General features: G+C 42.8%; 1 protein-coding gene across 1 annotated transcript; it reads left to right on the top strand.

Moving 5' to 3' along the window:
- The first annotated feature begins 50,951 nt into the window (after window positions 1-50,951).
- cfap77 (cilia and flagella associated protein 77) lies at window positions 50,952-142,621 on the top strand. The gene is made up of 7 exons (XM_029722321.1): window positions 50,952-51,560; window positions 75,176-75,261; window positions 116,285-116,384; window positions 119,410-119,653; window positions 139,687-139,792; window positions 140,195-140,296; window positions 141,967-142,621. Exons 2-7 carry the CDS (start codon window positions 75,199-75,201, stop codon window positions 142,087-142,089), a joined length of 738 nt encoding a protein of 245 aa, XP_029578181.1. The 5' UTR covers window positions 50,952-51,560; window positions 75,176-75,198; the 3' UTR covers window positions 142,090-142,621.
- Window positions 142,622-144,179: the final 1,558 nt, after the last annotated feature.

Below are 144,179 nucleotides of genomic sequence, written 5' to 3'. Positions count from 1 at the left end.
CCTCCGGGTCGTTTTAAGGATTTTGTTGTGTAACCCTAGGGGCTAGGGTTTAGAAAGGGGGGGGCTATGTAACGACCCGGTATTGTGTTCTGTGTTCGTGGGTGTGTTATGGTTCTCATGGCTACTAGCAGGGGTTGAATGTGTCAGGACAGAGGGAAGGGGTGGGGGGTATGATGGGTAATCCCGCGGGATTTGGAAATGCATAAATAGGGATTACTGTCTCATCTCTTGCTCTCTTTCTGTTCGGGCCTTGATCTCTTCTTATGGGGGTGACCCTTAACCCGACATGGTGTAATTGTGTACGTTCGGTATTTAGCGGCGTGGGTTGTGGCCACAACAATAGCCCAGTTTAGGAATAAACCTGTGTTCTAACCTGCACACCTGAAGTCCGTCTCTTTTCCTTTTACGACCCAGCCGGGTCATTACAATATTTAGTCAACAACCTGAAAGGGTGGGACACCACCACTTAACACACCTTGTAACTCTTCTGATGTCATGTCTCTCACACGAAAATACCTCTGCAGCTGCCACCACAACCTACATTTTCTGCGGCTTACGTTCCATCCCTGCAGTACAGTTGATAACCATTGCTATAAATGCAAAAAAAATCCAATCTTACTGAAACATATATCACTTGTTGGCCTATCCCTCTGTACTGGTACAGATCTACTACTCACACCACTCCTCTCAGGATCCCTCCCCCTTGACCCATCATCCTCTACTTTCTTCACTGCCTCAGCATATGACAACTTCTGCTCTACTCTAACCCTGGAAACCTCAACCTGGAGGAGGCTCCAAAATGGCAGCTTGAGCGCACGCTTCCAACTGAGCTTTATAAACCAACTTTTGAAAGATAGTGAAAAATGTATTATTTTGAACTACCAAAATAACACCTCCAGGTCCATGTGGCTCTTGTGTCCATTTTTTAAAATGCAATTTACCTTTTATTTAACTAGGCAAGTCAGTTAAGAACAAATTCTTATTTTCAATGAGGAACAGTGGGTTACCTGCCTTGTTCAGGGCCAGAAGACAGATTTTTACCTTGTCAGCTCAGTGATTTGATCTTGCAACCTTTCGGTTGTTAGTCCAATGCTCTAACCACTAGGCTACCTGCCGCCCCTTTAATACCTAGCTTACTAAAAACACCAGGTTATTGATGATTTAAGATTATATTTTCCAAAATGTCACAGCTCGCTGACAGAAAGATAAATCTTATGTTGCAGTAGTTTGTGTCGGGGGGTTAGGGTAAGTCTGTTATATCTGGAGTATTTCTCCTGTCTTATCAGGTGTCCTGTGTGAATTTAAGTATGCTCTCTCTAATTCTTTCTTTCTCTCTCTCGGAGGACCTGAGCCTCAGGACTACCTGGCCTGATGACTCCTTGCTGTCCCCAGTCCACCAGGCCGTGCTGCTGCTCCAGTTTCAACTGTTCTGCCTGCGGCTATGGAACCCTGACCTGTTCACTGGACGTGCTACCTGTCCCAGACCTGCTGTTTTCAACTCTCTAGAGACAGCAGGAGTGATAGAGATACTCTGAATGATCGGCTATGAAAAGCCAACTGACATTTACTCCTGAGGTGCTGACCTGTTGCACCCTCGACAACCACTGTGATTATTATTATTTGACCCTGCTGGTCAACATTTGAACATCTTGGCCATGTTCTGTTATAATCTTCACCCGGCACAGCCAGAAGAGGACTGGCCACCCCTCATAGCCTGGTTCCTCTCTAGGTTTCTTCCTAGGTTCTGGCCTTTCTAGGGAGTTTTTCCAAGCCACCGTGCTTCTACACCTGCATTGCTTGCTGTTTGGGGTTTTAGGCTGGGTTTCTGTACAGCACTTTGAGATATCAGCTGATGTAAAAAGGGCTTTATAAATAAATTTGATTTGATTTATGGCTGCCTCCTCAGCTAGCAATGCTCAGGCATTAGCCAATGTCATTACACAGGAGGCAAATGCTTTGACTGACAACTGCCCCAACTATACTGGTCTGACAGACTCTATGACACTTACCGTGTCAGATGAGGATTTTCCTTCTTTGCTTATAACCCCAAGCAAACCTCCAGCTTCCAAGAAAGGCATGTTTGAACTGGGCCCAGATGCCGCTGACAATAATGATGTTATCGCCACTCTTTCCAGGCTCATCAATGCAAGGTCCGATGCCATAGAGAAAATGTTTGGCGACAACGCAATAAAAATCGAGGGCTTAAAAAAACAGTTAACTTTGCATGCATGTAAATCAAGGATGTTAAGAAGGTCGCCCACATCGAAAAGCATGTCAAAAAGGAGGAGGGAAAGATGGACTTGTGCCAAAGAAGAATCATAGAACTTGAAAGATACTCCAGACGGTGGAATCTGAGACTGTATGGAGTTCCCGAGGCAGATGGGGAGAACGTGCGGCAAGAGACCATCAAAGTCTGCCAAGCTATCCTACCTGTGGAGAAGGCTAAGCTAGCAGATGTTGTCGACACTGTACATCGCCTCCGCACGAGAAGGCAGGGTGACTCCAAGCCCAGAGGTGTCATTCTTCAGTTCACATCACGGATCTATAGGGATGCCATTTGGAAAGCAGCCAAGAAATCTACTTTCCTACGTGATAACAATCTGCGGTTTGCTGAAGACCTCTCGAAAGCAGACAGAGAAAGGAGAGAGAAACTGTGGCCAGCTGTGGAAAAAGCACGAAAAGAAGGGAAAGCGGCTTACTTCATCGGAGGGCGCGCTTTCATCAACGGATCCTGAATCAACCTTCCTCCTTGAGAACTGTCATAGGCTGTGCCTGGTGGTCAACATAGGCTACCTAGATAGCTACCTCTGATGTGAGCAGATCCCACTCCCGGCTCTAAGGTGATTTAACCTTCGTTCTAACTGCACAGGAATACTGGAGTAATGGATATTTACAATTTTATTTGTTCTCTCACTTCTGATATTTTTACCTGCAGTATAGGCAGTGAGCAAGATTTTTGTTGTTTCTTGTTCTGGCAGTTAGCTTTGTTGTGCTATACTATTCTCACTCCATCATTTATATCTATATGGTGTGCAATGCTGGTTTCCATTCATTCTTATTCGATTTGCGATTGTTGTTTAGCTCGTAGTACTTTGTTCTATATTCCACTTTGTCGTTGTCTATAGTTTCACTCAATGCTAGGGTGTTAAAAAATAATGTAAAGCACAAAGCCTTATTTTTATTTTCCAAACAGCTTAAAACAGATTTATGTTTTTTTAAAGAGTCTCATTCATTTGCTACCGACGTCAACTTCTGGAGGTCTCAGTGGGGTAATGATGTATGGCTCTCTGATGGTTCTGAACGCTCTACTTGAGTTATTACTCTAAAGAATAATTTCAATGGAAGTACACTGCTCAAAAAAATAAAGGGAACACTAAAATAACACATCCTAGATCTGAATGAATGAAATAATCTTATTAAATACTTTTTTCTTTACATAGTTGAATGTGCTGACAACAAAATCACACAAAAATAATCAATGGAAATCCAATTTATCAACCCATGGAGGTCTGGATTTGGAGTCACACTCAAAATTAAAGTGAAAAACCATACTACAGGCAGATCCAACTTTGATGTAATGTCCTTAAAACAAGTCAAAATGAGGCTCAGTAGTGTGTGTGGCCTCCACATGCCTGAATGACCTCCCTACAACGCCTAGGCATGCTCCTGATGAGGTGGCGGATGGTCTCCTGAGGGATCTCCTCCCAGACCTGGACTAAAGCATCCGCCAACTCCTGGACAGTCTGTGGTGCAACGTGGCGTTGGTGGATGGAGCGAGACATGATGTCCCAGATGTGCTCAATTGGATTCAGGTCTGGGGAACGGGCGGGCCAGTCCATAGCATCAATGCCTTCCTCTTGCAGGAACTGCTGACACACTCCAGCCACATGAGGTCTAGCATTGTCTTGCATTAGGAGGAACCCAGGGCCAACCGCACCAGCATATGGTCTCACAAAGGGTCTGAGGATCTCATCTCGGTACCTAATGGCAGTCAGGCTACCTCTGGCGAGCACATGGAGGGCTGTGCGGCCTCCCAAAGAAATGCCACCCCACACCATGACTGACCCACCGCCAAACCGGTCATGCTGGAGGATGTTGCAGGCAGCAGAACGTTCTCCACGGCGTCTCCAGACTCTGTCACGTCTGTCACATGTGCTCAGTATGAACCTGCTTTCATCTGTGAAGAGCACAGGGTGCCCAGTGGCGAATTTGCCAATCTTGGTGTTCTCTGGCAAATGCCAAACGTCCTGCACGGTGTTGGGCTGTAAGCACAACCCCCACCTGTGGACGTCGGGCCCTCATACCACCCTCATGGAGTCTGTTTCTGACCGTTTGAGCAGACACATGCACATTTGTGGCCTGCTGGAGGTCATTTTGCAGGGCTCTGGCAGTGCTCCTCCTGCTCCTCCTTGCACAAAGTTATTGCCCTCCAACGGCCTCCTCCACGTCTCCTGATGTACTGGCCTGTCTCCTGGTAGCGCCTCCATGCTCTGGACACTACGCTGACAGACACAGCAAACCTTCTTGACACAGCTCGCATTGATGTGCCATCCTGGATGAGCTGCACTACCTGAGCCACTTGTGTGGGTTGTAGACTCCGTCTCATGCTACCACTAGAGTGAAAGCACCGCCAGCATTCAAAAGTGACCAAAACATCAGCCAGGAAGCATAGGAACTGAGAAGTGGTCTGTGGTCACCACCTGCAGAACCACTCCTTTATTGGGGGTGTCTTGCTAATTGCCTATAATTTCCACCTGTTGTCTATTCCATTTGCCCAACAGCATGTGAAATGTATTGTCAATCAGTGTTGCTTCCTAAGTGGACAGTTTGATTTCACAGAAGTGTGATTGACTTGGAGTTACATTGTGTTGTTTAAGTGTTCCCTTTATTTTTTTGAGCAGTGTATTTTGCACTCCGACTGTGACCCTTATGGTCACTTTCTTTGTCTTGTTATCAACTGCAACAACATCATCATTATTATTACCAACATTTATGGGTACAATTCCAAACTTGAAAATGATCACTTACTTGAATCTTTAGAAAAGCGTATTCTCCATTGGCTAACCAAGTTCCCTAATGCTTTACTTAAAGTAGGTGGGGATTTTAATATTTCTCTGAATAATTTAATTGATAGATGGCCTCCGGGACAGTTTGAGGCAGTTTATGGAAAGGTTTGATATCATAGATATTTGGAGAGTAAAGTTTCCTAATGACAAGTCTTTCACATGGAGTAATAAGGCACGCTCCAGACAATCACTCATAGATTTTTGGCTGGTGTGTAAATGTTTTGATAAACAGGGTATTTCTGTTAACGTCCTTGCCACTCCCCTTACTGATCATAGAGCTATTTATATTGACATTAAACTTTTTATCTCTGATAATGGCCTTGGCAGAGCATCCTACTGGAAGCTTAATAGCTCTATATTGAAACATGAGTTGGTCAAGATGGAGATGAACAATTTAATTACACAATTTTGGAACAAAGCTATAAATGACAATTCATACAGTAATAACTGGGAGCTTTTTAAATATGAGGTTTGCCAAGATGAGGAGAGCTGAAGAAGAAAGTGTAATTGTTCAAAATCATCTCAGAGGAGGACAAATCTGTTCTGTTTGAGCTACAAAACAAGTTGTATGATATGTATAAACTCAAAGCAGAGGGAGACTTTGTCAGATCTAGGAAGAAGTGGCTAGAGGAGGGTGAACAAAATTCAACTTATTTTTTCAGGTTAGAAAAATACCACTAAAAATAATACAATTCAACAATTAAATATTAATGGTCTCATCACAGATGATCCCAAATTAATGCCTAACATTAGTTGCAAGTTCTACAGGAATTTATATAGTTATAAGTATTGTGAGGTTTCCGCAACTCTTTTTTTTGACTCTCTGGGGGGTGTGAAATCAATTGGGAGGCTGAGAGGGAACAGTGTGATGACCCTATTATAGTTGAAGAGATCATTTATTCTATTGAACACCTTAAAAATAATAAGTCTCCTGGGGCTGATGGTATATCTGCTGAGTTTTACAAAGCTTTTTCTCAACAGTTAGCCCCATTTCTGTTGGAGGTCTTTTCTGAAAGCATTGCAAATAATGCTCTCCCTCCCAGTTTGACTCAAGGTCTGATTACATACATTTTTATTTTATTTATTTATTTCACCTTTATTTAACCAGGTAGGCAAGTTGAGAACAAGTTCTCATTTACAATTGCGACCTGGCCAAGATAAAGCAAAGCAGTTCGACAACATACAACAACACAGAGTTACACATGGAGTAAAACAAATATACAGTCAATAATACAGTAGAAAAATAAGTCTATGTACAATGTGAGCAAATGAGATGAGATAAGGGAGGTAAAGGCAAAAAAAAGTCCATGGTGGCAAAGTAAATACAATATAGCAAGTAAAACACTGAAATGGTAGATTTGTAGTAGAAGAAAGTGCAAAGTAGAAATAGAGTTAATGGGGTGCAAAGGAGCAAAATAAAATAAATAAATACAGTAGGGGAAGAGGTAGTTGTTTGGGCTAAATTATAGATGGGCTATGTACAGGTGCAGTGATCTGTGAGCTGATCTGACAGCTGGTGCTTAAAGCTAGTGAGGGAGATAAGAGTTTCCAGTTTCAGAGATTTTTGTAGTTCGTTCCAGTCATTGGCAGCAGAGAACTGAAAGAGAGACGGCCAAAGGAGGAATTGGCTTTGGGGGTGACCAGAGAGATATACCTGCTGGAGCGTGTGCTACAGGTGGGTGCTGCTATGGTGACCAGTGAGTGGAGATAAGGGGGGACTTTACCTAGCAGGGTCTTGTAGATGACCTGGAGCCAGTGGGTTTGGCGACGATTATGAAGCGAAGGCCAGCCAACGAGAGCATACAGGTCGCAGTGGTGGGTAGTATATGGGGCTTTGGTGACAAAACGGATGGCACTGTGATAGACTGCATCCAGTTTGTTGAGTAGGGTATTGGAGGCTATTTTGTAAATGACATCGCCAAAGTCGAGGATTGGTAGGATGGTCAGTTTTACGAGGGTATGTTTGGCAGCATGAGTGAAGGATGCTTTGTTGCGAAATAGGAAGCCAATTCTTGATTTAACTTTGGATTGGAGATGTTTGATGTGAGTCTGGAAGGAGAGTTTACAGTCTAACCAGACACCTAGGTATTTGTAATTGTCCACATATTCTAAGTCAGAACCGTCCAGAGTAGTGATGCAGGAAAGGCGGGCAGGTGCAGGCAGCGATCGGTTGAAGAGCATGCATTTAGTTTTACTTGTATTTAGGAGCAGTTGGAGGCCACGGAAGGAGAGTTGTATGGCATTGAAGCTCATCTGGAGGGTTGTTAACACAGTGTCCAAAGAAGGGCCAGAAGTATACAGAATGGTGTCGTCTGCGTAGAGGTGGATCAGAGACTCACCAGCAGCAAGAGCGACATCATTGATGTATACAGAGAAAAGAGTTGGCCCAAGAATTGAACCCTGTGGCACCCCCATAGAGACTGCCAGAGGTCTGGACAACAGGCCCTCCGATTTGACACACTGAACTCTATCAGAGAAGTAGTTGGTGAACCAGGCGATGCAATCATTAGAGAAACCAAGGCTATTGAGTCTGCCGATGAGGATGTGGTGATTGACAGAGTCGAAAGCAAAGCCAGGTCAATGAAAACGGCAGCACAGTATTGTTTCTTATCGATGGCGGTTATGATATCGTTTAGGACCTTGAGCGTGGCTGAGGTGCACCCATGACCAGCTCTGAAACCAGATTGCATAGCGGAGAAGGTGCGGTGCGATTCGAAATGGTCGGTAATCTGTTTGTTGACTTGGCTTTCGAAGACCTTAGAAAGGCAGGGTATGATGGATATAGGTCTATAGCAATTTGGGTCAAGAGTGTCCCCTCCTTTTGAAGAGGGGGATAACAGCAGCTGCTTTCCAATCTATGGGAATCTCAGACGACACGAAAGAGAGGTTGAACAGGCTAGTAATAGGGGTTGCAATAATTTCGGCAGATAATTTTAGAAAGAAAGGGTCCAGATTGTCTAGCCCGGCTGATTTGTAGGGGTCCAGATTTTGCAGCTCTTTCAGAACATCAGCTGAATGGATTTGGGAGAAGGAGAAATGTGGAAGGCTTGGGCGAGTAGCTGTGGGGGGTGCAGTGCTGTTGACTGCAGTAGGGGTAGCCAGGTGGAAAGCATGGCCAGCCGTAGAAAAATGCTTATTGAAATTCTCAATTATAGTGGGTTTATCGGTGGTGACAGAGTTTCCTATCCTCAGTGCAGTGGGCAGTTGGGAGGAGGTGTTCTTATTCTCCATGGACTTTACAATGTCCCAGAACATTTTTGAATTTGTGTTGCAGGAAGCACATTTCTGCTTGAAAAAGCTAGCCTTAGCTTTTCTAACTGCCTGTGTATATTGGTTTCTAACTTCCCTGAAAAGTTGCATATCACGGGAGCTGTTTGATGCTAATGCAGAACGCCATAGGATGTTTTTGTGTTGGTTAAGGGCAGTCAGGTCTGGGGAGAACCAAGGGCTATATCTGTTGCTGGTTCTAAATTTCTTGAATGGGGCATGTTTATTTAAGATGGTGAGGAAGGCATTTAAAAAAAATAACCAGGCATCCTCTACTGACGGGATGAGGTCAATATCCTTCCAGGATACCAGGGCCAGGTCGATTAGAAAGGCTTGCTCACTGAAATGTTTCAGAGAGCGTTTGACAGTGATGAGTGGAGGTTGTTTGACTGCGGACCCATTACGGATGCAGGCAATGAGGCAGTGATCGCTGAGATCTTGGTTGAAAAACAGCAGAGGTGTATTTAGAGGGTAAATTGGTTAGGATGATGTCTATGAGGGTGCCAGTGTTTACGGCTTTGGGGTGGTACCTGGTGGGTTCATTAATAATTTGTGTGAGATTGAGGGCGTCAAGCTTGGATTGTAGGATGGCTGTAGGATGGCTGTTCCTGGCTGTTACCCCAGGAAATCTTAAGTTTTATTACATACAGCCGGGAGGAACTATTGGATATAAGAGCAACGTCAACTTACCAACATTACGACCAGGAATACGACTTTCCCGAGGCGGATCCTCTTTTTGGTTCACCACCCAGGGCAATGGATCGGATCCCAGCCGGCGACCCAAAACAACGGCGTCGCAGAAGGGGCAGACGGAGCGGTCTTCTGGTCAGGCTCTGTCGACGGGCTCCCAAGAATAATACTCGCCGATGTCCAGTCTCTTGACAACAAGGTAGTCTCTTGACAACAGAGAGACATCAGAGATTGTAACGTTCTTTGTTTCACGGAAACATGGCTCACTTGGGATGCGTTATCAGAGTCAGTACAGCCACCTGGTTTCTTCACGCATCGCACCGACAGAAACAAACATCTCTCTGGTAAGAAGAAGGGCGGGGGTGTATGCCTTATGATTAACGAGACGTGGTGTGATCATAACAACATACAGGAACTAAAGTCCTTTTGTTCACCTGACCTAGAATTCCTTACAATCAAATGCCGTCCGCATTATCTACCAAGAGAATTCTCTTCAATTATAATCACAGTCGTATATATTCCCCCCCAAGCAGACACATCGACGGCCCTGAAAGAACTCTATGTAAACTGGAAACGACATATCCTGAGGCTGCATTTATTGTAGCTGGGGATTTTAACAAGGCTAATCTGAAAACAAGGCTCCCTAAATTTGATCAGCATATCGAATGCGCAACCCGGACTGGTAAAACCCTGGATCATTCTTACTCTAACTTCCGCGACGCATACAAAGCCCTCCCCCGTCCTCCTTTCGTAAAATCTGATCGCAATCACACTGCACACTGCCCTAACCCATCTAGACAAGAGGAAGACCTATGTAAGAATGCTGTTCATTGACTGTTCATTGACTACAGCAAAGCATTTAACACCTCCAAATTCGTCATTAAGCTCGAGATCCTGGGTCTCGACCCCTCCCTGTGCAACTGGGTCCTGGACTTCCTGACGGGCCGCCCCCAGGTGGTGAGGGTAGGAAACAACATCTCCACCCCGCTGATCTTCAACACTGGGCCCCACAAGGGTGCATTCTCAGCCTTCTCCTGTACTTCCTGTTCACCCATGACTGCGTGGCCATGCATGCCTCCAACTCAATCATCAAGACTGCAGACGACACTACAGTGGTAGGCTTGATTACCAACAACGACGAGACGGCCTACAGGGAGGAGGTTAGGGCTCTCGGAGTGTGGTGTCAGGAAAATAACTTCACACTCAATGTCATCAAAACAAAGGAGATTATCGTGGACTTCAGGAAACAGCAGAGGGAGCAGCCCCCTATCCACATCGACGGGACAGTAGTGGAGAAGGTGGAAAGTTTTAAGTTCCTCGGCGTACACATCACAGACAAACTGAAATGGTCCACCCCCACAGACAGCGTGGTGAAGAAGGCGCAGCAGCGCCTCGTCAACCTCAGGAAGCTGAAGAAATTTGGCTTGTCACCAAAAACACTCACAAACTTTTACAGATGCACAATCGAGAGCATCCTGTCGGGCTGTATCACAGCCTGGTATGGCAACTGCTCCGCCCACAAATGTAAGGCTCTCCAGAGGGTAGTGAGGTCTGCACAACGCATCACCGAGGGCAAACTACCTGCCCTCCAGGACACCTACACCACCCGATGTCACAGGAAGGCCAAAAAGAACATCAATGACAACAACCACCCGAGCCACTGCCTGTTCACCCCGCTATCATCCAGAAGGTGAGGTCAGTACAGTTGCATCAAAGCTGGGACCGAGAGACTGAAAAACAGCTCCTATCTCAAGGCCATCAGACTGTTAAACAGCCATCACTAACATTGAGTGGCTGCTGCCAACATACTGACTCAAATCTCTAGCCACTTTAATAATTAAGAATAGGATGTAATAAATGTATCACTAGCCACTTTAAACAATGCCACTTTATATAATGTTTACATACCCTACATTGCTCATCTCATATGTATATACTGTACTCTATACCATCTACTGCATCTTGCCTATGCCGTTTGGCCATTGCTCATCCATATATTTGTATGTACATATTCTTATTCATTCCTTTACACTTGTGTGTATAAGGTAGTTATTGTGAAATTGTTTGATTACTTGTTAGATATTACTGCATGGTCGGAACTAGAAGCACAAGCATTTCGCTACACTCGCATTAACATCTGCTAACCATGTGTATGTGACAAATAAAATTTGATTTGAAGATCGTACTTTTTGGAGAAATGTCCTCTGGTCTGATGAAACAAAAATAGTACTGTTTGGCCATAATGACCATTGTTATGCTTGGAGGAAAAGGGGGAGGCTTGCAAGCCGAAGAACACCATCCCAACCGTGAAGCACGGGGGTGGCAGCATCATGTTGTGGGGGGGTGCTTTGCTGCAGGAGGGACTGGTGTACTTCACAAAATAGATGGCATCATGAGGGATGAAAAGGATGTGGACATATTGAAGCAACGTCTCAAGACATCATTCAGGAAGTTAAAGCTTGGGCGCAATTGGGTCTTCCAAATGGACAATGACCCCAAGCATACTTCCAAAGTTGTGGCAAAATGGCTTAAGGACAACAAAGTCAAGGTATTGGAGTGGCCATTACAAAGCCCTGACCTCAATCCTATAGATATGTGTGGGCAGAACTGAAAAAGAGTGTGCGAGCAAGGAGGCCTACACACCTGACTCAGTTACGCCAGCTCTGTCAGGAGAAATGGGCCAAAATTCACCCAACTCATTGTGGAAAGCTTGGAAGGCTACCCGAAACATTTGACCCAAGTTAAACAATTTAAAGGCAATGCTACCAAATACTCATTTAGTGTATGTAAACTTCTGACCCACTGGGAATGTGATGAATGAAAAAAAGCTGAAATAAATCATTCTCTCTACTATTATTATTATTATTTCACGTTCTTAAAATAAAGTGGTGGGGCCTTCCAGGTGGCGCAGTGGTCTAAGGCACTGCATTGCAGTGCTAGCTGTGCCCCCCAGAGATTCTGGGTTCAAGCCCAGGCTCTGTCGCAGTCGGCCGTGACCGGGAGGCCCATGGGGCGGCGCACAATTTGCCCAGCGTCGTCCTGGTTGGGGAGGGTTTGACCACAATGACATCCTTGTCTCATCACACACTAGCGACTCCTGTGTTGGGCCGGGCGCAGTGCACGCTGACCAGGTGTACGGTGTTTCCTCTGACACATTGGAGCGGCTGACTTCCGGCTTCCGGGTTGGATCTGTCAAGAAGCAGTGCTGCTTGTTTGGGTTTTGTTTCGAGGACGCATGTCTCTTGACCTTCGGCTCTCCCGAGTCCGTACGGGAGTTACAGCGATGAGACAAGACTGTAACTACTACCAATTGGATACCACAACGTTGGGGAGTTTAAATATATTTGGCCAAGGTGTATGTAAACTTATTGATTATTCTGATCTAATCTTCGAAGATAGTTTTTATTGTCTTCTTAGACTTTTAGGAAGCCTTCGATACAGTGGAACATGAGTTTCTATTTCTCTGACTTGAGAAATTTGGTTTTGAGGAATTCTTTTGTAGTACTATTAAAACTCTTTATATGAATGGGAACAGTTCCATTAAATTTTAGGCATGGCACTTCTCCTAGATTTGATTTGAAAAGAGAAATTAGGCAAGGTTTCCCAATTTCGCCTTACCTCTTCCTGCTTGCAACCCAACTTCTTTCAAGTTCTGTTAAATCCAGCAATATAAAAGGGATCTCTATTGCTGACTGAGATATTGTAAGGCTCGGGCGTCGTGAGTGAGGAATCAAACGCAGGAAGCAGCGAGCACAGGGTAGTGGCTTTTTAATTGGTCAAACAGGCGAGCACACACAAGCCACCCCGAACAGCGCAATAACGCGCACACAAAATAAAGAGTCCCAAACACAGGGGAAATAACATGCGGCGCAAAACAAACGCACAAGCGTAAACACAAGCACAACAGGAAATAATCCCGCACAATGAGAAAGCGGACCAGCTAATACTAATAGCCCCGCTAATCACCCCCACTAAGAACAGGTGCACACAATCACAAACAGGGGGAAAACAAAAAAGGGAATCAGTGGCAGATAATAGGCCGGTGACGACGACCGCCGAGCGCCACCCGAGCAGGAGGGGGCGCCACCGTAGGTGGGAATCGTGACAGATATTATCATAAGTCAGCTTGCAGATGACACCACCCTCTTTTTGAAAGGTGCTGACCAGATTTTTAGAGCAGTCGATGTGAATAATATATTTTCCAAAGCATCTGGTCTTTGCCTAAACCTTAATAAGTGTGAATTGTTTGCTGTTAAAGACTGTGTGATACTCTCTATATGCAATATTCCAGTCAAGGAAAAAGTAACATGCCTTGGGATTACCATATCTAAGGATCCACAGGAAAGATGCTCATTTAATTTCATACCTATTATTGAAAAAACCAAAAAGAAGTTGAACCATTGGTTGCAGAGGGATTTATCCTTGAAAGGTTGAGTATTGCTGTCTAAAGCTGAAGGTCTCTCCAGACTTTCTTATGCAGTCCAGTCCCTACATCTTGACAACAAAATAGGTAAAGCGGTTGACCTGGGGCTTTTCAACTTCATCTGGAACAATCGTACACATTCTATTAGGAAATCTGTCGTTATGAACTCATATGAATATGGTGGTCTCAATTTTTTAGATTGTCCTACTTTGAATAATACTTTTAAGATGAATCGGGCAAAACAATTCTTAAAGAATCCAACTTCAATTTGGAATTTCATCCCTCATTATATCTTCTCCCGTTTTGGTGGCCTGAATTTTATGTTACTTTGTAACGATAACATTGATAAGATTCCTACAAAATTATCTGTTTTTCATAGACAAGTATTCTTAGCGTGGTCGTTAATATATAAACATCATTTTTCTCCGCACAGGTATTTCATTTGGAACAATAAGGATATTTTGTATAGAAACAAGTCTTTATTTTTTAAGAACTGGTTCAATAATCATATCCTGCTGGTGAGGCAACTTTTGAATGCAGAAGGATTGTTACTCAATTATGAGGAATTTTTTTATCTTGTTACAATATCCCTGTAACACCTAGAGAGTTCGCCATAGTCTTTGATGCTATTCCATCTAGAACTCTCATGTTATTTAGAGGTGTAGCCAGACCTCACCTTCTTGACCTACCCTTGCTAAATCCAGTTGACTCTCCAATAGGGAAAATTAGTTTCTCCTTGCTCCCTCAGAACAACATCTCTATGTGCTTCAATTCAAAGGGATATTGGATCCATTCCTTATGTCACAACTTACTGGAATACATTGGTCACTAATATCTGTCGGAAAAAAGTCTGGTTATTACCACACAAATACCTGCTTGTTAATTAACAAGGTCAAAGAGGTCTCTTTCAGAATGATCCATAAGTATTACCCTACGAATCACTACCTGAAGAAACTAAAAAAAAAACATTAACATTGACTGTACTTTTTGTGTTGAGCATCCAGAAACAGTTTTGCATTTATTTTGGCATTGTCTACATGTAAAAAATTATGGAAAGATATTCACAGTTTTATAATTGTTAATATTCTTGATGACTTGTTTTTTTATAGGAGAATGTGCTGCTTGGTTTCTTTAACCATAATAAGGATAAAGAAAAACTATTTTACCTCATAAATCTAATTGTGCTAATGGGAAAATGTCATATTCATAAATGTAAATTCACTAATATAAAAAACACTCTTCCATGTTTTCTATAAGGAATTCGAGCAGTACATTAAGACCATTCAACATTCTTCTAATAAGAAAGCTGTTAAAACAATCAATATGTGTGTTTCTTTTAATGTCTTCTTATAATCTGTAATTTGTTGTACCCCCTAGCATATGTTATCATTGTTTATTTGCATACTTGTTGTGTGTATACTGTTTTTTCTACATAAAAAAAACTAACAAAAACATGTTATAAAAACCTCAACCTGCCTCTATCGCACGGGACATTTCTGATCCCCAGCCCCATGGGCACCCCTACAATTAACACATACCACTACTTTCCCCAATGCTACATCAAAATTCTAAAGAACAGACAATGACTCTTCTGTTCACCACTCACGCCACCCTGTCACAAACACCGTGAATCTTCCCCTTCAGTTGGTCAACTTTTACATTTACTGCTACCCCAGTAATCACTCCTTTCAATGGCATCCTTTTCTTCACATTTCTTGCCCCCATTCGTTTAACATGGAGCGCCTTCTCCCTCTGACCAGCAGAAACACAAACAATTATCATAAGACCACTTCTGGTAACCCTCACTGATCCCACAGCATCCAACTCTGTTTTCACCCACCCTGAAACCACAAATGGATCAGCCAAAAGGCAAGGGTCCAATTTTTCCAAATTGTCCTATGGGACTCCCAATCACAGCCGGTTGTGATACAGCCTGGAATCAAACCAGGTTCTGTAGTGACACCTCTAGCACTCAGATGCAGTGCTTTAGACCGCTGTGCCACTCGGGAGCCCCACTCGGGAGCTCCATATATCATGCTGAAACACTCCACCCTTAGGATTGTTCAGCATGTCAACCATTTCAACAGTAACATTTGTTACCCCCAATATGTCTTTTGCCATCTCCATAATAACCTTCAACCTGGCATTTCTGCTTTCCACAATCCGAGACGTATTGATAACCTTACCAATAAAAGCTATGAAGTCAACTTTCTTAATGATCAACGTGTCCTTTGACACTGCACATTCATGAGCGCAAGATTTCTGAACATGCCTTGAAACCATGCCAGGACCATCAGAAGCACCAGCCCTGACAGTAGGTTCACTTACGACAGGAACATCCATGTAAGTGTCACGCCCTAACCATAGAGAGCCCTTGGTTCTCTATGGTGTTGTAGGTCAGGGCTTGACTAGGGGGTGTTCTAGTCTTTTCATTTCTATGTTGGTGCTCTTGGTATGGTTCCCAATTAGAGACAGCTGATGTTCGTTGTCTCTAATTGGGGATCATACTTAAGGTGTCATTGTTCCCACCTGGGATATTGTTTTGTGTTAGTGTGTTGAGCACTACGACTTCACGTTTGTTGTATGTTTGTTGTTTTCTTAGTTTCACTTTAATAAAATATGTGGAACTCAAATCACGCTGCGCCTTGGTCCGACCTTTTCTACGAGCGTGACAGAATATCCCACCAAACAAGGACCAAGCAGCGTGCAAAAGTGAGTTGGACCTGGGAAGAGATCATGGGAGGATGCGAGACCCTTCCTTGGCGGGAGTCGCCAGGAAATCTGGAAGGACAGCGACAACGCCGGGGGCCGTGGCCACAGAAACCCCAAGATTTATTTTGGGGGGGGGGGCACGAGGGGTGGTCGGCCGAGCCAAGGAGAGAGTCAAAGCCCGCCTGTGAGTCGATGGAGCAGTGTGAGGAGGGATATCGGAGAATGACTTTGGCGAGGAGTATGCTGCAGCGTAGGTGTGCTGAAGAGCGTGACACCAGTCCGGTGCCATTTGTGCCAGCTCCCCGCACTCGCCCTGAAGTGCGTGTCACCAGGCCGGTGCCACCTGTGTCGGCTCCACGCACCAGGCTTCCAGTGCGCCTCCCCAGTCCGGTACATCCTGTGCCAGCTCCCCGCACTCGCCCTGAAGTGCGTGTCACCAGTCCGGTGCCACCTGTGCCGGCTCCACGCACCAGGCCTCCAGTGCGCCTCCCCAGTCCGCCTCCCCAGTCCGGTACGTCCTGTGCCAGCTCCCTGCACTCGCCCTGAAGTGCGTGTCACCAGTCCGGTGCCACCTGTGCCGGCTCCATGCACCAGGCCTCCAGTGCACCTCCCGAGTCCGGTACATCCTATGCCAGCTCCCCGCACTCGCCCTGAAGTGCGTGTCACCAGTCCTGTGCCGGCTCCACGCACCAGGCCTCCAGTGCGCCTCCCCAGTCCGCCTCCCCAGTCCGGTACGTCCTGTGCCAGCTCCCTGCACTCGCCCTGAAGTGCGTGTCACCAGTCCGGTGCCACCTGTGCCGGCTCCATGCACCAGGCCTCCAGTGCACCTCCCGAGTCCGGTACATCCTATGCCAGCTCCCCGCACTCGCCCTGAAGTGCGTGTCACCAGTCCGGTGCCACCTGTGCCGGCTCCACGCACCAGGCCTCCAGTGCGCCTCCCCAGTCCGCCTCCCCAGTCCGGTACGTCCTGTGCCAGCTCCCTGCACTCGCCCTGAAGTGCGTGTCACCAGTCCGGTGCCACCTGTGCCGGCTCCATGCACCAGGCCTCCAGTGCACCTCCCGAGTCCGGTACATCCTATGCCAGCTCCCCGCACTCGCCCTGAAGTGCGTGTCACCAGTCCGGTGCCACCTGTGCCGGCTCCACGCACCAGGCCTCCAGTGCGCCTCCCCAGTCCGGTACGTCCTGTGCCAGCTCCCCGCACTCGCCCTGAAGTGAGTGTCACCAGTCCGGTGCCACCTGTGCCGGTTCCATGCACCAGGCCTCCAGTGCGCCTCCCCAGTCCGGTACGTCCTGTGCCAGCTCCCCGCACTCGCCCTGAAGTGCGTGTCACCAGTCCGGTGCCACCTGTGCCGGCTCCACGCATCAGGCCTCCAGTGCGCCGCCCCAGTCCGGTACGTCCTGTGCCAGCTCCCCGCACTCGCCCTGAAGTGCATGTCAACAGTCCGGTGCCACTTGTACCGGCTCCACGCACTAGGCCTGAGGAGCATGTCATCAGTCCGGTGCAACCTGCGCCGATGCCCAGTCCAGGCACGGTGTCCAGTCCCGCTCCATGGCAGGAGCCTTCCTCTGCGCCGGTGCCCAGTCCAGGCACGGCGGCCAACCCAGCTCCATGGCCAGAGCCTTCCTCTGCACCGGTGCCCAGTCCAGGCACGGCGTTCAACCCAGCTCCATGGCCGGAGACCTCCTCTGCGCCGGTGCTCATTCCAGGCATGGCATCCAGTACCGCTCCAAGGCCGGAGCCTTCCTCTGCACCGTTGCCCAGTCCAGGCACGGCGTTCAACCCAGCTCCATGGCCGGAGACCTCCTCTGCGCCGGTGCTCATTCCAGGCATGGCATCCAGTACCGCTCCAAGGCCGGAGCCTTCCTCTGCACCGATGCCCAGTCCAGGCACGGCGTTCAGCCCAGCGCCATGGCCGGATCCGGGGTCTGGGCGGGGGCGGCGACCCGCACCGGAGCCGCCACCGACACTAGTCATCCCCCTTACCCTCCCCATTTGGTTTCAGGTTTTGCGGCCGGAGTCCGCACCTTTGGGGGGGTACTGTCACGCCCTGACCATAGAGAGCCCTTGGTTCTCTATGGTGTTGTAGGTCAGGGTGTGACTAGGGGGTGTTCTAGTCTTTTCATTTCTATGTTGGTACTCTTGGTATGGTTCCCAATTAGAGGCAGCTGATGTTCGTTGTCTCTAATTGGGGATCTTACTTAAGGTGTCATTGTTCCCACCTGCTTTGTGGGATATTGTTTTGTGTTAGTGTGTTGAGCACTACAACTTCACGTTCATTGTATGTTTGTTGTTTTCTTAGTTTCACTTTAATAAAATATGTGGAACTCAAATCACGCTGCGCCTTGGTCCGACCTTTTCTACGAGCGTGACAGTAAGTTCCATCAGTCCGCAGTGTAGTTCTACCAATCTGTCTTACAGCCTCTGCATATGTTACATCTTGACTGATCCTATATCTCTAAGCCTCTTTAGCTTCTCTCTGAACCTGATATCCACCAAATGCTGCACTGTGTTCTCCCCCACAATTACAGCACCTTAACCTTCACATTGCTCCCAGATTCACTTTAATCAGGTACCCTTCCACACTAGGAACATATTTTCTTTCCTTTACACTGAGCAGCTACATGTCCCATTATTTGGCATTTAAAACCCCGCAGTGCATATGGGACAAATTGTCTACCATTGAAACCAAGGAATCCTATCTGTAATTTTCCAGGGCGAACTTTCTTAAACCTCAGCATCACTGATAAGCTTTCACTTATTTGACCCTCTTTCCTACTGATCAACCTTTTGGCCTCAATCACTCTACCTCCCTTCACATTTTCTTTCATATCATCTGTGGACATAGATATTGGAACCCCAGTGATGACTCCCCTCAACCTAGCATAAGAAACAGGGACATGGCTTTTAATCTTCTTCCCATTAAGCTGTTCCATTTGCAGAATCTTCCCTTGCTGAGCCTGGCTACCACAAAATATGAGCAATCTACCACTTTGAATTAACCGGGCAAGTTTAACTTCACCTATCTCTTTCTCTATGGCGTTAGTTAGTCGGAAGGAGGGCCTGAGTGGGAAAAGTTTGGGAACCCCTGCTTTAGGGAATACAAGTCAGAACCTATTGATGGGGTAATGAGAATCAGTGGAAAGGTCATCGGAGAAATCCAGAAAGCCCTCAGGGACATTTTCAAAAAAACGAGTGAGGAAGAAGGGGTAACAAATATCATTTGACATAAGACACACACTGAATGACCAGTATAGCCCCCTAATCCTCCGGGTACAGGTACAGAGCTCTCCCATTCAAATCTAAGAGAGCAGCTTCTAGTTTTTTTCCAACATTTATCAAACTCCTTAACTCTTAAACTGTGTATTTGTTTATATGTCTATGTACCCTGAGATTGCAAAGAATGCATCTAATCCTTTATACTGTAGCCTACATGTTTTTGTGTTCTATGTTATGTGTCTTGTATGTACCATGTGTCACCACACATGAAGTTCCCTCCCAGGAAATAAAAGTTATTTAAATTGAATTGAATAACATAGGGCTTTGATCAAATGTAGTGCATTACAGTATATAGGGAATAGGGTGCCCTTTGGAGCACATTCCACCTTTTGAGCTCCATCCTGTCTACTGGTAACCATTTCTCCTTTCCTTTCCACCAGTTAAGCAAATTAAGAGGCGAGGCTGTGACTATAATAGATATAGATGGGTTGGTTGACAACGTCACGAAAATTATGCACGCACCTCGATGTGTCCGGAAGGTGTGCGTTGTTATGATCTTGAACGGTCAGATCGCTAGCAACAATGACAAGAAGCTGCCTTGTGGGGAATCACAGGTGGCTTGTTTCAGCTCATTGTATCTTGTTTTTGATACCATGTCTTGTTTTGAGGTGTTTTGACTAATGTCATGTCTATGCTAATATGGCATAAATGATCTAGCTAGCTAACCAACAACTGTAACGTTGTATTTGACAGAAAACAAGCGCTCATTGTGCAAAATGTATTTATGTTTTCAATAAACATTTGAAGATTTAATTCAGTTTACATGATGTCAACCGTTTAAGCCAACCCCGTCTGTTTTGCCCCATACTTGCGCACGTGTCGGTTTTGTTGCTAAACAACCAACCCGTCTATAGTAAATTACTTTTCCTGTCAATGACTGTGTTTGATAAACTTCCCTTTATTGTGTAGGTGTTTGTCCCTTTTGAAAATTTAATAAAACCTTAATTCTGCCAAGAAATCCATATTTTCATTGATTAAATAGTCTGCAGTCTGAACAATCATGTAGCAATGTGATTGATTAGTTGCATTACAGTTGTGTGGTTTTGTTCACATCTAGCCTCATCTAGCCTTGTAATGGAATAACTTATGACAAAAATACCTCAAACTTTAAGAAATCATTAGACTCTTGCAGTTCGCATGAACCTTTATTTGACTTGCTGTACAACAGAGAACACAATGGTCACCTCAGAAAAAGCATACATTCATTCTCAAACAATGTCTTAATTGACATTGAACTCATAGTCGTCCCTTTATTCACCATTTCAATAAGGAAAGAGCAACAGTCGGTTTCCCATCCAGTATTAAATCAAGGTCAATAATGACCAGAAGGCTCATGCAATATCCATGGCTATAGAGGGTACAAATACCTCAAGACCCTATGGTCAGATGGCTTTCCAGAAAGACATCATGGCAAATAAAGTAATCCAAGTTTATGTGTGTGTGGGAGGGTCAGTGACTTGAGGGGGAGATAGAACCAGTGGAGGTAGCAGTGGCGACCGTCATTCATTCCTTTTTAGTTGTTGCCTGTTTTGCATGATATGTCATATATCAGTTTGCAAACAATGTACAAATAAAACATCTAAGAAGGCTCAAGGTCATTGGCCACAGATAAAATTATGTCAAATCACTATTATATCTACTGATCATGTCAACATCATACTTTCAAAATCTTAGCTAGCAAGCTAGACAAGCAGTCATCATCATGAATCAAGTCGGCAATCTACTGGCAAATCCTTTTCAATCCTTGTGATATGAAGAGACATTTTAGATAAAACGTATCGGTGCTCATTGGGCATTGGACATTGACATTACACATCAAGTTGGAAATCGCAAATTCAACAATGAGTGGTTTGGAAGGAATCAGTGGCAAACTGCAAGCATTGCAATGCGCCACCTTCCTGTTCAAGTGAGCACAGCACAACAAGGTGAGTCCAAAAATGTCTTGTATGCTGCAGCATAAATTAGGTAATATGCCAGGGAGACATGTATACTGTAGATAAGAAAGTAATACTAAGTGTATGTTGTGTAGGAAGCTGTTAGTATCCCATGTGCCTCTCCCTAATAATTTGGTCCCATTCCCCCTCATAACTTAGCCTACTGTTCTGACTTGGTGGAACACATATAGCCTATAGCCTGTTTAAGAGAAATGTCATCATCGAATATTGTAAGAGCGTTCATTGTCGACTTATATGCCCCCTTTATTTATCTTACGGGTCTGACTTGGTGTAAAGGGAGAATACTGTAAGAACAGCCCATGTTCCGAATTCTGTTGGTGTACATTTCAAAAGTGCTGAACAAATAGTTATATTGACTTTCCCCGCTCATTAATGTCTTAATCAAAATTAAGGATTGCCTCTAATCCACTCATCATTCTCTTATGCCATAGTTTGTACATCTCAATTGTCATTAGAAACCACATTTGTTTAACTTCATCGGGGTAGCGGGCAGTATTTTGACGTCCGGATGAAAAGCGTGCCTGCTTCTCAGGCCCAGAAGGTAGGATATGCATATTATTAGTAGATTTGGATAGAAAACACTCTGAAGTTTCTAAAACTGTTTGAATGATGTCTGTGAGTATAACAGAACACAAACCTGAGAAAAAATCCAACCAGGAAGTGTGGAAATCTGAAGTTTGTGGTTTTTCAAGTGATTCCCTATCCAGTATACATTTTTTACATTTTAGTCATTTAGCAGACACTCTTATCCTGAGCAACTTACAGTAGTGAATGCATACATTTCAGACATTTCATAAATGTTTTCCCTGTACTGGTCCCCCGTGGGAATCGAACCCACAACCCTGGTGTTGCAAACACCATGCTCTACCAACTGAGCCACACGGGACCCCCGTGTCAATGGGGTCATTTTGCACTTCCTAAGGCTTCCACTAGATGTCAACAGTCTTTAGAATGTTGTTTCATGCTTCTACTGTGACTGGGGAGAGAATAACAGCCATTGGAATCAGATGACTGAGAAAATGACATGAGCTCATTCGCGCGCGCTCACATGAGAGTTAGCTGTGTTCCTTTTCTTTTTCGAAGACAAAGGAATCGTCCGGTTGGAATATTATGGAAGATTTATGATAAAAACATCCTAAAGATTGATTCTATACATCGTTTGACATGTTTCTACAAACTGTAGTATAACTTTTTTGACTTTTTGTCTGGACTTAGTAAGCGCGCGCCTTGCATTTGGAATAGTGAACCTAACGCGCAAACAAAATGGAGGTATTTTGACATAAAGATGAACTTTATCAAACAAAACAAACATTTATTCTGGAACTGGGATTCCTGGGAGTGCATTCTGATGAAGATCATCAAAGGTAAGTGAATATTTATCATTTTTGTCATTTCTGTTGACTCCAAAATGGTGGGTATCTGTATGGCTTGTTTTGATATCTGAGCACTGTACTCAGATTATTGCAAAATTTGCTTTCGCCGTAAAGCTTTTTTGAAATCTGACACAGCGGTTGCATTAAGGAGAAGTGTATCTATAATTCTTTGAATAACAGTTGAATATTTTATCAACGTTTATGAGTATTTCTGTAAATTGATGTGCTCATTTACCGGAAGTTTTGGGAGGCAAAACATTTCTGAACATTACACGGCAATGTAAAATGGGGTTTTTGGATATAAATATGAACTTTATCGAGCAAAACATACATGTATTGTGTAACATGAAGTCCTATGAGTGCCATCTGATGAAGATCATCAAAGGTTAGTGATTAATTTTAGATGTATTTCTGGTTTTTGTGACGTCTCTCCTTGCTTGGAAAATGGCTGTGTGGTTTTTCTTGTCTAGGTGCTGTCCTAACATAATCTAATGTTATTCTTTTGCCGTAAAGCCTTTTTGAAATCGGACACTGCGGTTGGATTAACGAGAAGTGTATCTTTAAAATAGGACATAATAATTGTATGTTTGAGAAATTTGAATTATGAGATTTCTGTTGTTTTGAATTTGCCGTCCTGCTATTTCACTGGCTGTTGCTAGCGTCCCACATACCCCAGAGAGGTTTTAAGCAAGTGAGCAATGTTTTTGTATCAGCAATGTTTTTTAAAAGGCAGTAAATGAGGCTGAATGAATTGTTTTAATGCCAGATAAGGCTCAACTGATAGCCAGGTGTAGCAGTGATAAGGATTAATTCCATGGTGCTGAAAAGAAAGCTCTGCTGTTGGGACAGCTTTATGTAGGCCCTAACAGTTTGTGGGCACCGTTGGTCACCGTTATAGTGCAATTAATGTATTGTTTAGTGTTGTGTAGTGGCTTTGCTGTCATGCATCAAAAACGTTTCCTTTTTGTTCTACTTTACTTATTTAATAGTAGGTCTACTACTGATATTCATTACTGTATTGTTGGGAAAGAGCAAGCAAGAACGGCATTTCACTGTACACGTGTGCACGTGAGAATAAAAACCTAAAACTTGATACATAGGCCTACTTCAATGTAAAAGATCAGATATTAAATTTGACTGTATACCGGTATTATGAACCACACTGCCTATGATGTTGCAAAAATTGAAATATAGTGCATTTGAAAAGTATTCAGACCCCTTCACTTTTTTCGCATTTTGTTACGTTACAGCCTTATTATTTTTTCCCCTCACAAATCTATACACAATACCCCATGCAAATATCACAGTGGCCACCATCATTCTTAAATGGAACAAGTGTGGAACCACCAAGACTCTCCTAGAGCTGGCCGGCCCGGCCAAACTGAGCAATCGGGGTAGAAGGGCCTTGGTCAGGGAGGTGACCAAGAACCCGATGGTCACTCTGAAAGAGCTCCAGAGATCCTCTGTGGAGATGGGAGAACCTTCCATCTGCAGGACTCCACAAATCAGGCCTTTATGGTACTGGCCAGACAGAAGCCACTCCTCAGTAAAAGGCACATGACAGCCCGCTTGGAGTTTGCCAAAAGGCACCTAAATGTCTATCAGACTAGGAAAAACAAGATTATATGGTCTGATGGAACCAAGATTGAACTCTTTGGCCTGAATGCCAAGCATTAATCTCTGGAGGAAACCAGGCACTATCCCTATGGTGAAGCATAGGGGTGGCAGCATCATGCTGTGGGGGTGTTTTTCAGTGGCAGGGACTGGGAGACTAGTCAGGATCGAGGGAAAGATGAACAGAGTAAAGTACAGAGAGATCCTTGATGAAAACCTGCTCCAGAGTGCTAAGGACCTTGGACTGGGGCGAAGGTTCACCTTCAAAAAGGCGGTTAATTGGTCATCAAAAACAAGGGGGACCAAGGCATTCACATTTTTAATTAAAAGGTCTTTGTGGTTGCATGCTCAACAGAACAAAAATCATAAAAAGCGTAAACTGTTCACTAGATGGCAGCAGACAATGACCTTGTTTGCTTCCATCTACTGGGCTTTTTACATATTGCCCTCGTTACTTTTATCATTGCATTATTCCCTGACAAAGACCAATGGAGGGGATTATAAACTCAGCAAAAAAAGAAACGTCCCTTTTTCAGGACCCTGTCTTTCAAAGATAATTCGTAAAAATTATGTGACGTGAGAGAAGTTGGGAAGGTTGAACACCAGACGGGCTGCGGTGTTCTGGGTGAGTTGTAGGGGTTTAATGGCACAGGCAGGGAGCCTCGCCAACAGCGAGTTGCAGTAATCCAGACGGGAGATGACAAGTGCCTGGATTAGGACCTGCGCCGCTTCCTGTGTAAGGCAGGGTCGTACTCTGCGAATGTTGTAGAGCATGAACCTACAGGATCGGGTCACCGCCTTGATGTTAGCGGAGAACGACAGGGTGTTGTCCATGGTCACACCAAGGCTCTTAGCTCTCTGGGAGGAGGACACAATGGAGTTGTCAACCGTGATGGCGAGATCATGGAACGGGCAGTCCTTCCCCGGGAGGAAGAGCAGCTCTGTCTTGCCGAGGTTCAGCTTGAGGTGGTGATCCGTCATCCACACTGATATGTCTGCCAGACATGCAGAGATGCGATTCGCCACCTGGTTATCAGAAGGGGGAAAGGAGAAGATTAGTTGTATGTCGTCTGCGTAGCAATGATAGGAGAGACCATGTGAGGATATGACAGAGTCAAGTGACTTGGTGTATAGCGAGAATAGGAGAGGGCCTAGAACTGAGCCCTGGGGGACACCAGTGGTGAGAGCACGTGGTGCGGAGACGAATTCTCGCCACGCCACCTGGTAGGAGCGACCTGTCAGGTAGGACGCAATCCAAGAGTGAGCCGCGCCGGAGATGCCCAACTCGAAGAGGGTGGCGAGGAGGATCTGATGGTTCACAGTATCAAAGGCAGCAGATAGGTCTAGAAGGATGAGAGCAGAGGAGAGAGAGTTAGCTTTAGCAGTGCGGATTGCCTCCGTGACACAGAGAAGAGCAGTCTCAGTTGAATGACCAGTCTTGAAACCTGACTGATTTGGATCAAGAAGGTCATTCTGAGGGAGATAGCAAGAGAGCTGGCCAAGGACGGCACGTTCAAGAGTTTTGGAGAGAAAAGAAGGAAGGATACTGGTCTGTAGTTGTTGACATCGGAGGGATCGAGTGTAGGTTTTTTGAGAAGGGGTGCAACTCTCGCTCTCTTGAAGACGGAAGGGACGTAGCCAGCGGTCAAGGATGAGTTGATGAGCGAGGTGAGGTAAGGGAGAAGGTCTCCGGAAATGGTCTGGAGAAGAGAGGAGGGGATAGAATCAAGCAAGCAGGATGTTGGGCGGCCGGCCGTTACAAGTCGCAAGATTTCATCTGGAGAGAGAGGGGAGAAAGAGGTCAAAGCATAGGGTAGGGCAATGTGAGCAGGACCAGCGGTGTCGTTTGACTTAACAAACGAGGATCGGATGTCGTCAACCTTCTTTTCAAAATGGTTGACGAAGTCATCCGCAGAGAGGGAGGAGGAGGGGGAGGAGGATTCAGGATGGAGGAGAAGGTGGCAAAGAGCTTCCAAGGGTTAGAGGCAGATGCTTGGAATTTAGAGTGGTAGAAAGTGGCTTTAGCAGCAGAAACAGAAGAGGAAAATGTAGAGAGGAGGGAGCGAAAAGATGCCAGGTCCGCAGGGAGGCTAGTTTTCCTTCCATTTCCGCTCGGCTGCCCGGAGCCCTGTTCTGTGAGCTCGCAATGAGTCGTCAATCCACGGAGCACGAGGGGAGGACCGAGCCGGCCGGGAGGATAGGGGACATAGAGAGTCAAAGGATGCAGAAAGGGAGGAGGAGGCAGAATCAGGAGATTGGTTGGAGAAGGATTGAGCAGAGGGAAGAGGTAATAGAATGGAAGAGGAGAGAGTAGCGGGAGAGAGAGAGCGAAGGTTGCGATGGCACAATACCATCTGAGTAGGGGCAGAGTGAGTAGTGTTGGAGGAGAGCGAGAGGGAAAAGGATACAAGGTAGTGGTCGGAGACTTGGAGGGGAGTTGCAGTGAGATTAGTAGAAGAACAGCATCTAGTAAAGATGAGGTCAAGCGTATTGCCTGCCTTGTGAGTAGGGGGGGACAGTGAGAGGGTGAGGTCAAAAGAGGAGAGGAGTGGAAAGAAGGAGGCAGCGAGAAATGAGTCAAAGGTAGACGTAGGGAGGTTAAAGTCACCCAGAATTGTGAGTGGTGAGCCATCCTCAGGAAAGGAACATATCAAGGCGTCAAGCTCATTGATGAACTCCCCAAGGGAACCTGGATGGCGATAAATGATAAGGATGTTAAGCTCGAATGGGCTAGTGACTGTGACAGCATGGAATTCAAAGGAGGAGATAGACAGATGGGTCAGGGGAGAAAGAGAGAATGTCCACTTGGGAGAGATGAGGATTCCAGTGCCACCACCCCGCTGACAGGATGCTCTCGGGGTATGTGAGAACACGTGGTCAGACGAGGAGAGAGCAGTGTTTTCTGTGGTAATCCATGTTTCCGTCAGCGCCAAGAAGTCGAGGGACTGGAGGGTAGCATAGGCTGAGATGAACTCTGCCTTGTTGGCCACAGACCGGCAGTTCCAGAGGCTGCCGGAGACCTGGAACTCCACGTTGGTTGTGCGCGCTGGGACCACCAGGTTAGAGTGGCAGCGGCCATGCGGTGTGAAGCGTTTGTGTGGCCTGTGCAGAGAGGAGAGAACAGGGATAGACAGACACATAGTTGACAGGTTGCAGGAGAGGCTACGCTAATGCGAAGGAGATTGGAATGAAAATTAACTAAACAACTGGGGAAGCGAGAGAGCAGGGCCTCCCTCACTAACCATTCACTGAAACACTCAAATATAACTTTTCCAACTTCCACTTTAGAAATTATAATTGATGTAAACTACAGTGGTTCAACGTTTCCAGGAATAGGCTCAAACTTAGTTTATTCAGCTATATAACTTGGTACAGTATTCTTCCGTGAAACTCACCCAGTGCACCGTATCCTATGACACCATAGCTAACTAGCATGCTAGCATCCAATAACACACGGTTAACACCAATACTTGGTTACAACAAACTACCAATGGATCATTTGTGTCCGTGTCTAATTCCTTTCATAACGCAGAAGTAATTAAACGTTGGCTAGCTAACACAAAGTCAGTCCTGCTAGCTACACAAGTGGACTACACAACTCGAAAGTTCAGAAAGTTAAGCTTACGTTGCAAAAATCTTATTCACTAAAAAATGATACAGTACTGCTAGCTGGTAGAGTTGGCTAGCTAGCGATGGCTGCGTTTACCTTTATCTTTGATACAAAGACAACTATGTAGCTAGCTAACATTACACTAATCAAATCGTTCCGTTGTAATGTATTTAGTTTCTACAGTACTGCTAGTTGGTAAAGTTGGCTAGCTAGCAGTGGCTGTGGTGTTGTGGTGTTGACGCCGTTTGGAAAACAGTGTTGCTGCGTCGCTGCGAACGAATACAGCTGGCTAGCTAACCTTGTTAGTTTCTGCACGACTACTCACTCCAGCATCCGGTACAGGATGGCAACAACAACTGCTCGAGTTACACCAGGAACGCACAATCCCTCTATCAGTGCTCACACTGTCCGCAATAGGCTGAGAGAGGCTGGACTGAGGGCTTGTAGGCCTGTTGTAAGGTAGGTCTTCACCAGACATCACTGGCAACAATGTCGCCTATGGGCACAAACCCACCGTCGCTGGACCAGACAGGACTGGCAAAAAGTTATCTTCTCTGAAGAGTCACGGTTTTGTCGTACCAGGGGTGATGGTTGGATTCGCGTTTATCCTCGAAGGAATGAGCGTTACACAGAGGCCTGTACTCTGGAGTGGGATCAATTTGGAGGTGAAGGGTCTATCGTGGTCTGGGGTGGTGTGTCACAGCATCATCGGACTGAGCTTGTTGTCATTGCAGGCCATCTCAACGCTGTGCGTTACAGGGAAGACATCCTCCTCCCTCATGTGGTACCCAGTTGGTAGAGCATGGTGTTTGCAACGCCAGGGTTGTGGGTTCGTTTCCCACGGGGGACCTGTACGGGGGGGGGGGAATGTATGAAATGTATTCACTACTGTAAGTCGCTCTGGATAAGAGCGTCTGCTAAATGACTAAAATGTAAATGTAATGTACCCTTCCTGCAGGCTCATCCTGACATGACCCTCCAGCATAACAATGCCACCAGCCTTACTGCTCGTTCTGTGCTTGATTTCCTGCAAGACAGGAATGTCAGTGTTCTGCCATGGCCAGCGAAGAGCCCGGATCTCAATCCCATTGAGCGTGTCTGGGACCTGTTGGATCGGAGGGTGAGGGCTAGGGCCATTCCCCCCAGAAATGTCCGGGAACTTGCAGGTGCCTTGGTGGAAGAGTGGGGTAACATCTCACAGCAAGAACTGACAAATCTGGTGAAGTCCATGAGGAGGAGATGCACTGCAGTACTTAATGCAGCTGGTACTGACTGACACCAGGTACTGACTGTTACTTTTGATTTTGACCCCCCCTTTGTTCAGGGACACATTATTCCAGTTCTGTTAGTCACATGTCTGTAGAACTTGTTCAGTTTATGTCTCAGTTGTTGAATCTTGTTATGTTCATACAAATATTTACACATGTTAGGTTTGCTGAAAATAAAAGCTGTTGATAGTGAGAGGGCGTTTCTTTTTTTGCTGAGTTTATGAGGATGCCAAAGCAATTGCCGGATTTTACCTTGAAGTCGACGCTTAAGCTGAGAAACCCACTCCAATTTCGGTGCCTTGTAAATACATATCAGTGCCGACTCCTGCTCTTCAACTGTATAGAGGTCCATGGATAACTTTAAGGCTTTTTTAATTTCATGGGCAAGTAGTTTTGATGCCCAAAATGAAGAAGCTGCCTCGTCCTTAATAATCCTCCATTCTGAAATTGAAATCAGATTGAAGAAGCAACAAACGATACACTATTAAACCTATGGTTTCAATGGTTTCAAAAGTTTTGAATATGTTTTAATATTGATAAAATGGAAAGAAGGCGGGAGCTCAGCCAACATAAGTGCATGTTCAACACAAAAATGTAATCGTCATTGCAAAGGAAAAGGCACGACACTCATTAAAAATACTTCGTTTTTTTTCAAGCTTACAATGGCCATCAGAATAACTACACAAAGGGAATGGACAAGTTCATATCGGGCAGGGGTGCCAAACTCATTCCATGGAGGTGTCACGACTCCTACCGTAGGTAGCTCCCCCTCCTGTTCGGGTGGCGCTCAGCGGTCGTCGTCGCCGGCCTACTAGCTGCAACTGATTCCCTTTTCCCCCTTTTCGTTTATTGTGTGCACCTGTTTTTGGTTTGGGCTGATTAGCCGGGCTATTTTAGCCAGGAGGCCCGCCTGCTCTGTGTGCGGGATTATTTGATTGTTGTATAGCTTGTGAATGCACGCTCATTGTATTTTGAGGTGCGAGTGCGTATTTTGCGCCGACCTGTTCTGTCCCATGTGTTTGGGCACTTTGGTTTTTGTGCGCGCTCTAGTTCGCTGTTGGGGCGACTTGTGTTTTGCCGTTGTGTGTTTAATAAATAACACTACCCTGCATTCTCTGCTTCCTGCTCCTGACTCTGAACCCACTACGCCCAAGCGTTACAGGAGGGCCTAGTGTCTGCAGGTTTTTGTTTTTTCCTTTCAATTAAGACCTAGACAACCAGGTGAGGTGAGTTCCTTACTAATTAATTACATTAATTAATCAATCAAGTATAAGAGAGGAGCGAAAACCCGCAGACACTCGGTACTCCGTGGAGTGAGTTTGACACGTGCCCTATATGAACTTGTCCATTCCCTTTGTGTGATTATTCTGATGTCGGTCATTTTAGGCCGAAACATTTATCTTTTAACCTTGCTTGAATTAAACAAAACAACCCTGGTGACTGATTTTGCAAAGGAGGATTTGTAATCCATTCGAATATACCATGGAGCTAAAATATTAGGTTTATAATTAAGCAATAAGGCCTGAGGGAGTGTTATATATGGCCAATATACCATGGTAAGTACTGTTCTTAAGCATGACGGAATGCGGAGTGCCTGGATACAGCCCTGAGCCGTGGTATATTGGCCATATACCACATACCCCGTGGTGCCTTATTGCTATTATAAACTGGTTACCAATGTAATTAGAGCAGTAAAAATGCATGTTTTGTCATACCCGTGGTATACGGTCTGATATACCACGGCTTTTAGTCAATCAGCATTCAGGGCTCGAACCACCCAGTTTATAATGTCTGATATACCAAGGTTTTCATCCAATTAGAATCCAGGCCCCAAACTACCCCGTTTATAATAATAGGTAGAATACATACCCTCGACAGGTTTAACTGAAGCCTCTTGCTGTTCCTCATCCACACTTGCCCCACGTGATGGTGATGGTAAAAGATCAAGAGCTGGCACTGCATCCCCATGATGATAATCATGGCCACAACATATTAATTTGGAGATACGAAAGGTACAGTCATGTGGCATTATCATTAGTCTGCAAATATCTTTTAAATTTATTTTTTAAAGCTGGAATCCTTAGTTGCTACAGCCATTTTTGGACTTACTAAAATAATGGAATCCTTAGTTGCTACAGCCATTTTTGGACTCACTAAAATAATGATACACTGTATACCCATAGATTCTTGAAGAATATAACTGATAAATTAATCACAATTTTTGTTAAACTGTTGTATGCCATCAGAACCATAAATATTCATTACAACTCTCATGCATCTGACAAACAAACTACACATTACTTGATGGACGCAGCTTAACTTTGAAACTGTAGTCATTTTTACCTTTTAGAGTGGCTGCATGACTACAACTGAAGTTCACTGTCCTTTTTAAAAATGTGACAGTCCCAATGCTTTTGTGCAGTCATACAAGACAGAATTAAAAGTTGTGGCCAAAGAGATTGTATCTCTGTTCCATTGCATGTACTCACGAAATGTATGTAATTGTTTGGATACATTTCCCAAACCTAACACCATGCTCGCTCCACTTTACCATTATTGGGTAACATGAAAAGGGTAACACAAGAATTGTCCATACCTGTCTTTACCACACCAACTGGCATGTGCCTCTACATCCTCCGCAATGAAATCCATGTGGCAGAGTGGACACTTGGCACTGCAGTGGTTGTGAATGCGGTGGTGGTGGCTGTGAATGTGTGGCAGATTCAAAATGTAAGATTAGGATAACGTAATCCAATGCCAATTCCCTGCATAATGCTGACATTCTGGAGATGGACAAAATGCTCACCAATTGTAAATGTAATAATTCAGACTGCTGATTTTGAATGAACACTTAAAAAAAAGAGTACCTACCCTCACTTGTTGTCGCTTGCATTTCTTCATCTGAAGACACGCAAACTGACTTCATCCTATGAAGTGATGAATGACAGGTTGGTTAGAGGTATATAAATGTGTAATGCAGCACTTTGAGGGGCATTGTTGTGCCGCTGTTTTTACAAAGTGACTTGGGCATTTTTCTGAATTTGGCGCATCTTGGGGGAGTGGGCTAAGATCGAGGTGGTCTTGGAGTGGGATGATGTAAATGCCATACTTTCCATTGGAACTGGCCGTCTTCAGCCCGTTTGTGCTGTAGCCCTCTGACTCCAGGGGAATTTCCCCTTATATGAACTTTACGGATAATATTAAGATCATCACTTGTTTACAAAACATTATGTTCAGTAAACACTGCCAGCAGCATACCCTTGAGGAGTAAGTGTCAACAGTGACTGCATACATACATTTTTCTGAGGGCATGTTAGTCCCCACAAAATTGTATAAATGCTATGCCCAATAATAAGCCTTGCATTACTGCAGAGCTTATATAGACAATTATGATGAAACATACAGCCTTCTCTGCTGGCAAGCTGGTTGAAGTGTAAATAATCCAAGCTAAATACAAAAAAAGGGAAACCATGTTCCACACAGGATATCTCAAGCAAGCATGGCAGGACAAGCAAAGAATAAAACTACACTGCTCAAAAAAATAAAGGGAACACTTAAACAACACAATGTAACTCCAAGTCAATCACACTTCTGTGAAATCAAACTGTCCACTTAGGAAGCAACACTGATTGACAATAAATTTCACATGCTGTTGTGCAAATGGAATAGACAACAGGTGGAAATTATAGGCAATAAGTAAGACACCCCCAATAAAGAAGTGGTTCTGCAGGTGGTGACCACAGACCACTTCTCAGTTCCTATGCTTCCTGGCTGATGTTTTGGTCACTTTTGAATGCTGGCGGTGCTTTCAGTCTAGTGATATCATGAGACGGAGTCTACAACCCACACAAGTGGCTCAGGTAGTGCAGCTCATCCAGGATGGCACATCAATGCGAGCTGTGGCAAGAAGGTTTGCTGTGTCTGTCAGCGTAGTGTCCAGAGCATGGAGGCGCTACCAGGAGACAGGCCAGTACATCAGGAGACGTGGAGGAGGCCGTAGGAGGGCAACAACCCAGCAGCAGGACCGCTACCTCCGCCTTTGTGCAAGGAGGAGCAGGAGGAGCACTGCCAGAGCCCTGCAAAATGACCTCCAGCAGGCCACAAATGTGCATGTGTCTGCTCAAACGGTCAGAAACAGACTCCATGAGGGTGGTATGAGGGCCCGACGTCCACAGGTGGGGGTTGTGCTTACAGCCCAACACCGTGCAGGACGTTTGGCATTTGCCAGAGAACACCAAGATTGGCAAATTCGCCACTGGTGCCCTGTGCTCTTCACAGATGAAAGCAGGTTCACACTGAGCACATGTGACAGATGCCGTGGAGAACTGTCTGCTGCCTGCAATATCCTCCAGCATGACCGGTTTGGCGGTGGGTCAGTCATGGTGTGGGGTGGCATTTCTTTGGGGGGCCGCACAGCCCTCCATGTGCTCACCAGAGGTAGCCTGACTGCCATTAGGTACCGAGATGAGATCCTTAGACCCCTTGTGAGACCATATGCTGGCGCGGTTGGCCCTGGGTTCCTCCTAATGCAAGACAATGCTAGACCTCATGTTGCTGGAGTGTGTCAGCAGCTCCTGCAAGAGGAAGGCATTGATGCTATGGACTGGCCCGCCCGTTCCCCAGACCTGAATCCAATAGAGCACATCTGGGACATCATGTCTCTCTCCATACACCAACGCCACGTTGCACCACAGACTGTCCAGGAGTTGGCGGATGCTTTAGTCCAGGTCTGGGAGGAGATCCCTCAGGAGACCATCCGCCACCTCATCAGGAGCATGCCCAGGCGTTGTAGGGAGGTCATACAGGCACGTGGAGGCCACACACACTACTGAGCCTCATTTTGACTTGTTTTAAGGACATTACATCAAAGTTGGATCAGCCTTTAGTGTGGTTTTCCACTTTAATTTTGAGTGTGACTCCAAATCCAGACCTCCATGGGTTGATAAATTGGATTTCCATTTATTATTTTTGTGTGATTTTGTTGTCAGCACATTCAACTATGTAAAGAAAAAAGTATTTAATAAGATTATTTCATTCATTCAGATCTAGGATGTGTTATTTTAGTGTTCCCTTTAATTTTTTTGAGCAGGGTATAATTGACTATTAGGCCTAACATAAAGGACCACAAAGTCTGCAGTGTAACAGAAAGCTTGAGAAAACAACAGAAGCTCCAGACCTTTGATTGATGGGTGATTCAAGAGAGTCAAGAGAGTCAAATCTGACAAAACGAACAAACAACATGAAAGGATGGGAAACACTCAGGTGAACTTTAACAGCTCCCTCTCAGAACACACGTTTCCCTCACTCTGGAAACGAAGAACAACCCAGTGGAGCTGAATGACTACCGCCCTGTAGCGTTAACATCAGTGGTGGTAAAGTGTTGAGCACTTAATATTAACACGGCTGAGGTCTCATGTGTATGGAGCCCTTGACGCATGGCAGTTTTTTGTAGCCCAGTGCGATTTACCATTTACACCAATGATAAAAACCATAATCAACCTTTCCGAGGACACATTACATTTAAAAGCAGAAGTCAATAGAGTTCATGACTGGTGGCATAACAACATTGAGCACAACAAAACATAAGAGCTGCCCACTGAAAACAGACCCAGCCAGATGGTCCTTGGTAGTGAACAGGTAGAGAGTGGGGAGTTTCAAGTACCTAGGAACAAACATGGACAGCACATTCTCTTTTAATGACAACAGTAAAAACAGTGATTCTGTCCAACGATTTCAGCTGCCACCATATTATAATTCCTAATTTTATGGCTGCCACAGAGAGTGTGATGATGTTTTCATTCCTGGCCTGGTATATTGAACTGTTTGAGTGTAACAACAACATTGTCAGGAAGACTGTGAACCTGGGATCGAAACTCTGATCTGCAGTGCAGGTGGCTTCAAAGGCCCTATGAAAAACAGGTAAGGCCATCAGAATCATCAAGGACATCACACACAACCTTCCCCAATGCCCTCCGTAAGGTCCCACTGTTTAGCAAGAACAGGAGCAGGGCAAGTTTCATCCCTAAGACCATCAGGCTGTAGAACAGTAGGTCATGATGGGGGCCCAATACGAGGCAGGACAGTATACATTGTTTTACTATTGTATTATTTGTATGTTCATTTTGAATGCTGACCTCACAAAATGAAATGGACAATAAAGTTAAGGTATCATGCCATATGTGTACTGACACTGTAACAGTGTCTGAGGGTGATTTTAATAATGAGAATAAGTAGATAAACAAAACAGGAGAAGCGTACTGAACATGAATAAAACCAATACTGCCTGAAGACAGGCTACTGAGGGCTAAATAAAGAGGAAGTAACGAAGGTAATGATGAAGTCCAGGTGTGCTGGTCCTGGACTCCTTAGGAACCTCCCCAGCTCTGGACTGAGGCCGGTACTGTCACGACTTCCGCCGAAGTCGGCTCCTCTCCTTGTTCGGGTGGCGTTCGGCGGTCGATGTCACCGGTCTTCTAGCCATCGCCGCTCCACTTTTCATTGTTCCATTTGTTTTGTCTTGTTTCCCCGCACACCTGGTTTTCATTCCCTAATCACACTACATATATATATTCCCTCTGTTCCCCCCATGTCTTTGTGTGGAATAGTTTTTTTACGTGTTTTGTGTGACGTACCAGGCTGGTTATTCTCCAGGTACCGTGTTCTCCCGTAGTATGTTTAGTTTGTTAAACATTTTGCATCATTGTGACTGTGTCGCACTTTTCACTTTTGCTCTTGGCTGGAGGTTTGTTTGACGCAGTTGCGTCCGTCTGTTGTTTGCCTCTGCCAAATAAAGTGTGTGCCTGATCACAACTCTCTGCTCTCCTGCACCAGTAGCGCACAATCTGACAGGGACCCAGATGTGAGGCTGTCCTTGGCCTCCAGCTTCTCCATAAAGACTTCCCAGACACGTAACGTGAATTGGGGACTAAGGTCAGAAATGATGTCCTCCGGAAGGCCATAGTGCCAGAAGACCTGCTGGAATAGTGCCTCAACAACCAAGAGAGTGGTAGGTAGACCAGAGAGGGATGAAACAGCAGGATTTAGGATTTAGAGAATCTGTCAATGACCATAGAGTAAAGCCACCAGAAAGGGGGAGATCAGTTAAAAAGTCTATGGACAGATGTCACCAAGTGCGCTGAGGCACGGGAAGGGGAAGTAGTTTCCCCTGATGGAGTGTGCCGGGGAGATTTGGATTGGATACATATGTTGCATGAGTTGAGATAGTGGGCGACGTCCTGCGCCAAGATGGACCAGCAGTCTTTTTCGGAGAGCGATTGGATGGTGCAGGTGATACCTGGGTGTCCAGTGGCAAGGGATGTGTGTGCCCAGGTCAACAACCAATCTCTCACCCCCGTGGGCACATAGATGTGCTCTGGAGAGCAGGCAGCAGGAGCGGGTTCCCTCTCCAGAGCCTGGCGGATGTCCACATCTACGTCCCAACACACAGGGCCAACGATTCGGGAGGTCAGATTGATAGGCTGGAGGGCACTCACTGGACTCTCCACCAACGTGGAACCACAGGGTGAGGGATAGCAGGTCCTCCGGCATCCTGGTCCCCAGGCAGTGATTCTCATCCTTGACCAGGAGATGGTGGGGTTATGAAGTTGGACCCGCGGGAGGCCGAGGATGACTTTGTGCATTGGTGATGAGGAAGGGAACGCTTTCCTGGTGCATGGGTCCCACGGTGAGTGGTGCTCTGATGTGAGACAGATTCCAATGATCGCGTAACCAGGACATGGACAGGAAAAGGAGAGGAGAGCGAGTAGGAAGTTAAGTTCAGGGAGGAAGCGAGGGTCTGGTCGAAGAAGTTCCCAGCATCACCGGAGTCCACTAGAGCTGTAGAGACAATGCTTGAGGTACAGCCAGCCAGCGAAATTTGAACCAGAAAGGGTTCGTCTGATGATCATCGTCTGATGATACTGGAATACTCACGCCTACCCTGGGAGATGGAAGGTCACGGGCCGCACCTCTGCTCTAGTGAACGGCAGGTTGGGAGGCACTGGACACCGCTGAAGCTGGTTCCCCTCCTGGCTGCAATAGGAACAGAGACTCAGCTGTCTCTGGCAACTGCACTCTGCCGCGGAAAGGTTTGTGGCCCCTACCTCCATGGGCTCTGCCTCAGGGCAGCCAAAGGAGGGAGGCGAGTGGCGAGGTAGACACCGGCGCTCCCGAAGAAGGTTATAAAGGCGGATGGCCATTGCAATGAGAGCGTCCAAGGATATGTTGTCATCCTGAAATGCCAATTCCATTTGGATTTCCTTGCGCAGTCCACTGCGGAATAGAGTGTGTAGCGCCGGCTACCACAGTCTGAAAGGTGAGCTAACCTCCCTCTCTGCCCTCTGGAGGATGGTCGAAGACCGCCCTGAACAGAGCCTTGAACCTCTCATAGGGACCCAGCTCCTCCTCTCCTCTCTCCCAGATGGCCGTAGCCAACTCCAACACCCGTCCGGTCAGCAGGAAAATGATTGTGGCAACATTGGACCTCTCAGTGGTGGGGGCTCTCGTCTGATAGGCAAAATAGAGGGAGCACTGGAGTAGGAAGCCACGACATTTCAATGGAGTACCGTCATACTTCTCCTGAATGGGAAAGTTGGGCATTGCTGACCTGGTCGGACGGCTGAGTAGGCTGGGGGACTGGCTCACTGTGACGACCCGTGGTAGGAGGCCCTCCGTCTGAGGTATGGAGAACCTCACTGGTGGTGTCGATGCGGTGGAGAACGTGGAGGACCTCCTTCATGGTCGTACCCAGTAGAACCAGCTGGTCATGGTGTTGGTGGAGTAGGTGACCCTGTTCCTCTACCTTCTGGAAGATGGTGTTAACTTCTGCTGCTTCCATCTTTTTCAGAGGCAGTATTCTAGAATGTAGACCGTAGAAGTCAGGAAGCAGGTACAGAAGGTGAGTTTAAATGACAATAAGCAGATAACCAAAACAGGAGAAGCATACTGAACATTAACAAAACCAATACTGCCTGAAGACTGATGGATAAATAAAGGGGAAGTAATCAAGGTAATGATGAAGTCCAGGTGTGCATAACGATGGGGAGGAGGTGTGCATAATGATGGTTGCCAGGTGGGCGTAATGTGGGTTGCTATGACCGGTGGTTAATAGACCGGCGACGTCGAGCACCGGAGTGAGGGAACGGGAGTAGGCATGACAGACACTTATCTAATCTAACAATTCAACGAATTGCCTATCTTCAGTAATGTTTAACAACTTTCAAACATTTTACAAAAGGTTTATTTTATATGAAAATCCATGTATTCTTTATAAACACCATATATTCTAAGAGGTGGTTTCCTGAGCACAAATTATGACACCTCAAATCAGAAAGGGTCTGTCATGGACAGTCTCAATTTAAAGCAGGATCCAATCATCAAATTACATGTTGCCTTGTAGAGCAGCCAACCACCAGACAAAGCCTTCATTTTGGGGAACACTTCCTGAAATGAAGTGGAAATCTGAAAATACAGATTACCTAAATTTCTACCAGACTGGCTAAATACATTTTATGCTCGCTTCGAGGCAAGCAACACTGAAGCATGAATGAGAGCACCAGCTGTTCTGGACGACTGTGTGATCACGCTCCCCATTCTCATCGATGGGGCTGTGGTGGAGCAGGTTGAGAGCTTCAAGTTCCTTGGTGTCCACATCAACAACAAACTAGAATGGTCCAAACACACCAAGACAGTCGTGAAGAGGGCACAACAAAACCTATTCCCCCTCAGGAAACTAAAAAGATTTGGCATGGGTCCTGAGATCCTCAAAAGGTTCTACAGCTGCAACATCGAGAGCATCCTGACTGGTTGCATCACTGCCTGGTACAGCAATTGCTCGGCCTCCGACCGCAAGGCACTTCAGAGGGTAGTGCGTACGGCCCAGTACATCACTGGGGCTAAGCTGCCTGCCATCCAGGACCTCTACACCAGGCGGTGTCAGAGGTTGGCCCTTAAAATTGTCAAAGACCCCAGCCACCCCAGTCATAGACTGTTCTCTCTACTACCGCATGGCAAGCGGTACAGGAGGGCCAAGTCTAGGACAAAAAGGCTTCTCAACAGTTTTTACCCCCAAGCCATAAGACTCCTGATCAGGTAATCAAATGGCTACCCGGACTATTTGCATTGTGTGCCCCCCCCACAGGTGTTTAGTCCCAGGATCCTTAGCTTAGTGATGAGCTTTGAGGGTACTACGGTGTTGAACACTGAGCTGTAGTCAATGAAAAGCATTCTCACATAAGTGTTTCTTTTGTCCAGGTGAGAAAGGGCAGTGTCGAGTGCAATAGAGATTGCATCATCTGTGGATCTGTTTGGTTGTGATCCCCCAACCCCTATTTTTACCCTGCTGCTACTCTCTGTTTATCATATATGCATAGTCACTTTAACTATACATTCATGTACATACTACCTCAATTGGGCCGATCAACCAGTGCTCCCGCACAGTGGCTAACCGGGCTATCTGCAATGTGTTCCGCCACCCACCGCCCGCCAACCCCTCTTTTACGCTACTGCTACTCTCTGTTCATCATATATGCATAGTCATTTTAACCATATGTACATGTACATACTACCTCAATCAGCCTGACTAACCGGTGTCTGTATGTAGCCTCGCTACTTTTATAGCCTCGCTACTGTATATAGCCTGTCTTTTTACTGTTGTTTTATTTTTTTACTTACCTATTATTCACCTAACACCTTTTTTGCACCATTGGTTAGAGCCTGTAAGTAAGCATTTCACTGTTGTATTCCCTGCATGTGACAAATAAACTTTTATTTGATTTGAATCATATTATTACACATCTATGGTTTTACTCCTTGCTTTGACTAACTCATTCTTAGCTCTTTTGTCTAACTGTGTAGTGTGTTGTATTATTGTTTTTTTGCTTCCCAGTCAAATCCTGTCCTGTCCTCAGTGGAAGCGTTAAGCTCTTCTCCAACACCATCCATCTATCACGAGCCAGTCCTGCACTGAAGCCTATGAACACCTCAACCCCTGTCCTGTACTGAAGTCAAGCCACTGAACACCTCAACTCCTGCCTCGCACCCTCATTCAATCACTGCTGTGATCCCTTCCCAACACTGTGTAAGTAGCCCTCTCATTCCCATTCCCCATCATATTGTACTATACATTTCTTTATTAAATGCTTTAGGTTAAAACAATTAGTCATTCACGATTTTTTAAACATGCTTTGCCGTCTCTGTGCGGTCCGCGCCTATTCCGTTGGTCTCCCATCCTCCTAATTTATTCATGTCACCAGCCTCCACTGATGTCTATAACACAGTCCCCCTCAAAAACGTACCATATTTGCTTAGTAGAGGCCCTACTGAGTATTTTCCACCCCACTTTAGCTGAGACAGGTAGAAACGTAATCTCTACAACCCAATATGTATCCCATGTACAGTGTATTTCATTGGGGGATATAGAAGGGGTGGAGTGAAAAGCCATGTGACACAGTCCCCCTCAAAAATGAAACATATTTGGTTGGTGGAGACCCGACTGATTATTTCCCACCCCAGTTTAACTGTAAAGTTTTTTTCTCTACAACCTAATAAGTATCCCATATACCGTGTATTGCACTGCAGTGAATGGAATGGGTGGAGTAATTTGTATTTTATATTTGTATTTTATTAAAAGTGTATTTCTTTAAATATAGCCTACACAATAGCTTTCAACATACCATTATATATAAAAAAAAAAGATATTCCCAAAGTTATGCATGTCTTTGTACGATTGTGCTGCCAGCATAATATCCTTCTACTAGGAGAACGGTAATTAACTTTATACACAGAAGAGCTCCACTAAACATAGAATCAAGTTATTTGTCTCTCTGTGACCGCCATCCACCAATAAGTTCACAACAAAGTTGACTACAAATTCAAAGTTGCCGATGTCTTTGCAATTATTACAAACAAGCAAAGGATAGATTTCAATTTAAACTGAGATGACTGCATTCAAGGCCCACCTATTTCGAGTAATTCCTGTCCTAGATTGGAAATTCTTGTTTAGGCTCCACCTCAAAGACGGATGCAGGATGCTAATACATATTCAGGAATTGGGGTGGGAACGTTGTGGTGATTTCCATGTGTAGCAGAGAAATAACAACAAAGAAGGCCCTGACTGTGAGCTGTCAGTGTAACTAGCTAGCATGCTGACCTTAGCTAGCTAATGAAGGTTATGTGAGCACCAATTCAGTTAAGACAGGCATACTGTAAGTCAGGTGAAAATAATTATTGTAGAAAAAGACTACCAGCCAGTCAAGAGATGAGTCTCTAAACTGTGCCTATATGAGCTGTTGACATGTTGAGGGTTGACTCCGTTTGATAATCCAGTGAAACTGTGTCGAATTCCAGACGTCATTATATTTGGACATGCACACAGACATTATCAAATATTTATATTCTTTGTTCTCTCTGTTATCATTTCAGCAAGCTAGCTAGCTATATATCAATGCATTATCTAAATTGAGGCCGCGAATCCGCCATTGAAATAGAAGAAATATAAGCTCCGGTAATATGGATAGCCTAACTATTGAAGCAATGGACAAGTTCGTTTTGCATGGCCTGGTGCCCCAGGTGAGTGGAGATTTCTCTTTAGGATCAATGGAATGGTCAGAAATGAGCAAACTCTGCACACCCGGGGCACCAGGCTTTGCAAAACGTATTTGCTTAAAATGTTAGTGGTCAAAACATTCATCTTGGGGCGACGGGGGGAGCGGGGTTCTAAAATGCAATTGTATTATTTATAAAATGGTCATATATATTTTTTTACACAGACTAGCTAAAAAATAAGTGACATTTTACAACAACAAAAAAACATTAGTATTTTAATGGCTCAGGCAGCCATGGCTCAGGCAGCCAAGTGTAGGCTACAACGAAAAGCTGTAGCCAGAGACACCCCACTTGCTGTTTTTTCTGATTCAATGAAAGTCAATGAACAAAGTAGACCAGACCCAGGTGCTATTGCATTGGTGTCTATGGGAGACCCATCCGTTAAGGAGACCGGAACTGACCATTTTCTTCCATGGTAAACAGCCTGAGTGAACTATCGTCATTTATCCACCATATTTGCTGAAGCCAAAGATGATCTATTATATTGCTCAGCTCAGTTGTGACTCTGCAGGTGTTTCTTAATAAGCAATGCCATGCTGGTGGTTGGTACCATTCAAATAAAACCTAGCCCAGAAACGAGAGCAGAGATCTTTGTTCCCCGAAGAAATACTTACTACATGTCAAGACTCGCGTGCACGTACCGATAGGACATGTGGGGAGATAGTAGCTCCATTTCGTACCGCCAAAACTGTAATAATATGTAGAACCTAGACAACATAGTTTAAATTAAGCCTTTTAAATTGATAGATCAATATATACCCAAGAAACCGGGAGAGAGTAGGCTGTCAGGTATACACAACAGCAAACTAATCTGTGAGTAAAGCGATGCTGAGACTCGAACCCAACAACCCATGGCTTCCCTTAGAGGAAAAGACAACTTGGAAATGCAACTGAACAGTTGAAGGATATCCAGGAAAACTTAGCTAAAATCTTCTCAATGCTCACCAAAATAAACGGACTGTTACAATGTTTTAAAAAAAGTTCATTTCCTCAATAGTAGAGTCTATCGTGTCAGATATGCATATACAGGGCGGGCAAGACATGAACTGGATCAGCTAGAAAACAGATCAAGACAAAATAATATGAGAATATTGTGCTTACTGGAAGACGAGGAAAAAGGGGACCTTTCCAGCTACATGATCAAGCTGATATCAAAGGACCTTGGCATGGATGTATCACCGGAGGATCTGGAGTATCGACGTGGAGCAGAAGAATGCTAAATTCCCTTGCATTGTAATCTTTAATCTGTGGAACACAGTGGTTCTTCCTTTAAAAGTTGCGTTATACTGCAGCACAGCTTGCGGGGTGCCGCAGAATTCTATGGCATGTTATTTAAGTGTCAGCCATTGTTGCCATTAATGCTAGCTAATGCTAGTTTGACCACCAGAGGGCATCTTTGAGAAGTTAAGTTATTGAAATGTCAGGGAGCTGTAGACCTAAGAGTCCTATTTACTGTAGCAGTTTTAGCGTAACTTACTTATTGTCATACAGGCCTACTTTAATATACAGTATATCAATCAATCATTCATTCATTTGTGCATATCATCACACAGCATACAAGTCATCCATGTCTTTAACCTGTTAGGGCTAGGGGGCAGTATTTACACGGCCGGATAAAAAACGTACCCGATTTAATCTGGTTACTACTCCTACCCAGTAACGAGAAAATGCATATAATTATTGGCTTTGGATAGAAAACACCCTAAAGTTTCTAAAACTGTTTGAATGGTGTCTGTGAGTATAACAGAACTCATATGGCAGGCAAAAACCTGAGAAGATTCCTTACAGGAAGTGCCCTCTCTGACAAGATCTTGTTCTTCTTGTCTCTGTTTATTGAAGACTGAGGATCTTTGCTGTAACGTGACACTTCCTACGGCTCCCATAGGCTCTCAGAGCCCGGGAAAAAGCTGAATGATATCGAGGCAGCCCCAGGCTGAAACACATTTGCGCTTTTGGCAAGTGGCCGATCAGAGGACAATGGGCTTAGGCGCGTGCACGAGTCGACCCCGTGCTTTATTTTCTTTCGTCTTTTTACCTAAACGCAGATTCCCGGTCGGAATATTATCGCTTTTTTACGAGAAAAATTGCATAAAAATTGATTTTAAACAGCGGTTGACATGCTTCGAAGTATGGTAATGGAATATTTAGATTTTTTTTGTCACGAAATGCGCCGTGCTCGTAACCCTTCTTTACCCTTTCGGATAGTGTCTTGAACGCACGAACAAAACGCCGATGTTTGGATATAACTATGGATTATTTGGGACCAAACCAACATTTGTTGTTGAAGTAGAAGTCCTGGGAGTGCATTCTGACGAAGAACACCAAAGGTAATCAAACTTTTCTAATAGTAAATCGAAGTTTGGTGAAGGCTAAACTTGCTGGGTGTCTAAATAGCTAGCCCTGTGATGCCGGGCTATCTACTTAGAATATTGCAAAATGTGCTTTCACCAAAAAACTATTTTAAAATCGGACATATCGAGTGCATAGAGGAGTTCTGTATCTATAATTCTTAAAATAATTGTTATGCTTTTTGTGAACGTTTATCGTGAGTAATTTAGTAAATTGTTAGTAAATTCACCGGAAGTTTGCGGGGGGTATGCTAGTTCTGAACGTCACATGCTAATGTAAAAAGCTGGTTTTTGATATAAATATGAACTTGATTGAACAAAACATGCATGTATTGTATAACATAATGTCCTAGGTGTGTCATCTGATGAAGATCATCAAAGGTTAGTGCTGCATTTATCTGTCTTCTGGGTTTTTGTGACATTATATGCTAGCTTGAAAAATGGGTGTCTGATTATTTCTGGCTGGGTACTCTGCTGACAATCTAATGTTTTGCTTTCGTTGTAAAGCCTTTTTGAAATCGGACAGTGTGGTTAGATTAACGAGAGTCTTGTCTTTAAAATGCTGTAAAATAGTCATATGTTTGAGAAATTGAAGTAATAGCATTTCTAAGGTATTTGAATAACGCGCCACAGGATTCCACTGGCTGTTACGTAGGTGGGACGATTTCGTCCCGCCGACCCTAGAGAGGTTAAATACATTCAAGCATTTTAGTTATAACATGAAATAACAAAGGGAGCCTTGAATATTTAAACAATGAATAGACCTCAACATAAAGCGATTGAATTCAGGAATACATTTGACTGTTTTTAGTATTAGAAAATATGGTGCTGTACAACGTGACCGGTCGGGAGTAGGCCTAGGCAACTAAGTGACTGCGAGTGAAGAGCAAAATAATCCTAACATTTTCACACCCTAATTGTAGGCTAACCAATACCCAAATGGAGATTCAGTGAAAATAAAAATCTCATTGATTTATCAAGACCAGTCCCCATGCTTGTCTTAGAGCAGCACAAAACGGTGCTGAAATAGTTGACCACACGCGGGTAGGCTATTGCTTCAAATCCTATTATAACAATTGGATGACTTTGGGAGTTTCAGTAAGCAATATTTGTTGCCTTCATTAGCCTACTTTATTCATTTTTTTGGGTTATTTAGTGATATTTATTCCCATAGTAATTCGTTATGGATCCATCCAGATGTTGTCAGAAAACAGTGCATTTGGTGGGCTATGAAGAGATGGGAGAAGTGACATGCCTCGCAAACACCCATGAATACATTTCAAGTCCCTAAACTCGGCAAGAGTCTATTGTCCTGCTGATAGCCCATCAAGGGTGGAAGGCTTATTTTGTATTCGTAAAATAACTCCAGCACAGAGCAGAGAATGGATCCTTAAATAATAAAACAATGAATAAACCACAACATGTCAGCTAAAGCGATTGAATTCACGAATGCATTAATATTGGCCATCAACCAAAAACACAGAAGCTGGCTTGATGAAAACTATGTCCATTTCGTCTGTTGTCTTTGGTCGCAATGTCATTTTGTTTTATATAAACAGCTTGTTTTTGAATGGTAACTGTGTTAAGGGTGGAGTTTGGGGGCGGGGTGAGGATTACTGGAAAGGTGTGACTCCAGGTTACAATAGGCCATAAGTATACAGCAGATCGCCGATTGTCCTCACTTTGATTATGCTGTAACAACATACTGTTGCACCATGACCAGGATCTCTATTCATTTAAGTGAGCAGATTAGGGCTTTCAGGAGGAACGGATATCTACTGGAGACATTTCAAAAGTACTGTTAGACTTGGGAATTATGTAGCTGAGATATACAGTAGTTGAAGTAAACATCTGCATTTTGAAAGATTGTTTTCATTATTTTCTTAACGAAATTATAAAGATGTTGATGAAAAAATATGCTTTATCTGACATTTTGCAGTTGCATGAGGTTTGGAGTTAGAAATGTAAAACTTTAGAGTACTTAAAATACACTACTGTAAATAAAAACACAGCATCTACAGTGGTACAAATATATTATTGAATTCAATTTAAAAAAATTGAAACGCACATAATTTTCAATGTTATACTAACAAATGGTTGACATGTTGAATAATCCAATAATAAGTTGTATGACATGGATATAGAATCTAAACAGTGTGATGAACCCATCAAAGTTGAAGAGATTATAGAGTCTATCAAACATCTAAAGAACAATAAATCACCAGGTGTGGATGGAATTACATCAGAATTTTACAAATTATTTTCTGAACAAGTAGCTCCCTTCCTATTTTAAGTATTTTTAGAGAGTATTAAAAACAATGTTCTCCCTCCTACAATGAGTCAGGGGTTAATAATATAAAGCCTAAAAAGAAGTGCTGCTCATCGATAACTGGCGTCCAATTTGTCTTCTCACTAATGACTATAAGATATTAGCCTTACTACTTGCAAAAATAATTAAAGAAGTCCTGGATGCAATCATTGATGAAACACAGTCTGGCTTTATGAGGAACAGACATATTTCTAACAATATCAGACGAGTATTAGACATACTTGACTACTCAGACCTAATAACCGAGGATAGCTTCATATTATTTTTTAATTTTTATAAAGCATTTGACACATTAGAGCATCAGTTCCTCTTCCACTCCCTTGAGAGACTTGGCTTTGAGGATTTTTCTCTGTAAGGCTATTAAGACTCTGTACAAATGGTAACAGCTCTATCAAATTGAATATGGCACCTCACCCAGATTGGAGTTAAAGAGAGGAATTAAGCAAGGTTGTCCTATCTCTCCGTACCTGTTTTTATTAATCACCCAATGTCACGGCTGTCTGAAGAATGGGACCAAGGCGCAGCGTGTGTTTCGTTCCACATTTTATTTAAACTGTGAAACCATGCAAAACATACAAATAAACTCCTAAACAAAACAACAAACCGTGACGAAGAGGTGCAACATACACTTACTCAAAATACAATCTCCCACAAACCCAGGTGGGAAAAACAACTACTTAAGTATGATCTCCAATTAGAGACAACGATGACCAGCTGCCTCTAATTGGAGATCACCCCCCAAAAAACTTAGAAATACAGAAAGAAGAACATGACAACATAGAAAATCTAAACTAGACACAACCCCGTCACGCCCTGACCTACTCTACCATAGAAAATAAAAGCTTCTGTGGTCAGGACGTGACAGTACCCCCCCCCCCAAAGGTGTGGACTCCAAACGCCAAAACATCTAACAAAAAAAAGTAACAAAAAAGTGAGGGTTAGGGTGGGTGTCTAATGTCAGTGGCGGCTCTGGTGCAGGACGAAGAACCCTCTCATCCTGCTTATCCGTCAGCATAGGAGGCGGCTCGGGTGCAGGACGATGAACCCTCTCCTCCTGCGAATCCAGCATCATAGGAGGCGGCTCAGGTTATTGGCGTAGCCCCCACTTCTCCCGCTGATCCCTCCGCTTTTGTGTCACAGGACCGTGGATCGTCATCAGAGGAACCGGACCATGGTTCATCGCCAGAGGCTCCGGACTGCGGACCGCCGCCGGAGGCTCCGGAGTGGGGGACGTCGCCGGAGGCTCCGGACTGGGGGACGACGCCGGAGGCTCCGGACTGTGGGACGTCGCCGGAGGCTCCGGACTGTGGGACGTCTCGGGAGGTTCCAGACTGTGGGCCGTCTCGGGAGGTTCCGGACTGGGAACTGTCGCCAGAAGCACTGGACTGGGAACTGTCGCCGGAAGCTCTGGACTAGGAACTGTCGCCGGAAGCTCTGGACTGGGAATGCACACTGGAGGCCTGATGCGTGGGGCTGGCACAGGTGGCGCCAGACTGGTTACACGCACTTCAGGGCAAGTACGAGGAGCAGGCACAGGGCATGCTGAGCTGTGGAGGCGCACTGGAGGTCTGGAGCTTAGGGCTGGCACAATCCATCCTGGCTGGATGCTCACTTTAGCCCGGCAAGTGCAGGGCGCTGGCACAGGACGCACTGGGCTGTGAATGCGCATTGGAGACACCATGCGTATCACCGCAAAACATGGGGCCTGACAGGTCACACGCTCCCACAAGCGAGTGCGTGGAGGGGACACAGGACGTACCAGACTGGGGAGGCGCACTGAAGGCCAGATGCGTGAAACAGGTGCATATGACACTGGACTGGTGTCACGCTCCTCAGCACGCCGGCTCTGCAGCGCTCTCAATGCTAACACCTCTCACCGGAATCTTGCGTTGATTTCCTCACTCATCTCCCTGACTGGCTCTGGTTCACCCCTCAGCTCTCCACGGTAAGCACGAGGAGTTGGCTCAGGTCCCAAACCTGACTCCATCCAAACTCCCCGTGTGACCACCCCCAAAAAATGTTGGGGAGCTGCCTCTCGGGCTTCCGTCGTTGCCGTGCTAGTTCCTCGTATTGTCGCCGTTCCTCTCTCGCTGTCTCCGCCTGCTTGCCTTGATGGTATAACGCCTCGTAATATCGCCATTCTGCTCTCGCTGCTTCAATCTCCTCCTTAGGACGGCGATACTCCCCGGGCCTTGTCCAGGGTCCTGCCCCATCCAGGATTTCCTCCCAGGTCCAGTCCTCCTGACCACGCTGCTTGGTCCGTTGGTGATGGGAGATTCTGTCACGGCTGTCTGAAGAATGGGACCAAGGCGCAGCGTGTGTTTCGTTCCACATTTTATTTAAACTGTGAAACTATGCAAAACATACAAATAAACTCCTAAACAAAACAACAAACCGTGACAAAGAGGTGCAACATACACTTACTCAAAATTCAATCTCCCACAAACCCAGGTGGGAAAAACAACTACTTAAGTATGATCTCCAATTAGAGACAATGATGACCAGCTGCCTCTAATTGGAGATCATCCCCCCACCCCAAAAAAACATAGAAATACAGAAAGAAGAACATGACAACATAGAAAATCTAAACTAGACACAACCCCGTCACGCCCTGACCTACTCTACCATAGAAAATAAAAGCTTCTGTGGTCAGGACGTGACACCCAACTTCTTACAAATCCTTTAAATAATAGTCCTGTACAAGGTATTTCCATAGCTGGTAAAGAAATTATTACAAGCCAGCTGGCTAACAATACTACACTGTTTCTGAAAGATGCTAACCAAATTCCCATATTGATCAATGTGATACAATCCTTTTCCAAAGTGTCTGGTCTATATCTTAACATTAATAAATGTGAACTCATGGCTGTCAAAGATTGTGTGACACCTTCATATTATGTTATTCCAGTAAAAGAAGAACTTACATATTTAGGCAAAACCATTACAAAGGATCGGAAGCCTAGAGGCTTACTAAATTTCAACTCTCTTATTAAAAAAACCAAGAAGAAGCTAAATCAATGGCTACAGAGGGACTTATCTTTAAAAGGAAGAGTCCTAATAACCAAGGCTGAAGTTATCTCTAGACTAACATACAGTGGGGGAAAAAAGTATTTAGTCAGCCACCAACTGTGCAAGTTCTCCCACTTAAAAAGATGAGAGAGGCCTGTAATTTTCATCATAGGTACACTTCAACTATGACAGACTAAATGAGAAGAAAAAAATTTCCAGAAAATCACATTGTAAGATTTTTTATGAATTTATTTGCAAATTATGGTGGAAAATAAGTATTTGGTCAATAACAAAAGTTTATCTCAATACTTTGTTATATACCCTTTGTTGGCAATGAAACAGGTCAAACGTTTTCTGTAAGTCTTCACAAGGTTTTCACACACTGCTGCTGGTATTTTGGCCCATTCCTCCATGAAGATCTCCTCTAGAGCAGTGATGTTTTGGGGCTGTCGCTGGGCAACACGGACTTTCAACTCCCTCCAAAGATTTTCTATGGGGTTGAGATCTGGAGACTGGCTAGGCCACTCCAGGACCTTGAAATGCTTCTTACGAAGCCACTCCTTCGTTGCCCGGGCGGTGTGTTTGGGATCATTGTCATGCTGAAAGACCCAGCCATGTTTCATCTTCAATGCCCTTGCTGATGGAAGGAGGTTTTCACTCAAAATCTCACGATACATGGCCCCATTCATTCTTTCCTTTACACGGATCAGTCGTCCTGGTCCCTTTGCAGAAAAACAGCCCCAAAGCATGATGTTTCCACCCCCATGCTTCACAGTAGGTATGGTGTTCTTTGGATGGAACTCAGCATTCTTTGTCCTCCAAACACGACGAGTTGAGTTTTTACCAAAAAGTTATATTTTGGTTTCATCTGACCATATGACATTCTCCCAATCCTCTTCTGGATCATCCAAATGCTCTCTAGCAAACTTCAGACGGGCCTGGACATGTACTGGCTTAAGCAGGGGGACACGTCTGGCATTGCAGGATTTGAGTCCCTGGCGGCGTAGTGTGTTACTGATGGTAGGCTTTGTTAAGGTATAGATACAACATCCTGCTGAAACAAGGTTCGTATCGCTCTGTTGTTGAATGGACCAAAAGAGAAACAAATCTTTCCTACTGATGAGTCAACAGGGTCAACGGAAGGTGGGCTCTGAGGGTCAGGTCTTGACACATTCCTGAATAATAAAGCAACACCTGAGGGAATGGCATCGAAAACAATTGCAACCCAGACAGGAAGATCACGTCAGTGACTCAACCCACTCAAGTGACTTGTGTTCCCACATGTACTTCCTGTATTGATTTGTTGTTAATAAAAAATAAAAATAAAAGGGGGAAAGAAATTTGGGACACAAAAAGACCCAAACGGCGTTCCATAGTTCAAAGTCATTAGCCCCGTTATACTTTTGAGCATGAATATGGCTGAGGCGTCTAGAACGTTGACAACAATGGGAATGTCGCGACAATAGTGACGGAAGTGCAACAGACAGTTTGGTCAGAGATACTCAGAGTCGGGACTTTTGAGGAGTTGGGAAACCCCTTTGGAATCATATTAATGTAAGTTGCTCATGATGGGACAAGGAGAGCTGTCCTTCCAATAGTGAATGGGAGTCAACTGGGCGCCAGATCAAAAACCTAATATTAGCATTAATATCGTCAACAAGAACTACAACATTACAAATATTTTCCGAGTTGTGGGATAATTAACTCGTTCTCTGTATACTGTATAGCTTTGGAATTGTGACCTTATGTACTTTCGAGGAAAACAGGCAGGTTTCTTGACTCATACCCTGACTTTGAGAAGGGATTGCATGACGATTAGCTTAGCAACTACGTGACACAGCATGACAACGTGAACGCGATTGGTCTACAGTCTGCTAGCTTGACTGTTATATGTTCCTCCATTCATTGCCCAATGGGATTCCTACTTGTATTCTCTCCGGTTTGGTGTACACTTTTCGTCAATGTTTGGCGTCTCGTTTCCATAACAACATAAGATACCAACAGGAAGTAAAGAGGTATGTATGTCGTCGATTTCTTCATTTGTAAACTAGCTACAAAAAACTAAATTGCAGTTCTTGCCTCTGATATGAATAACGTTATATTATTTTGAACCTATGTAATTTGTAATGGTTTTCATCAGTTGTATAGTAACGTTGTTGACCCTGGCCTTAGCTGCTGCGATTTCTTGCTAGCTCTTGATCATAACCAAACCCAAACGGAATCTGCGGGGATTTCTTATATTTTCTGCGTCGATTTCTGCTGAAATTCAGCGGAAAGCTTTTTTTTGCCTCTAGGGTAGTAACATTATTTTATAACATGGCTTATGTGAATAAATGCTTAGATGACAATGAACCTACGGTTATCCTTCTACTAAAGCTCAGTCAAAAATAACCTCTACACAAACTCAACCTCTACAGTATATGATCCTTTTATCGTAAATATGATAGATAAATAAAGTGCAAATACAAATGATACATTGACAAATCCATCTATGAATAAATAAACGCCAAATAGTTTAGGTGAACCATTCTGTCTCTGTGTTTCATTCACCATATAACTATTGATTAATTATCAAATTGCCTCAAACCAAAACACAGAAAGAGTGGTAGAGTTGGTGGGTGTGACTGACATGCTTTTTAGTGCTCAATGCTATTATACTTTGCAATCAACAAAATTGTCATTTTTCTCTATAAGGCTCCTTCTATGCTGACTAAGTAGCATCTTATAATGTGAGAAACGTCTGCTGTGATATGGCCGTGTGGGAACACTAACCCTAACCCCATCAAGTGTGCATCAATTTAACCTTTTGTTTTTTGAAATTATTTTTGGGTTGATAAGGTCCTTATGGTTCCAAAACCGCACTGCAAGAAATGCATGTTAATATTCAGATTGAATGCCAGGGCTCTTAACAAAACTCCCCCGTACATAAGACGCCTTCGTATAATTTTGGCCCTGGTGGCACCAAATAATCAAAGGTCTGACTGCACAGAGATGCTTGGGAAAATGGTCACAACAGGGGACTAGCGTGTGTGTGGAACAACTTTTGAGCATCTTATGGTTGTTTGTGGGGGAAAGGGGTTGAGTGTGTGTGTGTGTGTCCCACATCTGTTGCTAGAGGGTAATATAGGATGAATCACAATAATTGTTTGCTAAAATAATAATTGCTTGTCATTTTTGTAATGGTAATCTTGGTTATAGGTAACAATCCTTTGCATGAACTGCCTGCATTATTACGCATATTATTTATTAATTATTGGAAATTAAGTTGTGTTGAAAAAGGAATGGGGAGGCGAAATATATTTCTCCCATGGGCAAAGTAATTCAAAAGGGGTGATGATATTAAGTAACCGTAATTTTGATCCGAATGTGCAAATAGTCCAAACAGATCCTCAAGGTAGATGGATGATTTTTAATATGTTATTAGGCCATAAACAGATCTGGCTCATTAATCTATACAGTCCAAATAATGATGATCCACGCTTCTTTGAAAATATGTATATTAATATATTAACCCTACAAGCAATACAAGTCTATATTATGGTGGGAGATTATAATACAGTTTTAAATACCTCTATGGACAGTGAATGAAATCACACTACAAACTATCACCCTCATGCACTTAACAAAATTACAAATATAGATATATTGGAACTAGTGGATATATGGAGGCTTAAATATCCTGACCTAGTGAAATATGCATGTGGCGGAGGCTCAATCAAGCTTGTTATCTTCACTACTTTCTTATGTCATTCTCTCCGGCACCAAAAGTTTAAAAAGTGTTGATAGGGGGCAGAATGCAGTCAGACCATCAAATATATTACTCTTGCAGAATTTCCACGTGGGCGAGGATATTGGAAATTTAATCAAAGCCTATTTGTTTTTAACTAGGATTGAATAATTTGTTACAGACTTTTTCTGACATTACATAGGCACAGCAGATCCCCTTATTGTATGGGACACTTAAATGTGCCTTTAGAGGCCATGGAATTCAATACTCCTCTCTAAAACAAAAGCAATTTAGATCAAAGGAGTCCATATTAACAAATTAACAAAGGAAATGGAAAGACTAACAGTACAGATAGATAGCAATAAAAACTGCCATAGAGGCTCAGAATAAGTAAGAGGAAAAACAAAAATAAATGGAGGAACTTATTCAAGACAGATCAAGTGTAATATATTATAAAAATAAAGCAAACTAGATGGAATATAGGGAAAAATGCACCAAATATTTTTTTTTATCTTCAACATAGAAATGCTACCAAAAATAATTCACTGAAACTTATTACAAATGACCCATGATTCACCAAACTATATTTTTAAAGACAAAGTAAAGTACTTTAAGCATATGTTTTCATTTGTCTCCTCTATCTCCACAAACCGACGCTAATTGTATGGATTTTTTGAAATTATTAATGATGTGAATTAACAGCTATTACAGAAAGATTAAAGTGAAGGCCAAATTACAGAAGAGGTACTTCTTGATGCAGTTAAAGCCTTTAAGTCTGTTAAGTCTGGGAAAACTCCAGGGCTGGATGGCATACCAGTGGAGGTATACCAAACTTTTTGTTGATATACTCAGAGGACCGTTATTAGCATGTTTTAACCACTCTTATATAAATGGTAGATTATTAGACACTCAACAAGGTGGTCTGATTTCATTATTACTGAAACGGGATCCAAGTGGTAAATATAAAGATCCAGTCCATTTTAAAAATTGGAGGCCCTGTCACGCGTGTCGAAAAGATTAGACCAAGGCGCAGCGGGTTGTGTGCTCATCATTATTTATTTATAAGTGAACAAGAAAAACAATATACAAGGAACGACAGTACGACAGTTTTGCAGGCTAAACTAACAGCAGTGCAAAGACAACTACCCACAAAGGGAGAGGTAAAAAAACAAGCTCCTTAAGTATGACTCTCAATCAGAAACAACGATGTACAGCTGTTCCTGATTGAGAGCCACACCAGGCAAACAAAGAAATACACAACATAGACAACCTAGAATACAAAACAAGAACATAAACCAAAAACCCCGGAACACATAAATACAACACCCCTCTAAGTACACACACACCCCGAACCATATAAAACAAATACCCCCTGCCACGTCCTGACCAAACTACAATAACCAATGACCCCTTATACTGGTCAGGACGTGACAGGCCCCTACTAGCAAAATTATAGCAAAATGCATAGAATTAAAAAGGTATTGTCGGATATTATTCATCCTAATCAGACAGGTTTTTTACATGGACGATACATTGTAGATAATGTAAGACAAGTACTGGAAAAAATAGAACACTAATAAATCTGGGAAACCAGGCCTTGTATGTATAGCTGACTTTGAAAAGGCTTTTGATAAAGTACGACTGGAATTTATATATAAATGCCTGGAATATTTCAATTTTGGAGAATCTCTTATAAAATGGGTTAAAGTTATGTATTGTAACCCTAGGTGTAAAATAGTAAATAATGGCTACTTCTCAGAAAGTTTTAAACTGTCAAGAGGAGTAAAACAAGGTTGTCCACTATCGGCATATCTATTTATTATTGCCATCAAAATGTTAGCTGTTTAAACCAGATCCAACAATAATATCAAGGGGTTTGAAATCCAGGGCTTAAAAACAAAGGTGTCATTGTACACTGATGATTCATGTTGTTTTCTTTTAAATCCACAATTTGGATCCCTCCACAGCCTCATAGAGGATCTAGATACTTGTTCTTCCTCTCTGGATTACAACCAAATGGTGATAAATGTACTATATTATGTATTGAATCACAAAAAATAATACTTTTACATTACCATGTAGTTTACCAATAAAATGGTCTGACAGCGATGTGGACATACTCAGTATACATATCCCGAAAGAAAGAAATGATCTCACTCCAATACATTTTCATGGAAAGTTAGCAAAAATAAAAAATTGATAAGATCTTGCTACCATGGAAAGGAAAATACCTATCTATTTGTGGAAAAATCACCCTGATTAACTCTTTAGTCATATCCCAGTTTACCTATTTGCTTATGGTCTTGCCTACACCTAGCGACCTGTTTTTTAAAAATTATATGAGCAAAATATATTCCATTTTATTTGGAATGGCAAGCCAGACAAAATTAAAAGGGCCTATTTATATAATGAATATGAATTTGGTGGGCAGAAATAATTAAATATTAAAGCATTAGACCTCTCACTAAAGGCGTCAGTTGAACTTAGTGAAAATAGTGAAAAATAAAAAAGTATACCAGTTTCATTTCAGGACCAAAGAGTTGACAACTGTGCCACTCAGCAAAAAAAGATGAACATTTGTATGAACATAACAAGATTCAACAACTGAGACATAAACTGAACACGTTTCACAGACATATGACTAACAGAAGTAATGTGTCCCTGAACAAAGGGGGGGGGTCAACAGAAACAGTCAGTATCTGGTGTGGCCACCAGCTGCATTAAGTACTGCAGTGCATCTCCTCCTCATCTCCTCCCCAGATTTGCCAGTTCTTGCTGTGAGATGTTACCACACTCTTCCACCAAGGCACCTGCAAGGTCCCGGACATTTCTGGAGGGAATGGCCCTAGCCCTGGAATTGAGATCCAGGTTCTTCACTGGCCATGGCAGAACACTGACATTCCTGCCTTGCAGGAAATCACGCACAGAACGAGCAGTATGGCTGGTGGCATTGTCGTGCTGGAGGGTCATGTCAGGATGAGCCTGCAGGAAGGGTACCACATGTTGGAGGAGGATTGTCTTCTCTGTAACGCACAGCGTTGAGATTGCCTGCAATGACAACAAGCTCAGTCCGATGATGCTGTGACACACCGCCCCAGACCAGGACGGATCTTTCACCTCCAAATCGATCCCGGTCCAGAGTACAGGTCTCGGTGTAACGCTCATTCCTTCGATGATAAATGCGAATCCGACCATCTCCCCTGGTGAGACAAAACCGCAACTCGTCATTGAAGAGCACTTTTTGCCAGGCATGTCTTGTCCAGCGACTGTGGGTTTGTGCCCATAGGCAACATTGTTGCCGGTGATGTCTGGTGAGGACCTGCCTTACAACAGGCCTACAAGCCCTCAGTCCAGCCTCTCTCAGCCTATTGCGGAATGTCTGAGCACTGATGGAGGGATTGTGCATTCCTGGTGTAACTCGAACCGTTGTTGTTGCCGTCCTCTACTTGTACCGCAGGTGTGTTTTTCGGATATACCGATCCTGTGCAGGTGTTGTTACACGTGGTCTGCCACTGCGAGGACGATCAGCTGTCCGTCCTGTCTCCCTGTAGCGCTGTCTTAGGCGTCTCACAGTACGGACATTGCAATTTATTGCCCTGGCCACATCTGCAGTCCTCATGCCTCCTTGCAGCATGCCTAATGCACGTTCCCACAGATGAGCAGGGACCCTGGGCATCTTTCTTTTGGTGTTTTTCAGAGTCAGTAGAAAGGCTTCTTTAGTGTCCCACGTTTTCATAACTGTGACCTTAATTGCCTACCGTCTGTAAGCTGTTAGTGTCTTAACGACTGTTCCACAGGTGTATGTTCATTAATTGTTTATGGTTCATTGAACAAGCATGGCAAACAGTGTTTAAACCCTTTACAATGAAGATCTGTGAAGTTATTTGGATTTTTACGAATTATCTTTTAAAGACAGGGTCCTGAAAAAGGGATGTTTCTTTTTTTGGTGAGTTTAGATTGCAAAATAGTTGGGAAGAGATGTCCGATGTTCCGATTCCATGGCACATGGTTTATGAACTGACACGCAAAGCAATGCCGGATTCACAACTTAGACATTTTCCATTTTCAGTTAGTATTTACAATTCTTGCAACCAATATAATGTTATATATATATATATATATATATATATATATATATATATATATATATATGGGGGATACAACCTTCACAGCTTTGCAGATTTTGCTGTGAAGAGACAGAGTCATTGGATCATTTATTTTGGCACTGTCCATATGTAGCTTGTTTTTGATGACAGGTCCAGGAATGGCTGAATAATTGTAACATTTACCTGGAGTTAACTCTGCAGACAGCACTACTGGGTGATTTGAAGAGTCATAGTCAGTCGATTAATAATATAATACTTTTATTAAAAATGTTTCTTTAATTTACAATCTGTAGAAACTATGAGAATAGAAGGGTTCAGAACTTTTGTGAAACATCACAGCACAGTAAGAAATAAAAAGGCAAATAGTAATCCAATATGGATGGTGTTGAGAGATAGATGGGAGGGGTTGAATGGAGCTGAAGGGTGGGACTAATAACAAAAAGATAACTAATGTAAAATATACTGTGTCCGTGAAATGAATATAGATTCAGAACTTTTGTGAAACAGCACAGTTAAAAAATATATGGCAAATAGAAATCAAACTGGATGGACATCGGCAATAGATGGGAGAGGTTGAGGGTAGAGGAAGGACAGGACTAAAAACAAACAAAATATAACTATTGTAATAGATTGTGTCCGTAAAATGTAGATAGTATGTATAAGCTGGAAGTAGAAGCCTAAGTGTTGTGTTGTTCATTAGTTTACTCCAATTAGGGGAGGGGTGGTAGTGTTGGTGGAAAATAATAAAGGAACATATATTTTTAAAAGATATGTGTGTATCTACCGTATCAGTCAAAAGTTTGGACATGCCTACTCATTCAAGGGTTTTTCTTAATTTGGACTATTTTCTACATTGTTTTGATGTCTTCACTATTATTCTACAAGGAAATAACACATGTAGTAACCAAAAAAGTGTTAAACAAATCCAAATATATTTTATTTTTGAGATTCTTCAAAGTAGCCACCCTTTGCCTTGATGACAGCTTTGCACACTCTTGACATTCTCTCAACCAGCTTCATGAGGTAGTCACCTGGAATACATTTCAATTAACTGGTGTGCCTTGTTCATTTGTGGAATTTCTTTCCTTAATGCATTTGAGCCAATCAATTGTGTTGTGACAAGGTAGGAGTGGTATACAGAAGATAGCCCTATTTGGTAAAAGACCAAGTCCATATTATGGCAAGAACAGCTCAAATAAGCGAAGAGAAACGACAGTCCATCATTACTTTAAGACATGAAGGTCAGTCAATCCGGGAAATTTGAAAGTGCAGTCGCACATGAGGACCGACACAGGAAAGGAAGACCCAGAGTTACCTCTGCTGCAGAGGATAAGTTCATTACAGTTACCAGCCTCAGATATTGCAGCCACAAATAAATGCTTCACAGTGTTCAAGTATCAGACACATCTCAAGATTAACTGTTCAGAGGAGACTGCGTGAATCAGGCCTTCATGGTCAAATTGCTGGAAAGAAACCACTACTAAAGGACACCAATGAGAAGAAAAGACTTGCTTGGGCCAAGAAACATCAGCAATGGATATCAGACCAGTGGAAATCTGTCCTTTGGTCTGATGAGTCCAAATTTGAGATTTTTGGTTCCAACCGCCGTGTCTTTGTGAGACGCAGAGTAGGTGAACGGATGATATCCCATGTGTGGTTCCCGCCGTAAAGTATGGAGGAGGAGGTGTGATGGTGCTTTTCTGGTGACACTGTTTGTGATTTATTTAGAATTCAAGGCACACTTAACCAGCCTTGCAAGGTTGGTTAAGTGTGGCTTGAATTCTAAATAAATGACAGTGTCACCAGAAAAGTACCATGACACCTCCTCCTCCATGCTTCACAGTGGCAACGACACATGCAGAGATAGTCCCACTAACCTCAAACCAGATGGGATAATAATTAGTTTTTCAACAGGACGGTGACCCAACACACCTCCAGGCTGTGTAAGGGCTATTTGACCAAGAAGGAAAGTAATGGAGTGCTGCATCAGATGACCTTGGCTCCTCAATCACCTGACCTCAACCCGATTGAGATGGTTTGGGATGAGTTGGACCGCAGAGTGAAGGAAAGGCAGCCAACAAGTGCTCTGCATATGTGGGAACTCCTTCAAGACTGTTCAAAAAGCTTTCGGGATGCACGATTTATTGGTGAACATGCCAACTGTATACAGTTGAAGTCGGAAGTTTACATACACTTAGGTTGGAGTCATTAAAACTCGTTTTTCAACCACTCCACAAATTTCTTGTTAACAAACTATAGTTTTGGCAAGTTGGTTAGGACATCTACTTTGTGCATGACACAAGTAATTTTTCCAACATTTGTTTACAGACAGATTATTTCACTTATAATTTACTGTATCACAATTCCAGTTGGTCAGAAGTTTACATACACAAAGTTGACTATGCCTTTAAACTGTCACAGTATCCAACGAAGGTGGCGCCCCTCCTCGGTTGGGCGGCGCTCGGTGGTCGTCGTCGCCGGCCTATTAGCTGCCACCGATCTATGTTTCTGTGTCTTTTGGTTTTGTCTGTCTATCCCGCACCTGTTTCGTGTCTGTCATTAGTGGGGGGTTATTTAGTGTGTATTTTCAGTTTGGGTTCTCGTGCGGGATTGTTTATTGTCCACGCAGGACAGTTGTGTGTGTGGCCTGTTTCGCTGGCCTGTATACGATTTATTGCCGGGCTGCGGCCCGTGCGCTTTTCTTCGTGTTTTCTTTTGGGAATGTGTTTTCCTGGCGGACTTATTTAAGCGCCCTGTGCCTTTCGGCTATTGTGTTTTGTTTACCGTGGCATTAAAACACTGTTGCTCCGGGCCTCTGTCTCCTGCGCCTGATTCCGCATTTCCACTGATCCTAGAATTCCGTGACATAAACAGCTTGGAAAATTCCAGAACAGGATGTCATGGCTTTAGAAGCTTCTGATAGGCTAATTGACATCATTTGAGTCAATTGGAGGTTTACCTGTGGATGTATTTCAAGGCCTACCTTCAAACTCAGTGCCTCTTTGCTTGACATCATGGTAAAATCAAAAGAAATCAGCCAAGGCCTCAGAAATTGTAGACCTCCACAAGTCTGGTTCATCCTTGGGAGTAATTTCCTAACGCCTGAAGGTACCACGTTCATCTGTACAAACAATAGTACGCAAGTATAAACACCATGGGACCACACAGCCATCATACCGCTCAGGAAGGAGAGGCGTTCTGTCTCCTAGAGGTGAACGTACTTTGGTGCGAAAAGTGAAACTCAATCCCAGAACAACAGCAAAGGACCTTGTGAAGATGCTGGAGGGAACAGGTACAAAATTATCTATTTCCACAGTAAAACGAGTCCTATATCAACATAACCTGAAAGGCCGCTCAGCAAGGAAGAAGCCACTGCTCCAAAACCGCCATAAAAAAGCCAGACTACGGTTTGCAACTGCACATGGGGACAAAGATGGTACTTTTTGGAGAAATGTCCTCTGGTCTGATGAAACAAAAATAGAACTGTTTGGCCATAATGACAATCGTTCTGTTTGGAGGAAAAAGGGGGAGCCTTGCAAGCCGAAGAACACCATCCCAACCGTGAAGCACGGGGGTGGCAGCATCATGTTGTGGGGGTGCTTTGCTGCAGGAGGGACTGGTGCACTTCACAAAATAGATGGCATCATGAGGAATGAAAATGATGTGGATATATTGAAGCAACATCTCAAGACATCATTCAGGAAGTTAAAGCTTGGTCGCAAATGGGTCTTCCAAATGGACAATGACCCCAAGCATACTTCCAAAGTAGCTTAAGGACAACAAAGTCAAGGTATTGGAGTGGCCATCACAAAGCTCTGACCTCAATCCTATAGAAAATTTGTGGGCAGAACTGAAAAAGCGTGTGCGAGCAAGGAGGCCTACAAACCTGACTCAGTTACACCAGCTCTGTCAGGAGGAATGGGCCAAAATTCACCCAACTTCTTGTGGGAAGCTTGTGGAAGGCTACCCAAAACGTTTGACCCAAGTTAAACAATTTAAAGGCAATGCTACCAAATACTAATTGTGTGTTTGTAAACTTCTGACCCACTGGGAATGTGATGAAAGAAATAAAAGCTGAAATAAATCATTCTCTCTACCATTATTCTGACATTTCACATTCTTCTAATAAAGTGGTGATCCTAACTGACCTAAAACAGTGAATTTTTACTAGGATTAAATGTCAGGAATTGTGAAGAACTGAGTTTGTATATATATATAAATGTTTATATATATATATATACATATATATATATATATATATATATATATATATATATATATATATATATATATATAGTTGAAGTCGGAAGTTTACATACACCTTAGCCAAATACATTTAAACTCAGTTTTTCACAATTCCTGACATTTAATCCTAGTAACAATTCCCTGTCTTAGGTCAGTTAGGATCACCACTTTATTTTAAGAATGTGAAATGTCAGAATAATAGTAGAGAGTAGAGAGGAATGTATATATATATATATATATATATACATATATATATATATATATATATATATATATATATATATATATATATATATATATATATATATATATACAGTCGTGGCCAAAGGTTTTGAGAATGACACAAATATTATTTTCCTTAAAGTCTCCTGCCTCAGTTTGTATGATGGCAATTTGCATATACTCCAGAATGTTATGAAGAGTGATCAGATGAATTGCAACTAATTGTAAAGTCCCTCTTTGCCATGCAAATGACCTGAATCCCCAAAAACATTTCCACTGCATTTCAGCCCTGCCACAAAGGGACCAGCTGACATCATGTCAGTGATTCTCTCTTTAACACAGGTGTGAGTGTTGACGAGGACAAGGCTGGAGATCACTCTGTCATGCTGATTGAGTTCGAATAACAGACTGGAGGCTTCAAAAGGAGGGTGGTGCTTGGAATCATTGTTCTTCCTCTGTCAATCATGGTTACCTGCAAGGAAACACGTGCCGTCATCGTTGCTTTGCCCAAAAAGGGCTTCGCAGGCAAGGATATTGCTGCCAGTAAGATTGCACCTAAATCAACCAGTTATCGGATCATCAGGAACTTCAAGGAGAGCGGTTCAATTGTTATGAAGAAGGCTTCAGGGTGCCCAAGAAAGTCCAGTAAGCGCCAGGACCGTCTCCTAAAGTTGATTCAGCTGCGGGATCGGGGCACCACCAGTACAGAGCTTGCTCAGGAATGGCAGCAGGCAGGTGTGAGTGCATCTGCACGCACAGTGAGGCGAGGACTTTTGGAGGATAGACTAGTGTCAAGAAGGGCAGCAAAGAAGCCACTTCTCTCCAGGAAAAACATCAGGGACAGACTGATATTCTGCAAAAGGTACAGGGATTGGACTGCTGAGGACTGGGGTAAAGTCATTTTCTCTGATGAATCCGCTTTCCGATTGTTTGGGGCATCTGGAAAAATGCTTGTCCGGAGAAGACAAGGTGAGCGCTACCATCAGTCCTGTGTCATGCCAACAGTAAAACATCCTGAGACCATTCATGTGTGGGGTTGCTTCTCAGCCAAGGGAGTGGGCTCGCTCTCAATTTTGCCTAACACAACAATAAATAAAGAATGGTACCAACACATCCTCCGAGAGCAACTTCTCCCAACCATCCAGGAACAGTTTGGTGACAAACAATGCATTTTCCAGCATGATGGAGTACCTTGCCATAAGGCAAAAGTGATAACTAAGTGGCTCGGGGAACAAAACATCGATATTTTGGGTCCATGGCCAGGAAACTCCCCAGACCTTAATCACATTGAGAACTTGTGGTCATTCCTCAAGAGGCACGTGGACAAACAATAACCCACAAATTCTGACAAACTCCAAGCATTGATTATGCAAGAATGGGCTGCCATCAGTCAGGATGTGGCCCAGAAGTTAATTGATAGCATGCCAGAGCGCATTGCAGAGGTCTTGAAAAAGAAGGGTCGACACTGCAAATATTGACTCTTTGCATCAACTTCATGTAATTGTCAATAAAAGCCTTTGACGCTTATGAAATGCTTGTAATTATACTTCAGTATTCCATAGTAACATCTGACAAAAATATCTAAAGACACTGAAGCAGCAAACTCTGTGAAAATGTATATTTGTGTCATTCTCAAAACTTTTGGCCACGACTGTGTGTGTGTGTGTGTGTATATATATATATATATATATATATATATATATATATATATATATATGTATGTATATATATATGTATATGTATAGCTTGTCGCGTCATATCCTAGAAGACTCGAGGCTGTAATCGCTGCCAATGTTGCTTCAACAAAGTACTGAGGAAAGGGTTTGAATACTTATGTAAATGTGATATTTCATTTTTTTTAATACATTTGCAATTCTTTATTTTTTAACTGTTTTTGCTTTGTCATTATTGTCATAGTCCGTGTATGTAGGTGAAAACAGAGTGGTTAAATTTTTTTATTTTTTATTTCCAAAACGAACTCCAAAACCCATGTAGAAAATAATCCGGGTAAACAATAACCCGTCGCACACCGATACATAAACAACACGTATATAACATAACAAACAATCACCGACAGAGAAATGAGGGGAAGCAGAGGGTTAAATACACAACATATAATTACTGGGATATGAAACAGGTGTGTAAAGAGACCAGACAAAACCAATGGAAAATGAAAAACCGATCAATGGTGGCTAGAAGACCGGTGACGTCGACCGCCGAACACCACCCGAACAAGGAGGGGCATCAACTTTGGTAGAAGTTGTGACAATTATGGGGTATTGTGTGTAGATTGATGAGGAAAACAAAACAATTTAATACATTTTAGAATAAGGCTTTAAAATAACAATGTGGAAAAAGTCAAGGGGCCTAAATACTTTCCAAATGCACTGTATGTACCAATTGTGTACACATCTTAAATAAGTTATTATATGTTTTTGTATGTACTGCAAGTGTTACCGGCCTCAGTCTGTAGCTGAGGTGGCCTGTAATAGTAAAAAGAACAGACACAAGTTTACGTCTGCAAAGTTCTGGCGTTTTCTTTATTCTGAAGAATGTCTTTTTTCTCTTGTTCATTTGTCTATTTTCTTGTTCGTACTTTTAAAACAGTCACATCAAACAAGTGCACACTTTAAATTACACAACACAAATGCACTTTACCTAAAGGAGAATTCAAAAATGGCCCACAAATAACCTTGTCTTACTGTATGATTTCACATGAAAACTAAAATGTATTTCACATTCATACAATAGAAACACTTGATGAAGACAAAAATAACTGAATGTTTTTCTACATACTGCTACCAATATGCAAAACTGACAACAATACATTCAGCTTTAAGATAGTGGCACCTCCGTAAAATCGTGTCTCTCTCATACACCCGGATGAGCGTATGCGGCCAGTTTACCAGCTAGTGAGCACAATTTTACTCAAAACCAATAACATGTAAAACGAACTCAGAAATCCCTAACAAATGGATTCTTTATAAAATCTCTGACAAAATCCAGTACAAGTAAGCTACTCAGTAAACATAGTCTCTGTGACTTGTGAATCGTTTTTACCTCAGCTAGCATCAAGCTAACATATACTCTCACTCATTGTAAGTCACGTTCTTCTCTCACTCAGTTCGACACAGAACCTTTCCTAACTTGATAATACCTTGACAAAGTTGTTAAATAGCATGTCATTACATATTATTTCGATATTAGAACGTTTGGTAGTTCTGTTACATACCCGTGATAGTAATAAGAACGGACACAAGTTTGCGTCTGCAAAGTTCTGGCGCTTTCTTTATTCTGAAGAATGGTGCGCTTGGCCAGAACTTGCTGTTTCTCCTACTACCACAGTGCAACAGCACCATCTATTGGCCTGATCGACCACTAATGCGTGTAGAATATACAATTTAGATTAATTAAGACAAATACATAAACAAATTCATTACAAAAAATTATAATAAAGGGGTGTCTGTTTTTAGGGACATTGTTTTCAACCCATTACACAAGCGACGTGTGTTAATGTTCAGATTGAGCCTCAGTGCTCTTAACAAAACTCCCCCGTTCAGGAGACGCCTTCGTCCAATAACTCTTATGTGTAATATAATAGAACTGAGAGTCAAGGTCTGAACCAGGAACATGGCAATCAATCATCACAGTGGTTCTCAACCTGGGATAGCTAGATCTATGTACTACTCCTGGGGGTTTATTCACAGGGGGTACTTTATAAAGATTAATAAGAACAGGTCTCATGATTTGTGCACATGAGCGGTAGGCTACTTCAAGCAGAGCAAAATGTGATTACAGTAACCCCAAAAAACTGAAAACCACTTTTTTCAGACTCAGTCAGGCCTTTGATGGAAGTGTGCCCCTATTCTCATTGGGGTTTGTAAGTGGGCCACTTCATAATTGAGAGTATCTTAATGTAGGCCTAATCTCCCTACATAAGAGTGCACTGTGGTCTGCAGTGGGTCTGTAGTGGGTCCAACTCCAGCTGTACTCCCTCAGTCAATTAGAGTAAGGTGAAGTTCCCCCTACGCTGATCTTGGGTCAGTTTTGCATTTCCCACACTAATGGTTAAAGGTGCAATGCAGATGTTTTTATCTCAATATCCAATCATTTCTGGGTAACAATTAAGCATCTTACTGTGATTGTTTTCAATTAAAATGGTCAAAAAGAGAAGAAAAAAAATCTTTCTTAAGCAAGAATTTTGTTTGGACTTTCTGGGAGTGGGGAGGGAAAAACTGAAAACTAGCTGTTATTGTCAGAGGGGTTTGGAACGCTGTTTCTTATTAGTCTGTTAACAGGGTTGGGTATTTTAATTTCTAAATGTAATCTGTTAAAGTTACTAGTTACCTGTCCAAAATTGTAATCAGTAATGTAACTTTTTTGTATTACCCAAACTCCGTAATCTGATTTACTTTCGGTTACTTTTAGAATACTTTCCCTTTAAGAGGCATTAGAAGAAGACAAAAATTAATATTACCAATTGAACGACATCTATTGCAGGATAAATCAATGCTAGAATTTACATTGCTGGCCAGGAAATGGATGTTGCGTTTTACTTTATGGGTTATATAGGCTTCTTCTAACCCATTGCTTTATACTTCAATACAGATGATAATACGACTAGGCTATATCTTTACATTAAAAACCAAAGTCTGTCATATTTCCAGTCAATCCAATTAATTTAATACCCCTTCATTTTCAAGAATAGGACTTTTGATTAGACAAATTGTTTTACCTGAGCATAACCCTAAAATTAAGGACTTGTTAGACTACTCTGTTGTTTATGATTTTGTTATTTTGGAGGACTGATTGGCCTCATTGCTTCAAGTTGAAAAATAAATGCTGCTCTCATGCATGGAATGGCATGCAGGGCTCAACATTAACGCTTTTTCTCTTGTCCAGGACAAGTAAAAAAATGTTGGACAAGAAGAATATAGATTTAAGTTGTCTGAATGGAAAAGTACATTTTTTTAATTACGAAAATCACAATATGAAACAATTACTCCTATCAGAATTGGATCAGAGAGGCCAACATTGGAATAATATTCAAATCTATTTTTAATGTACATAAATAAAAAAGCCTACACGTCAAAGTGTAGTTGGTATGCGTATTAGATACAGTCTCATGTCCAAACCAATGCTGACATGAGGAAGACGCCAGAAAATGGCAAACTTTAATGAGGCTTAATTACGTAAAAATACGCTAAGTGCCAGTCATGTTTGACAAATATAAAGGCATGATTCTGTCGACATACTTGAAGCACGGTTCGTTCAGATCAAATGGCGACGAGAGCTGAGAGTGAAGGACAGTGCCTGTTACAGCACATCACCCACCTTGAATCTGAGCGGAGGCGCTTTGAAACTATTTAACCATAAATGTCAATGTTTAAAACCTGGATGTTTTATGTCATTTTATGAAGCATATCTTACCTTATTTCAAAGTAGCCTAGCCAAAATATGGTCACAGAAGTATTTTGGGAATTATTTAAACACCTCAAGTTTTCTCTAGTTCTATTGGTTTACAAATCAACATTTGTTTATTGTCCAGCAGCAAAAGGCATAATCCTAGTCATATTAGTAACCCATGCAAGTTGATACATCTTTAGTTCTCCCCTCTTTCTTAATTTTTAACCAATACTTTCCTCTCTGTCACATGAAACCGTTAGTGCAGTGGGCTTTTGAGAACAGTGTTTTCCCACTAATTGCATTTTTGAACATTCACGCATAGTTTACAGCCATGTACGCATTGTTGAGCTTTATAATATGAAGAAATAAAACTTTAGCAACATTTAAAGCTAAATGGTCTGATCTGTTGCACCAGCTTCATTGCTTTTTTACATTTTTTAATGTGTAGTGGTTGTTTAAATTTTGGATCTGTTGTCCGAGAACTGTCCCAGATTCTGTTTTTAACCGTCGGCAAGACATATTTTTTATTATCCCAGAGAAGGAGGGAATTATTTGATAAAATACATAAAAAGTGTTTGGTTTTAATTGTAATGTTGCAATCTTTTATGGGCTACTAAGGGTGGGCAACCATCTTCCAGGATAGCCTTAAAGGGCCAGTGTTGTATTTTGAGACAGACTTAACTATGCAAAGAAGCCAATAGGCACAGTGTGCCCTACATTTTTGTCTGATTCTCTACGGTCAAAAAATATAGTGATACGTTTTATTTTGTAAAGTGGTTACTATATCATACAATGATATAAAAATGGTGTTACAGACCGTTAACATTTTTTGGGACAAGTAAATCTGTCCTACTTATCCATGGCTAACAAAGTTAATGTCAAGCACTGGCAGGCTTTGAGCACTATCAACAAGTGCATTTGCATCTGTCACCATATCTATTTGTTATGGCCATCGAAATGCTAGCTATTAAAATCAGATCCAATAACAACAACATTAGAGGATTAGAAATCCATGGCTTAAAAACAAAGGTGTTCACGTATGCCGATGACTCAAGTTTTATGTTAAGTCTGCAAGCTAAATCCCTGCAATGTCTCATTAAAGATCTAGATAACTTTTCTGTACCCTCTGGACTAAAACCTAATTATGATGAGTGTACAATATTTCGTATTGGATCCTTAAAAAATAAAACTTTTACATTACCTAGCAGCTTACCTATAAAATGGGCTGATGGTGAAGTAGACATAGTCGGTATTCATATCACAAAATATATAAATATGCTCTCTACAATGAATTTCAATAGAAAACTTGTAAAAATAGACAAGATCCTGCAACCATGGAGAGGTAAATACCTGTCTATTTATGGAAAAATTGCCCTGATTAACTCCTTAGTCATATCTCAGTTTACTCACTTACTTATGTCGCTGCCTACTCCTGAAGATTAGTTTTTCAAATCATATGAGCAACAAATATTTCGATTTATCTGGGATGCTAAACCAGACAAAATAAAACGAGCCTATCTATATAATGAATATGAATTGGGTGGGTTGAGATTATTAAATATAAAAGCACTAAACCTCTCTCTAAAAGCTTCACTCATTCAAAAGTTTTATTTGAACCCTAAATGGTTCTCAAGTAGATTAACAAGAAAAGCTCATCCATTGTTTAAAAATGGCCTTTTTGCCTTTGTGCAGATTGCCATGTCTCATTTTCGATTAATTGAAAATAATACTTTTTTCAAAGTATCTGTCTTTTTCAAACAAGCATTGCAGAGCTGGCTACAATTTCTATTTCATCCCCCTGAAAAGATAGAACAAATATTATGGCTGAACTCAAATGTGCTGGTTGATAAAATACCTGTATTTATGGGAAATATGTTCGAAAAGGGTATTTTGATCTAAACTCTACCATTACCATTTACAATATAATTTATGTCCCTCATGGAGTTATCATAATTGTCCGGGAAGGTCTGCTCAATCCAAGAGTACAACCAATTGATTACAGCATTGCCCCAAAAATGGAGGAGGCGGGTGGCAGCGGGAGGAGGTAGGGAACTGGTCTGTATGTACATGTAATAGTGCCAGACATGCACACAAACATATAAACTAGGCATTGCTGTTATGATTTCAGTTGTCCTTGATGTCCTTTTGTTTTAAATGTATTCATTTGTAAAAAAATAATAATTTTTAAATGGCATTGTTGTTTGCTGTTTTCTTCTGTCTTTTACTTTTTTCTCTTTAGTTCAGATCTCTTGGTTGTTGGTGCATTGGGGGGGTTCTTGGGGGTGGGGAATGGAATTAATTGTACTTTTTTTCTTCTGGGGGGGACGACTGTGGCAGGGGTCTCGAATGGTTGAGGGACAGCTATTGGGGAACTGTGGGGGGATCTTGGAGGGTTCGGGTTTCACAAGATTGTGATCATGAAAAAGGAAACTATGACATATATTTTATAACACTATCATGCACACGCACCCTCACACTTAAGGATGGCTCTGTTGCGGAAAGACTGATACATGTTTGTTAGTCTTGATGCTGTATTGTTTGTCCTTCATGTTCTAATACTTTAACCTCTAGAGGATACAATCCCGCTAAAGGGATTGGTTGGACAACAGCCAGTGAGATAGCACAGCACGAAATTCAAAACAAAATAATAATAAGTATTATACGGCATTTTAACGATACTCTACTCGTTAATCCAATCACATTGTCCGATTTCAAAAAGGCTTTACGGTGAAAGCAAAACATTAGATTATTTTAGCATAGCACCTTAGCAAAAAAAAAGCTATTTTCCAAGCACGGATAGCCATCGCAAAACCAGATATACAGCTAAAATTAAGCACTAACCTTTGACAATCTTCATCAGATGACCCTCCTAGGACATCATGTTAGACAATACATGCATTTTTTGTTCGATCAAGTTTATATTTATATCCAAAAACCCAATTTTTACATTGGCGCGTGACGTTCAGAAAATGTTTTCTCCCCATAACCCTCCGGTGAATAGGCACATTTAATTTACAGAAGAACTCATAAACGTTGACAAAATTTATAACAATTATTTAAAGATTTAGAGATAATCTACTCCTTTATGCAACCACTTTGTCAGATTTCAAAATAACTTTACGGAAAAAGCACATTGTTCAATATTCTGAGTACAGAACTTAGCCTTCAATGCTAAGCTATACAGTCAGCCTACAACCACAGCGTCAACAAATCTCAAAAAATATGTTTGAAATATTTACTTACCTTTGCTGATCTTCGGCAGAATGCACTCGGATGGGCACCCACTTCCACAAGAAATGTTCATTTGTTCTGCAAAGTCCATCATTTATGTCCAAATACATCCGTTTTGTTGACCCATCCAGAACACTTTACAATGCCATGTGGCGTGGACGCAAATCCATAGACGAAATGTTCAAAGTTCCATTACTGTTTGTAGAAACACGTCAAACAATGTTTACAATCAATCCTTTAGCGTATTTTTTACGTAAAATTGTGTTAATTTTACAACCGGGCAATAGGTATTCATCCCAGAAGAAAAATAAAAAAACAACTAAGTCACGTGCACGTGCATCATAAGACACCTGTCCTCAGACTGGTCAGTGATTGACTGAGCCACAATTTTCTGCCCGGTAACAGGTGACGGTTGAAACCATCCACCTGACAGGTGTGGCATATCAAGATGCTGATTACACAGCATGATCATTACACATGTGCACCTTATGCTGGGCGCAGTAAAAGGCCACTTTAAAATATGCAGTTTTGTCACGCAGACGTCTCAAGTTTTGAGGGAGCGTGCAATTGGCATGCTGGCTGCAGGAATGTCCACCAGAGCTGTTGCCAAATAATTGAATGTACATTTTTCTACCGTAAGCCGCCTCCAACGTCATTTTAGAGAATTTGGCAGTCTGTCCAACCGGCCTCACAACCACAGACCACATGTAACCACGCCAGCCCAGGACCTCCACATCCGGCATCTTCACCTGCAGGATCGTCTGAGACCAGCCACCCGGACAGCTGTTAAAACTGTGGGTTTGCACAACCAAACAATTTCGACACAAACTGTCAGAAATTGTCTCAGGTTAGCTCACCTGCCTGCTCGTCATCCTCACCAGGGTCTATACCTGACTGCAGTTTGGCTTCGTAAACGACTTAAGTGGGCAAATGCTCACCTTCGATGGCCACTGGCACGCTGGAGAAGTGTGCTCTTCACGGATGAATCCCAGTTTCAACTGTACCGGGCAGATGGCGTCGTGTGGGTGAGCAGTTTGCTGATGTCAGCGTTGTGAAAACAATGCCCCATGGTGGCAGTGGGGTTATGGTATGGACAGGCATAAGCTACGGACAACTAACACAATTGCATTTTATCGATGGCAATTTGAATGCACAGAGATACCGTGACGAGAGCTGAGGCACATTGTCATGTCATTCATCCGCCGCCATCACCTCATGTTTCAACATGATAATGCATGGCCCCATGTCACAAGGATCTGTACACAATTCCTTGAAGCTGAAAAAGTCCCATTTCTTCCATGGCCTGCATACTCACCAGACATGTCACCCGTTGAGCATGTTTGGGATGCTTTGGATCGACGTGTATGACATCGTGTTCTAGTCCCCGCCAATATCCAGCAACTTCACAAAGCCATTGAAAAGTCGGACAACATTCCACAGGCCACAATCAACAGCCTGATCAACTCTATGCAAAGGAGATGTGTTGCGCTGCGTGAGGAAAATGGTGGTCACACCAGATACTAACTGGTTTTCTGATCCACTCCCCTACCTTTTTAAGAAGTTATCTGTGACCAACAGATGCATATCTGTATTGTGAAATCCAGTCATGTGAAACCCATAGATTAGGGCCTAATTTATTTATTTTAATTGACTGATTTCCATATAGGAACTGTAACTCACTAAAATCTTTGAAAGCATTTAGGCAGTCTTTTCAAATAACTCTTACACTAAAACGGCATTATCATTTTCACAATTTCACAATATTATTCCAACCTCATAGTGTGGAAATATACAGTACCAGTCAAAAGTTTGGACACACCTACTCATTCAAGGGTTTTTCTTTATTTTTACTATTTTCTACATTGCAGAATAATAGTGAAGATATCAGAACTATGAAATAACACATATGGAATCATTTAGTAACCAAAAAGTGTTTAACAAATCAAAATATATTTTATATTTTTCAAAGTAGCCACCCTTTGCCTTGATGACAGCTTTGCACACTCTTGGAATTCTCTCAACCAGCTTCATGAGGTAGTCACCTGGAATGCATTTCAATTAACAGGTGTGCCTTGTTTAAAGTTAACATGTTGAATTTCTTTCCTTCTTAATGCATTTGAGCCAATCAGTTGTGTTGTGACAAGATAGGGGTGGTATACAGAAGATAGCCCTCTTTGGTAAAAGACTGAGTCCATATTATGGCATGAACAGCTCAAATAAGCAAAGAGAAACGACAGTCCATCATTACTTTAAGACATGAAGGTCAGTCAATCTGGAAAATTTCAAGAAATGTTAAAGTTTCTTCAAGTGCAGTCGCAAAAACCATCAAGCGCTATGATGAAACTTGCTCTCATGAGGACCGCCACAGGAAAGGAAGACCCAGAGTTACTTCTGCTGCAGAGGATAAGTTCATTAGAAATGAAATGGCAGCCCAAATAAATGCTTCACAGAGTTTAAGTAACAGACACATCTCAACATCAACTGTTCAGTGGAGACTGAGTGAATCAGGCCTTCATCAAAATCAAATCAAATTTTATTGGTCACATACACATGTTTAGCAGATGTTATTGCGGATGTAGCGAAATGCTTATGTTTCTAGCTCTGACAGTGCAGTAATATCTAAAAAGTAATATCTAACAATTTCACAACATATTCCAAAAGGAATGAAATTGAGAATATATAAATATATGGACGAGCAATATCAGAGCAGCATAGACTAAGATACAGTAGAATAGAATATAGTATATACATATAAGATGAGTAATGCAAAATATATAAACATTATTAAAGTGACTAGTGTTCCATTTATTAAAGTGGCCAGTGATTTCAAGTCTATGTATATAGGCAGCAGCCTCTAATGTGCTAGTGATGGCTATTTAACAGTCTGATGGCTTTGAGATAGAAGCTGTTTTTCAGTCTCTTGGTCCCAGCTTTGATGCACCTGTACTGACCTCGCCTTCTGGATGATAGTGGGGTGAACAGGCAATAGCTCGGGGTTGTTGTCCTTAATTATCTTTTTGGCCTTCGGGTGCTGTAGATGTTCTGGAGGGTAGGTACTTTGCCCCCGGCGATGCGTTGGGAAGACCGCACCACCCTCTGGAGAGTCCTACGGATGCGTGTGGTGCAGTTGCCGTACCAGGCGGTGACACAGCCCGACAGGATGCTCTCAGTTGTGCATCTGTAAAAGTTTGTGAGGGTTTTAGGTGCCAAGCCAAATTTCTTCAGCCTCCTGAGGTTGAAGAGGCACTGTTGTGCCTTCTTCACCACACTGCCTGTGTGGGTGGACCATTTTAGTTTGTCAGTGATGTGTACGCCGATGGTGGAATTGCTAAAAAGAAACCACTACTAAAGGACACCAATAATAATAAGAGACTTGCTTGGGCCAAGAAACACTAGCAATGGACATTAGACCTGTGGAAATCTGTGCGTTGGTCTGACGAGTCCAACTTTGAGATTTTTGGTTCCAACCGCCGTATCTTAGTGAGACGCAGATAGGTCAACGGATGATCTCCACATGTGTGGTTCCCACCGTGAAGCATGGAGGAGGAAGTGTGAAGGTCTGGAGGTGCTTTGCTGGTGACACTGTCTGTGATTTATTTAGAATTCAACGCACACTTAACCAGCATGGCTACCACAGCATTCTGCAGCCATACGCCATCCCATCTGGTTTGCGCTTAGTGGGACTATCATTTTTTTTACAGGACAATGACCCAACCCACCTCCAGGCTGTGTAAGGGCTACTTGACCAAGAAGGAGAGTGATGGAGTGCTGCATCAGATGACCTGGCCTCCACAATCACCCGACCTCAACCCAGTTGAGATGGTTTGGGATGAGTTGGACCGCAGAGTGAAAGAAAAGCAGCCAACAACTGCTCAGCATATGTGGGAACTCCATCAAGACTGTTGGAAAAGCATTCCAGAAATTGGTTTAGAAAATACAAAGTTGTCATCAAGGTAAAGGGTGGCTACTTTGAAGAATCTGTTTAACACTTTTTTGGTTACTGCATGATTCCATATGCGTTATTTCATAGTTTTGATGTCTTCACTATTATTCTACAATGTATAAAATAGTAAAAATAAAGAAAAACCTTTGAATGAGTAGGTGTGTCCAAAGTTTTTACTGGTACTGTATAGAAAACACAGTAAATCACGTTTTTGACTGCACTGGGCCTTTAAGGTTAGGATTGGGGGAGGGGAAGCTGATCCTTGATCTGTATGGGAAACTTCACCCCAGAGCCAATTGCCACATTACTAATATTTAGACCCTAGATAAAACCAGAGCATGTGCTGTCAGTTCAATAAGAACATCTAAATCTGAGCAGAAATTTCTGAAGGATGTGTATCTCAAATCAAATGTTTAAATCAAAATGTGTATCTGTGTTAAGATGCCAAGCGTTTAGCTGCTTCGTGAGGGTAGGCCCATAGAATTAGAGAGAACATTATGGGCCGGTTTCCTGGACACAGATTATGCCTAATCCTGGACTAAAACACATTTTCAAAGTAGATTCTCCATTGAGCTTCTTCTTTAGTCCAGAAATAGTTTCAATCTGTGTCCAGGAAACCCACCTATGATGTAGGCTAGCCTTCTCCATGGGTATCAAGGTCGAGCAGCAATTGTACTATTTTAGGTAGGCCTAATTGATTGATTTGCTTGTTGGTTGTACCATCTGGAATAACTCCTCTATTTCCCCAAGGTGTAACCGTCCTGAAACTGGAAATGCAGGCTTCTCGCGTCGGAGTGGTCAGGGACTCCATGCTGGCTAATCCTCTTTTAATTAGGGTAAGGAGCATGGTTTGAAGATAGGCTACATGGACCAGGCAAAGCGCCGAGCAATCATACCCATACTGCATTGGCTGCCCTCACTTGCTTATTAGGCTGTGTTTGCACAGGCAGCCGAATTCTAACATTTTTTCCACAAATTGGCCTTTTGACCAATCAGATCTTTTCACATCAGATCTTTTTCAGATCTGATCTGATTGGTCAAAAGACCATTCGTAAAAAAATATTAGAATTGGGCTGCCTGTCTAAGCGCCTTAGTTTCTTCTTTGAGATATGATCTTTGTAAGTCGCTCTGGATAAGAGCGTCTGCTAAATGACGTAAATGTAAATGTAGATATTTCAATGTCATTCGATTTCAGAAAACAACACTAGAGGGCAGCATTGTCAGTTGAATAATATATTTCTTATCTCTGTCCAAATTATTTCTACTTCCTAAAGTGTACACTTCTTCACCTTCAATGATTTAAAACTGGAACATGAAATATGGTGCAAACTCCTACTAGCTCTGTGTATGGACCCTAAAACGTTAGGTTCTGAACTAATATTCATACCAATACCAACCTCAGCTATCATAGTTGTTGTATCGACGTCAAGTCTGAATGGCATTAATGAAGCCTATGGATAGAGTAGAATATAATAACTTTATTGTGCCAAGGATGCAATATATACATGTACTGTAGTTATTACCATGCAAGTCCTATACATGTACTGTAGTTATTACCACGCATGAGATCCCCACATTGTAATCTGTACATTGAATATATTCACTGATCATGTACTCTTCCTTGGCAAATAAAGGTGTCGTTCAGGTATGATTTTTTTTTAATGTTATTTATTTTACCTTTATTTAACTAGGCAAGTCAGTTAAGAACAAATTCTTATTTTCAATGATGGCCTAGGAACAGTGGGTTAACTGCCTTGTTCAGGGGTATAACAACAGATTTGTACCTTGTCAGCTCAGGGATTTGAACTTGCAACCTTTCAGTTACTAGTCCAACACTCTAACCACTAGGCTACGCTGCCACCAAATCTCTGTGAGACATTCTTTTTCAGTCATATCCAATACCAGGTGTATCAAACTCCATTCTTTGAATGATGCTGTGTCTGCATGTAGGTATTACAATTATACACTTCAACAGTGTTTACCACTCCTGCTCCTGGGACATCAATGATTACACATTGTAACTATGCAATAGACTAGAAACATGATTTAAGTAAAGGCTAATTTGTAATTTAAATATACAGAAAAAAAACTGTACACTACACTTCCTATGCATATGAGATGATTAATTTCAACCAGTGGAGAATGTAAAATGCTTTATTGAAAGAAGTTCATTATCCAGGTGTTATAAATACATAATACATGCATTAACATTTTGATAATTGTAATATTATATTATAAATACAAGTTCAATCTATACTTCAATGCACATATGGTGTGCATTATAAAAAAAATAGGAAGAAAAACGAGGTGGGGAGAGAGGTGTAGAAGATATAAAGGGAAAGAGGTAAGAACAGAGGTAGACAGCATATCATTAATGAATTACAGTGCTACCCTAATATTCTCTCAGTTCATCACAATTACATAGTGTCTAATCAGCCTTGGGCCCCCAGTTGGCCCGAAGGTTATCTTAAAAGCGGGTGAGGTGGCGATGACGGGACTGGCTTCCTCTCTCAAAACATACCTGCAGATGAGAGACAGATGGATAGAGAGAGAGCATGATTAAGCCTTGTTTTTTTTATTCTAACGTGGTCAGTCATCATAATCATTAGGAGGTTTCAAATTGAAAACTGACCTTGGATCATAAACTCTGGGTCTACTACATCTCTATCTGTATTTCAATGTAAAGCATCTTAGAGTAAACTCTATTACAAATAGAGTTTAATAATACTTCCTGTTGACCCGACCAAGTGACCTCTCACCTACAGTATGATCATGCTGTGCCCTCTGTGTCAGCCAGTTCAGATGCGGGATGGGTTCACCAACACAGCTAATATAAACTAGAGGATTTAGGGAGAAGGGGAGAGGGATGAAGTGAAGGAGAGAGACTGTTATTGAGAAAATAAGGTAGTTAAAGAGGAATCTGTGTGTGTGTGTGGTCTCACCTGGTGTCCACACTAAGTGGCTACAGAGTTCTTTATGCTGAAAAACATACACATGAGGACAAACAATAGAAGATAATGTCATTATTAGACTTTTACATTACCAAATCATTGTAAATTACTAAAGTATAATATCCCTTATAACAAATCATGACAACATTGATACATGTGCATGTGTAGCATGTGACAATAGCAGGATCATGTCAAGGATAGCGTCACAAATTAATACATAAATACCACTTGAAGCTTGATGATGACTTGATCATTTGAATCAGCTGTGTAGTGCTTAGGCAAAAACAAAAATGTGCACCCCTTTGAGTCCCCAGGACCAGGACTGAGAACCACTGCTCTTCATTGGGACCTCTTAAACTGCAGACAGGCTTTCACAGCTCTCTGTATCTGAGGACAGAAAACCTCAGAAATAGAGTTCATTATATTCAAATTAGACAGCACTGAATATGATGTTCTCTGTCCTCACTTCTATGGACTGGAATTACACAAAAGTACCTGCTCTATCCAGAATAGCCTACTCACTCACTTTGACAGCTAGGCCTGCTATCCTTTCACCCTCCTCCATGGCTGTTAGCTAGCTACCTACACATGTATTTTACAGTGATAAATATATCAAGATAGCTAGCTAATATGAAGTTAGGTAGCTGGTCAAATGTAATTAACTTAGCTAGCTATCTATACAGTATGTAAACTAGCTAGCTACGTTAGCAGCTCATTTGAGTTAAAATGCACTGTAGCTAGTTAGCTAATAATGCATCGTTTTTTTTTACATTTTGGTAATGTATTTACTTACTTGAATAGGTTCTCCCAGCCATGTGGACGATTGTTAACAGGGGAGCAAAGTGTGTTTGTCACCAGAGCGGTTTAGCGCATATTACTATTTACCTGTGAATAACCAGACCTTCATACAAACTTGCTATGAGGAATTCTTGATGCACAACAGAAGGTGCTGCCATATTCAGCCAGTACGCCCACAAGCGAGCCACTCAGGCAGAGAATGACGCGTGGAAGAGGGCGAGGAACGATACAGGCTATTTGCTCTGTGACCGGCATAATAATGTAATGAAACAAGCAGGGAGCAGATTTCGAACCCTCATCATTCTAGCCCAAAGTCCAGCACGCTATCGACTGTGCCCAAATGTATTAATTGGGGTTGGGGCCGATTGTGGCTAAAAACACTTAATCAATTTTAACAAGTGGAAAGGGGAAAAATTATTATTATTAGTTTATCACAAGGGTAGCAGGCTGTGAATTCTGCAAACAACGTTTCTAGGATGGGCTATTAGCTGAACAATAGACTATTCAACCTTTACTAAAGAATTGTCTAATAGCGAGCTAGGTGTGAACCCCCCCCCCCAACTTGTAACAAATCATTTGTATCTACCTTTCCACATCTACCTACACACGGTTAATGTTCTGGAAAAAATTAATTAATTAATTTCAACAATAATCTACATTTTAATTTAATATATATATATTTTTTTTAGAGCGCTGCCATATATATATATATTACCTTAGACCGCTGCCACTCGGGAGCCATGACCTATGTATATCCCAAGTGGCGCAGCGGTCTAAGGTACTGCATCTCAGTGCAAGAGGCATTACTACAGTCCCTGGTTTGAATACAGGCTGTATCACATCCGACTGTGATTGGGAGTGCCATTGGGCGGCGCACAATTGGCCCAGCGTCATCCGGGTTTGGCTGGAGTAGGCCTTCATTGTAAATAAGAATTTGTTCTTACCTGACTTGCCTAGTTAAATAAAGGTTCAATTTAAAAACAACTGGTGGCAACAATAGAGCAATCAATAGGAGGTGAACAGTGGCTGGTGCTGAAAATATAGCTAACTTGTTTTGCAAGTGTTGCACACCAACAGATGGAGAAAACCATCGAGCAATTCATTTCAACAATAATCTACATTTTAATTTGACTTTACAAACAACAAGAGCGCTTAATTGGAGTCTATTTCTTCGAAGCCTAGACCGGTTATAAAATAACTTAACTGGCTGATGCAGGTTCGATACCCGTGCCGGCCGCCACCAGGAGACCCATGAGATGGCTTTTGGTTTTAATTTAGAATCCTCCAATCCTCTATATGTAATTATTGGCGGAGAGTCACGTCATATTTTTCGACATACTGTAGGCCTACCGTAGGCGACATGAGTCTCACTAGTGTTGACTAATGTTCTGTTAAAAGTGGTGTAGGTCTTATTTATTTAAAGAGTATATTGAAGCCTACAACTATTTTAGCACCGTTTCGCGCTGCTCTGAGACAAGCATGGGGACTGGTCTTGATAAATCAATGAGATTTTTATTTTCACCTAATCTCCATTTGGGTATTGGTTAGACTAGAATTAGAAAATTAGGGTGCCGAAATGTTATGCTCTTAGTGTAACCTTTATTTAACTAGGCAAGTCAGTTATGAACAAATTCTTATTTACAAGGACAGCCTACTCCTTCTTCCCAGTCGGGGAATTGAACCCCAGTCTCCCGCATGCTTGCATTCTTTAGTACAAACATGGCCTGCTCTCCCTTATGTAAGGAATTAGGCACTTTCCCATGTTTACTACAGTATGTATTTGTTGGCTATGTTTACTTGTCAGACTACACAGTAGCCTAATAAACAAATGCAGGTGGTTTATATCTTCAAAATGCTTTAAATACTTTATTATCCAAATGTAAAATCATATACAGTAGTTCCTCCTTTAAAAGTTGCGTCATGCTGCAGCACACCTTGTGGGTCTGCAGCATTCTGTGGCACGCTATTTAATTGTCAACCAAGTTTTAATTGTCAGCCAAGTTAGTGCTAGTTTGACCACCAGAGGGCATCTTTGAGAAGCATTTGATAGTCTTCCATATTGGCATTACCAGATAATTTAAAACCTTTTTTGTAATAACATAGTATATATGGGATTGATTTTAAGAAATTTGGCTTAATTAATTTGATTAATATTATGGTGTTTCTATTCCGAGAAAAACGAAACCCTCAGGTTTTCTGTTAGGATGGAATGGAAAATATGTCGCTGAACAACGTGACGGTTGGGAGTAGGCTACAGCATAAGAGGATTGGAGAATTCTAAATTGTCAGTGATATTTATTCCCATAGTAATTCGTTATGGATCCATAACTAAATCAACATCTGCATTGGGTCAAGTGTGACTAGTAGGCCTACAGTGGTTCCTCCTTTAAAAGTTGCGAGCTTATGCCGCGGGATTTAGAGGTACCCAGCGTTACGCAGGCCACCGCAGGGGGGAGTTAGAGCTCATTATGCATTTGGGTCCACAAGGTGTGCTGCAGTATGATGCAACTTTTAAAGGAGGAACCACCATAGGCCAATACAGAGTGATAGGAATTTGTGCTTCAGTAAGGTTGGGGCTTCTTAGCATTCATTGCCATGGTTGTCAACTGTACTACAGAAATGGACCATAAATCACAGAAAATAGATGTTGTGGTGGCTGCTGCAGAGAAGTACTTAGGTGTACGAGGTTTTACTGCAGAAGAGTTACAAGGTGTGTGGAATGAAAGTCTAATTAAATAAAATTGTATTTGTCACATGTGCCGAATACAACAGGTAATACAACCTTACAGTGAAATGCTTACTTAGAAGCCCTTAAACAACATTTCAGTTTTAAGAAAAATACCCCCCCCAAAAAGAAATAAAGTAACAAATAATTAAAGAGCAGCAGTGCAATAACAATTGCAGGGCTATATACATGGGGTACCGGTACAGAGTCAATGTGCAGGGGCACCGGTTAGTCGAGGTAATTGAGCTAACATACACATGTGGGTAGAGTTATTAAAGTGACTTATGCATAGATAATAACAGAGAGTAGCAGCAGCGTAAAAGAGAGGGGGGCAATGCAAGTAGTCTGGGTAGCCATTTGATTAGATGTTCAGTAGTCTTATGGCTTGGGGGTAGAAGCTGTTTAGAAGCCTCTTGGACCAAGACTTGGCACTCCAGTCTTTTACCATTTTTAGGGCCTTCCTCTGACACCACCTGGTATAGAGGTCCTGGATGGCAGGAAGTTTGGCCCCAGTGGTGTACTGGGCTGTACGCATTACCCTCTGTAGTGCCTTGCGGTCAGAGGCTGAGCAGTTGCCATACCAGGCAGTGATGCAACCAGTCAGGATGCTCTCGATGGTGCAGCTGTAGAACCTTTTGAGGATCCGAGGACCCATGCCAAATCTTTTCATTCTGCTGAGGGGGAATAGGTTTTGTTGTGCCCTCTTCATGACTGTCTTGGTGTGCTTGGACCATGTTAGTTTGTTGGTGATGTGGACACCAAGGAACTTGAAGCTCTCAACCTGCTCCACTACAGCCCCGTCGATGAGAATGGGGCCGTGCTCAGTCCTCCTTTTCCTGTAGTCCACAATCATCTCTTTAGTCGTGATCACATTGAGGGAGAGGTTGTTGTCCTGGCACCACACGGCCAGGTGTCAGACCTCCTCCCTATATGCTGTCTCAACGTTGTTGGTGATCAGGCCTACCACTGTTGTGTCATTGGCAAACCTAATGATGGTGTTGGAGTCGTGCCTGGCCGTGTAGTCATGAGTGAAAAGGGAGTACAGGAGGGGACTGAGCACCCACCCCTGAGGTGCACCCGTGTTAAGGATCAGCGTGGCAGATGTGTTGTTACCTAGAGGGAGGTGTTTAGTCCCAGGGTCCTTAGCTTAGTGATGAGCTTTGAGGGCACTATGGTGTTGAACGCTGAGCTGTAGTCAATGAATAGCATTCTCATATAGGTGTTCCTTTTGTCCAGGTGTGAAATGGCAGTGTGGGTGCAATAAAGATTGCATCATCTGTGGATCTGTTGGTGCGGTATGCAAATTGGAGTGGTTCTAGGGTTTCTGGGATAATGCTGTTGATGTGAGCCATGACCAGCTTTTCAAAGCACTTCATGGCTACAGACGTGAGTGCTACAGGTCGGTGGTCATTTAGGAAGGTTACCTTAGTGTTCTTGGGCACAGGGACTATGGTGGTCTGCTTGAAACATGTTGGTATTACAGACTCAGACAGGGAGAGGTTAAAAATGTCAGTGAAGACACTTGACAGTTGGTCAGCGCATGCTTGGAGTACACGTCCTGGTAATCCATCTGGCCTTGCGGCATTGTGAATGTTGACCTGTTTAAAGGTCTTACTCACATCGTCTGCGGAGAGCGTGATCACACAGTCTTCCGGAACAGCTGGTGCTCTCATGCATGTTTCAGTGTTACTTGCCTCGAAGCGAGCATAGAAGTTATTTAGCTCATCTGGTACGCTCGTGTCACTCTGAAGCTCAAGGCTGTGCTTCCCTTTGTAGTCTGTAATAGTTTGCAAGCCCTGCCACATCCGACGAGCGTCGGAGCCGGTGTAGTTTGATTCGGTCTTAGTCCTGTATTGACGCTTTGCCTGTTTGATGGTTCGAAGGTGGTCTAGAGTTTTTTCCCCTCTGGTTGCACATTTAACATGCTGATAGAAATTAGGTAAAACTGATTTAAGTTTCCCAGCATTAAAGTCCCCGGTCACTAGGAGTGCCGCCTCTGGATGAGCATTTTCTTTTTTGCTTATGGCGGTATACAGCTCATTGAGTGTGGTCTTAGTGCCAGCATTGGTCTGTGGTGGTATGTTGACAGCTACGAAAAATACAGATGAAAACTCTCTAGGTAGACTCTACCTCAGGCAAGCAAAACCTTGAGACTTAGATATCGATATCGCTTAGATATCGTGCACCAGCTGTTGTTTACAAATATACATAGAGCGCTGTTCTATCCTGCCGATGCAGTGTGTAACCTGCCAGCTGTATGTTATTCATGTCGTCGTTCAGCCACGACCCTGTGAAACATAAGATATTACAGTTTTTAATGTCCCATTGGTAGGATATACGTGCTTTTAGCTCGTCCAATTTCTTTTCCAGTAGTACGGATGGCAAAGGCAGATTAGCCACTCGTTGGCGGATCCTCACAAGGCACCCCGATCTCTTTCCGCGATATCTTTTCAGTCTCTTTCTCCTGCGAATGACGGGGATGAGGGCCTGTTCGGTTGTCTGGAGTAAATCCCTCTCGCCTGACTCATTAAAGAGAAATTCTTTGTCCAGTTCAAGGTGAGTAATCTCTGTTCTCATTTCCAGAAGCTCTTTTCGGTCATAAGAGACGGTAGCAGCAACATTATCTACAAAATAAGTGACAAAAATTTTGAAAAAACGAACGAAATAGCACGGTTGGTTAAGAGCCCATGAAATTGCAGACATCCTCTCATCGGCACCATCTTACTGTCCCATCCTCCCAGGCCATCGGCCTGGTGTAGGATCAGTTAGGGTCAAAGTAGAGGAATGGAGTGTTGGTTTATTTTTATGAAATAGTGGTATATAGGTTTAGAGTTAGTTTGGTGGATTTTTTAAATGTTTGTATTAAAAATGTAACGTGATTGAACACACACTACCGCACAGTAGGTGGCGGCATGCACAAACAAAATGTGCAAATGCCTTGATCCCAAAGAAGAAGAAGGAGCATAGTTATGTTATTGTTGTATTGTTTTCGTTACATTTTCATAGTTCAGCTGCCACCGTCAGTCCGAACAGCACAGAATATAAACAAAAGGTGAAACATTATTTCTTGCTGTGTATTGAGCGCTAGCTGAAGAATGAGATGATTAAATGTATTTGTGAGATGATTAAATGTATTTATGAAAATAGATCATTAATCCAGAACGCTGCAGACCGCCTGGTTTTCCACCTTCCCAAATTTTCCCATGTCACCCTGCTCCTCCGCACACTCCACTGGCTTCCAGTCGAAGCTTGCATCCACTACTACACCATGGTGCTTGCCTACGGAGCAGCAAGAGGAACTGCCCATGGCACTCCATTCTGCTACCTCTGGTCTCTCGGCCCTCCCACTGCTACGGGAGCGCAACTCTTGCTCAGCCCAGTGCAAGCTGTTCTCTATCCTGGCACCCCAATGGTGGACCCCCCCCCCCCCACACACACATACACACACACTTCTAGCTCTGAGTTTTCTGATAGCCACTTTATTGAGGGAAACTGTACTTACTATGCCTGTGATATGCTATCTTAAGATGAATGCACTAACTGTAAGTTTCTTTGGATAAGTGTCTGCTAAATGACTAAAATATTCATGTAAGTAGACTGCTGATTGGCCACCTCATCCTCCTCTAGACTGCTAATTAGCCAGCTCATCCTTCTCAGAGATGACATCATGTTCTATGAGGTAATGGCGAGCATTTTGAAATGGTCTGTTTGAGATGGGGGTTTTGAAGTGTTTTTTTGGATATTAACTTTTAAAAGTGAGATTTTCACTGGGAAGTTACCTTAATAAAAAAATACATATTATTGACACATCACCCCCCCCCCCCCCCTGTGTAATTAGCATTTAGATAGGTGATGCCTAACTGATGAGTTCTCTTTAGCTCCTGTATCTTTTGCTCAAACTCATTATGAGTTGAGGTGAAAGTGATTAAATCCTATCTGCCAGAGATAACAGAACAAAAGAGCGAGGGGAATGATTAGGAGGCTCACTACATGCCTGATGAGTTTGTATCATGAACAGGAGACTGTCTTGAGCTGATGTGAGATGTTGTTTGAGATGATCACATTTAAAGCTTCCTCATCCCGTTCCTTCTCCTGTCTGCCCCCAACCACCACCCTCAATGCCTCTCTAGTACATCTTAGTCAGGCCCGCTGGGCCCATGCTCAAATGCCCTGTGTTCTAGGAGGACTAAGCCTCTGCACTGAACCAGAGGTTCACTGATGCCATCAACACTGGGTGTCCTCCGCATCTCCTAATTCTGCTTCCTTTGATTTCAACTTCATCAAGTCTTCCAGTGAAGCAGAAGAGAAGATGAAGTGAGCCAGTTTATCTCTCGGTTTCCCTTTTTGTTGCTGGGATTAATTCTACATTATGTCCTCTTACACTATCCAGCCCACCACCACCGGAATAGAAAGGGGGAGCAGGGAGCCCTTTGCCCTTTCGCATACCCCTCCTCTTTACCCGCCTTTTCCAAAGGGGCATGTTTTGGCTGACGCAGAAAATTTGATTATTTTATTTAAATGTCTATGATAATGAGGAACACATGCGTTTGTACAGCCCTTTGAGATAAAAAGATCTCAGTTTTGCTACGCATGCTCATATTCGTTATAAACGAAGGCTGTCATAGGTGAATTTTGGCCAGGTTTTTTTTTCTGCTAATTTCTGTAAATTAGGATCTGACCCACCCTGAGTGATGGCGTAGTCATCTGCTGTCTGGAGGACACAGGGTTAGAGAGAGGCGTGATGGTGACTGGCTCCAAGGTTTCCCTGAGTATAGATCAAGGATCAGCTTCCCTTCCCCTAATCCTAACTATTAGTGGGGAAAATGCAAAACTGACTCAAGATCAGCGTCCAGGGGCAACTTCACCTTAAACCTGTTGACAAATGTGACGTCATAATCCTTCACCAGTGGGTTTTTGTCTCGCATCCTGTGCTGTGACTGCTGCTGTCCGATAACTTCCAGTCTACAGCCAGGGTGTGTGTCCTAAATGGCACCACTTTTGACCACCCAAAATGTAGTGCACTATATGGGAATAGGGTGCCATTTGGGACTCAAGCAGAGAGAGGGGTTATAAATCATAGTGATGCACAGTTGTGCTAATGGCCACAGAGTGGGGAGGAGTTGGAGGAGATCATTTACAGCTAGTAGACAAGAAGAAGGACCTGAGGAAGACTTTGCGTATGTGATGGGGATTCAATGAGCTTTATAAGCCCTAGTAGCTTCTAGCTGCCATATTATATCTACAATGAAGTGACACTCAGTGATGTGAAGGTCTTCATCTCAAATGGCACCCTATTCCCTATGTAGTGCATTACTTTTGACCAGCCCTCTCCTCCTCCTTTCCTTAACTCTGTTAATTCACATTTGATGAGCCACGCCACATAAATCCTATTTCCAGGCCTTCATTCCCTCCTGGCTCCTAAAGGAGAGAGATCGGGAGGGCAGAATATTTGTGGTCTTCTCTGTGCATTTCTAGACAACGGGGCCTGCTATAGCCCCATCAGCATGTATGTGTCCCCAGTCCTAGTCCCATTACCTCACCATCACAATCTAGGCCGGTACGCTACATGACCAATGTCTGCCAGGCAGGAAGACCGAGACTTAAGACACGCTGACACACACACACACACAGAGAGAGATAAACACACAGGCATATGCAAGTATCTTCTACATTTGAAAGCCAAAGATATGTAGACTCGCATACAAAGTGAGATCAGGTCATTCAGAACTGTTGTTTTCCGTTCATCATTAGAAATGAAAATAGCACCCCCAATTGAAAAAAAGTAGCCTGTTGGTTGCATTCCGGTTTGATGTTTTTCATAGCAAAAATCTTAGCTAAATCTACAGATGTCAGATCTTAACTTAAATTCCCTGAAAATGAGCAGTTCTCTTTCACTCCATCCGGGGTCCATCGAATCATTGGGATCAGGGCTTGCTATCGAAATCATCCTCTCTCACTTGCTCAAACGCTAGGCCTAGGTCCTATTATTGCAACATTCAAATGTGCAAAAATGTATTTGAAATACAGCCATACACATCAACAACAGTTGTTTTATATGACTAAATTGTAAACGTAATAACACAAGATAGATATTTATAATTCAGTTAGTTAGTTTAATCAGCTATGTTTACTAGGAATGGGGAAAATGTATGACACCACCTTGGCCCCTGAGGACTAGAGTTGCCCATCCCTGGTAAACAGTGCATTTGGAATGTATTGAGACCCCTTGACTTTTTTACACATTTTGTTACGTTAGTATTATTCTAAAAGTGATTTAAAATGTTGTTTTTTTCTCATCAATGTACACACAATACTCCATAATGATAAAGCAAAAACAGGCTTTTAGAAAATTGAGCAAATTTATTCAAAAACAACTGAAATATCACATTTACATAAGTATTCAGACCCTTTACTCAGTACTTTGTTGAAGCAGCTTTGGCAGTGATTACAGCCTAGTGTCTTCTTGGGTGGGACGCTACAAGCTTGGCACACCTGTATTTGGGGAGTTTCTCCCATTCTTCTCTGCAGATCCTCTCAAGCTCTGTCAGGTTGGATGAGGAGCGTCACTGCACAGCTATTTTCAAGTCCGGGCTCTGGCTGGGCCACTCAAGGACATTCAGAGACTTGTCCCGAAGCCACTCCTGCATCGTCTTGGCTTTGTGCTTAGGGTTGTTGTCCTGTTGGAAGGTGAACCTTCGCCCCACAGGTCCTGAGCGCTCTGGAGCAGGTTTTCATCAAGGATCTCTCTGTACTTTGCTCCGTTCATCTTTCCCTCGATCCTGACTAGTCTCCTAGTCCCTGCCGCTGAAAAACATCCCCACAGCATGATGCTGCCACCACCATGCTTCACCGTAGGGATGGTGCCAGGTTTCCTCTAGACGTGACGCTTGGCATTCAGGCCAAAGAGTTCAATCTTGGTTTCATCAGACCAGAGAATCTTGTTTCTCATGGTCTGAGAGTCTTTAGGTACCTTTTGGCAAACTCCAAGCGGGCTGTCATGTGCCTTTTACTGAGGAGTGGTTTCCGTCTGACCACTCTACCATAAAGGCCTGATTGGTGGAGTGCTGCGGAGATGGTTTTCCTTTGGAAGGTTCTCCCGTCTCCACAGAGGAACTATAGAGCTGTCATAGTGACCATCGGGTTCTTGGTCACCTCCCTGACCAAGGCCCTTTTCACCACGATTGCTCAGTTTGGCCAGCGGGCCAACTCTATGAAGAGTCTTGGTGATTCCAAACTTCTTCCATTTAAGAATGATGGAGGCTACTGTGTTCTTGGGGACCTTCAATGCTGCAGAAATGTTTTGCTACCCTTCCCCAGATCTGTGCCTCGACACAATCCTGTCTCAGAGCTCTACGAGCAATTCCTTTGACCTTGATGCTTGGTTTTTGCTCTGACATGCACTGTCCACTATGGGACTTTATATAGACAGGTGTGTGCCTTTTAAAATCATGTCAAATCAATTGAATTTACCATAGGTAGACTCCAAGTTGCAGAAACATCTCAAGGATGATCAATGGAAACAGGATGCACCTGAGCTCCATTTCGAGTCTCATCGCAAAGGGTCTGAATACTTATTCTTGTTTTAATATATTTGCAAAAAATTCAAAAAATCTGTTGTCGTGTCTTTAGTATCCTTAATGTGATGACATGCCATTTTATGAAATCGATTACCTAACATTTAATTGATTACGTGATTGAATTAAATCATGCAACAATTAACTCCTTAATAATCTGGGGCACCATGGCGAAGTTTATTTAAGGAGTTCCGTCTTACGAATTAACTCTTAGAGATCTAAAGATCTCTTACATTTCAGTCATCAATCAGTCATTAATTATTCTTGACCTTCTATCAGTCTCATCTGAACGTCGTAAAATTCTTGGTTATCTGCACGAACCCTAGTTTTCATTTTATATTTACATTTACGTCATTTAGCAGACGCTCTTACCCAGAGCGACTTACAAATTGGTGCATTCACCTTATGATATCCAGTGGAACAACCACTTTACAATAGTACATCTATATCTTTTTATTTTATTTTGTATTTTTTGGGGGGGTGGGTTAGAAGGATTACTTTATCCTATCCCAGGTATTCCTTAAAGAGGTGGGGTTTCAGGTGTCTCCGGAAGGTGGTGATTGACTCCGCTGTCCTGGCGTCGTGAGGGAGCTTGTTCCACCATTGGGGTGCCAGAGCAGCGAACAGTTTTGACTGGGCTGAGCGGGAACTGTGCTTCTGCAGAGGTAGGGGGCCAGCAGGCCAGAGGTGGATGAACGCAGTGCCCTTGTTTGAGTGTAGGGACTGATCAGAGCCTGAAGGTACGGAGGTGCCGTTCCCCTCACAGCTCCGTAGGCAAGCACCATGATCTTGTAGCAGATGCGAGCTTCAACTGGAAGCCAGTGGAGTGTGCGGAGGAGCGGGGTGACGTGAGAGAACTTGGGGAGGTTGAACACCAGACGGGCTGTGGCGTTCTGGATGAGTTGTAGGGGTTTAATGGCACAGGCAGGGAGCCCAGCCAACAGCGAGTTGCAGTAATCCAGACGGGAGATGACAAGTGCCTGGATTAGGACCTGCGCCGCTTCCTGTGTAAGGCAGGGTCATACTCTGCGAATGTTGTAGAGCATGAACCTACAGGATCGGGTCACCGCCTTGATGTTAGCGGAGAACGACAGGGTGTTGTCCAGGGTCAAGCCAAGGCTCTTAGCACTCTGGGAGGAGGACACAATGGAGTTGTCAACCGTGATTGCGAGATCATGGAACGGGCAGTCCTTCCCCGGGAGGAAAGCTCCGTCTTGCCGAGGTTCAGCTTGAGGTGGTGATCCGTCATCCACACTGATATGTCTGCCAGACGTGCAGAGATGCGATTCGCCACCTGGTTATCAGAAGGGGGAAAGGAGAAGATTAATTGTGTGTCGTCTGCGTAGCAATGATAGGAGAGACCATGTGAGGATATGACAGAGCCAAGTGACTTGGTGTATAGCGAGAATAGGAGAGGGCCTAGAACGGAGCCCTGGGGGACACCAGTGGTGCGAGCACGTGGTGCGGAGACAGATTCTCGCCACGCCACCTGGTAGAAGCGACCTGTCAGGTAGGACGCAATCCAAGAGTGAGCCACGCTGGAGATGCCCAACTCAGAGAGGTTGGAGAGGAGGATCTGATGGTTCACAGTATCAACGGCAGCAGATAGGTCTAGAAGGATGAGAGCAGAGGAGAGAGAGTTAGCTTTAGCAGTGCGGAGAGCCTCCGTGACACAGAGAAGAGCAGTCTCAGTTGAATGACCAGTCTTGAAACCTGACTGATTTGGATCAAGAAGGTCATTCTGAGAGAGATAGCAAGAGAGCTGGCCAAGGACGGCACGCTCAAGAGTTTTGGAGAGAAAAGAAAGAAGGGATACTGGTCTGTAGTTGTTGACATCGGAGGGATCGAGTGTAGGTTTTTTAAGAAGAGGTGCAACTCTCACTCTCTTGAAGACGGAAGGGACGTAGCCAGCGGTCAAGGATGAGTTGATGAGCGAGATGAGGTAAGGGAGAAGGTCTCCGGAAATGGTCTGGAGAAGATAGGAGGGGATAGGGTCAAGCGGGGAGGTTGTTGGGCGGCCGGCCATCACAAGTCGCAAGATTTCATCTGGAGAGAGAGGGGAGAAAGAGGTCAAAGCATAGGGTGTGAGCAGGACCAGCGGTGTCATTTGACTTAACAAACGAGGATCGGATTCATCAACATTCTTTTCAAAATGGTTGACGAAGTCATCCACAGAGAGGGGGGGAGGGGGAGGAGGATTCAGGAGGGAGGAGAAGGTGGCAAAGAGCTTCCTAGGGTTAGAGGCAGATGCTTGGAATTTAGAGTGGTAGAAAGTGGCTTTAGCAGCAGAAACAGAGGAAGAAAATGTAGAGAGGAGGGAGTGAAAAAATTCCAGGTCCGCAGGGAGGCTAGTTTTCCTCCATTTCCGCTCGGCTGCCCGGAGCCCTGTTCTGTGAGCTCGCAATGAGTCGTCAAGCCACGGAGCAGGAGGGGAGGACCGAGCCGACCGGGAGGATAGGGGACATATAGAGTCAAATGATGCAGAAAGGGAGGAGAGGAGGGTTGAGGAGGCAGAATCAGGAGATTGGTTGGAGAAGGATTGAGCAGAGGGAAGAGATGATAGGATGGAAGAGGAGAGAGTAGCGGTGAGAGAGAGAGCGAAGGTTGCGATGGCGCAATACCATCTGAGTAGGGGCAGAGTGAGTAGTGTTGGAGGAGAGCGAGAGGGAAAAGGATACAAGGTAGTGGTCGGAGACTTGGAGGGGAGTTGCAGTGAGATGAGTAGAAGAACAGCATCTAGTAAAGATGAGGTCAAGCGTATTGCCTGCCTTGTGAGTAGGGGGGGACGGTGAGAGGGTGAGGTCAAAAGAGGAGAGGAGTGGAAAGAAGGAGGCAGAGAGAAATGAGTCAAAGGTAGACGTAGGGAGGTTAAAGTCACCCAGAACTGTGAGGGGTGAGCCATCCTCAGGAAAGGAACTTATCAAGGCGTCAAGCTCATTGATGAACTCTCCAAGGGAACCTGGAGGGCGATAAATGATAAGGATGTTAAGCTTGAATGGGCTAGTGACTGTGACAGCATGGAATTCAAAGGAGGAGATAGACAGATGGGTCAGGGGAGGAGAGATGAGGATTCCAGTGCCACCACCCCGCTGATCAGATGCTCTCGGGGTATGCGAGAACACGTGGTCAGACGAGGAGAGAGCAGTAGGAGTAGCAGTGTTTTCTGTGGTAATCCCTGTTACCGTCAGTGCCAAGAAGTCGAGGGACTGGAGGGTAGCATAGGCTTTGATGAACTCTGCCTTGTTGGCCGCAGACCGGCAGTTCCAGAGGCTGCCGGAGAACTGGAACTCCACGTGGGTCGTGCACACTGGGACCACCAGGTTAGAGTGGCAGCAGCCACGCGGTGTGTAAGCGTTTGTATGGCCTGTGCAGAGAGGAGAGAACAGGGATAGACAGACACATAGTTGACAGGCTACAGAAGAGGCTACGCTAATGCAAAGGAGATTGGAATGAAAATTAACTAAACAACTGGGGAAGCGAGAGAGCAGCGCTTCCCTCACTAACCTTTCACTGAATCAGCAATATACAATTTGGCTTAATTATTAATTTACTAACTAACTAAATAATCACACAGAATTACATACATACAACAGGATAGATTATACATTGATTACTAATCATGCCATGAAAAGTCCCTAGTGAACTAACTCGATATGACAGCTGGTTACACAAAGGGTGGGGTAAGAAAGAGCGGGAGGAGGAGAGACAAAGGAATGGGTCTCTATCGGGCCTTGAGAAGCTATGCTCACGTAAATACAAAATCTTATGCACTCTAATAACCGCCCATTCAGAAAAAGAAAATGCAATATATATGTTTACGATTGAGCTGGGCTTTGATAGATGGGTTGATGATGTAAGACTGTTTTGCCCAGCAGAGATCGCCATTGTCCTTTATAGAGTCTTTCTGGTCGTAGTGTTGATTAGAGGGGATACTTTGGAGTACCCTGTAGTTCTTAGAGGAGTGTCTGTGTCCTAGGCCAATCAATTGAGATTGTGTCCTAGGCCACGTGCCTAGGCCACGTACGTTCTCAGCTGCAGACTGATAACCCCAACGACTAGGATTTAATCACAAATTGTATGTAGTGATCGATAGATAGTTCAGTGTTCATACCATTTTGCCATACTCAGCTTGTGCTGTATTCTGGCTGGTCTATGATACCCCCCAGGGAACGTCCTGACACTGTTTTTGCTTTGTCATTATGGGGTATTGTGTGTAGATTGATGAGGGGAAAAAATAATTTAAGCAATTTTAGAATAAGGCTGTAAAAATAAAAAGTCAAGTGATCTGAATACTTTCCGAATGTACTGGATATTATTGAAAAAGAGGAAATCTTAACATTTCTAGAAAACCTAAGGTTACAAATCAACTGAAAAGTGAGTGGCTTTGTGGTTTGGGCCACTGCCTTCACCAGATCTACTGTGTCAGCAGGGGTTCGATTCCCCCAGATTTACTTGATTTAGTAACACATTTCAAATACGGACAGTCCAGGGGTATTTTACACCCGATTCTTGATATGAAATGACCATACCAGTGTCACGTCCTGACCATAGAAATCTGTTATTTTCTATGGTAGAGTATGTGTGACGGGTTTTTTCTAGTTTAGATTTTCTATGTTGTTATGTTCTAGTTTTGTATTTCTATGTTAGGTTTTTTGGGATGATCTCCAATTAGAGGCGCTGGTCATCGTTGTCTCTAATTGGAGATCATACTTAAGTAGTTGGCTTTCCCACCTGGGTTTGTGGGAGATTGTTTTAGAGTTAGTGTATGTTGCACCTCTTCGTCACGGTTAGTTTTTTTTGTTCTTTAGTTTATTTGTGTATCTTCAATAGTTTCACAGTTCAATAAAATCTGTGGAACGATACACACGCTGCACTTTGGTCTGCTCCTTCCGACGAACGACGTGACAACCAGACACTTTATTTTAGGAATAGTTGTATTTAATGGGTAACATCAATAGAAAATGAATAAAATAATAACAGTAGACTACACCAAAGTTAGTTTCCATTCATACAAAGTGTCTGGTAAATTGCCACAGTAGATTTGCTGTGGTAAAGGAAGAAACTTTATTTAAATTGTACAGAATGCTTGTCAAATAGATAAATTGCCCTTAGTCTGTTTAAAAAGTACTACGTTGTTCCAATCATAATACCAATCAGAGGGCGAACATACTGTATCTTGAAAGACTTTGGTTGCAAGCAGGACTAAGGTAACACCGACATCATCTTTTAGGGAGCGGTAATGAGGTGACCAATAATAGTTGCAATTGAGATCAGCTGTGCAGGTGAATTTAGCACGCATCGATGGTTTAACGAGACATCAGCTGGTGATAATATAGTGCCATCGACGGTTGTTATTTTATTATATTCCAATACATTCTGTAGGCTACTCATTAGCCTATCCATCGTTACATAATGAAAGGTGTGAAAACCTATAATAGGCTACTGTTTGTGTTTCCTTGGCTGTTATTGCTTGCTTGGTCTATGCATGTTCTATGAATCAATTTAGCCTACCTTGTATTATTTATAATAATGTTTTATGTTGGATGTGCTCTCACAATCTAATTGTTATTTGCCCAGTGATTTATTCTTTCTTAAAGGTATTTTCATATGTTTTTAGCTTTTATCATGGAGATAGAACAGTGTTGGAAAGAAGGGGCAGGGGGATTCAAAGGGCAGTGAGCTGGATTTGAACCCTTGCCAACTCTGGCATATGTGTGCCAGGGTCAGCGGCTGTAACCGCTAGACCACACAGGCACTGAGACCACCAGTAATTTATTTAGCCTATTGCTTGCCTTGAACATATAATAAAACTATTTATTAAAAAATAAAATATTTTCCATAACAAACCATAAATCTTCCCCCTACACATATGTCAGTTTATTATAATTTATTATAATCCACATAAGAATTCAGACAAGCAAGCTTTAGCCTGCATGTAGCCTACATAGGCTACTTTAACTGGACCTGCAGTCTAAGGCAGAGTTTCCCAAACTTGGTCTTGGGACAAGTTCTAAATATTTCTTCAAACTGTCAAATCCTCCTGCTGCAGGATTATTTTCCTCCTGTGGCGAAACGGGTGAAATTAAGATCTGACATCTGTAATATGAAATATGTATTTACTACTATGTTGACAGAGCTCACCACACCATGGTTACGTCCATAATGGGACCCTATAGTGCTCTGCTTTTGACCGGGGCCCACCAAGGTTATTATAGTAAACGAAAACTGAAACTAAAATAAAAACAGAAATTGGAAAAACTATTTAGTAAACTGAAATAAAATAATTTTAAAAAACATTTGAAACTATACTTGAGACTATTATATTTGACTGCAAAACTAACTAAAATCAAAAACATAAAATTCTGTTTAGTTTTTTTGGGGCCGAAAATCGAATAGAGTTTTCAAGCTTTTTTTATAACGTGGTTTTGGAACTTCTGAATCTGGCGGGTAAATGCTGCCAGAAGATGGCAATGTTTCAAATGGATGTAGCTAACAGGGAAGATATCAGAGGGCAAGTGTGGAGCATGAGCGTGACCCATAGGCGTGAACAATGGCGGCAGCAAACCCAACACCAGTAGTGGTTGGTCGCAAAAGGCAAAGCCCCATATGGGACTATTTTGAGTACATTGCTGGAAAGGACAAAAGCAAATGTATTGAGGTATCAGAAGATGGCAGCATGTGTGGAACAGAGATAAAAGGGAAAAAGCCAACCAACCTCAAAGTTAATTTAAACAGCACCCACAAAGAATTTCAGGATAAAGACTAGCTATTATTTTATTTTCGGAATTCGGTCAGGATTCGACTCCTGGTATCATATGAAGACACATAAGTATCATATGAAGACACATAAGACATTGAAAATGTGTAGAATTGCAGGAAATTTTTACATTTTCTCTTCGCTCGATGGCAAAAGGTGTAGAGTTGCAGAAATGTTTCTATAAAACTGCACATTTTCCTCTGCCAACAAGAAGGGTGTGAACAGTTTGGGGTCGCATGGGTTGCAAGGTGGGGGTCTGCTACTACGCCCAGGGTTGCCAGGTCAAGATTAATTTGTAGCCCAATGACTAATCAAAACCAGCCAACAAGGCCTGAAAACTAGCCTTAAATGTGTTTTTCGCAGCAAGAGAAGAATTGCCACATTTAACTTCTAACCTAAGAAGCAAAATTCGGTTTCCCATCAAAATAATAATTATTGGGAGCTAATGTGACTAATAAAGGAATTTGAATATGCCTCAAGAGAAAAGATAATTTGCCCTTATTAAACTTTTTTTAAAAAACTAATTTTAGGCTATTTCTGGCAATTGTGTCGTTATGTGCCAGATGTTATGAATACAAACGGTTATAAATGGCCTATTTGGGAGATTGACTTGTCATTTTCAATAGGCATAGGCTAGACCTACTGACTAAAATCTGGGTTTATGATTGTAAATCAACTTTGCCATGGTTTGGTTAGCTAGATGCAGGTAGCCTATAACCCCTGACAGGCCTACATCTAATTTCAGATAGCCTACACAGTAGCCTAGTTAATATATCAAATTAATGATTTTGCAGCTTGCTTAGGTCGAATTGTCAGATTAATGTATTTAACATGAATAGCGAGGCTATTTCATGGTAAGAAGTGCTTATGTTGCCCAATAGCCTGCTGGAATAGGCTACTGAGGATGGGATCGTCAATTTTTCTTTTTTTTTACCTGTAGCCTAATCTGATGCATTCTAACAACAGCTGCAATTGCGATAGAACTGTGACCATGATCACAATTGATAACTTCCAATTTCATTAAATAAACATTCCCATTAATAATTGCATAATAACACAAGGCTACGACAACAATAAACTGAAGTTAAAGGCTATTGTTTAAATCAGTTTGCCAGCTCCAGGTAGGCAACACAAGTGACACAAATTGATTTGCAATGACTCCAGTGATATCATAATTTCAACATATTTATTGTATAAAATGGTAGAAATTAATAGGCCAACTGATGGCCAACAGATGCAACTGTATCATTGTCAACATTTAATGCCAGTTTCATTGTGGACTTTTCCCTATAACAGAAGCACGCAAGGGAGTTACATAACTTCCATTTCAAATTTCGACTCTGCAGCTCATCCAAGAACTGAGCATATGTAAAAACCCTTTGCTTGATATGGTTTTTCATAAGCAAAGTCCACATTAGAATGCAGATTAGAATGCAGATTTATCTAACATGCTGACCACACCACTCGCATTACGTGTGTGAGGGTTGCAAAATAAATGTACACATACGTACATGTTATTCAATCATTGCATCCAAACTGCTCTCGCGCGTCAACGAATGTCTGCACAGACAGGCGCTAAAATAGAACTTGGTTCAATTTGTGATGCTTGGCGCCCTGCAAGTTCCGCCTCTCCCATCTCCTCATTGGTTTCTATGAGCATATACCCACGTGGGGGTGTATGCACCTTAAAGTTGGTTGCCAACCACCATGTAAAGTTGAAAGAAGAAGCCTGATGGAGGAGAGATTACTAGAAACTAACTCGGTTTACCCCTTTATCTGTGGATTAATTGTCTAAGTAGAGGAAATGATACATTTCAGGTAAAATAACAGCCCAATGTTCATATCCCGGGTCAAATTAGCTAGCAAGAGCAAGCTAGCTAGCTAAATTGCCATGAATGTTTAATGCTTTTCGACCTGTCCCCAAATTAATATAGTTGGTTCAAAGTTCGTTTTGATATTTCAACCTGCATGTCCTGAACACGTCTGGTGTGGAAGGACAAAATCAACATGCGTGTGATGGCACACACTGACGCACACGCCCTGTCTAGTCAGCATGTAATGCGCTCTAGAGCGCCTAAAGTCGTTTTCCTGTGCTTTGTCACCGTTACTTCTTGATGCGCATCAGTTCTAGCGCGTTAACATGTTTTATGGAAAAAAGGTTGGAAATAGGTGTCTCCATAATGACATTCTAAAGTGGTAAAAAGTTGTCATGACGTGCACGCATTCTGCTCTGTCTCCTCTCACTCACATGACTCAGCTGCCTGCTGCAACGCTCAGTCTCAACACATATACACACCCCCTCCGGACCTCCCCCTCCCCACCACTCACTCTGTCACACACACTATCTCAGAAACAAGCGGCAGTAGACCACAGTGAAATATATATTTTTAAGAAATTGCCATGGCGGCCGCAATGCAATTTAGAAGTAGCCCAAAATCCTGCAACCCAATTCATTTTCAAGTGGGACATCGTTTTCAAAGATGCCCAATTTGGCAACAAAAAAAAACACAGACATGGCAACCCTGACTATGCTGATAAATGACAATATTCATCCGGATCTTTGTGTGACCGTATCATCTTGAATAGTACTTGAGTACACCTGCTATAGGCCTACACCACAAATATATTCTAGCCTCCCATGCATACTGTAAGTCTACTTTATGTCCCTAACACTGAAATGAAATAAAAACGAATATAAATATAATAAAAATATTTTTATCAAACTAAAACTGAATAAAAACTAGTAAATCAAGTCTGAAAAGTAATTGAAACTAAACTGAATTTAAAATAATAATCTAAAAACGAATAGAGAATTACAAAACTATAAACCTTGGGGCCCACCCTACATAGTGCACTTCTTTTGACCAGAGCCCTATGTGCCATTCGGGACGCAACACATCTTAGGGCCCACTAACAAGCATCTCTGTCGCCCCTGCTTGATGGGTGTAGCAGCGATTACATAGAGAAAATCAAGTCTAGATTTAACCTTAGCCTGCAGCTTGGATATGTGTTTAGAGAAGGACAGTGTACTGTGTAGCCATACTCCCAAGTAATTGTATGAGGTGACTAAACCCTCAGAGGTAGTAATCACACCGGTGGGGAGAGGGGCATTCTACTTACCGAACCACACAACCTTTGTGTTCAGAACAAGGTTAAGGGCAGATAAATGTTGTTGGGATTATGGTTAATTGTTTAACTAGCTAGCTACATGCCTAAACAAAAGACTCCACTATGCAAGTAACCATTTCGCTGTACCTTTTACACCTCCTGTATCCTGTGCATGTAACAAATAAACGTAGATTTTATTTGATATAGTGTGTGTTTACCAGAGACGGTAATGTGAAGAACAACATGACCTGCACCAAAGTCAAATTAGGATATAACAGTAATGTTTGGCCAACAAGACTGTGTCCAAGTTCTAAAATTCGCCGGGAGAATGCCCTGCTTTCATTTCATCACACTCACAGCTGTAAGCTACTTTCTGTAATTAGCTCGCCATTAACTTGTTAATAATGATCTTGTTGTGAGTTTATTTTCCTGTAATAATGAATACAAATTAGATAAAGTTGTCAGCTATGATATGGTCATTATTTGAACTGGCTAGCCAGCTAATTTAACGTTAGCTAGCAAGCTAACAAGTTAGAAACTAACGAAAACATTGTTTAGTAAGTTGCTTTTAGTTGCCTGGTTTGCTAGCTTGTTTGCTATTTTGGACCACCAGGCTGCTGATGTCATGCAGCCTGTCGTTTTTGTGTTTATACCTTTTCATAAAAACAACAAGTTTGACATCAGACGACAATAGAATGTTCATTATGTCACTGTGACAACTGTACACAGACATGTTGATAGACATAGTTTAAACCAGCCTTTAGTCTTGAAGTCTTTGGTTGTTTAGTACACTACCGTACTCACATGTGAATCCTTAAAGCGATGGGTAAGGCTTAAGAGGGTGTGAACGATGCTGAATGGGTGTAGACAAAGAAGAGCTCTCCAGTAGGTGTACCAAAACATTCAAGGGCCATTTTCTCGAAAGTTACAAGTTTATCAACTTGATGATTTGATGATGATTTGATGTTAGTTTGATGTTCAGCTTTTCAACTGACCTAAGAAGGCAGGAAAGCAATTCTTGATGTATCATTTACTGCAGTGGGCTAAATCAGGGTCACACAGAGTGTTTCTTGGTAGTCTTAAACAAATCTACTTTGAAACCAAAGTATACACCTCACACAAATGGTTGTGAGCTTAAAAAAAAGACACCTATACCATGTCAGATATAGTTGAAATGTGTTAAATTTTGAGTTTGCATCCCAATATTACACTTTATATACATCACAGAGCTATAACAAAACACCGTTTGATATAGAAACACCGGATATAAATATATATATATAGTTGATTAATTATGAAAAATATTAATAACATTCCACCCATGGCGCCACTAGAGGGCGATTTGATCAGTTGACTGCAGGAAAGCGGTACATCTGAAATGGGAAGAATTCTATCCATCTGATGTTTCGATTTCTGTAGGGGAGAGGCGAGGAGACTATAGCAGCTCATCTGTAGTACGGATCCTTGAGAGTCTGTGGGGGGCTTACCCAGACACATGCTCCCAATTAGTTGGCCTTCTTTATGTAAATGCTTTATAAATTATCCCCAATGCTTGGGGATTAGGCGCTCATAAGGAGAGTTTGCATATCAATAAACAGACAGGTTGTGCATGGAGAATGGATCACAGACAGATATGGGAAGAGAAGGGGGAGGGTTATGGGGATGGGCCCAGGGTGGGGTGGGGTGGAGGAGAGGCGACATTATGGAATGTGGGGTGGTCTGTTTAGGGAGCTCTAGCTAAGTTTACATGTTTTATTTTTTACAGCCGCCCACAAATATGGCAACATATTTGATTTTGGATTCCTAGGGGGGGCTCTATGAAATTTAGTAATCAGGGTGACAGACATTGACACATTCAATACCGCCTTGCACAATCTTGCCTGCATCTAGCTGATATAGGGTGTAATCATTAGTCCAACAGTTGCAAACGAGAGTTTCTATCTGAGAATTCAGGTATGTTTTTCCCAGTTTCGTTCTGTTTGCTTCCATTTAAGAAAAGTTTTTAAACATCTCATTCTAAAATCATGGGCATTAATATGGAGTTGGTTCCCCCCTTTGCTGCTATAACATCCTCCACTCTTCTGGGAAGGCTTTCCAGTAAATGATTGAACATTGCTGCGGGGACTTACTTCCATTCAGCCAGAAGAGCATTAGTGAGGTCGGGCACTGATGTTGGGCAATTATAGGCCTTGCTTGCAGTCTGCGTTCTAATTCATCCCAAAGGTGTTCGATCGGGTTGAGGTCAGGGCTCTGTGCAGGCCAGTCAAGTTTTTCCAAACCGATCTCGACAAACCATTTCTGTATGGACCTTGCTTTGTGCACGGGGTATTGTCATGCTGAAACAGGAAAGGTCCTTCCGCAAACGATTGCCACAAAGTTGGAAGCGCAGAATTGTCATTGTATGCTGTAACATTAAGATTTCCCTTCACTGGAACTAAGGGGTCCTAGCCGAACCATAAAAACAGCCCCAGACCATTATTCCTCCTCCACCAAACTTTACAGTTCGCAATATGCATTAGGGCAGGTTCGTCCGTCGGACTGCCAGATGGTGCAGCATGATTCATCAATTCAGAAAATGCTTTTCCACTGCTCCAGAGTCCAATGGCGGCAAGCTTTACACCTCTCCGTATGGTGATCTTAGGCTTGTGCGGCTGCTCAACCATGGAAACTTATTTCACGAAGCTCCCGACGAACAGTACTTGTGCTGACATTGCATCCAGAGGCAGTTTTAGACTCTGTAGTGAGTGTTGTCTTGGCTGTGTGCTTAGGGTCGTTGTCCTGTTGGAAGGTGAACCTTCACCCCAGTCTCAGGTCCTGAGCACTCTGGAGCAGGTTTTCATCAAGGATCTCTCTGTATTTTGCTCCATTCATCTTTCCCTCGATCCTGACTAGTCTCCCAGTCCCTGCCGCTGAAAAACATCCCCACAGCATGCCAGGTTTTCTCCAGACGTGATGCTTGGCATTCAGGCTTCATCAGACCAGAGAATCTTGTTTCTCATGGTCTGAGAGTTCCTTTAGGTGCATTTTGGCAAACTCCAAGTGGGCTGTCATGTGCCTTACTGAGGAGTGGCTTCCATCTGGCCACTCTACCATAAAGGTCCGATTGGTGGAGTGTGGCAGAGATGGTTGGCCTCCTGGAAGGTTCTCCCATCTCCATAGAGGAACTTTTGAGCTCTGTCAGTGACCATTGGATCCTTGGTCACCTCCAGCTCTAGGAAGTGTCTTGTTGGTTCCAAACTTCTTCTATTTAAGAATGATGGAGGCCACTGTGTTTTTGGGGACCTTCAATGCTGCAGACATTTATTTGGTACCCTTCCCCAGATCTGTGCCTCAACACAATCCTGTCTCAGAGCTCTACGGACAATTCCTTCAACCTCATGGCTTGGTTTTTGCTCTGACATGCACTGTCAACTGTGGGACCTTATATAAACTGGTGTGTGCCTTTCCAAATCATGTCCAGTCATTTGAATTTACCACAGGTGGACTCCAATCAAGTTGTAGAAACATCTCAAGGATGATCAATGGATACAGGATGCACCTAAGCCCAATTTCGAATGTCATAGCAAAGGGTCTGAATACTTACATAAATAAGGTATTTATGTAAGTATTCAGACCCTTTGCTATGAGATTCGAAAAAGTGAAGGGGTCTGAATACTTTCCGAAAACACTGTACCTCTGATCCAATCTTCGGGCTACCCAAGTGAAAATGCAGGCGAAAAAGAGGCAAGTGATCAGGCGTCCCATTGAGAGTAAGGTGAAGGGATAACCGGCCACCACTTCCCTCCATTCTATTGGCCAATGTCACTTGATAATAAGATGGATGACCTCCAATCGCGGATTTGCTATTAACAGGATTCTTGTAACTGCAATATTATAATTTTTTCAGAAACATGGCTTTCGAAAAAGATACCCCCCATGGCTATCCAACTCAATGGATTCTCCATTCTCCGAGTGGACAGGTCATTGGATTGAGGGAAATTCAGAGGAGGAGGGGAATGTCTCTTTATCAACAACAGATGGTGTGCAGACTCTAGTGCAGTGGAAGTCTCAACCTATTGTTCTCCAGTCTTGGAACACTTGATGGTCAAATGCCTTCTACCTCCCGATAGAGTTTTCATCTGTTATCGTGACTGCTGTATATATTACACCTCAGGACAACCGCAACAACAAGCTAGCACTTCAATTCTACATCACTAAGATTTTTCTAATTTTGTCATGGGGCAGAGATAAGAACATTTCAGTTTTTAAAGCTAATTCCCTGCAATTCTACACATTTTGCCATGGGGTGGAGAGAAGTCTGCAGTTTTAAAGCAAATTTCCTGCAATTCTTCACATTTTGCCATGATTTATGCCATGTTAATATGATATCTGAGTGAGAGTCATTGGGGGCCCCCTGGAGGTCAGGCCCCTGGGCATGTGTCCTGCTTTCCTGGTTGGTATTCATCCATGATAACTACAGCTTTAGATAGCTGGCTAAACCAACTTATCTAAAAATTGTTAGCTGACATGGCTAATTAAGTAACTTTTAGTGACTGACATAACAAGAGAAAAACTGCTTATGAACAACAACATTTTGGGAACGCTTCTTGTGTATTCTGATATTCTACATGAAATATGTGGGCCTTTGTAGCGCAGGTGGTAGAGCATGGCACTTGTAACGCCAGGGTAGTGTGTTTGATTCCAGGGACCATGCATACGTAAAATGTAAGCACGCATGTATAAGTCGCTTTGGATAAAAGCGTCTGCTAAATGGCATATATTATAATTCTCACAGTAAGTTGAGAACCTGACTGAGTTCCTATTATTCTTTTTTTTAAACATGTCTGCGACCCATGCATTAAGAAGAGGGCTTTAGAGATTCAGAATGGTGAAAAAAATGATGCCGTGGGCAAATAGAGAGCCACTCCACAAATGATCACTAACCCAAACAGGTCTTCAGGGGAAATGGAAAGAGAATCTGTGACACGACTTCCGCTTTTGGACGTGAACATCTTAACTCCTCCATCCATCTTATCTCCTCCTCCACATTTACTGGATTGGTTGAAGAGCGCAGAAGAGATCCTCGCCCGACAGGTTTTTTTCTTCTAGTCAAGACCAGTATGTAGGGGATCTAGTTTCAAGCATTTTTTTTACGCCTGCTAGGTTAGGTTAATAATAGATAAAAATAAAAATAGATAAAAACACTTCAAATAATTTCCCCACTCTTCACTAGCAGTGAATTAAGGAAGTTCTGACGAGCGTGACAAAGTTTGAGGATATCTTTTAACGAATTTTGGGCTTTCTCCTGCGTTTCAAAGATGGAACAAACAAAAAAAACGCCTGTTTTTTTCTTTGTATTATCTTTTACCAGATCTAATGTGTTATATTCTCCTACATTCACATTTCCACAAACTTCAAAGTATTTCCTTTCAAATGGTATCAAGAATATGCATATCCTTGCTTCAGGTCCTGAGCTACAGACAGTTAGATTTGGGAATGTAATTTTAGGCGAAAACCTTAAGAGGTTCATCATTATGCAATCATTAATTTACATTAATTCTGTTAATGTGTGCTTCTACACATTAATTCATGGGCTACCCCTCCATATTTGTTTAGTTCTTTAGCTGTATCTACATTTCTTAACAGCAGTCAACTTTTAGATCAATCAGTTAAGTAATTATAGGCCTATTTTAAATTCAATTTGATTCACTTGAATTCAATTCCAAAGATCAGTAAACTCATTTCTCACTCCATTACTCCTCCCTTTTGACACATTGTTTCACTTCCCCAGGCCCTGGACCTGATTGCAGATCAGAAACATCCTGTAGAGAAATTATATTTTTAACAAAGATAGGAAGTGCAACAAAATAGCCTCCAACAAGTTTTCAACCAATTTGGAATGTGAAATTATCTTCCAAGATGAGGTGAGGAATCCACGTTGCTTCCAGATTGTACCAAAGTCATGCACAACCCAAAATGCATACCTGCTGTCAGTAAAAATCTGAACAGTTTTATCCTTAGACAAAATGCATGCTCTAGAGAGGAAAAACAATTCTGCAGCTTGGGCTTACTCTCTAGGGTGGTGACAGCCATAGTTACTGCATAAGCCACTAAAGTTCCCAAGGAGTCCACTGTATCGTGTCATTCATTGCCATTTTGTGGTCAGAGAGACGCTGTACAACCTCAGCATAGTCAGGTAGCCAGGCTCTACAATAGCCTGCCATTCCTGTGAGTGTCAACATATGTTGTTTTGTAACTGGCAGTGGTACAGATAGAATTACAGCCACACGCTCTAGACCCAATTTCCTACCATTTGGTGTAATATCAGGTCATAGATACTTAATGGATTGAGTCACAAGCTGCAGCTTTTTTCTTAGAAGCGTTGTGGCCATTTTCTGCAAGGAACACTAACAGAGCTCTGGTGTCGACTTCGCATGCTTGTAAGGTTTCAGAACAGAGTAACAGGTCGCCGACATACTGTATTAACATACTCCCAGCAGGGGGTACAAAACCCTCAACATTTTGCGCCAAAGTGGTAGAAAACACCGCAGGCGTTCTGATTCTGTGTAACCTTAGGGGCAAACGGTCCAAGTCCAACGCTTGTTTAAAAATGTAAACACGAACCAGAACTGTGATTCTGGAGCGACAGGAATGCTAAAGAAAGCATTAGCCAAATCAACATCTGAACACCTTTTAGCCGACACCAGCACGACAGATTGTGCTGTAACAGGGTTTGGCATAACAGTAGCTCTTGCGTGAACTACATCGTTAACTGGTCTAAGATCTTAAACCAAACGCCAATCACCCGAGACTTTCCGGACATGAAGAATGGGAGTGTTGCAGGGAGAGTCTGGACAAGGCACAATTGCTCCTCTTTCTACCAATGAAGTATTAACTGGGGTAATCCCCCGCACTGCCTCCAGACTCAGGGCTCAGCCGGGTCTGTGTGTTCTCAGGTGCGACGTAAGCGGTTTCACCCCCCCATTCACCCAATGTTTCTCTCTAGACATGCATTTTGCATCGTCTGTTCCAGAATGTCCCTGCGCCACTTATCCACCTTTACCTTCACCAGTCTGGTCAGCAGGTCAGGCGGAAAGGGTTCTCCCTTATTGCTTCTGACTCCCATTGTGAAACTCCAATATTTAGTTAGGAACGTCTTACTTTCTTAAAAGTCATTATGGGTTAGGTGAAAAATAAATTGATCATGGGTTCGCATCAAAATATTTTATTTATTTTGTTATGTAATTTAGAATATGGTATTTCCCCTATACAAAATGTTGTATGTGTTCTATGTACGTAACCAATTATTTCCCAAGTATATCCAATTCTCCTACGGCTCCATTGGTCAAATTACGGCCTTCTAAAATAATGTGCTAACCTACAGGAATATTTTCTTACTTCTATCTCAGGACCCTGTCCTGGAATCACATAGCTCATGCATTTACATCTGACGATTGCAAACCATGGCATATCAATTAATATTAAATGAGTACTTTGTCAAATAATGTGCATTTACCCAGGAATAACTCTGTTATGAAACAGGGTTTTCTCCACACAGAGTTGAGCCCTCCTTGTCACTAAGACAAGTTCTTTTTCACACACAGTGAAAACTCACACACTGTGAAACTCACACACAGTGAAATCCACCCACTGACGCTCCCTGGGGGGTCCGAGGCGGGTCTCTTCTGCGCCAATCAGGCAGAGTGTTGGCTCCCTGAGCCCTGTCTAACGTAGCCCCTGTGCACAGTTAACCTTGGTGTCCCCGGGAACAATCAGCAAGCGGAGGTAGCCATCCCATCCTCGTCGCCAAAAATTGTCGTGGAAATTCTAACCAGAAAAGAAGAGACTATAGATTCTTAAAACAAAAACTTTTTAGTATAAGATTTGCAAATCTGGAGCTGGTTAACAATCACTCAAAAGGTGCAAAGTTAAGAGCCCAAAGAACAAGAGCTGGGTCTCAGCTTTTATAACCTTTGTCTATGTGGCAGTTTAGCAGGTGTGTGAGATCATGATGGGAACCTAATGTAATTGAATTGTCGCTGCTGCTCAGGCACGCCTATGTTCTCTTCATATCTCCACACAGCTGTGCCCTTGAAAGATACGAAAATAACAAGATGGACCAAAAACTGGTCACTCTCAGACAGCCCTTTGTCTTTGGCTGCGTGACTAAGTTACTCAAAAACAAGAGAGGAAAAACACGAGCTTCTTCTTACATGAGAGGCTCATACAGCGCATGTGCATAACAGAGTTCGTAATTTTTTCCACCATAGGACTTACAGTGAGGGGAAAAAAGTATTTGATCCCCTGCTGATTTTGTACGTTTGCCCGCTGACAAAGAAATGATCAGTCTATAATTTTAATGGTAGCTTTATTTGAACAGTGAGAGACAGAATAACAACAAAAGAATCCAGAAAAACGCATGTCAAAAATGTTATAAATTGATTTGCATTTTAATTAGGGAAATAAGTATTTGACCCCTCCGCAAAACATGACTTAGTACTTGGTGGCAAAACCCTTGTTGGCAATCACAGAGGTCAGACGTTTCTTATAGTTGGCCACCAGGTTTGCAAACATCTCAGGAGGGATTTTGTCCCACTCCTCTTTGCAGATCTTCTCCAAATCATTAAGGTTTCGAGGCTGACGTTTGGCAACTCGAACCTTCAGCTCCCTCCAGAGATTTTCTATGGGATTAAGGTCTGGAGACTGGCTAGGCCACTCCAGGACCTTAACTTCTTTGGGATAGGAGGCAGTATTTTCACGGCGGGATAAAAAAACATACCCGATTTAATCTGGTTACTACTCCTGCCCAGAAACTAGAATATGCATATAATTAGTATATTTGGATAGAAAACACTCTAAAGTTTCTAAAACTGTTTGAATGGTGTCTGTGAGTATAACATAACTCATATGGCAGGCCAAAACCTGAGAAGATTCCATACCGGAAGTGCCCTGTCTGACAATTTGTTGTCCTTCTGTTGCATCTCTATCGACATTACAGCATCTGTGCTGTAACATGACACTTTCTAAGGCTTCCATTGGCTCTCTAAAGCCGCCAGAAAGTAGAATGGGGTGTCTGCTGTCTCTGGGCAAAGTATAGGAGCAGAGTTTGTAAGTGGTCAGCCTGGGGACTGTGAGACTGGAGATGCGTGGTCATGAGAACTCGCCATGTTTTTCTTTCAGTCTGTGAATGAATACAACGTTGCCCGGTTGGAATATTATCGCTATTTTACAAGAAATTGCAAAAAAATATATTTTAAACAGCGTTTGACATGCTTCTAAGTACGGTAATGGAATATTTTGAATTTTTTAGTCACAAAATGCGCTCGCGCGTTACCCTTCGGATAGTGACCTGAACGCACAAACAAAACGGAGGTATTTGGATATAACTATGGATTATTTGGAACCAAAACAACATTTGTTGTTGAAGTAGAAGTCCTGTGAGTGCATTCTGATGAAGAACAGCAAAAGTAATCAAATTTTTCTAATAGTAATTCTGAGTTTAGGTGACCCCGAAGTTGGCGGATGTCAAAATAGCTAGCCGTGATGGCCGAGCTATGTACTCAGAATATTGCAAAATGTGCTTTCGCCGAAAATCTATTTTAAAATCGGACATAGCGATTGCATAAAGGAGTTCTGTATCTATAATTCTTAAAATAATTGTTTTGTATTTTGTCAACGTTTATCATGAGTAATTTAGTAAATTCACCGGAAGTTTTTGGTGTGTATGCTAGTTCTGAACAAAACATGCTAATGAAAAAACTGGTTTTTGATATAAATATGAACTTTGTTGATAATATTCCAACCGGGAGACGTTGTATCTGTTCAAACACTGAAAGAAGAAAATGGAGTCGTCACATGCACGCGCGCACCAGTGCCATTGTTCTCAGAAGTACCACTCTCCAAAACCCCTACTGTTTTTCGCCCAGAGACTGCAGAGTTATCATTCCACGTTCTGGCGCCTTCTGAGAGCCAATGAAAGCCTTAGAAAATGTCACGTTACAGCAGAGATCCTGTATTTTCAATAAAGAGGCTACAGAAGGCCAAGAAATGGTCAGACAGGGCACTTCCCATATAGAATCTTCTCAGGTTTTGGCCTGCCATATGAGTTCTGTTATACTCACAGACACCATTCAAACAGTTTTAGAAACGTTAGGGTATTTTCTATCCAAATCTACTAATTATATGCATATTGTAGTTTCTGGGCAGGAGTAATAACCAGATTAAATCGGGTACGTTTTTTATCCGGCTGTGAAAATACTGCCCCATATCCCAAACAGGTTAACATGTGTAAATATTTGTATGAACATAACAAGATTCATCAACTGAGATTAACTGAATAAGTTCCACAGACATGTGACTAACAGAAATGGAATAATGTGTCCCTGAACAAAGGGGGGGTCAAAATCAAAAGTAGCAGTCAGTATCTGGTGTGGCCACCAGCTGCATTAAGTATTGCAGTGCATCTCCTCCTCATGGACTGCACCAGATTTGCCCGTTCTTGCTGTGTGATGTTACCCCACTCTTCCACTAAGTCACCTGCATGTTCCCGGACATTTCTGGGGGGGTAATGGCCCTAGCCCTCACCCTCCGATCCAACAGGTCCCAGATGTGCTCAATGGGATTTAGATCCGGGCTCTTCGCTGGCTATGGCAGAACACTGACATTCCTGTCTTTCAGGAAATCATGCACAGAACGAGCAGTATGGCTGGTGGCATTGTCATGCTGGAGGGTCATGTAGGTATGAGCCTGCAGGAAGGGTACCACATGAGGGAGGAGGGTGTCTTCCCTGTAACGCACAGCGTTGAGATTGCCTACAATGAAAACAAACTCAGTCCGATGATGCTGTGACACACCGCCCCAGACCATGACGGACCCTCCACCTCCAAATCAATCCCGCTCAAGAGTACAGGTCTCGGTGTAACGGTCATTCCTTTGACGATAAATGCGAATCCGACCATCACCCCTGGTGAGACAAAACCGCGACTCGTCAGTGAAGAGCACTTTTTGCCAGTCCTGTCTGTTCCAGCGACAGTGGGTTTGTGCCCATAGGCAACGTTGTTGCCGGTGATGTCTGGTGAGGACCTGCCTCACAACAGGCCTACAAGCCCTCAGTCCAGCCTCTCTCAGCATATTGCGGACAGTCTGAGCACTGTTGTAGGGATGGTGCATTCCTGGTGTAACTTGGGCAGTTGTTGTTGCCATCCTGTACCTGTCCCACAGGTGTGATGTTCAGATGTACCGATCCTATGCAGGTGTTGTTACACGTGGTCTGCCACTGCGAGGATGATCAGCTGTCCGTCCTGTCTCCCTGTAGCCCTGTCTTAGGCGTCTCACAGTACGGACATTGCAATTTAACTTGTGGCCATAATGCCCCTTTAAAAATATCCATGCCTTTTGCTGCTAGTAGCCGTTGTACCCTTGGGCTGAATATAATAATTACAATTCCCTTCTCCTGGCTGGGTGCTCCGAAGCACCTCTCACTCACATGGCTCTCCGTCACGTGATTGGGTCTTTCTCACAGGCTACAAGTGAAGGCAGACACATCGGGGACGCAACTGCGTGAGTCCTTATCCAATTCCGAGGGGCATATTGAAGATATTGGAAGAACTCTCCACATTTAATTTTCGTCAGCCAACAAGATTAGTAGTTCTAACGAACAGCAAAAGCACTAGCCAATATCAATCTACTATCCCCATGGTGCAAAAGGTGACCTATTCTGTGCAAAAAATTTATATTCCAAACATAGTCTGGGATAGTTGTGGGATGTGATAGATCCCAAATTAATACAACCACTAGCATCAAAAAACTTTTTTAAAGTAATGACGCTGATGCAACAGATCAGAACGTTTAGCTTAAAATGCTGATAAACTGTTAGGCTATTTCTTCACATTATAACGCAGAAATGGCACTGCAGTAGGCTATATGCATGAATGTTCCAATAGCAGGAAAACACCATTCTCAAAAGTAACTGCAAATGCAATTATGCATGTAATGCTTTTATTACAAAGGTGCATTTTTATGGTGAAAATGATCTTCCCCAAACTTGAAACTCACGCACTGTATATGTATGCCAGTTAGACTCTACACCTGTTGTAAAGTGGATTAATGTGCTTAATTTTAAGAAGTTATTTGGCCACTTTAGTTGTGATACTGTCACGACTTCTGCCGAAGTCGGTGCCTCTCCTTCTTCGGGCGGTGTTCGGCGGTCGACGTCACCGGCCTTCTAGCCATCGCCGGTCCACTTTTCTTTTTCATTTTACATTACATTTACATTTACGTCATTTAGCAAATGCTCTTATCCAGAGCGACTTACAAATTGGTGCATTCACCTTATGATATCCAGTGGAACAACCACTTTACAATAGTACATCTATATCTTTTTTTGGGGGGGGGGTTAGAAGGATTACTTTATCCTATCCCAGGTATTCCTTAAAGAGGTGGGGTTTCAGGTGTCTCTGGAAGGAGACATTGGTTTTGTCTCGTTTTTCTACACATCTGGTTCTCATTGTCCCTCATTATGTGTTGTGTATTTAACCCTCTGTTTCCCCCATGTCTTTTTGTGGTATTGTTTATCTGGGTTGATGTATGTGCACGTTAGTCTGGTTGCGCTGGGTTATGTATACCCGTTTTGTATTTCGTGTTCATTGTGCCGTGTGCTTTTGATTAGCCTGAATAAAAGGCTCCGTGTGCTACCAAATACCTGCCCTCCTGCGCCTGACTCCCTTGCAGCCACTTACGCATACCTGACAGATACCAACATTGGGCTATATGTTTCGATTTTTAATACATTCTAAGGCTGCATGATGTGACTCTAATGATGGTTTGAAAAAAGTTGCATAAAAAGCATGAGCTCTGCTTTGTGTTTTTTTGCGCAGGCTGTACACACTTGATTAGTCTCTCATTCACAATTTGACAAGCACTTGATAATGCCTAGAATTTCACGGTGGTAAATATATCATTCACAGGTGATATTCTTTAAAACATTTGGAAGGTCGTGGCTTACCCAACCTAGCCATTACACTATGAAGCAGCAGAAGTGTTACAAACCATGGCCATATCTGATTCCTTCTCTCAGAAATACACAAACATACATGCACATATTCTTTAAAAGTGGAAAAATAGAAGACTGGACACATCTAATATAAGAGACCTATATAGTCACCCATCAGACTATTCTTGATTTAATCTTGGCTTTACATATAGTAAATAAGAGAATGCCAAGAGTGTGCAAAGCTGTCATGAAGTTAAAGGGTGGCTACTTTTGAAGAATCTCTTTGATTTGTTGAGCACTTTTTTGGTTACTACATCATGCCATATGTGTTATTTCCTAGTTTTGATGTCTTCACTATTATTCTACAATGTAGAAAATAGTCAACAAAAAAAAGAAAAAAGTAAAACCCTGGAATGAGTAGGTGTGTCCAAGCTTTTGACTGGTCCTGTATGTGTGAAATTTGTTTTGATTTAGAATGGACTATTATCATGCATAGGGAAGCGCACAATTGGCCCAGCGTCATCCAGGTAAACCGTCATTGTAAATAAGAATGTGTTCTTAACTGACTTGCCTAGTTTAAATAATGGTTCAATTTAAAAAAATTAAATAAATAATGGGGAAAAACAGGGGGGACAAATACATGTCTGAATGGAGGACACTATTCCCATGGTTCATTTTCATACCATCCTGTTGTAAAGAGAGGCAATGTGCTTAATATTAGAAAGGTTTAGACATAAATATAGTAGGCCTAGACTATATTAAGCTGATGGGACCCTCCTCTTTTCAATAGAGGTCATCACTCTGTTTTCTCACACAATTGCATAGCCTATAGGAATGTTGCTCAACATGGGCTCTCATGAAGTGTTTGATTAGATTTTCGATTACATTTGTATTGATGTCTGAGTGGTAAGAGAGACAATAGAGTGCTGAGCACCAGGCAAATAGCACGTTTGGTAAGCTACTAATCAGCAGCATCAGAGCTTGGTGAAATCAAATTACCGTTACTTAACGGTCACGTGCAATTTGACTCGTGATTGCCAGTGTGGCGGTAATATGGTGACTGTCGGTAATATGGTGACTGCCGGTGTGGTGGTAATATAGTCACCATAACAGCCCTAAATGAGATCTTCACTGACTTTGTTGTTTGAAGGTTTTCAGGTTGTCATTCACTCATAAAGCTTGCAAACAGCTTCTCACTTGTCACATCTGGTTATTTCCTCGGAGATATGATGTGCTTCCCTAATGGCACCCTATTCCTTATATTGTGCACTACTTTTGACCAAAGCCCTATGGACCCTAGTCAAAAGTAGTGTATTAAATATAGGGGTTTAAATAGGGTATAGGGGTTTAAATAGGGTTTGGGGCGGCAGATAGCCTAGTGGTTAGAGCATTGGGCCAGTAACCGAAAGGTTGCTAAATCGAATCCCCGAGCTGACATGGTTCTGCCCCTGAACAAGGCAGTTAACCCACTGTTCTTAGGCCATCTTTGTAAATAACTGACTTGCCTAGTTTAAATATAGGTTAAATAAAAAAATGATTAAAAAAATAAATAGGGTGCCATTTGGGACGAACCATGGTGGTGTAATCCACATTTCATACATAGATGCTCAGGCAGGCTTTAAACGTGAGGTAATTTTCACAATGGTTATGCTGTGATTAACTATCTGGTAAAAGTGTTTCCATTGTATTCTAAATGAGACTTATGTTTTGAGTCATGTCATAGCTGAAAGCCAGGCTTCAAGCTAGCGATGCCATATTGTATCTGTGTGTTTCCGTTACTGGCACAAGGTATTCGCTATAACCAAAGGATGTTTTTATCTGCCTACAAATCACACAAGACAGCATGAGGGGGGAAGCTTTCGTATGTGTTCATATGTGTGACTGACGCGTGCTCAGAACCTCTGTTTCTGTCACTCAGTGAAGAGCCTGCAGATCATAGGTACATGTCATACACTTCAATGTGTTCAGGTAATGTGGAGTAGCAATCCCTCGCACCCTTCTCTCATCACCCTAGCTGGGGTTTGGATTTTCACTTCCCGTCTTCGTGGAGAGATGATGAGAACTTAACTTAAAAGCAAGAACTTGAAAGGAGAACTTTGAAACAAGACGACCAAAGCGCAGTACGACATCACCTATTGCTCGTTCCCCGCACCCCTGACTTCCACAGCCTTGGAGATTCTCTCAGAGCTACAGTATAGAGATGGCAGACAGGTGGTATGAAGCCGCACCTCAATACTGGAGAAGAGGAGCTGCTTCATTCAGCCCCGTTTCTCTTAATCACCCTTCAATCCTGGGTTGTGTCCCAACTGGCCCCCTATTCCCTATTTGGTGCACTACTTTATAGATGGAATAGGGTGCCATTTGGGACAGGGGGGGTCCAACACCAGTTAACAGGGGGGTCCAACGCTACAGAACACGCTATAGAAATGCATTATGTAGAACAAACCCAATTTGTGTACCATGTAATAGAATACGGGGATCAAGTCAGGTGCTCTATGCATTACATTTCCATCTGCACCGTTCTGAACATTTCACCTCTCTGTGTAGGCTACAGAAGCCAGTAAGAGACAAAGAACCACTCGACCACCATTGTATCTTACTGCCGCTAGTAAAACACTCGCTCTTTTGAAACAAAACTCTCCATTTAAAAGGGTTGGTTAAATGTTTGTACCATATGACAATCAATGTCTTTCCAAAAATAATTTTGATCTTGTTTGGAATATTTTATGGAAATTAGTGCCTTTTAAGTACCTGGGATAATTAACAGTAATTTATACAGGTAGTGTCTTTCCACCTATTAACGTCTCTAAAGACTTACTGATAAAGTAGCTGACAATTGATCACTTCCACACAAGTCTGACATATTTGACGTTCTTGTCCGGGAGTTACAATTTTCAAATGTTCTCCCAAGTGCTGTTCTTCTTGCGACTTTGGCATAGATTTTTTTTGAAATTCAAAAAAAATGTGAATGGTTTCAACGGTGACATCAAGGTCCTCAAGCTTTCCATGTTCGTTTCTGACAGCTTAGGGAATCTTCTGCATCTAGGAGCTCTTCAAAAATAGGCCTGGTGAGGAAGAAATTGTGGATTCCGAAGCTGGGTTATACTGTTGTAGCCTGGTCCCAGATCTGTTTGCCCCCCCCCAAGATAGCAAATGAACACGCCATAAGCCATGGCAAAAACATTTTGAATTCCAGTAAATTAGCTGAAAAACTGCAAAATGTTCTTTCAGCATCATGGCAAAATGTGTAGAATAGGCACAAAGGCTCTCCGCACTGCCAAAGCTGACTCTTTCTCCACTGTTCTCATCCTCCTAGATCTATCTGCTGCCTTCAACACCGTGAATACTCAAATCCTCCTCTCCACCCTCTCAGGGCTGGGCGTCACATGCTCTGCACACTCTTGGATTGCATCCTACCTGGCAGACCGCTCCTACCAGGTGACATGGAGAGGATCTGTGTGCACCACGTACTCTCACTACTGGTGTCCCCCAGGACTCGGTTCTAGGCCTTCTCCTCTTGTCTCTATAAGTCATTCGGCTTCGTCATATCCTCACATGGTCTCTCCTATCATTGCTATGCAGATGACACTCAACTACTTTTCTCCTTCCCCCCCTTCTGACACCCAGGTGGCGACATGCGTCTCTGCATCCCCGGCAGATATCTCAACTTGGATGTCGGCCCACCACCTCAAGCTTAAACTTGACAAGACGGAGCTGTTCTTCCTCCTGGGGAAGGCCTGCCCGCTCAATCACGGTTGACAACTCCACAGTGTCGCCCTCCCAGAGTGCAAAGAACCTTGGCGTGACCCTGGACAACACCCTGTCGTTCTCTGCAAACATAAAACCAGTGACTCACTCCTGCAGTTTCATGCTCTACAACATCCGTAGAGTACGACCCTACCTCACACAGGAAGCGGCGCAGGTCCTAATCCAGGCACTTGTCCTTTGCCATCTGGACTACTGCAACTCGCTGTTGACTGGGCTTCCCGCTTGTGCCATCAAACACCTGAAACTTATCCAGAACGCTGCAGCCCGCCTGGTTTTCCACCTTCCCAAGTTCTCTCATTTCACCCCGCACCTCCGCACACTCCACTGACTTCCAGTCGAAGCTTACATCCACTACAACACCATGTCTACGGAGCAGCAAGAGGAACTGCCCCTCACTACCTTCAGTCTATGCTCAAACCCTATGCCCCAACCCGAGCACTCCGTTCTGCTACCTCTGGTCTCTTGGCCTTCCCACCTCTACAGGAGGGCAACTCCCGCTCAGCCCAGTGCAAGCTCTTCTCTATCCTGGCACCCCAATGGTGGAACCAGCTCCCCCTAGATGGAACCAGCCCCCCCCCAGCTCTGACTCTACTGATACTGTAGCTACTTTATTGAGGAACAATGTACCTTCTATGCCTGTGATATGTGGTTGTCCCACCTAGCTATTTTAAGATGAATGCACTAACTGTAAGTTGATCTGGATAAGAGCGTCTGCTAAATGACTCAAATGTAAATGTAAAATGATTAGCTATCAAACTGCACATTTTTCTCTCGGCCCCATGGCAATATGTGTAGAATTGTAGGGAATTAGCTTTAAAAGAGCAACATTTTCTCTCAGCCTTATAGCAAAATGAGTGGAAATGTCACCACTCTCACATTCATAGACAGAGCTATGGATGGACTAACCATCCATGGTATCGAAATGGAGTTTTAACCATAGAGATTCTATTCTAATTCCCAATTCTATATTTTGAGGCTATACAGTGTTTTTCATTTACATTGTTTACAAACTGGAGTAAAACCAGCTTATATTTTGGGTTCTGATGGGGTACAGCAGATGTACTAAACTCATGAGACATTTATAAGTTCTATTCTTCAATAATTAATTGATATATACCATTAATTTATCAGTCCAAAAATGTATGTAGCAACCAAGGATTCTAGCTTTAAGGTGAATACTGTCCTGTTTTTCTGTCTGTTACCTACAGCCAGCGCTTGGGAAGACCAAGTCTAAAGGGTTGACATGTCTTGGACCTGACTTTGTGTACGGAACTGTTGCGACCATCCAGGACGGAGGAGTCTCAGAAGGTAGGGGGTGTGCAAAGTGGCCATCCTGCATCACTCAATTGGGTGTTGGTCTACACATTGGGGGTGACATAAAATCATTATTATTATTATGATTCCTCCTTTGCATCCCTTGTGGTCCATTATTTTCTTTAACCCCAGACTTAGCATTGATAGGTGTGTGGAACCCCTCCACAGCACACAATAAAATAAAATAAACTCCACAGCACACGTTAAAAACGATCTTGGATATTATTCAGAGGTGTATCTGTCACACACACACGCTGGCTGCACTGGAGAGGGCTGGATTGTGACGGTCATGGCAGTGTCATATGGCCAACTATTTCATTACTTAGGGAATAGGGTGCCATTTGGGATACAACCCATGTGTCCCCATTACCGTCAGCCCTGATGTCACAGTGTGTTTGGCTGAGAAAGCGTCCCCTCAGGCAGCTGGCCCTCCCTGTCACTCTTCCTCTTCTCACCAGCTAAACTGTGCATGTCCTCCTCCTCGTCCTCCTCCTTCTCCAGCTGGAGAATGATAATGATGCTCTTCCGTCAGCGGACAGACGCCGGGGAATGTCAAACTCTCTCCTGAACCCCCACCAAACCAACCCTTGAACCCCCCTCCAGGCCCTCACCACTCACACCCAGTGGAAACGTCTCCCGATTGAGCTCGACTGTCAATTGTGAGCCGCTCTAAGTGTTTAAACACTCAACTCTCTCAAATGAACCCCCCCCCCCTTTAGATCTGTCACTACCCACTAGACAGAGAGCGCTCTTTTAAAAATGGCTTAAAAAATGTGTGACTTTCAATAATTGTGACAAGGATAACAAAGGCTCACTGTCAGCGACGGTGGTAACGACACCTGGGGAACACACCTCCATATTGTCACCGAGACAGAGATGACTGAGAGAGAGAGTCAAGCGCCATATGGAGATGTCACCGTCTCGCAACTAATCAAAACCCCTCTGATGGAAATTGGTGTTGCAATGAGCTGCTTCACAGAGAACAGCCTTGTTCCAACTCTTTACATAGCTATAAATATTTCAGGAAAGACTATCTACTGTACGTGAGCGATTGATCTATCTTTGCATAGTTGTAGCCGTGTAGACGCCGCCCAGCTAGCACATTTGGTTCCTATAAAGTTGTGGGAACATATGTTTTTGGATTTCCATTGGTTGTGGGATCGAAGCCAACGTTCTGAGAACAGAAATGAAAATATCGCCTGTTCTGGGAACGTTTATTTTTAAGTTGCAGGGAGGTTCTGAGAAAGTTTTACTCTGGTTCCTTTAAAGTTTTCCTGTGAGGTTTTAAATAAGTATTTTAATTTCACTGCTTGCTTATTTTGGGTCAACTTTTTGGAACTCCATGCACAGATAGGACACATGAAAATGGATTTCCTTAAGCATTAATTATGCAAACACATTTATTTGTTATTGTGACACAGCATCAGTGAGATAAAAACCTATGATTATCTGGTCTCTATCCATGGAATTAGTCCCTTGTGACACCAGTATCCATACATACCAGCTCCAGCTAGCATGTCATGTTTTTTTACGCACACAAAGCTGTTCATTTTAGTCTATTCAAACAGCCCATTTCAAAAGAAACAAGCACTCATTAAGATCAGGTGTGGCAAATTGTATGTATGGTCAACATCCCTGAACACACTTAACAAGATAGAGGATAGAGATAGTTTTGTCTTAATGTTCGCAAAACAATTTGAGAACATGACTTTAAATATAACCATGAGGAAACCTGTAAGAAACGTTATGCTGAAGTACTGAAATTCCCACAGAAGAACGTTGTTTCTTAATGCTCTCTAAACTATTTGAGAACATTCCCAATGTCAAACCAGTTGGAGAACATTCCTAGAACATACCAAAATGTAAATGTACCCATGTTTGAACTTTCAGGAAACTTTCTGTTAAAGTTATGAAATAGGAAGAACATTTTTTTTTGTGAAGTTCCTTGAATGTGCTGAGAATGTTCCAAAGCCAAGCCAGTATCCTGCACTATTCCCAGAAAGTTGTGGGAAGGTTTTATGCAAAATTACCATTAGACAACTACACTCTGACCAAGCTCCAAGAAATATATGGTTCTCAGAATGTTATGTGCTAGCTGGGCATGCTTTGTACCTGTAAAATAGTTCAATTTGATTTCCATTTCAAAGACATCTGTAGGGAATTTGTCTTGGATAAGTTGATAAGACTGTGTGCGTGTTACGTTACGGCCTTATTCTAAATGTGATATCAGTTTTTTATTTTTAATACATTTGCTAACATTTCTAAAAACCTGTTTTTGCTTTGTCATTATGGGGTATTGTGTGTAGATAAATGAGATTAAATTATTATATATTTTTTTAGAATAAGGCCAATGTAACAATGTGGAAAAAGTCAAGGGGTCTGAATACTTTCTGAATGCACTGTATATTTCCAAACTATGAGGTTGAAAAAAAATACTGTAAAATTGTGAGAATGATAATAATGCCCTTTTAGTGTAAGTGCTGTTCGAAAAGACTCCCTGACATTTCAGCTTGTTTTGGTGGGATGGACTTTGTGGTAAAAATTGGTTAATAGACCAGAACTCTAAACGTCTCTGCCAATAATTTTCAGTTTTACCCTCACTACTCAGACCACTCCCAGACAGTCCTAGCAAAATTCTTGCTTGAGAAATCAAATGTCTTTTTTACCATTTTAATTAAAAAGAATCACCGTAAGGTACTTAATTGTTACCCAGAAATGATTTGATATTGAGATAAAAATGGCTGCATTGGACCTTTAATAACAAATTCGACATTTGTCTTTGGGGGAAGTAACTGTGTTGAATTATATATGGGGAAAATATTGGGGGTGAATCTTTCTTATTTGGTTTTGTCAACCTGATTATATACAGAAAGAAAAACAGAAGTAAACAAATAAATACAAATAATAACAATAATAATATATTACATAAAAATAAATAGTAATTGCATGTTAGAGGAGACACTGTGAATACAGGCCCTGAACTCACTCTCTGTCGTTGTGTTGTGCCCTACTCTCCCAGCCTTGTCTAACTGGCACACACACTCCCTGCCCACCAGTGGCAGTAGAGGCCACTCCAGGAGGCCTGAGAAGGACTTTGTGGCTCTGAACCGCGAGGGGGTGAAGTCCGGCCTGGTGACTGCCAAGGAGCATTATCAGTACCGCGCCACCCACGACAGGAGACAAGCCGCCCTTGCCAGAAGGGGCTCCCATGTCCCTGTGCCCCCTCGCATCCCCCCTAACACTACCTTTGGCATCTCGACACAGTGAGTGTCCCACTTTATTTGATCTGATGTGGGGTTGTGTTCAAAATGACACCCTATTCCCTATCTAGTGCACTAGATAGGTAATAGCAATAATGTAATTTCAGACGCAACTTCTCTCATACTGGAACAGGGCATCACAACATGAATGGAAGGAAACTAGGGTTACAATACTGTGGATGGCCAATTTGCTAACATGTTCTTTCCATTTTCATTGAGATATAGCAGTAGATCTTCTCTACACTATTTTCATTTTGACAAAAGGTGAATTTGCCATTACACTTCTTAATGTGAGCTGGATAGCCAGCCGACGCCACCACTTAGCTAACAAATCAATTTGTAGCTATTATGCACAACGGCACAACTTGTATAGAATGTGCACGCTGTGCTCTGTAGCGTACAGATATCTCTCCACCAAAGCTTTATACGTGTCTGTCTCCTCTCAAGGGAACAAATGTTTGAATTCACAGCAGCAGTGGATATGTTATTAATAGATCTCAAGCAAGAGATCCCATTGAAATAATGAAATCACAACCACAGCAACATGAATAGGTGCCAGCATTTATTTAGCTTAATTCCCTCGATGAGGATCTGCTCTGTGTGTTCATACGGAAAAATCCAAAAACACATAGATACGAGTAATTGGTAAATGGCTAATCCAGTTGTTTTCAGCTGCAATGTTGTGTCGTATCTTTGGCATCATTAAAAGCGAAGACTGTTATTTTATCAAATCAATTCTCTGTAATTATTATTACGTGATTAAACTAATCATGTAACTGTAATTAACTAGGAAGTCGGGGAACCAAGGAAAATCTTCAGATTACAAAGTTATAATTTTCCTAATATAACTCTTCAGATATTTTAATATCTGGTCAATTTGTCTTCTTATTAATGAATTATTCTTTACCTCACGTCAGTCTCATTCCAAACGTCGTAAATTGTTGGTTATCTGCACGAACCCAGCCTTTACTATGAATCATCCATACACCAATTGTCTTAATCATTTATTTACTAACTAAATAATCACAGAAATACACAAACAAACAAACAGTAGATCTGTTACAAACAAATGACAGGGAAGATTCCCTAGTGGGCTAAGCCCATATGACGGCTTGATGGACAAAGGGAAGTGGGTGTGGACTGAGCGAGAGCGGGAAAGACAAAAGGGATTACTACACACACAGTTGATAATTATATTAATTGAAATGCTAATCCTTTGCACATGAACGCTCACTCATTCGGGAATAATTGCAATCAATATATATTTACGCCCAGGAGTCGTCGTGATCTGTTGGATTCGTCGATCCGTCTGCTGGAGAGTCAGTTCATCCGCATGTCTTTCTCTCTCTCTCTGAAGATCAAAGTCTTTCGTGGTTAGAATGGCTACTTCAGAGTTCCATTCAGAAATGTTCTCATAGATAGGTGTTTCGGCGGTTGTTGGTATCCGCATCCCAGGTTTACATAATTTGTAGCTGCAGACTAGTTAGTATCTAAGAGTTAGGAATTCAATAACTATTCACAATCACAGCTCACGCTGTGGGTTTGCTTAGTCTTGGTACTCAAACCTGTGCAACCTCAGTTTCCACCAAGGTACGTGTGGTCTAAGCTATTCGCAATCACAGCTCACACTGTGGGTTTGCTCAGTCTTGGTACTCAAACCTGTGCCACCTCAGCTGACACCGAGGTATGCTTGGTCTAAAGAGGATTTCCTCAGGAGGGGATTTTATTCGTAACAGTAGAAAAGGCAGTTCTATGACGCCTGATCATGTCTGTGCTCACGGGGCGGGCTTTAAAGGGAATACAGTTCTCTCACATTAAAGGTTTAACATCGCATTACATAATTTCACAAATAGTTTCATTTTTACTCATTCATGAAAAGGGGGAGAGAGTCTCCGCCAGGAATTTATGACCTGAGATAACAGAACATGGGTGTAGGAGAGAGTGAGAAGACATGATCTATACCCAGAAAGGGCCACGTCATGACAGTCCCCCCCGGTGGTTTGGATCTTGTGATTATCCTGCAAGTTACAAATCAACATAAAAATAATGACCACGTGAAGTACTGTTTGTAGATCATCGTTGCAGTCCCCCTCTGGTGGTTGAACTTGGTAGATTCTCTGAAAGCGGAGCAGTCCACCACAAGGATGGGCAGTGGATGTCCGGTTGGTGATTGCCGTTGCGGTCGTCATGTCTAGGGTTTTCCTACTTGGTGTGTTGCTTAGGCACTATCCTAAGTTGATAACTATATGATAAGTCTACAGCTGTAAGGCACCAGTTTTGGGCAGTCTACAAGGATGACCTATGGACCTCTGGGAAGAAAACTGGTGAGTACTGTAGCTGTAGAGTCAAAGGCCTCAAAGTAAATGTTCAACTTTACTAAGGCTGGTATTTTGCTCAGACCCTTAAGTGATCCTAGCATAAATCCTAATTGGATGTTCTGTTGTGCGTTTATGCTTACACAAGCGCGCATGTCAAGGGAAGAAAACCAAGTATCCTGGCATACTACAACTTGTTCAGAATGAGTCTGACGTAATCAGGTAATTTTCAGGTCAATGCCTGGAGGTCAGTCAGAATTGGTGTTGAGGGAGTCTGTTAGCGGTTTTACTACAAGTCACTGCGTCTTCCACTATTGTAGTGGCGATAGGTATGTGGTGATAGGTATGAAGAAGTCTATTTCATAGCTATGTATCCACGGAGGAGCTAACTCATGACGGAAGTACTCACTAAGCACTGGACCAGTCATACTCGGTGTGATCATGGTTCATGACTTCTAATAACTTTCCTCCTGAATGGAGGGTTCTATTTATTAGTGGCATGTGTGTTAACCATTGGAAGAGTGCTCTGGAGATTCCCTTCCCCGTGTTGCACTCTGAGTGACTCCTATGTCGCTGTTGTCAAGGGTAATTTGATTGGTTAGGTCTCTAACCTTACTGATTGTAGCTAGTCTGACTGTTGCTGGCATTGGTACTGGTACTCAAGGGAACCAGTTATCCTACCGATTTATTATGAAATATTATCCTAACGGAACACATGATTAGAGCATTTTACTAGTTGAACCTATACATGGCAAGGCATGACTATTTTTGCCATTTGTTTGAGGTGGAAGTCCACTGGACTTCTCTGACCAGTGTGGTACACCTCAGTAATATCTTAGATGTGCTCTAAGATTATCCCCGTCTAGGGGCCTGTCTGCTCCTCACTGTTCTCATAGGGGAGTTTATAACTTCTTACAGCTTTTTAACGATAGTATTGACAATTTCGAAAAAAATATGTGCCCATATTAAACTGCCTCCTACTCAAACTCAGAAGCTAGGATATGCATATTATTAGTAGATTTGGATAGAAAACACTCTGAAGTTTCTAAAACTGTTTGAATGATGTCTGTGAGTATAACAGAACTCATATGGCAAGCAAAAACCTGAGAGAAATCCTACCAGGAAGTGGAAATCTGGATGCATGGGCTCTCTTCAAGTCGTTTCCTATTGAACACACAGTGACGTAGTAATAATTGCGCACTTCCTAAGGCTTCCACTAGATGTCAACAGTCTTTACAAAGTTGTTTGAGGAGTCTACGATGAACAGAGACCGAATGAGAAGGCTGGGAAGTTGGTCACCCAGGGAAGGACATCACTTCTTTGGTGCGCATTCACGAGGGAGGATCCTCTGTTCCAAAACGTTTTTCAAGACACAGGAACCGTCCGGTTGAAATATTACTGAATCTTCACGTTCTAAAGGCCCTAAAGATTGATGTTTTACAACATTTGACATGTTTGAACGAACGTAAATACAACTTTTTTAAATTTTTCGTTGTGACATTGTTTTATGCTCTGGCGGCCTCGTACGGTGTTGCACGTAGTCTCGACCCCGCCCCCACCGGTCTCGATGAGGCTCATCATGGGTCTGGGCTACTATTCCCCCCCTTTGTGTCTCGGGACCCCCCCACAAGCGGGTGGTGTTGGTATCCGAGGCACAAACGAAAATGTCGGACCCTATGTACGAGTTGTCAGCGGCCGCGTTTTTATGAGAATGGCTGTAACCTTTCAACCAAATCTCCTGGTGTTTGTGCTAAAAAACGCTCAGTGGCTGTCGAGGGCTGTCAGTCACCATAGCATCCACGTGTGGCAACCTCTTCAGTACCTGCGAACTGAGATGAGGATATCTGTCTGTGATATCGCAAAGTGTTTCACCAGTGGGAGTCATAGGGTCAGTTGCTGGACTGACGCCATTAGTGTCATTGTAAGGGGGGACAGTCCCCCACAAAGCGGAAGGTGTATCATCGGAAGCAGAGTACACTCTATGCATCAATGTTTTTCTTGCTGAGACGGTCGCAGTGCTTGCGGAAGTGTCTGAAGGGCAAGAGAAGTTCATCTAAACGACCATATTGCACAACTGCAAGGAGGGGGGAAGTTGCTCATTCACAGAGACAGCTGGCTCGAAATCATGAAAAGAATGGTCAATCAGGTTTTCTGATGGAATGTGTCAAGATATCGTAATATCTCCTTCGATCGGATTCTGCACCAAGAGATTTCTAAACGTCTTTTTCCCAAGGGGTACTTTTGACAGATACCCCTCGTGAATGACTGCGTTGCAGCTAGCGTTAGGGGAAGACAGTGTGGTCAGTGGAGAAGGCACTGTGGCCTGTGACCATACCTGGCTGGTTTTCCAATCAATCAGTGGGAGTAACCGCTCCATCAAGTCTGCTCCAAGTAGCAGAGGTACAGATTCGAGGCTGGTAACATACACAGGAACGATCGATACGTCCTGGAAGTGTAGTTTCAGCATGACTCTCAATGTGAGAGGCGAGGTAGTCTGAGTGACCCCTTGAAGTGTAGTATCGGATTGTTCCACTTTTAACTTCAAAGCCCTTTTGAGATCATCAAACAATGTTTCAGAGATGAGCGATATTGTCGCGCTCGAATCAATTAGGGCATGACAAGTTAAGCAGTCCTCCAGGACTGTATCCAGGTATGGGCATTTAGATTAGTGTTTAGTACCATGTCTGTTCAAGGTGAAAGCAAATAGACTTTTCGGATTTTTAGTGGGCTTGGCTTTTACGAAGCTTTTGATCTTTTTCTTCGCAACCTTTGTATCAGAGTCTATAGACGAAGCCTGTGGGCTTGTTTCTTGATCAAGCAGGCCCTGGATAGGGTCTCGAGTGAGAGCGGGAGAAATTTGAATTTTAACTTCTTGGGGCTATGTGGGACGTTAGCGTGCCACCCGTGGCGCACCCTATCAACAGCAGGTGCATTTCAAGAGCGGCAAATTTGAAACCAAATAAATGTCAAAATTCAAATTTCTCAAACATACAACTAACTTACAGCCTTTGAAAGATAAACATCTCCTTAATCTAACCACGTTGTCCGATTTCAAAAAGGTTTTACGGGGAAAGCATAAAGTTAGGTTATGTTAGGAGAGTACATTGATAATAGCTGTGTGTAATGCATTGTCGATTCAAAGACAGGCATCACCAAAACCATAAAATCAGCTAAAATTATGCACTAACCTTTTACAATCTCCATCAGATGACACTCCTAGGACATTATGTTAGACAATGCATGCATTTTTAGTTCTATCAAGTTCATATTTATATCTAAAAACAGCGTTTTACTATGGCGTTGATGTTCAGGAAATCGTTTCCCTCCAATACCGGCAGTCAAGTCATGACAACAAAATAATTAATTAATATTATAAAACATTGGTAAAATATTATATTGTCATTCAAAGAATTATAGATTTACATCTCTTGAACGCAATGGACTTGCCAGATTTAAAATTAACCTTACTGGGAAATCAAACTTTGCAATAATCTGAGCACTGCGCCCAGAAAAATACGCATTGCGATACAGACTAACCGCCATGTTGGAGAGATCTAAAATCGAAAATACTATGATTCTCTTCATCAGATGTCACTTCCAAAGAATCCCAGGTCCATAACGAATGTAGTTTTGTTCAAAAAAGCTCATCATTTATGTCCAAAAACCTCAGTGTTGTTAGCACATGATCTAAGCCAGCCGGACTTCACTTCACATCACGAACTGAAAAAATATATTTACGTTCGTTCAAACATGTCAAACGTTGTATCGCATAAATCATTAGGGCCTTTTTTAACCAGAACATGAATAAAATTCAAGGCGGACCATTGGGTTCTCTTTTAAAACGTTTCGGAATGAGAGTACCCACCATCAACTCGCGCGCAAGGTGTCTAATGGGCCATCACAGTTCCAAGGCTCTTATTCGGTCAGATCTCACTGTAGAAGACTCAAAACACTTTGTAAAGGCTGGGGACATCTTGTGGAAGCAATAGGAAGTGCCAAAACATTCCTCACCCCCTTTGTTTTTCAATGGTATAGGCTTAAAGTCAATTCAACACATCAGGTATCCACTTCCTGTCAGAATCTGTCTCAGGGTTTTGCCTGCCAAATGAGTTCTGTTATACTCAAAGACACCATTCAAACAGTTTTTGAAACTTCTATCCATATATAATAAGTATATGCATATTGTAGTTACTGGGTAGGATTAGTAACCAGATTAAATCGGGTACATTTTTTTATCCAGCCGTGAAAATACTGCCCCCTATACCCTAACAGGTTAACATCCTTGCTATGGGTGTTTATTCCTGCGGACCTGGTGTCCGGTCAATCCCTGTCTAGTCCTTGTGACTTTTTCCCTTTTCTCAAATTTTTCTCGCTTTAGTTCTTCACGTAGTGGAATTCTGGAGAACATTGGTCTATGTTTTGATCGTCCTTTAACCCTTTGTCAGCTTTGTGCTCTGACACTTTGTGTGGGTTGGGTGCAGGAACGTAGTGAACAGGTTGATTGTAGCGGTAGTCGTTTCGATGGCTACGTACTTTACAGTTATTTCGACTGCGGAGGTTATTGGAATCGTGGTTTTGCGGTAGAATCCGTTGTTGTGCATCATCTCTCATCGCTCCAATACCTGATAATGCACCCTCTAACTGGAGTGAGTGCTCCTGGTCAAACTTCAAAACCGAGTGGTCAGAGCTCTTAGCGTTGTGAGGTTACTGTTGGAAAGTTTAAAATGTCTCATTTAATTGGAAGACCTAAAAAGGTATGTTCGACAATTTAACCTATTAAATTGAATGAGACGATGATATCCAAGCAATTGGGATTGTCTGGATTATCATAAAAGGTGTAAACAGTAGTTTAAATGTTAGGTTACATTCACCACTAGGTTCACCTCTCCCTAAGGCCGAAGCCACATGGGATTCCGTCAGTACTGGGGTTTACTGAATGTGCTTTGAAAAGGGAGATTTTACTGATTGATTAATTTTAATGATAAATCAAACCTGTATAGGCTATTTGGGAACTAAACTTTAATTAACCTGAAAGTGTTACTCTTGGTTAATGTGAAAAGTTTAATTTGTCACATTGTAGAAAACCATTCATTTTGGATATTATTTAAAAGATCCACCGTAAAAGGTAATTCTGGCAATTTCACTTGTTAGTTAAATTGAATGAGACATCAATATCCAATCAATTAATTGGCTGGATATCCTAAGTACCCACTTTTTGAACGTGATCCACGTTTGGGTGTCACCTAATTCTTTTCCCAAGAAATGTACTGACGATTCTTCACCACCAGGGGGTCACTGATCGCATAAAGCTGAAATCCCAGAAATACAAAGGGCGTTGCGCAAGGCGGAGGAATTTCAATGTGACACAGGAAAAAGGAAATGCTGTTTTCCCTTTGTAAGCTGTAGCACCTAGTGCTAAGCGAATCCTATTTGTACAAAAATGTCACTTCCAAGCACAAAATAGGGTGGTTTTACTTATGTCATTCATTTCAAACCATTTCTCTGCGTTATTTTCTCGATGTTTTAAACGGAACTTGCGGCAAACAACGAAATGCACACCGTGTTCTACTCGTGTGTAAACCGTGCTCCGTGGGATGTTCAAAGTTTCAGATATTTTTTTATAACCCAACCCTGATCTGTACTTCTCCACAACTTTGTCCCTGACCTGTTTGGAGAGCTGGCTAACTGCTGAACCACTGACGATCACGCCCATCGAGAAAGTGGTCATAGATCAATTTCCACGCTCTCTCCCGTTCAAAGCTAAAAGGTTAGCAAGCCAAGCTAACCAGCAGAAAGAGAATCAGCTAGTGGAACTGGTGGAAGGTCAACAGGTGGCTTTGGAGGTCCTGCACAGAGGACAACCACGGAAGGCTGAACCCTCAGCTTTTTCCAACAATGTTGTAAGCTGGAATCATTGAAGAGTGAGTGGTGCAGCCCCATAGTGATGGTGCCGAAACCAGACGGCACCATTAACTTTTGTAATGATTTTAGAAAGTTAAATGAACTCTCAAAGTTTGATGCCTACACCATGCCCCAAATTAATTAACTAATAGAACGGCTAGGGACCGCCTGATTTATCAGCACGCTCGACCTGACGAAGGGTTATTGGCAGACGCCCTTAGCTCCCGAGGTTAGGGAGAAAACTGCTTTTGCCACCCCTGATGGCTGTTCCACGGGCCCCGCCCACCTTCCAGAGGTTGATGGACCGGGTTCTCCGTCCCCATCGCGAGTACGCGGCGGCCTACCTCAATATTGTAATCCATGGGAGCGAGTGGGAGACCCATCTAAACCAGGTGAGCACGGTATTGCAGGCCTTACGGGGGGCGGGAGGCTGAATACCTGGTGTACTCGGGAGGGCATGTGTAAAACCCCAGGTGAAGAAAGAGGAAGGCGATTCGGGACTGGCCACGCCCCATCACCAAGACACAGGTACGCACGTTTATGGGGTTGACTAGTTACTACCAGAGATTTATCCCCCACTTTGCCTCCCTAGCCAGCCCCCTGACAGATCTGACCAGGAGCTATCTGCCCGCCCAGGTGACGTGGACAGAGGAGACGGAGAAAGCCTTCCAGGGCCTAAAGGGAGCCCTGTGTTCTGGACCTGTGCTGGTGATGCCGGACTACTCCAATCCACTGGTGGTACAGACCGGTGCCCGTCCTATAACAGCTACAAGAAGGTGAGGAACACCCAGTTGTATACATTGGCCGGAAGCTGTTGCCGCAGGAACAAAGATATTCTACTGTGGAGAAAGAACGTCTTGCGATCAAGTGGGCGCTGGAGACTAAAATATTACTTATTGGGACGGCACTTCACCCTCGTGACGGACCATGCACCACTGGTTTGGATGTCACGGAATAAGGACAGTAACGCCCGGATCACTCGCTGGTTCCTATCCTTACAGCCCTTTGCTTTCTCTGTCATCCACAGATCAGGTGCAGCCCATGGAAATGCTGATACCCTCTCCAGGAGGGATGCTCTAGGGAGCTGGGGGGGATAAAAGGCTCCGGGGTGCAGCCCGCTGGCTCCACCCCCGAACCTTATATGGACTTCCTGCCCCAACGAGGCAAGCCGGTGGATCTTTAAGCGCTTGGGGATAAAAGAGGAAGCGGGCTGGACCGAGAGGGAAACGCGTGTTATGGAGAGTGTGAGAAGCGGGAGAATTATCTGTATGATTGCCCGTTGTGAACTGGTTGCTGGATCCCCCCGTGTGCAAATATCCCTAATAAATTCCCCCATTTGCATTCTAGTTGTGCTCCCTGTGCATGTTTGGTTATTGAACTTGGTGACGTGGAAACCCCACACCCTTGAGCCTGCTACAATATAGTTTCACAGACATATTGTAGCATTTTTTTATGTTGTGCGAAATCGTTAAGAATAATATAAAACCAGTCTGCACACCACCAAGGTGAATTGGTTTAGTCTTGACTCTTGGTTGACAGAGTTGGGGGATGGGTAATGTATTGATGCTCGTGCCAAATCAACATTCCTGCTATGAAGCATTCACAGCCAGTACTATAAAGCATTCAGTTAGTACTATGGAGCATTCACAGTCAGTACTATGAAGCATTCAGTCAGTATTTAGTCAGTAGTTTGAAAAGCATTGCAATGTTGCTTTTTGTTCTATGTTGCTCTGTCTGTATGCTACGTCTTGCTTGTCCTATGTTGCTCTGTGTGTGCTCACTGCTCAATGATTGTCTATATTGAAATTGTTTTTAATAAGCTGCCCAGGGACTGCGTTTGAAAATTAGCCGGCTGGCTAAAACCGGCACTTTTACTGAAACGTTGATTAATGTGCACTGTCCCTGTAAAAATAAACTCAAACTCAATGCTGACATGGGTCTGGAGACAAATTATAGAAATATAAAGCCCATCACCCACACACATTCTTTCACTGTACATTTTGATATTTGGAATTGGTTTAAGAAATACATTAAGGAAGTGGACGTGTTAATTCCTATTGTCTGATCCTGCTGGCTTTCACACGACATAGCCACTGAGCTGAGAGCGGAGGCTGGGGATGGAAAAGAGTGCAAGGGCATGGGGTGGTAGAGGGACTATGTGAGAAAGAAAATCTATTCATCATCGAGATCTTTGCCTCCACCATCATATGACAAGGGATCTCACATCACATCCTAATTTTAGTAGGATTGTCACAATACCAGTATACGTTGATACCACAAAACTACATTTTCCATGACAAAAAAAGAAAACACGAAGCAGACTAAACTCTATGGTCCTCCGGAAATAAACAAATGTGGGAAATAAACAAATGTGACTCTGGGTGACAACAGAAGGCTGTGTGTTTGGAACATTCACTGTTTTGCTCAACAAATAAGGCTGGCATTCAGTTCAAGTGCTTCACTTTTAAAGGTAATTTACGATTGGCTGACATTAAGTATTTACCATGAATGTGATCTCTGCGAATGTCAGAGAAATGATCTTTAATAGGTACATCGCTGGTAGTGCAGTGCGCAGCGCTGCAACGGGCCTTTGAATGAATCCTGGCCGATGTCAGCTTCATGTTTTGTTTCCTAGCCATAATACTTCTGAGTGTTGTAATACTGGTATCGTGAAAACCCTCAAATGCAGGGATTGTTACAATGAGGCAAATGGGCATAGGTTCCAAGAATCCTGTCTTTATCTTCTCCATCTTCTCCCTCCTTGTGGGCAATGGATCTGTAAAATGGATCAGGATTATTTGGCTAACGCCCTTGTATGCAGTTGCTCTCCTTTTCCGAGTATTTCCCCATCCCTCTCTCTTTTTCCCGTCTTGGTGTCAGGGAAGGTTTATCTTCTTCTATCTTGACGCTTGGGCCTGTGTGAGGGGGCTGAGGCAGTGTCACGGGGAGGGAGGGGGGAACCATGACAGATAAAATCATGGTTCCCTGGGGACTTGTTTGGCCCCACACCCTATCCACCAAATGCCAAGGTGAACTCTAATGTGCATGAGTTAGGATCCTACTACTGAAGCCCCCCTTCCCCCATGCATATGACAACACACTGATGCTTATGATGATGATAATAAAAACACACACAGTCCTAGAGCTATGTATTCTGAAGGAGGACATAACATCCTATAACAGTCACTCTCTACACTTGTGAGTGACTCTTTACTCACACTTATGAAATCGGAGAAGGAATGCTTACACTCCGCTCTAGGTGGTCTTATTTCCGCCATGATAGAAAAGAGGAATGCTCAGGTCCAGGCAGATAGGATGGTCAGGGACCAATACACTCTCCTCTTCCCCAGACCAGGCTGCTTGTAGCGGGGCTCCTGTAGCACCCCTGTCCAACTTTATTAGGGCTCATGGAGAGGGGATGAGTGCAGGGGCATGTGGCGCGCACTAATGAAGCAATAAAAGTCACCACGTGGGGTGGAGCTGGAGGGGAGGGGCCTGCAGGTTACCAGTGCCAAGGCAGGCGTTAATTGAGACGTCCCAATCACTCATATTACCTCCGTATTGCACACATCACAGAGCGAGAGCGAGATAATGGTGGGAGAGTTCCTCCGATCCTCCTCCATGGTAACAGGTTCTGCGTCCCATATGGCACCCATTTGGGCCTTGGTCAAAAGTAGTGCACTATTTAGAGAATACCCACTGTGCACATCAGATTATTTCAACATCAATTATTGGATAATATTTGGTTGAGACATTGATTAATGAGATTCCAACCTATATTCAACCACTCAAAAAGACAGCCAAAAGTTGAATTTCCAATCTATTATCAGTATGCATTCAACCATCTAAAAGCACAACAAAATTCCAATGGAAAAACAAAGGTGGGGGGGGCTTGCTGAAGAGTTTTTCTCCGCAAATATAGGAGTAATAATGGGCAAGTTTACACATTTTATGGGGGGGGGGGGGGGTCGGCTGCTAGCAGCGAAGCCACAGAGCCAGCTTATCTGGTGATACCACTCAGATTGAAATGATCGTGTATCTCCTGTCCCTTCCTTTGATGTAGGTCAGGTGTTGATCTTCCATCTCTTATCACACTCTGTTTCGCTAGAAAAGACGGGGGGGGTGTCAGGGAATGCTGCAGCACCCTCAGCACCCCTACTTCCTGCGGCTATACCTGCGACAACCTATGAATGCTGCTGTCTTGAACATGCATGCATTATATGATTAGATCAGAATAAATGTATAGTCAGGGGCGTCATGCACCCATTATCTTAGAGGGGGCACGATGTACGTGAGGGTGGAGGGCATTTTTTTCAAACAATCTGGATTCAATCATTATGTCTAATTGTATATTTTCTGCATAGGTTATCTAAGCATACTTATTTACCTGTTCAATTGTCATTTAAATGAGGGTGTCATTTTTACTGTTATGAATCACACATCTCAATATACTGCACTAACATGCCTAGGATATTACATCCAAATTACAACACAGTACATGGAATCATAACACGTCAATGCAAGTGCATATTATGGCATGATATTTAAACTGAAAAAAAAATAAAGGCAACTTGTAAAGTGTTTAGTCACATGTTTCATGAGCTGAAATAAAAGATCCCAGAAATGTTCCATAAGCACAAAAAGCTTATTTATCTAAAATTCACCAGCCCCATCCCTCAGATTTTTACCGAACCACAGGTGGAAAAGTCACTATTATTTTTTCTACTGCAGATTACCGCTTTAAAAGTAATCCTATAAGTAATCAAAGTTTTTTTAAGTATCTGTAATCTGATTACAATATTTTAGCTGGTAACGTAACAGATTACAGTTGCATTTTTTTTGTAATCCGTTTTTTGTTGTTGTAATCTGTTACTCCCCAACCCTGTATATTAACTATACTGAACAAAAATAAAAACGTAACATGTAAAGTGTTGGTCCCATGTTTCATGAGCTGAAATAAAAGATCCCCGAAATGTTCCATATGTCCAAAACGTTTTGTGCACTAATTTGTTTACATCCCTGTTAGAGAGCATTTCTCCTTGCCAAGATAAACCATCCACCTGACAGGTGTGGCATATCAAGAAGCTGATTAAACAGCATGATCATTACACAGGTGCACTTTGTGTTGGGGACAATAAAAGGCCACTCTAAAATGTGCAGTTTTGCCACACAACACAATGCCACAGATGTCTTAAGTTTTAAGGGAGCACGCAGTTGGAATGCTGACTGCAGGAATGTTCACCAGAGCTGTTGCCAGATAATTGAATGTTCATTTCTCTACCATAAGCCACCTCCAATGTTGGTTTAGAGAATTTGGCCGTATGTGCAACCGGCCTCACAACCGCAGACCACGTGTATGGCGTCGGGTGGGCGAGTGGTTTGCTGATGTCAACGTTGTACACAGAGTGCCCCATGGTGGTGGTGGGGTTATGTATGGGCAGGCGTAAGCTACGAAGAATGAACACAATTGCATTTTATCAATGGCAATTTGAATGCACAGAGATACCTTCACGAGATCCTGAGGCCCATTGTCGTGCCATCACCTCATGTTTCAGCATGATAATACACAGCCCAATGTCACAAGGGTCTGTACACAATTCCTGGAAGCTGAAAATGTCCCAGTTTCATGGCCTGCATACTCACCAGACATGTCACCCATTGAGCATGTTTGGGATGCTCTGGATTGACATGTACAACAGCTTGTTCCAGTTCCAGCCAATATCCAGCAACTTCGCACAGCCATTGAAGAGGAGTTGGACAACATTCCACAGGCAACAATCAACGTGCAATGGAGATGTGTCGCGCTGTATGTCGCGCTGCCCCTACCTTTTTTTTTAAAGGTATCTGTGACCAACAGATGCATATCTGTATTCCCAGTCATGTGAAATCCATAGATCAAGCCCTAATGAATTTATTTAAATTGACTGATTTCCTTATAGGAACTGTAACTCAGTAAAATATTTGAATGTGTTGCGTTTTTATGTTTGTTCAGTACAATTCAATATATTATTCAGTTCAATATCATGATATTATCATAAAGTGCCAGATTACATTTAAACCAAGTATTTCTGCCTATCCAAGCATACCTCTAGAGCTGTCTGTATCCTCCTGACTGGTGGTTCATTTTTTGAAAGAAACTAAATATGTTTTTCTGCTAAAATCTGGGTAAATGATTTAAAAGGAATGCGAGTCTTGTTCAGTACATTTAATAATTGATTGCTTTTCTAAAATCTAGCAACCTTGCCAGCAGGTATGCCAGCAAAGATTGTTAGACAAGCTACTATAACTTTGATAGCCTGAAATGGCTTGGTAGCTAATTGTGGTTGGGAAATACTTTTGTATAAACTCAACAAAAAAAGAAAATGTCCTCTCACTGTCAAATGCGTTTATTTTCAGCAAACTTAACAGCTGTAAATATTTGTATGAACATAACAAGATTCAACAACTGAGGCATAAACTGAACAAGTTCCACAGACATGTGACTAACATAAATGGAATAATGTGTCCCTGAACAAATGGGGGGTCAAAATCAAAAGTAACAGTCAGTATCTGGTGTGGCCACCAGCTGCATTAGGTATTGCAGTGCATCTCCTCCTCATGGACTGCACCAGATGATTTGCCAGTTCTTGCTGTGAGATGTTACTCCACTCTTCCACCAAGGCACCTGCAAGTTCCCAGACATTTCTGGGGGTAATGGCCCTAGCCCTTACCCTCCGATCTAACAGGTCTCAGACGTGCTCAATGGGATTGAGATCCAGGCTCTTTGCTGGCCATGGCAGAACACTGACATTCCTGTCTTGCAGGAAATCACACACAGAACGAGCAGTATGGCTGGTGGAATTGTCATGCTGGAGGGTCATGTCAGGATGAGCCTGCAGGAAGGGTACCACATGAGGGAGGAGGATGTCTTCCCTGTAACGCATAGCGTTGAGATTGACTGCAATGACAACAAGCTCAGTCCGATGATGCTGTGACACACCGCCCCAGACCATGACGGACCATCCACCTCCAAATCGATCCCGCTCCAGAGTACAGGCCTTGGTGTAATGCTCATTCCTTCGATGATAAACGTGAATCCGACCATCACCCCTGGTGAGACAAAACCGTGACTCGTCAGTGAAGAGCACTTTTGCCAGTCCTGTCTGGTCCAGCGACGGTGGGTTTGTGCCCATAGGCGACGTTGTTGCCTAGAAGCCCTCAGTCCAGCCTCTCTAAGCCTATTGCGGACAGTCTGAGCACTGATGGGGGGATTGTGCGTTCCTGGTGTAACTCGGGCAGTTGTTGTTGCCATCCTGTACCTGTCCCGCAGATGTGATGTTCGGATGTACCGATCCTGTGCAGGTGTTGTTACACGTGGTCTGCCACTGCGAGGACGATCAGCTGTCCGTCCTGTCTCCCTGTAGCGCTGTTTTAGGCGTCTCACAGTACGGACATTGCAATTTATTGCCCTGGCCACATCTGCAGTCCTCATGCCTCCTTGCAGCATGCCTAAGGCACGTTCTTGCAGATGAGCAGGGACCCTGGGCATCTTTCTTTTGGTGTTTTTCAGAGTCAGTAGAAAGGCCTCTTTAGTGTCCTAAGTTTTCATAACTGTGACCTTAATTGCCTACCGTCTTTAAGCTGTTGGTGTCTTAACGACCGTTCCACAGGTGCATGTTCATTAATTGTTTATGGTTCATTGAACAAGCATGGGAAACAGTGTTTAAACCCTTTACAATGAAGATCTGTGAAGTTATTTGGATTTTTACGAATTATCTTTGAAAGACAGGGTCCTGAAAAAGGGACGTTTCTTTTTTTGGTGAGTTTATATAGTGTGTGGACACCCCTTCAAATGAGTGAATTTGGCTATTTCAGGCTCACCCGTTGCTGACAGGTGTATAAGATCAGTAGACTGGCAGTAGAATGGCCTTATTGAAGAGCTCAGCAACTTCCAATGTGGCACCTTTATAGGATGCCACCTTTCCAACAAGTCAGTTGGTCAAATTTCTGCCCTGCTAGAGCTGCCCGGGTCAACTGTAAGTGCTGTTATTGTGATGTGGAAACGTCTAGGAGCAACAACGGCTCAGCCGCGTAGTGGTAGGCCACACAAGATTACAGAACGGGACCACCGAGTGCTGAAGCACGTAGTGCGTAAAAATCGTCTGTTTCCAACTTTGTGGCAACAGTTTGGGGAAGGTGCTTTCCTGTTCAGCATGACAATGTCCCCTGCACAAAGCAGGGTCCATACAGAAATGGTTTGTTGAGATCTGTGTGGAAGAACTTGACTGGCCTTCACAGAGCACTGACCTCAACCCCTTCAAACACCTTTGGGATGAATTGGAACGCAGACTGCGAGCCAGACCTAATCGCCCAACATCAGTGTCCAACCTCACTAATGCTCTTGTGGCTGAATGGAAACAAGTCCCCGCAGAAATATTCCAACATCTAGTGGAAAGCCTTCCCAGAAGAGGCTGTTATAGCAGCAAAGAAGGGACCATATTAATGCCATGATTTTGGAATGAGATGTTTGACGAGCAGGTGTCCACATACTTTTTTACATTTCCATTTAATTTATTCTTCGAGAAGGAATCAATAGGCTACAAAACTAGATCAAATTAATTTAGCAAAGATACCTCCTGTGAGTTCTGCCCATCACCGGCAGCTAAAATCAATTTAAATGCTGTGTGTCACTCTACACAATCTCTTTTGTTCTGTGGTGCACCTTAGAAGGAAAAACCTACTAGGGAGAATAGGGGGGTACTCTCTGCCTTGTCCAGTCAGTGTGTCCCCTCCGCAAAATACAGCTGACAAAATACAGCTGACAGTGCCTTAGGCGCAGCCGCCTAAGGCACTGCATCGCAGTGCTAGAGACGTCACTACATCGCAGTACTAGAGGCGTCACTACATCGCAGTACTAGAGGCGTCACTTATGATCCGGGTTCGATCCGAGAAGGTATCACTACCGGCCGTGATCGGGAGTCCCATAGGGTGATGCACAATTGGCCCAGCATCGTCTGGGTTAGGGGAGGGTTTGGCCAGGGGGGCTTTACTTGGCTCATTGTGCTCTAGCGACTCCTTGTGGCGGGCCGGGCACCTGTAGACTGACCTCGGTAGTCAGGTGAACAGTGTTTCCTCCGGCACATTGGAGCGGCTGGCTTCCGGGTTAAGCGGGCGGGTGTTATTAAGAAGCGCGGTTTGGCGAGTAATGTTTCGGAGGACGCATGACTCGACCTTCGCCTCCCAAGCCCTTTGGGGAGTTGCAGCGATGAGACAAGATCGAAATTGGGGAGAAAAAGGGGGTAAAAAAAGATATATTTATGTACATATATTCAAAAAAAGATAACTTTAGGCTATTTACTGTACTACAAAAGTAATATCCAATTGTGTTTGGTTGACAATGGTCGAGTTGGCGACGTGAATCCAACACATAATTAATAGGCTATTTATTTTATTTCAATCTCGAGACATGAATCCAAAATATCAATTATTAATTTGGAATATAAAAAAATACTGGAATTAAAGCCAGACTAATCAGTGACACAGATGGAACAATCCACACAGAAGATTAATCTCCTTGAACTGTTTATATTAGGTTGCGTTGACAACTAAACACACAATTCAATATCACTACTTGTTATTCAATTTGAAATCAACTGGAGCTTGAAACCCTAGGCCTATTGTGTTGTCTATTTATGATGATGAGTTTGTAAATGCTATATAGGCCTAAATAGCACAATTGATTATACAGTATATGAGTGATAAAGTATGGGCACATTTAATTTGCTTTGTTAACTTTTTAAGGTATAGGGGTATTTTCATTTTCGGATGAAAAGCGTGCCCAGAGTAAACTGCCTAATACTCGGGCCCAGAGTCAAATATTTGCATGTTATTAGTAGATTTGGATAGAAAACACTCTGAAGTTTCTAAAACTGTTTGAATGATGTCTGTGAGTATAACAGAACTCATATGGCAGGCAAAAACCTGAGAAAAATCCAACCGGGAAGTGGGAAATCTGAGAATTGTAGTTCTTCTTTTGAATCCCTATCAAAACTACAGTGTCTGTGGGGTCACGTTGCACTTCCTAAGGCTTCCATTGGCTGTCAACAGCCTTTAGAAACGTGTTTCATCCTTCTCCTGTTACTGGGCAGGAAATAGGAGCTCAGTCAATGAGTGGACTGCCTGGGACCAGTGAGTTGTTTACTGCGCGGGCAGATTGGCGCACCGCTCCTTCTTTTTCCTCTGTAATGAATACGCTATTCTCCGGTTGGAATATTATCAACGTTTTATGTTAAAAAGACCCTAAGGATTGATTGTAAACAATGTTTGACATGTTTCTACAAATGGTAATGGAACTATTTGCCTTTTCGTGTCTGGATTTACGCTTGCGCGTTATGCCTTTGGATAGTGATCTGAACGCACGAACAAAACGGAGGTATTTGGACATAAATATGGAGTATTTCGAACAAAAATAACATTTCTTGTGGAAGTAGGAGTCCTGGGAGTGCATTCTGACGAAGATCAGCAAAGGTAAGAGAATATTTATAATACTAATTCTGAGTTTAGTTGACCCCAGAACTTGGCGGGTATCTGTATAGCTTGCTTTGATGGTTGAGCTATGTACTCAGAATATTGAAAAATGTGCTTTCTCTGTAAAGCTATTTTAAAATCTGACACAGCGGTTTCATTAAGGAGAAGTATATCTATAATTCTTTCAATAACTGTTGTAAATTTTATCAACGTTTATGATGAGTATTTTTGTAAATTGATGTGCTCATTCACCGGAAGTTTTGGTGGGAATACATTTTCTGAACATCACGCGCCAATGTAAAATGGGGTTTTTGGATATAAATATGAACTTTATCGAGCAAAACATACATGTATTGTGTAACATGAAGTCCTATGAGTGCCATCTGATGAAGATCATCAAAGGTTAGTGAATATTTTAGCTGTATTTTTGGTTTTTGTGATGCATGTCCTTGCTTGGAAAATGGCTGTGTGGTTTTTCTTGTGAAGTTTATGTCCTAGCATAAACTAATTTTATGCTTTCGCTGTAAAGCCTTTTTGAAATCGGACAATGTGGTTAGATTAACGAGAAGTTTATCTTTAAAATGGTGTAAAATAGTTGATTCTTTGAGAAAATGAAATTATGGGATTTTTGCTGTTTTGTATTTTGCGCCATGCTATTTCACTGGCTGTTAGCGTGTACCGCTGGTAGGACGCTAGCGTCCCACCTAGCCCATAGAATTTAAACCTACCCTTTGGAGTGACTTCGATAGCAACAATGAATCTATTTTTATTTTTTATTCGAGATCCATTCTCAACAATCGTTCTCACGATAGCACATTGGTGATAGTCAGTGACAGATATCATAGCTAAGCTGGGCTTGGTTCAAATCCTTGATGGGAAACCAAAGGGTAACTGTAGATAGATTAATTATCCAGTAGGAGGTACTGCACAGCCTGTTTTTTTCTCATAGTGGATATAACGTTGAAGATCTGACTTTTTAAAAGGTACAAATTAAACATTTTATACAAGATTTGTCTTTGTTGATATTTGGTTAACTTGATGACATAATCCTGTGGTTGAAATTTTACCCTCAAAACAGTTTACTCTGATTACTTTTTTGAAACCCAATGTATTTTCCATGTAAATTCCATGTCACAATACGTTGACAAATGACGTTGAAACAATGTTGATTCAACCAGTTTCTGCCAAGTTGGTAGGAAGCGATTTCAGATGCAGCCACATTTTTCAGCTGCCTCAGAGAAAGAGGTCCCTCTTCTAGTGGTCCCCTAGGACAGTCAGTCAGGTCAATGTCAGTCCTGTGTTGTGTCGTCTCAGGCCATCCACTCCCATCTGTGAGCTGCTGGAGCACAAGTACGCCCAGCACTGGTTAGAGGAGCAGCAGGCCAAGGAGAGAGCCCTGGAGGAGAGGCAGCTCAACTTGGTGAGATTTGGGGACGAGTGGAGAGGAAAGGAGAGGAGGCTGGTTTAAAGGTAGCCAGGAGCAGTGTTCTCCAGGGTTTGGGTCAATTCTGTTTTCAATTTGGGGGGTGGATTCTGAAATTGCCTATTGCTTCCTATGAGCATTTTTCCATTCATGAATTGAATGTCTATTTACTTCCTGAATTGACTTTATTGAAAACTGAATTGAGCCCAACTCATATGCACTCTGAATCCTTAAGACTGGAATGCAATGAAGGGGTTATATTTTTATACTTTTTTTATAACCTGTTTTGGAGAAGGTAATACCAGCAATAGTAGTAAGTCGTACTTGTAGTGGTGGTAGAATAAGTATTTATACGTTCTATGTATGTCCATTTCTCTTCTGGCGTGGCTATGCTTGCAGCCTAAGCTGGGCCGCATCCAGGAGACACGGACAACTCTGTTGAGGAAGAGTCGGCCCATGCCTGAGTCCTCCCCGCTGTGGAAGCTTCCCCGCTTCCAGCAGGTAAAAGCCCAGTACAGTAACACCACAGCACAGCTACAGGGTCAGCAACACTCCAGCCTGGACAGCCTAACCAGTATTATTGTAGTTGTTCTATTACCGTACGTGCGTGAGTGAGTGAGTGAGTGAGTGAGTGAGTGAGATGTATCCTGGTCTCCTGAAGGCATTTCTACACACAGTCCATAGGGAATCAGTGAGGAATGGAAGACAAAATAGGGAAGGTGAGCAGAATAAAGAATAGACTGCCTTAGGGGATGTTTATAGTAAAATGTAAGATTTCCTCCCCTTTATTTACAACACACAGGCACACGTAGACCCACACACCCTCAGTGATCCCCCTCGCTCACCTACTTCATGGCTAGCGCAGGCCTCCAATTAAATCAAAAGTGATGTGTTTTTATTGGTGTTTTACACTGACAAGTGAGCTATCATTGTGACGGCTCTACCTGTCAGTGAGGCAATGAAAATACTCCATTGACAATGGCCACTGCTTTCAATTATGGGGGAATCAGCCTCCTGCCATGCTAACGATCCGCGCACACACACACACACACACACACACACACACACACACACAGTCTTCCCCACCTAACTGTACTTTCCCAATCCTGCATATATATTTTTGGTGCAAATTACACACACAAAATGGGGTGGCGTGCTGCCTGGTGGCGAGGTCTGCTTTCTATGCCTGTCAGCTTTAATGAGGCGATTTAAGGTTTATTTTGGCGGCACGCACACCACTAAAGTCTTTCTTGTATGACAGCTGACGGTGAAAGGCGAATGTTAACCTTATAAAATACTTAACAATCCTCAGTATTTTCTGTCAAGTAGCATTTCTGATTGCTCTAGGTTCGACATTTGCATCCCTGACTTTTCCGGCGTGCTCCGCGTTTCATCAGCTCATCATTTGTTTGTTTGTGTTGTCATTTTCCTTTTGCTTCTCTCAATTCTATCTTTGTTGAATCGCTTGTTTTTTCTTTCCCGTTTCAATAAGATATGATGGTTCCACAGGATACATGATTTCTTACCAAACAAAGACAACATAACAAACAAGTAAATATTTAAATAAACAAATGACACACAGGCAAAGTTACACTGTGCTTTTTTCTTGCTTGTAGATTTGATAAGGGAACTGATAGGAGCTGTTTTCTCTGTATTTGAAGCATCCTACAAGCGATTTGCAACATGTCAAACGTAAGAAAAAAGTGTGTACTTGCAGGATTAACTGGCAGTCCATATCTGAGAACAACTTTTATTCCAAATTCTAAATGTATTTTATACAGTACTCTTCCACAATCCACACACAGAAATCTAAATGCCTGGAGGAAAGAGTGAGAAGAGCCAGCGGAGATGCATTAGATGTGCTCCTCAAACTCTCCATCACATCTTTTAGTGGGTTTACTCACACATTGGAGTTAATCCACATGGCAGGTCCCTTTCATTTTGTTTCCAGTGTTGAGCCCTATCTGGCAGGATGGATTGATCGAAGAACCCAGAGTCATATCTATATATACACAAGACTTTCCTACATATCTCTATATAAAACATTGCCATATAAGACTGGGCCAAATCAAACTCACCATAACACATCTCTATATAAAACTGGTCAAACTAACCATGTCATATCTATTTACAAGCCAAACTCACCATCACTGTTCGTCTCTTATCTGCAGGTTGGCCCAGCTCTGGACACCTTCCGGGATCCATATGCGAGAAAGAAGGCCTTCAATGCACACTTCTCAGACTCAGTGGCACGGACAGGACAGCTGGGCCAGGGAACCTACACTGTGGGCTAAAACATACATAGAGAAGAGTCTATGTAGTAACTGTTGGGTTAGGGAGTAGGGGGCAAAGTCTTATTTTCCAACCGGCCTTAATCAAATTGCTCTCAGATGCAACCAACCTATATGTATTACTGATACTGACAATATTATTATCATGAGATTTTACTGATTTCTACAACTCCTCAATTACAGATTGTACTTCGAGTTTGTTGGCAAAAAAACTGATATTGTACTTCTGGCCGGACTTACACTGTTACCACCACAAGGATTTATAATATAATGTTTGTAGACTACACTACTCTTTAACTCAGCGAGAAGGTAAAGTACAAAACACTCAAATGCTGTGAATGTGTTCATGGAAAAATAAAGGAAAAATATTTTAAGTTATTCAAATATGCTAATATTGCTTAACTTTTCACTGTTTGTTATTAGGTCATAGCTTGGCTATACATCTTTTTCTCGGGTTGTGTTCCAAGTATAAAACATTTAATGGAAAAGTCAGACTGATTTAGGGTCATTTATTTCAATAAATTCATATATTCTATTTTCTGTTTGTTTGCCTACATAGAAAATAATGTTTTCTATGTTCATTAGCATAATATAAGGAAAACCACAAACTATACATATGGTTCAATACTATATATATATATATATATATATATATATATATATATATATATATATATATATATATATATATATATATGTATAATGGACAAAAAAAGCAGCACGCAAGGATTTCAGCGATTTCACTGATTTACTGTACATGTAAGGAAATCAGTAAATTGAAAAAAATTAATTAGGCCCCAATCTATAGATTTAATGACTGGGCAGTGGCGCAGCCATGGGTGGGCCTGGGAGGGCATAGGCCCACCCACTTGGGAATCAAAATTAGTTTTTCCACACAAAAGGGGTTTATTACAGACGGACATACGCCTCAGTTTCACGACCCCGCAGGTGAAGAAGCCGGATGTGGAGGTCCTGGGCTGGCGTGGTTACATGAGGTCTGCGGTTTTGAGACTATGGCTGTACTTCCAACCAGTCTCTAAAGCAACATAAAACGGCTTATGGTAGAGAAATTAACATTACATTCAATGGCAACAGCTCTGGTGGACATTCCTGCAGTCAGCATGCCAACTGCACACTCCTTCAAAACTTGAGACATCTGTGGCATTGTGTTATTTCAGCTCATGAAACATGGGACCAACACTTTACATGTTGCGTATTTATTTTTGTTCAGTACATATACCTGACACTCCCAAACTCACTCCAAAGCAACCCCAGTAGATGAGCTGAGCACAACTGTAGATCCAGGTCACAGCACCATTATAAAGGGCGTCACGCTGCTTGCTAAGCCATACCGCTTTCTCCGGAGCCAGCTCATACCAAGATGAGAAACTCGGGACCTCTGTCTCACAAATACACATGACAGGCCTCCTGAAGCATTCTAACCTGTTGCGCTACTGCAGGCTAAGGAGTGAGTTTCATAGATCCTCATCTGCTACATCTCCTTAAATATCAGACTGAGAAGAACTGACATTCACGCCCCCCCCCCCCCCCCCTTCATTATACCTACACCTAACATGCCAATTCAACAAATATGAATATGCAAACATTGAAATACATATTTCTGCAGTGGCAAGAAGTGAAAACATAAACAACCCTGTTAGACATAGATTACCAAGGGGAAAGTACATCTAGGTTACCAAAGTGTTCACCAGTGTTGGTAAAGGTGTAATGAATCCGTGTGGAAAATATCTGTACTGAGATATAATTTATGATGCCCAGGCCACAAATATCTGTATTATATTTACAGTAATGAGGAGTGAGATGAAACAGGGTGATAGTGGTTGAATCCACCCTTCCCCCCACTCCTCCTCCCCTCAGTTATCACCAAAACCTCTCTGAGCCAATGGGCACAGGGCATTGTGGAAGACTGTTAGAGACACCTTTAAAAGCTGACAATTGTGCTTTAGTTGTGAACGGGGTCACTAGGGGACTTTGTCTATTATTTTCTGTTTGCTTGGGGCCACATCATCAACCATATACAGTACCAGTAAGCCCATCATGTTTGTTCGTGTCGTCAGTGTCTCCCGGTTTCC

Source organism: Salmo trutta, chromosome 29, assembly GCF_901001165.1.
Source record: "Salmo trutta chromosome 29, fSalTru1.1, whole genome shotgun sequence".
Taxonomy (NCBI): Eukaryota; Metazoa; Chordata; class Actinopteri; order Salmoniformes; family Salmonidae; genus Salmo; species Salmo trutta.
Note: the sequence above shows the minus strand (reverse complement) of the source record. Positions and strands in the feature narration are given on the sequence as shown.

Coding starts and splice junctions, on each gene's coding strand:
- cfap77 (XM_029722321.1), top strand. CDS start 75,199: ATGCAGGCTTCTCGCGTCGGAGTGGTCAGGGACTCCATGCTGGCTAAT. Junction 116,385..119,409: donor GGACGGAGGAGTCTCAGAAG/GTAGGGGGTGTG, acceptor CTACTCTCCCAG/CCTTGTCTAACTGGCACACA. Junction 139,793..140,194: donor AGGAGAGGCAGCTCAACTTG/GTGAGATTTGGG, acceptor CTATGCTTGCAG/CCTAAGCTGGGCCGCATCCA.